Below are 112,594 nucleotides of genomic sequence, written 5' to 3'. Positions count from 1 at the left end.
GATCACTTATTCTCTCTGCCATTTGGTCTATTCTACTATAGATGCCTGATGCCCTCTATAGCATTTTTCATTTCATTTATTGAATTCTTCAGCTCCAGAATTTCTGTTGGATTCTTTTTTACATAATTTCTATCTCTTTGTTAAATGACTCACTTTTTAATATATTGTCTTTCTGTGTTTTTTAATAGCTTGTTGAGTTTCCTCAAGGTATTTCAAATTCTTTGTCAGATTTCAGTATTTTGTGCCATTGAGTTCAGTTACTGGAAGGCTATTATTATTCTTTTGGTGATGACATACTTCCTTCAGTCTTCATGTGCCTTGTAATTTTACAGTGATGGTTTTGCATTTCCTATAATATCTGGGATTTTTCCCTGAACTTGTATGGATATACCTGCTCCCAGAGGCTTGTAGACTTCTTGCTTAATTACTGAATATGGTCAGCTTAATTTCATCCCTTTAGTGTCCTTTAACATTCTTATCTGCTTCTTTTCTGATCTTCTCCCCACCCCAGTCATGGAGGTATTGCCTCAGTAACACTTTTTTAGATGGACTTCTCCAGCAGTGTCTTGAAATGCCAGGGAAGACATGCACTCACTCACTGCTATCCTTTTCCTGTGTAGGATTGGACACTGCTTGCTAGTTCCACCCCAGGCACTGTTGCCTTGGGGAAACAGCAGTATGGGCAAAGCTGTAGTCTTCACTGCACCCAAACTCACATTACTATTATTTTTCTCCAGCTGCGTGCAGGAATCCCTCACCTGGAAAGCTACATTTCCACAGTCTCGCTGATCCGTAGGTTTCTGCTCAAGTCTGCACTCCCCAGGTTTTCCTTGGCAGGGGCCAAGAAGAATTGAGGCAAATTCACTGACCCCTGCTGGTTTTGAGGCCCATATTGGGGTCTTTCTGACCATCACTAGATGCATAGGTGGTCAAGATTCCTCCTGGATCCCTTGGTGTATGGTTCTGGATCCCACAACACCCACTGAGGCACTTTGTTGATGTATGGATGCCTAATTAGTTGTTTAAAGAGGGGAGGACAAAAAGGAGAGATGTCTCACACTACCGTGAAGCTAATCTCACTCTGGACTTAATGTAGTGGACAGTGGAAACATTGATTATAACTAAATAGAAAGATCACATGATATAACTTGTATTAAGATTAGTCTCATATTTATATTTATTAAAGGAAAAATAATATCCTTAAAAATATTATCCCTTTTTATTTAAAAATATCCACATAGAATAAAACAACTGGGAGAAGAAACACAAAGAAGTCTATAAAAATACAAATAATTTAAAATTCTATAAGGGAAACCATCTGGTTTAAAGAGAGCATTTTATGGGCTAATCCAGAAGTTCCAATGAAATTATGTGCAAGAAATCTGAGAATTTCAGTATAAGAGGCAACAAGACTAGGAGGGAAAGAATGGTTTAACACACCTTATAGGAGTATGCAGCATACATTGGACAAGATTGAACAACCTTAAAAAAAAAAAGATACCTTACTTTCTGACCTAGAAAGGAGCCAGGTCATGTCAATTAGCTCCCAGTAGTCTTTCTTCTGGAAACTATTGAACATATTTTTGAGAATAGATCCCTGCAAGGGAAGAGCTAAGCTAAATGGAGCTTTCAGATATCCTCTGAGTTAGCTTGCTGAGACTCACCTGCAGAGATATTGTGGGAAGAATCCTGTTGCTCAGATCACAAAGCAGCAGAAGCTTTACAACTACCAGCATTACTGATTTCTGTCCTTAGATTATCTGTACATCATGGATACCATCTCTGTCAGATGATAAGATTATGGATAGCAACACTGCTCTTTATTTCCCACTCAAGGAGTTTCAGGTGCTTCCAGCAGTTATTTCCAAAGACTACATTCAAAGAGCACAGAATTTATTTGAAAAGATTTGTACTTGTAGGTGTTGCAGGAAGGCGGACCCCTTCCAGGGCCTGAAACTGGGCTCTTGTCTAACACTCAGAAATGAATTGTCCAAGGAAACACATGTGCTGACAAAGCAAGAGATTTTATTGGGAAAGGGCATCCGGATGGAGAGCAGTAGGGTAAGGAACCCAGGAGAACTGCTTTACCGCATGGCTCGCAGTTTCGGATTTTATGGTGATGGGATTAATTTCCAGGTGGTCTTCTAATTCAGACTCTTCTAATTCAGAGTCTTTCCTGGTGGCGTACACGTTGCTCAGCCAAGATGGATGTTAGCGAGAGGAATTCTGGGAAGTGGACAGACACGCAGTGTCTCCTTTCGACCTTTCCCGAACTCACCACCACAGGCTTATTAGTTCTGTATTTCTTATCAGGATCTCCTGTCATAAAACAACTCATGCAAATGGTTATTATGGTGCCTGGCCAGGGTGGGTGGTTTCAATCAGTGTGCTTCAAACCTTTTTCTTTTTTTTTTTTGCTAATGTTCCTATCTTGGTGAATGCACATTTATTTTTTTTACACTGAATTTTTTTCTTGGAATAATGTAATAAAATTTGTGAGTCTCGAACACTATGAATATGCACTGAAATTTACTTAGTGTATTATTTATTCATCTGCAGGAGAAGTCTTCATTACACAATGTTTATTATTAAAAATAAGATTACTTTAGGACCACCAATGTGTTCTAGCCATTAATTTTGTCATGGCCTCTTTAACCTCCTTGTTTCTGAGACTGTAGATGAGGGGGTTCAACATGGGGATTATGACTGTGTAGAACACAGACACCACTTTGTTTTGTTCAGCTGAGTAGCTGGACTTGGGCATCACATAAATGAATGTGATGGTCCCATAGAACAGAGTAACTGCTGTGAGGTGAGACGTGCAGGTGGAGAAGGCTTTGCGCCGCCCCTCAGTGGAACGCATCTTCAGGATTGAGAAAAGGATGTAGATGTAAGAGAGAGCAATGATAAACACAGTGGCTACAATAACTGAGCCAGAAGAGATGGCTGGAATTATTTCAGAAGTAAAATCATGAGAACAAGAAAGTTTCCAAAGTGGTGAATAATCACAGAAAAAGTGATTGACTTTATTTGATCCACAAAAGGACAGGCTTAACAAACAGCCAGTGAATGTCCAAGCATTCACACACCCACCTAGATAGGAAGCCCCCACTAAGACAATGAAGATTCTGGGGGACATGTGGGTGGAGTAGAGCAGGGGCAAGCAGATGGCCGCATAGCGGTCATAGGCCATGGCAGCCAGCAGGAAGCACTCAGCTGTCCCAAATGTGACCACAGAACAGAGCTGAGCAACACAACCAGCAACTTGGATAGAAGTTCCTTTCCTGAGGAAGCCCATGAGCATGACAGGTGTGACTGATGAGGAGTACCCAATGTCCACAAAGGCCAAATGGCAGAGGAAAAGGTACATTGGGGTGTGAAGCTGAGGGCTGCTTCTGATTAACATGATTATGCTGATATTACCCATTAAGGTAACCAGATAGATTCCCAAAAACACAATAAATAAAATGGCACAAACTGTAGTATTCTCCGCTAACCCCAAAATAATGAACTCTGTCACAGTTGTATAGTTTCCAGTCCCCATCTATACTGAGAATGGTGCCCACTGAAAGAAAAACAAGTGGATATTAGAAGAAAATACTATACTCTGCATACTTAGTTTTACAATAGCTATATAAGAAAGTACCAACATATATACTCACGTGTAAATATTTGGGGGAAATGTTTTCACACATGATATCTTGCATAAAACTTGAAAATATAGATATTCATTGACATAAGGCCAGGAATACTCAGAAAAATCTGTTTTTTTAACTTAACACATTCAAGTCACATTTGCATTGTGTAGTTGGTTTAGGTGGTCCACGAGGAATAGATTCACGTGAGCACATCCTAGAGATGGCCACCAGACACTATCAGAGACCCAATAACTATATCTTCTAAGCCAAAGACATGATGAAAGGGAGTAGAAATGGTGGAATGGGCCAGGACCCATGGAAAAGAACAACTGTTCAAAATATATGAGGTATCACTTGTATGAAAGAGGATGAGCAACTGAATTTAAACAGGTATCACAGTTTTCAAGCACAACAAATATACAGGAAGTTTGGACAGAGGCAGGATGTAAAACAAGGTGCTCAAACCATGATCAAATCAACCTGGAGAGACTGAGCTTTGGAAAAGGAGATGGTATCATGTCAGGATCAAGTTATCTGATTCATGATAGTGAGTCAATCCAGGTAAAGGGAACCAGACACATTGATCAGGTTACTCCAGAAAGATTCCACAAGTGCCTGAGACTTTGCATAACCTGGGGCAATGGCTGTTAGCAAAAAGGTTCCAGCTTCCTACTTCCCACAGGTACCTAGCCCCATGTGAATAGCACCTGTCTGTGAAAAATCACATCTTTAGGTCAGCTTCTAGGAAACTCTTTCCCTTATCAACTTGTTTGAGAAAAAAAAAAAAAATGAAAAAGCAAGAAAAGCATGAGAGCTTTCTCACCATCACAGAATGCTAAGCTTCAAAATGCAGCCCCATCCATTCCATCTCTCTCATTTTATAAAGTTAGAAACTGAGATCTAAAGAAGTTGGGTAACTAATTTTAGGTTAAATGTCTTTCTTACAACTGAGCTGAAGTCAAATTTCATTCCTGGAGCCTTCTAACTCATTACCACATTGATAAAACACAAATATTTTCTATACTTTCTAAAGAAGAACATAGAATATCAGAAAGTAATGTTCAAAATTCTCCAAGCCAGGCTTCAGCAATATGTGAACTGTGAACTTCCAGTTGTTCAAGCTGGTTTTAGAAAAGGCAGAGGAGCCAGAGACCAAATTGCCAACATCTGCTGGATCATCAAAAAAGCAAGAATTCCAGAAAAACATCTATTTCTGCTTTATTGACTATGCCAAAGCCTTTGACTATGTGGATCACAATAAACTGTGGGAAATTCTGAAAGAGATGGGAATACCAGACCACCTGATCTGCTTCTTGAGAAATCTGTATGCAGGTCAGGAAGCAACAGTTAGAACTGGACATGGAACAACAGACTGGTTCCAAATAGGAAAAGGAGTACGTCAACGCTGTATATTGTCACCCTGTTTATTTAACTTCTATGCAGAGTACATCATGAGAAATGCTGGGCTGGAAGAAGCACAAGCTGGATTCAAGATTGCCGGGAGAAATATCAGTAACCTCAGGTATGTAGATGACACCACCCTTATGGCAGAAAGTGAAGAGGAACTAAAAAGCCTCTTGATGAAAGTGAAAGTGGAGAGTGAAAAAGTTGGCTTAAAACTCAACATTCAGAAAACGAAGATCATGGCATCCGGTCCCATCACTTCATGGGAAATAGATGGGGAAACAGTGGAAACAGTGTCAGACTTCTTTTTTTCAGGTTCCCAAATCACTGCAGATGGTGATTGCAGCCATGAAATTAAAAGACGCTTACTCCTTGGAAGAAAAGTTATGACCAACCTAGATAGCATATTGAAAACAGAGACATTACTTTGCCAACAAAGGTCCGTCTAGTCAAGGCTATGGTTTTTCCTGTGGTCATGTATGGATGTGAGAGTTGGACGTGAAGAAAGCTGAGCACCGAAGAATTGATGCTTTTGAACTGTGGTGTTGGAGAAGACTCTTGAGAGTCCCTTGGACTGCAAGGAGATGCAACCAGTCCATTCTGAAGGAGATCAGCCCTGGGATTTCTTTGGAAGGACTGATAGTAAAGCTGAAACTCCAGTACTTTGGCCACTTCATACAAAGAGTTGACTCATTGGAAAAGACTCTGATGCTGGGAGGGATTGGGGGCAGGAGGAGAAGGGGACAACATAGGATGAGATGGCTGGATGGCATCACTGACTCAATGGACGTGAGTCTGAGTGAACTCCGGGAGTTGGTGATGGACAGGGAGGCCTGGCATGCTGTGATTCATGGGGTCACAAAGAGTCAGACACAACTGAGCGACTGAACTGAACTGAACTGATATTTGGTTCATTTATATGTTCAAAAAGTTTTTCAATTACATTAATACATTAATAATATAGGTAATATCTTTACTCTTAAAAGGATGACTTTGAAATCTAGTAATTCATATAAATAAATGGCTACAAGGTAATGGTAACTCTGTGAGGCAGATGATATATGTACTCAGTGCCCCGATACAGAAAATTGATGTGGTCATGTGTTCAACTGGACTATTAGGCGTCCTTGGTAGGTAAGAAATCAAATTTAACTAGAATTTCTTTTGGAGAGCAATAAAAGAGATAGGTATGACATTTGAGGGTAGATGCAAGTAGAGAGTGAAACCACCATTATTTAAGCAGAGCATTTAAGATGAATGAGTACATGAGATGGGCAAAGCCAACAAAAAAATGTCAGGCCCCCAGGGAAATGCTTTCATTATTCTACTAAAGAGAATGAGCTAGAAAGACAGGAAATGGTGATAGTTACAGTTTGAGATGCTTAAATGAGATCAAAAGCTGCAGTTATTGGCAAATGACACTGTCTAGTAAATCTGACAATGGAGTGACTGGATACAGTAGGGAGAAAAAGAAGATCTTTGGAGGGAAAATCAAGAAACTAAGGGGCCATAATGTTCAAAGGATCTTCTCTATGAAGATATTAAAATTACAATTCTTGTCCATCAGGAATTGTGACAGGGATACCATTAAGAGAGATAGGGCAAGCCAAAGCCAAAAACTTTCCAAGGATGAGGAAACATAATGCTAGTTAGTAGGTGATTGCAAAAAGGTGGAGGAGGATAAGGAGGATTGGTTATAGAGGCTGATGATGTAAACTCAACTATAAGTGTTTGTAGTCCAAAGAGAAACAATGACTGTAAGTGCCAGTGGAGGAGAAGGAATACCAGCCTCTACCAGGCCCAGGGGTATTAAGAGTAAGAGAAAAAGCATATGTCTCTTGAGAAGACTGTAAAGAAAAAAAAAAAAAATGTCCTCAGGATTAGCAAAGCATTAATACCTATAGAAAAGAAGAGTGTAGAGAGTGGAATGCTCTAAAGAGATACTGAAGACATGAGATTTTGTTGATAATCGTTAAGTATAAGAAACATAGGAAAAAGGCTACAGGAGTTAAAGAGAGGTGGAAGCAGGACCTCTTCATTCAAGAGAAAATAAGGAGACTTAAAAATAACCTTTCTTAACTCCAGTAGAATGGAGTTAATGTTCAAAGACCAAGTAAAGAAGATAATTTGAAAAAATAATGGATAGATATTATTATGTTGTGTTTAACTGCTGAATGAACAAAAAAGGTAATGAAGGCTACTCCCAAAACTGTGGAGGAGGGGTAATAGGGAAAATCAGAGCCTATTTAGAATGTCAGTGATGGCATGGACCAAAGCATTGTAAAGATATGCCATGAGCTTTGCAGCCATATAGGCCTGGAATCAGATTCTAGCTTTACCACTGATTATCTATGAAATCTTAGACAATTTTTATAAGTTTTCAACCCTTCATTATTTATTTGTTTCTTTAAAAAGTACTTCACATGATTCTTGTGTTAAATAAGATGATGTATATAATAATACAAAGTACTGCTCATAGAAATAAGTGGACTTAAGAAAGGATTATTTGCTTGAAGTAACCCACATCTTAAGCTCTAATACAAAAATGAAAAACAAATATTATTGTATCAATAGAAAAGGAAAATTATTACCTGCAGATGTTTGTACCTCAATGATAAGGACAAACGTCAAAAACTCATTATAAAGCAAGGCTATATTTATGAGATTCGGGGGCTTTGGGGATGTAATCCCTTGAGTACATTACTTGTTTGTGAAAATTCCACTGGAAATCTATCAGGACAGAGAAAATTTCAGGTATACCTGCTCATGTAAATATGTGTCATCTCAAGAATATCTACAAACACTTTTTGTCTGTTCATTAGAGTTTTCAAAGTGAAAACTTTTGATGCATTTCTAAACTAATTCTAACTGTATTGGAACATGCAAGAAGAAACAAAGATACAGTGTAGGAGATGTAATTTCAACTCAAAACAGAAATCCTTCTGGGAAAAATAAGTGCTTGTGTGTGCATGTGGTGGGGGAGGGGTTGGCTATGGCTAGGCAGTGAATATCAAACTAATATGAAAAGAAGGGACTCAGGATTCTCATGGTACTTGGTTTAAAATAGTTAATATAACTTGTGATCACCTAAAATAAAGTGCCCACTGAAGGCAAGTCTTTTGATGATATAATACCCTAGACAGAATGAAGAGTTTCAGAAATTCACTTACAGTGGTGTTGGATCATCTCTTCTAATCACTCCAGAAACCTCACAGAGAATTACAGATTCATATTTGTTAATCCTTTGCCTAAATAATGGAGTGAAACCAAGAGCTATCAATGACTAAGCTGTAATTCCTAGAGCAAACATTGATTCTGTCAGTTGATATATTACAACAACTGAGTTCAACATCTCTGTAGATATATAATGAGGAATTTAAACTTTGATCAGAAAATAATAGAAACGAGGATATACCTGAGGGTTTTGATGACTCAAATTACCCTGAACCTCTGACTCTCCTGGAGAGTTTGCCAGCCAAAGAAGCTCCTCTTTGCCTGTATGATGAGGCTGCTCCTAACTTGTTTGAGGACACTTCAATGACTTCACCTGAGGAAGTTACCTTTCAAGGTAAATAAAAACTCCTTATCCCTCATCCTTAGTTGTTTCTTTTTCTTTTTCTTTTTTTCTGAAGCTCCCAACATACTCAGGAGACATTAAGTCAAAGCTGAGAATATAAGATTTACATATCAAAGAGTTTTAATATTTTCCCAATTTATTTCATACTAGTGTATAGGAATGGTATAAAGGTACCAAACTGAGGGAAGAATATCCTATTAGAGTATTTGAATTTATAATGTACAGTTGACCCTTACAAAGCAGGGGTTAGGAGCACTGATTTTCCATGCAGTAGAAAAATCCATTTTTAATTTATAGTTGACCTACCTATATGAGGTTGGGTTCCTTAATTCTGCAGTTCTGGATTCAACCAACCATAAGTCATGTGGTATTGTAGTATTTAAAATTGGAAAAAATCTGTGTATAAATGAACTTCCACAATTCAAACCTGGGTTCTTCAAAGGTCCACTATAGCTGTTTGCTTAGTTAGTTAACTAGAACCTAAACTGAAGGATTCCCTGAGTAAGGTGAATTTGGAAGCCAGAAAAAATTGCCTGGTATATGCAGAAGTAATCAAATGTTTGGAAAGATATGGAAAGGTGACCTGAGTGTATCATATGCAGCCCATATGCCTTCCAAGAAGATTTGAGAAACATCTTCTACCCCACGACACTGAGGAATTCATTGGTGAAGGAACATAATTATTTTTAAGAAGAAATGAAACAGCTATTGTCTGTAGCCCAAAGATGTGGGTGCATTCATGTCAAGTCACTTCAGTCATCTCTGACTCTTTGCAACCTTATGGACTGCAGCCTGCCAGGCTCCTCTGTCCATGGGGATTCTCCAGGCAAGAATACTGGAGTGGGTTGTCATGCCCTCCTCCAGGGAATCTTTCTGACCCAGGGATCAAACCTATATCTCTTATGTCTCCTGCATTAGCAACAGATTCTTCACCACTAGGGTCACCTGGGAAGCCCAGAGATGTGGGTGGGAGATATCAAATTAGAAATAAGATCAAATTTTGAATACCATATTATAAATAATTGCCTTATCAAAATTGGTGTGGTGCTCCAAACACATGTATATTGTTGCTGCCACTCTGATAAGGCAATTATTTATAATTTGGTATCCAAAACATCTGGGATCTTCAGGGGTAGCTAATTAAGCATGGCATTCTTAAAATCATGGATAGACAGCCCAGTCACTAATGTTTCAGGCCCCAGAATTCCATTGCAGTTCACCAATCAGTGAGGGTGCTTATAGGAATCTTGTTGTAAGTAGAATTTTGACCTATTTTCATCTCATTGTGGGCCCAATATCACCCTGATTTATTATACATAAATAACTGAAATACACCTAGGCAACAACTGTCAGAATCTCCCCCCACCCCACTTAGTTTTCCAATCCCTGGAAAAAGGCTATTTCACTGCAAGATCCAAGTGGAGACTCCTGAAATCTACTTCTCCCAGCCAATATGGTAAGTCAAAGGAACATTTCTTTCTTCTGGGAAATAAGAGATAAATACATCCATCAAAGATGCAGTGTAAGACCCTGGAAGTATTGCTGAGGCAGCAAGATCCAGTTTCTGGGGCAGCAGGGTGGTGTCTTTCATGTCCAGCGTGCAGCAGTGGTTGCACTTACAATACATGCCGAGGTCCTAATGTTGAGCAGCAACTCTGGAGGGGTGCTCACTTGCTCAATTCCTTGCAGGGGTTTGGGGCATAGCTTTCACCCGGATACTTCTGTCTTCCTGGTGGCTCTTGATCTGCTGAAAATATAGGGAGTCTATTTTTGTTGCTTACAATTGAAAATTTTCACTGGTTCATATGCATACACTATTAGCATTATTTTTGTAAGTTAGAAATGCATGAGAAGAGCAGCAGTATTGCTCACTGGAACAACAAAATTGATGAGAGTTTTTATTTAGATGGCATTCATTGAAATAACGTGGCTCAGACGGTAAAAAGTCTGCAAGGCAGGAGACTTGGATTCGATCCCTGGGTGGAGAAGATCCCCCAGAGAAGGAAATGGCTACCCAATCTAGTATTCTTGCCTGGAGAATTCCATGGACAGAGGACCCTGGTGGGCTATAACTGAGCAACTAACATTTTCACACTTTCATTGAAATAGCACTATTACATATGTAAATATGATAATATAAATGAATATAATATAATGTAGATGACATCAGAATAGTGTTAAGGAGAAAGATCTAAACTCTGGGCTCAGATTACTTGTTTCAAATCCCATCTCAGCCACTCACTTGCTTTGTAACCTTGGCCAAGTTACTTAACTCTAAATACTCATGTTTCTCATCTATGTAATGAAGATAGTAGAACTGTTAGATATTAAGTGAGATAATATCTGTAAAAGGCTTAGAATAGTGTCTAACACGCGGCATGTGCTTAGTCACTCAGTCGTGTCTAACTCTTTGCAACCCTGTGGACTGTAGCCCACCAGGCTCCTCAGTCCGTGGGGATTCTCCAGGCAAGAATACTGGAGTGGGTTGCCGTGCTCTCCTCCAGGGGATCTTCCCAACCCAGGGATCAAACACAGGTCTCCTGCATTGCAGGAGGATCCTTTACCATCTTAGTCACCAGGGAAGCCCAAGAATACTAGAGTGGGTAGCCTCTCCTTCTCCAGGGGATCTTCCCAACCCAGGAATCAAAACAGGGTCTCCTGCATTGCAGGTGGATTCTTTACCAGCTGAGCTACCAGGGAAGCCCAACATATGGCAAGTACTCATAAATATCAGATACCATTAATATCATGAAAACAGTAACACAAGAAACTTTTAATTAGTTTTAGCCTCTCAACAACCCACTGAGAAGCACTGGTATAATCCCCACTTGACAGATGAGGAAATAGAAGCATAGGAAGGTTAAGTAATTTGCCTAAGATCATATGATTAGTAAGGGGATGAGTTTGGACTCCAACCCTGAGTAGTATGGTTCCAGAATTTTCACTCTTAGTCACAAAATTATAATTAATTTACTACTGCTACTACTACCTACTACCTGCTACTCTTATTTTTGGTTATCATTGTTATTCAGTCCTACTAATAGCTGACTCTGAAACCATGGCTGACATCATATTACGGTCATAAACAAATATATTTTCAAGCTCATTAGAGCAATGACTTACTTTAGATGTGAAAGTTGTTTTCCTAAAACCAGATTTGGGTTTGGATTAGTCAACTCAGAGTAAATGGTTTTAATGACTCCTTGGGGAGCAGAGCAGCCTTCCCTCATAGACAATTTTAGAGACCATGGTGAGTCTGAAGATTAGTCCAGGGATTCACATCTATATCTGGAACTGAAGCTGAGTTGCAAAATTGAAGACTAGCCCCAGAAGACTCATAGGTGAGACACAATCTCTGCCTCCCCAGTAAACACATCTGCAAGTCATGCCTCATCCCCAGATAATGGGGGCATGTCATTACTCTTACCCCCAGAGTACAGGGGATGTCATTAATTCTTAAATATATATATGTATATGTATGTATGTATTCAAACAGAAATATAAATACTAGAGAAATACCCCTTCTTCCCCTTTGGGGACTGAAACTACCTAACTTTTTGAAATTTAACAAAACTGGCATTTTAAATAAAATTTCTAAAATCTCTACTAATCACTTTGCCGATGACTGGTGAGTACTGTCTGAATCTGTAGCTTGCCCCACCACTGAGAAGGCTACTGGTCAGGTTTCATTCGAGGGTCAACAGGCTTCAAAACAATCTCCTAGATGAGTCATATTCTGAGCTAAAGTGTGTTATAGAGTATGTTGACAAAGTAAGTTTGAAGCTTTACAAATTAAGTACTTGGGGGAGAACCATCCAAACAAATAATAATGCAATAATAAGTGCAAAAGCAACATGAAGTATGTGCAAAGAAATGAATTAAAAAGTTTCAAGTTGGACATAAGTACCTGAACAGAAGCAAAAAAGACCTTTTTATTCAGATATATGCATTTGTGAATAAGTTAAAATAAATCAGAAAATAGAAGGGAGAAAGTTATAGAATCTACTATGTAACAATAGCTTTGAAACATGAATAAATTAATTAATGCTATAGTTATAGGTATTCCATTGGTCAATAAAGTACATTTTTCATACAAAGTCTTATTGAAATGAGCAAGACAAAAAGGATGTGAGGGTTCAGTCTAGCAATAGATGTTTTAAAATCTCTTTGAATGTCTTTGTGGGAGGAGGACACACCTAGAGTATCAGTCAAATATCAACATCTTATTACCTTATCATTCATTCATTCATCTTTATTCCTTTTATCATTATGCTTTAAATTGTATGACGTCAACAATACCCCATGCCTGTTATATTTTAATATCTTAATTATATCAAACCATAATGTATACCAGAATTCCTTCCACTGAACACTTTCATAAGCCACCCTTTTATCAGGACATTTTTATTCTTCAAAAATCAATTGCTAAAATTAGGCTCAAATGTAAGGTATGGTATTATCAGAATGTATGCCTACAGCATAATTCAAGGGAGGGGGTGAGAGAAAGAGGACTTGATAATGTTTGTGGTGAGATTACAAGGAGGAAATATAGCATTATGTTGATTGCACACACTAACAATGTGAGAGTTGTGTTTGCAGAACTAACACCAAAAATGTGCTGAAAGCAATCTGTTTACATCTAATCTCAGTCTCTCTGATTACTCATTATTTTCCTCAATTTCTGCTATTTTCTTATTTTTCCCCCCAGATGAAAAAAAAATTCATAAACAAACAAAATAACTGGAGAAATTCTGTGCACTAGACTGAAGCACCTCCTCTCTGAGTTCTAGAAAATCAAGAACATCAAAGGTCCCTCTTGTGTTTTTCTTAGCATTGAATGACATCATTCTTGCCTGGAAACAGGAGACAATCCTGATTACTCCAATTAGACTGGAATTTATCTTGCCCCTTGCACATTTTAGTCTATGCCCCTTGCACATTCCTTGCACAGGCTGTCATTCTCTCAGGGCACTGCACAGTCTCATCTTGCAGAGAATAACTATTATCATGATGGATTCCTTTATACAGATTCATTTCTTACGTGTTCCACTCAACAGGGTTCATTGTCTCCTAACCAGAGTATCATATGGCCAATCCATGTCCATCAATTGCCTTGTGAGCTATGTGATCATGGTGTCTAAAGAAGTCTGGAATAATCTTCTGGCCTAGGCTTACCTGAGTTCAAGGACATACACAATAGTAGCCTCTCTGCTACTCTTTGCTGACTAGACCATCATCCATTTCTTTTCTTACACAACCCTGACTCAAGCTGTTAGCTGTTAGAGATTTTGCTCAAAGGAGAACAGTTGTTGTTTTTTTTTAATTTGCTGTTGTTGTTTAGTCACTAGGTTGTATCCAACTCTTTCATGACCCCATGGATTATAACCCACCAGGCTCCTTTGCCCATGGGATTTCCCAGGCAAGGATGCTGGAGGGGTTGCCATTTCCTTTTCTAGGGGATCATCTTGACCCAGGGATCGAATCCACATCTCCTGCAATGACAGGTGAATTCTTTACCACTGATTTTTAAAATTATATTTATGTAAATATCACTGATACTATTGGGATTGTCTTCATCTCCCAGATATTTAAGGTTTTAGTCCCAAGGATTCTACCCTCTGAAGGTTTTTTTTTTTTTTTTTAAGCTACATCTTCTACCTCTCATTCCTATCCAATTTTCTCTCTAGTATTCCAAAACAAACTGGTTCAAGTCTTATCTCTACTTGGAGCAGATAACCAAGGCCATAGGCATGTTTTCCAATTGAGGTGCTAGAGAAGACTCTTGTGAGTCCCTTGGACAGCAAGGAGATCAAACCAGTCCATCCTAAATGAAATCAGCCCTGACTGATTTCACTGGAAGGACTGATACTGAAGCTGAAGCTCCAATACTTTGGCCACCTGAAGTGAGGAGAAGAGATGCTGATGTTGGGAAAGATCAAAGGCAGGAGGAGAATGAGATGACAGAGGATGAGATCGTTGGATGGCATCACCAACTCAATGGACATGAGTTTGAGCAAACTCTGGAAAATAGGGGACAGGGAAGCCTGGTGTGCTGCAGTTCATGGGGTTGCTAAGAGTTGGACACGACTGAGCTACTGAACAACAACAATAACAATACACATGCTGAACCCTCCCTAACACACCTCAAGGCAATCCAAGGAAAGGAATTTCCCAGAAACAGCACCAAAGGAAAAGACTGCTGTATGTGCATCAAAGGAAAGCAGGACTTGCTATTAACAGTTAAGCTGAACTGGGGTCCAATCTGCTTGGTATCACCTGGCCTTGGACACTGAGATAACATGTTTGAATACAAAAATAATTATCAAATTCAGAAAACCAAGATGTTTTACATAACACAAGAGTAATAGTCCATATGAGACAATAAGCTTATTGGTTCTTTATCTACTGGTTTCTCAAATTAAAAATTTCTTCATGCCATTCCTTTTTTCTCTCTTACACTCTGTGGGGCCCATGAGTGATAAATACAAAAGGTATTCATTTCTCAAACCACAAAATACACCTTGTTAATTTTGATCATCTATAGTAAGTGCCAAAACATTTGAGTTACTTTCATCCATGAGCTCTTCTATCTAAAGGAAAATACATATCAAGTAAATTGTAATTTCCAAGTTCTGCTTAAATCATGTTCTTGGAAAATCATTTTTTGTTATAGTACATTATTGAGCAAATCATGGATCAGTATGTTGATATCATATCAGTCATTCATCTCAGTCTCAGACAAATACAAAGCAATCAAACATTTGAATTGCAATATCTCCAGTGTAATCACAGCCCAGAGCATCTCTTTTCTCAGTCATAAAAAGAAGAGACTTTCCTCAATGTAGATAGATAAACTATTTTATGGGAAGTCATAGATCACAAATGCACAGATAGTAAATACAGGAGGGCAAATGCCTTTCTTTTTTCTGAAGGTTGAATTTGTTCACTCAAATGCTAACACCAGCATTTCTTCTAGGCCTGTTTAAATTTTGGTCATACCGGGAGAAAATTAAAAGAGTACATTCTTAGTTGCTTCACTTATTCCACACTGTATTAATATGGGAACATTTCATCAAGGGAAATATAAATGTGTAATAAAACTTCAAACCAAATGCAAGTAGAACATCAGCTCCTCTAGGGCAGACATGGTAATTCGGAGCACCCACTAACTCACAGTTCAGCAAAAGAATCATCAGGTTCATATGGGTTCCTGACTGTGGTTGAACAAAGTATCAGTGGTTTTGACACTGACACTTTAAGAGTTAACTTACCAAGATTCTTTCACACCTACAGAAGGCTCCTTCTCAAAGTGTGTCCTAAGCTGAAAGCATGAAAAAACATGTGCCCTTTCCTTTAACACAAGTCCTTCCTAAAAACTGGAATTAAACTCATGACCCAGCGAACCCTTAAAGAGACTCTTCTCTTCTTTAGAACCTCACTGGTGACCATCTGATGCTCCCAGACTTAGAACTTCTGTTTCCCAGTTTTGCTGAGCACAGCATAGTGTAAATTCTGACTCAAAAGGACCACAGTCAGTTCTCCTCAGCTCTGTAAGACCTACAGAATCAGTTTCTCTCCTGATCTTTTCCCTGATAGGCATTCTACCAGGTGATGTGCACAGTGTCATCTGCTTTATGCAAGGATAGAATTTAGGAGGCCTGGTTGACTTTCCCCTCAGATATTCCATCCCTACAATTGGCTAATTATGAAAAGAAAATTCCATCAGAAAATCAATTCTCAGTAAACACCATTGATTATCATCTGAACTGGGACTAGACATGAAATGTGATCCTTGGCAGTAGTTTACCTGACCCTCTGCCTCTGTCCCTAACTCCAGCTCTCTAAGTCACTATTCAAGGTAGATGTGCATAGATGTCCCATTGCTTATTGTCAGGGTAAGCTGGTTGTGATCAAATATGGCATTTGATCATGGACTTCTTCAATTAGCAAATCAAACTTACATACTCTATACTGTAGATAGTCTAGAAATTCTCGCCTTTAAACCAGAATGAAAATTATAGATTTACCTGCTACCAGGACAAAACTGACCAGGAGAGGCTACTAGCACCATGCCACCGGGTCTGACATGAACGCACTTCTGTACCCGCTTCCTCCTCTTTGGTGTGAGTCAATGGACTTGGAAAATGCTGAGGGATGGAAAACATAGGTTCTAATTGGAGAATGCTCTCACCTTAGCCCTGCCTTGCTTCGAATACTGAGGTTGGGGGCAATCTTCTTTGCAGCAGTACTTCAAGGGCTGTATTAAATCACTGCAATTAATGACCTAGAGTATCAGGTTCTAATGTCTTTTTCCTTAGTGGCCATGAGGAAAGACCAGATACAGTAAAACACTGACCTGGCTATTGTCCCAATTTCATTCCAGAGCAGAATGGGGAAGGGAGAAAAAAAGGGGAGGAGGCCTATGGGGCCATTAAACATTTAGTCACTGACCTGATTTCGAATGGGCTTCTCTGGTGGCTCAGATGGTAAAGAATCTGCCTGCAACATAAGAGACCTGGGTTTGATCACTGGGTCAGGAATATCTTCTGGAGATGGAAATGGCTACTTACTCCAGTTTTTGGCTGGAGAATTCCATGGATAGAAGAGCTGGCGGGCTACAGTCCATGGGCTGCAAAGAGTCAGACGTGACTGAGCAACTGACAATTTCACTTCACTTTCACTGGTTTTGAATATGATTTCATTCCTTAATTTGATTCAACACAAAATATGTAACAAGAAAAATGAAAACTGCTTTTCTCTTCACTACAAAAGGGGAAAAATAAATATGTTAGCTAAAATCATCTTTTCTTTGCTAGCAAAGAAAATGTCCCATATGTGATTCCTAGTCACACTACCTTTGCATAACCTTATTTAGTCCCCTATAAAACCCTCACTAGGCTCCCACCCCAGCCACAGCTTCAAAGCCATCCATCCATTGAAGATGTCCTTCCAAAAGCAGGAAGGTTATCTCCAAGTATCACACAAAAAGTTCTGGACTTGGAAGTCATCTTGAGAACGTGCACCAAAGCATCATAGCCTGAGTCATCGTTAGTTACCAGGATGATTCAGGATTTTAATTCCCAAAGGTAGTTTAAATCAAATGTAAAATATATCCCAGAAACTCTATATAAACAATTCCCTTGGTACCCAGGAAGTGGTGAAATAACAGGTGATAACATACTCGTTACACTTTAACTTTATAAATACTCACAGTTTGTGGATGTGGAACACAGAAACCAAGCCTTCCAGTCAGACATGAAGAAGCTCATTCCTCCAATTAGAAATGCTCTAAGTGGACCTTTCCAGGGCTTTAGGAATCCTGACTGATTGTCTGAGAGGTACCTGTAAGTAGTCTTCACTCCCAAGGCTGTTGTAATACAAACTATAAGGTAGCCAAGATAAGAGTGTCAGTTCTGGGACTGGACAGGATGGGGCTTTGGACAGGGGTGTTTTGCTTCTGTCAGAGAAGCAAATGGGGAAGGTCTGGTTGACTCTGGCTGGGAAAAGCTGGAGGTTTTATTGGTGTATTAATCTATGAGGAAACCTTAGCAGGGACCTGAGAAACTCATGAAGGCTATGAAATCGAACGCAAAATTTTATGTGAGTGAAACTTTCCTAGAAAGAGATACTTAGCTTTCGTCAGATTCTCCAAGTAGTTCATGTGCCCCCTCTTCCCAGGGGTTAAGAATATATCTTAATTGTTTTAATTGTTCAAACAAAGAAAGGAAAAGCACAATGCTCTGAATCATTAAATTTCAATGTATCAGTTAAACACAACAATAAATGTTAAAAGTGTCTGAGCAAACTAAGAAGTATTACTGAACTCATCATACCATACCTAAAATTTTCTCATAGGAGTCTAAATTTAAAAAAATAAGAAGAAGAAAAACAAGATTAAAAAACATATAAATATTGAGGAATCATAAGTGGGGAGGCAGTATAGTTTAGGCTGAGGGCTCTGGAATCAGCCTCAGTTCGGTTCAGTCACTCAGTAGTGTCTGACTCTTTGTGACCCCATGGACTGCAGCACACCAGGCTTCCCTATCTATCACCAACTCCTGGATCTTACTCAAACTCATGTCCATCGAGTCAGTGATGCCATCCACCATCTCATCCTCTGTTGTCCCCCTCTCTTCCCATCTTCAATCTTTCCCAGCATCAGGGTCTTTTCAAATGAGTCAATTCTTCACATCAGGTGGCCAGAGTATTGGAGTTTCAGCTTTAGCATCAGTCTTTCCGATAAATATTCAGAACCGATTTCTTTTAGGATTGACTGGTTGGATCTCCTTGCTGTCCAAGGGACTCTCAAGAGTCTTCTCCAACACCACAGTTCAAAAGCATCAGTTCTTGCTTCCCCATCTATTTGCCATGAAGTGATGGGACCAGATGCCATGATCTTCGTTTTCTGAATGTTGAGCTTTAAGCCAACTTTTTCACTCTCCTCTTTCACTTTCATCAAGAGGCTCTTTAGTTCTTCTTCGCTTTCTGCCGTAAGTGTGGTGTCATCTGCATATCTGATGTTATTGATATTTCTCCCAGCAATCTTGATTCCAGCCTAACTTGAACCAGCCTAACTGGTTTCAAATTCTGGCTCATCTACTTTATAAGTTTGGAAAAACTGATGAACATTTCTGTGTATCAATTTCCTCATGAAGAAAATAGAAGAAATGACAATTACTGATTAAACAGAATAATACATGTAAATAAATCAGTCTCAGCACATTACAAATATTCAAATAATCATCAGTTATTATTAGCCAGTTTGAGAGTAATCAAACCACAATACTCAGTATTTTATTTTTTAAAGTGATCATAAACTTTCTCTTTGGTGGAAAATGATAAGTCAAACATTTATTATTAGATACTTGTTTCTGGAATTTATCATCAGGTGTAGCTCTATATTCTAAGAAGTAATAGACTAAGCATTAATGTTATCTATAAGCCTCAATCTTAATAGCCCTTGAAGAAAATCAGAGAGTGTACTGGTTTGAAAACTGTTAAGAAAGACTATCCAATTAGAAATTTTTTGGAACGCAGACAAGCATCTCCATAGGATAAATAATGATTCAATATTGAGCTAATGGAAAAGAAAACTTTAAAAATCTAGAAATTAGAATAGAATGCATTAACCATGTCTTTGAATCTTCAGAGGCAAATATGCAATCATTTCTATAACAGCTAACATGTTATCTAAACCTTCTATCACACAAGAGCTGTTGAATAAACCTGGAGTCTGCCCACTGGCTTTTTGGTTTCCTCCAGGGTTATTTAACCCTTCCATTATTCAGTTTGAAGTGAGAACCATCACAGTAATTGAAATGAGGTGGGAGGACTTAACCAATTCTAGAAATGAATTCAAAAGAATGTTTTCCTGCCTTTAGATGGCACAGAATCCAGAACAACAACAATTTTACTAAGATTGTTTATATGCAGTGCCTAAAGATCTCAGGGGTTTTTGTTTGTTTTAAAACTGTTATTGAGAGAGAGAAAACCACAACAAAACAGATTACCTCTGCCATAAGCCAGGAGTGTCAGAAATTACCATATTTAAAAGATTCCATACCATTTTCTGACATTTTCTGACATAAGATCTGAAGATCTTAGGACACCTAAGATTGCTGCTCCTCTCCTAACCCTTAAAGATATACTTTCCAAAGGTGTGTCCTTGAACCCTTGCTGTTCCTTCTTTCTCTTTCCTCAAATGACCTCATTAGTCCCTACAGCTTTTAGCATCCTCTGTCCACTTATGACTCCCAAATCAGTATCATGAGCTCTGATTGTGCGATAGATGCCCCCATCCCCTCAAACTGAATTCAACATCCTTCCCTCCAACTCCACTCCTAGCTCATTCTATTTCTGTTAAAAGTACTAACCCTCAGTAACATTGTTATGTAAATACAGAGAGAAATTTTGCTTCTCCTTTTCCCTCAATTATGTTTCAACTTTTGAATTCTATGATATTAATTTTGATGTGTATGTATTTAAGTTGTATTATATCTTCTTGGAAAGAGACAAGGTAAAATTAAATGATCAATTCTTAGGTTATCATTATCCTGGTCTTTCAGACTTGAAAACAATTTCAGTCAAGCACCAGTTTCTAGCCATTTTTCTCATCATTCAATCACAGACCTTAGATTCAAACAAAAGAGACCCTGCCTTAGCTCCATTCTTCAGGGCAACTCTACGCCTCTTCCTACTCCACTATATCCCACTGGACAAGGCCACAGGGATGTGTCCACCCAGAGTCCATCCTATCCACTCCTTCAAGACCATCCAAGTAACAAGACCTTCAAATTCCTGGCCCAAACAGCCTCTAGCTTACTCCCAGAATCTATAGGAGTTTCTTTCCCAGATCACCTAGTAAGGGTGAACCTCACTACAGATGCTCACATGCGTGGGCCTCAAGGGGAGCCAAGGGATGGCTGTTTGCAGGATGTGAACAGAGGTGTTCATGCAGGCCGGTGTGTCTAGGCTTGCACAGCCACATGTGTGGCTGGACACAGGTTTTCCTTGTGCCACCTCATTCCAGCTTAGAGAGGCACGCATCCCAAGAACTCTGCCTTCCAGGTTATTATAAAAGTGTATTTGTTAAGAATGAAAGATAGGATGTATTTTATTACTTTGTTGACTTTATTTTCTGACTTTTAATATTTAAGCACATGATACGTGGGCCTCCATTTGGTTTTCTTGCCTTGGGTCCTGCCAGTGTCAAAGGTGGGCCTATTCCTAGAAAGCCTATTAACCACACTAGTTATCTGTAGTTCTTTAATGCCTTGTCTTTCTCAAACACCAGTTATGTTATACTGGATGTCATCTCTGTCTATGTATTCCTGAAGCATTCTTTAAGAAGTTTAAAGGTAAAAACTGCCAGTACTATCACTACTGTTTTTTACATTGTTCTGGAAGTACTAGCCAATACAAGTAGAGGAGAGAGAAGAATGAGAGAGTATACAGAAATGAGGGAGGAATTTCATATCTTTTTCATATTATGTGAGTTTGTATTGGTAAAGAAGAGAATTGACTAAAAAACTATTTTTAAATGATGAGGAACAATACTAAGAAAGACAGTTATAAAATTAATTTACAGAAATCAATAGCTTTCCTATATATAAATAATAGTTAAATAAACCACAAAGTTAAAAAAAATAAGATTTCACTTACAATAGCTACAAAAGGATAAAATACCTATGAATAAATTTTAAAGAAATATGCAGGATGTTTATCTGTAAGGTGTAAAGAAAACTTTAAAATTCCATTTAGGAAAGTCCTAAATAAATAAAATACATACCTTAATTACAGAAAAGAAGATTTCAGTTGTAAAGACGGCAATTCCCTCCAAGTCAACATACTCATTCAATGCAATAGCATTCTAAGTACAAATAATTTTTTTTTTAATTTGAGGGGGACTTGATAAAATAACGGCAAAGTTCCTCATACACACACACACACAAAATACATGTGAGAATAGCCAGAAAATTTGCTACCAGGTATTAAAATCAAGTTTTAAATATTGTGTTTAAGGGTTTAGTCCTGGATCTAGAAAAGACTACAAATAAAAAGAAGCAAAAATTAACCCAAGTACTTATGAATGCTTTACTTTGTGAAAAGGCTGAAGTTTTAAATCAACAGAATCAGTTGGCAAATGATTTCTCACCAAAAAAAATGGCATCAGAACACCCAGCTAGCTTTTCAGAGAAATAAAAAGAGTTGATTACCTAATTCCTTATATCAAAATTAAACTCCAGAAATTCAAACACTGTAATATAAAAAGGAAATCTAATAAAGTTCTAGAATAGAATGAGATTATTATTTTAATAATTTTAAATTTAGGAAGGCTTAGCCAATCCTATCACAGAGACCAGAATTTAAAAGGAAAAGATAAATTTGACATCAAACCACTTAAGATTTACTATACACAGCACAAAGAAAAATTACCATACCAACAATGAAGGACTGGGACAAGCCAAAAAAGAACTTGTAATACATATATCAAATGGCTGATCTCCTTAATAAAGAAAGAGACCTGTAAATAAAATGCTTAGAATGCTAACAACTTAATAAAAAGTTAGCAAAGGAATTGAACTTACCAAGCATAGAAAAAAATACATGCAAATAATTGGTTGAAAGATGCTAGAAAAGATAAAAATCAAGAGACACAAGTTACCAATATTTACCATCACAGCGGCCAAGGTTTAAAATTTCATAGCATCGGGTTTGTGGGAAAACCAATATTCTTGTACAAAATTGTTGGGAGTGTAACTTGGTGCCACTTACAGGTCAATTTGTAAATCTCCATCAAAAGAGAAAATGAATGAGTTCAGACATTTCTGCATCTGTTTTAGCAGAATAAAGCTAAATGATGGCTCTTAATTACTGGGATTGTGAACCCAAATTTTGGTCATCTTGTACTGAAACAAAGAGGTAAGAAGCTTTTGTTTGTAAATATCTAATCATTTTGAAGCCATATTTTCTTTTTTCAGCAAGAGAAAGAACAAGATGGCAAGAGGCAACCATACCACAGTGACAGAATTTGTCCTCATGGGATTCACAGACTGTCCTGAGCTTCAGCTTCCTCTCTTTGTGGTGTTCCTGGTCATTTATCTCATCACCATGGTGGGAAACCTTGGCATGATCCTGCTCATCAGGATGGATTCCAGGCTCCATACCCCCATGTACTATTTCCTCAGCCACCTGGCTTTCATTGATCTTTGTTACTCCTCTTCCATTGGACCCAAGATGCTGCAAAATTTATTGATAAAGGAAAAAACCATCTCCTTTTCAGGCTGTTTTGCCCAGCTCTACTTCTCCAGTGCTTTTGCCACCACCGAATGCTTCCTCTTGGCTACAATGGCCTATGACCGCTACATGGCCATCTGCAATCCCTTGATTTACACAGCCATTATGACTCAGAGGGTCTGCAAGGAGTTGGCGATCGGGGTCTATACCTATGGTTTCCTAAACTCTGTGATACAGACAGTTCTGACTTTCCAGTTGTCTTTCTGTGACTCCAACATCATCCACCATTTCTATTGTGCTGACCCCCCTCTCCTTGCCCTCTCCTGCTCTGACACCCACAGCAAAGAAAAGCAGCTCTTGATCTTCTCTGCAGTGAATCTCACTGGATCCCTCCTGACTGTCCTCATCTCCTACATTTGCATCCTCTTTTCCATCATAAAAATCCAGTCTTCAGAAGGCAAGTGCAAAGCATTTTCTACCTGTGCCTCCCACCTCACTGTGGTCATCATTTTCTATGGAACACTATTTTTCATGTACCTAAGGCAACCTAAAGCAGGGAATTCATGGAAGTACAACAAAGTGGTCTCTGTGTTTTATAGTCTTATAATTCCCATGCTCAACCCCCTGATCTATAGCTTGAGGAACACAGAAGTAAAGAACACCCTGAAGAAGATGCTGGAGGGCAAGGAGTCATAGTGAGTTTTCAGTGGGTAGCACTGGGAAATCATGATGTACTGATATGGTATAACCAATCTGTTTGAAATTTCACAAGCCTATTATCCACCATCCAACCAGAATAAACAATCAATATAATTTGGATTCTTTAAAGATCAAAAGTACTAGGCCACTTGCTTCAGACAGTAATATTTAATCCAAGTAATTATCATAGACTAATCAGAATTGATTTACAAGCTAGACTGTTAATAACTTCATATGTTGAAAATGATATTAGTAATATAGAAACTGTCAATTAGGTGGTAATATGGGAAATTCATTTTTTGAGCTCCAAAATCACTGCAGATGGTGACTGCAGCCATGAAATTAAAAGATGCTTGTTCCTTGGAAGAAAAGCTATGACCAACCTAGACAGCATATTAAAAAGCAGAGACATTACTTTGCCAACAAAGTCCATCTAGTCAAAGCTATAGTTTTTCCAGTAGTCATGTATGGATGTGAGAGTTGGACTATAAAGAAAGCTGAGCACCAAAGAATTGATGCTTTTGAACTGTGGTGTTGGAGAAGACTCTTGAGAGTCCATTGGACTGCAAGGAGATCCAACCAGTCAATCCTAAAGGAAATCAGTCCTGAATATTTATTGGAAGGACTGATGCTGAAGCTGAAACTCTAATACTCTGGCCACCTGATGTGAAGAACTGACTCGTTTAAAAAGACCTGATGCTAAGAAAGATTGAAGGTGGGAGGTGAAGGAGACAACAGAGGATGAGATGGTTGGATGGCATCACTGACTCAATGGACATGACTTTGAGTAAGCTCTGGGAGTTGGTGATGAACAGGAAAGCCTGGCCTTTCCTGCAGTCCACGGAATCGCAGAGTCAGACACGACTGAGCAACTGAACTGAACTAAACTGATGGGAAATTCAAAAAGGTCCCAAAAAGTAACAGTCAGAGTAAAACTTAACAAATTAACAAATTTTAATTGAAATTATAAAACTGGGTATAAAACTCACACATGAAAATCTATGTTTGTTAGGAACATTTTCCCGCTTAAAACAGGCTATATGGTAGCAAGTCACTTGTAAATCTTAAAATATATTTCTTCATAACATTTCTATGTATGGTGGTCAGGTTTCAAGGCCTGATCACATAAAAGAATATTTAGTCTAAGTGTAATTGAAATACTGCATGCTTAAAATGAACAGTAGAAAAAATAGTATTACTATTAGCAATAATAAGGGGGAAGGGAGAACAGAAAAACTATGAATCAGGTCAACGTGGGACTTATTTAAATGTTTGTGTAGAATAGAAAGTTTAAATAGAAGAGATAGAGAAGGTTTAGTGTACTTTCAGAGATGTTAAAAGTGGTCATTTATTTGATAGCCAGGGTTTAATTTTTCCAGTTTCTGGAAAGTGCAGCTGCAGTGATGTATAGGAGGCATGGTTTTGGGAGGAGAGTCTAAAAGGAAAGAAAATTAAGGAGGAAAAGAGGAGAGCTTCCCACATTCTGACCAAGTCCAAATGTGCATGTTTCTTAAATTATTTAAATGATCTAGAGAAATACTTTAGTTTTTCAACATTTTCATATTCTTTATTGCTATTTTCACAGATATGATAATCCAACTTTCTGAGACATAAATCTACATAAGTTCTTGCTATCAGTGGGGACAGGTGAAGAAAAATCACTTTTAATTTTTTTTTTTAGGCAAAAATATGAGCACTCTATAGTTTTCTCAAGCCCCAGTTCTAATACTTCTTCCAAAATAATTCTTAAGACATATAAATCTGCCATAAACCATTAGATTACCCCCCAAACCCTTTGCAAATGCAATTATTTTTGTCTTTTTAAAAATAGCTCAGAATATTTATCACCAATCAATTATAAATAAGTTTAAAATTAGTCAAGGATCCAAGGGATGCCCATTGCCCCCAGATTACAGATAATATTAAGGGATCTTTGTTGAATTGTTGCTTGTGATCTGGTAATTTAGGAAAATAAAAATAGTTCAATAGGTGTAACTCTTCTCACTCAGCTCAAAAAGGCTTTCTGGAGAGTTGACTTCAAGCCACATTCCTAAACATATGGGTTGTTGGCTGTGGTTAAAAAGAAAGATGTTACCAGGGTAAAGGAACAGAGTGAGAATAGGTATGAAGTAAGCCCAGAGGGCAGGAGAGCTTACACAGTTTGTGTACAAGAAAGGAGCTAGCAAGGTGGACAAGATAGTGCTGAAGGATAACACGACACAGATGCTTAGACATTGATTTCATTGAAACTTACCAGGTTAACTCTTCACAGTGCACTCTAGAACCTACCACAGTTCTTGGCACGGACCAAACACACCATAACCGACTGCCAAGCAGAATGGTACTCTTCCATATTTAGTCCTAATTCCAATGGATGGGTGGACATGGTGCCCAGTAATGGCCCTGTGGTTGGGAAGTAATAGAGAGAAGGAAGCTACTAAGGTCATAAGATCTTTGCTTTTTTGGTTGTTTTTAACTGAGGTAAAGTTGGTATATAATCCTATATTGGTTTCTGGTATATAACATAAAAATTTGATCTTTGTGTATACCACCAAATGATCACCACAATCAGAGGAAGAATGTTTTTTAATCTTCTCCCCAACAAGGCTAACATCTTTAAGACAAGAAAACATGAAGGCAACTACTCAGCCTAACCAGTGGAAGAGATGCATGTGGGAAGTTGGTATATTGGGAAGATGGTAGTAGCTGGAGTTATTGATGGACCATGACAGGCAAGGGACAATCATTATCTCAAGATAAAGAAAATGAGCAGGCATCAGCACTCAGATGATAAATTATGTTTTCAACAAGAAGTCACACTCATTTCTTAAATTTTTTTTTCAAACTATTTCACATCAGTTTAGTTTAGAAAGAGGAAACAAATAGTAAATAGATACCACATGTTTTATACATACCTCTCAGCAGCAAATTACAATCATGTTCTTGACGGACTGTTTGACCTAAGAGTACATTTCATCAGTTCTTCAGTTCTTTTTAGAGAAAACTGAAGAAATGTCATAGGACCTTTCCATAGTGCTTTCACAGCAGGTGAGTTTGTGTGCTTTGTTCAGTGTGCTTCTTTGATTTCCTACAAAGCAAAGCAGAAAATTGAGAATATTGTATTCACAGATTATGAGGGATATAAGTTCATATTTTCCTAAATTCCCCAAAAACCTAGAAAACAGAGAGAGAGGAACTGTCTGAATTACCTAAATTTTGCGCTAATATTTTCTATTTCCTTTCCCACTGAGACTCTTTAGTCTTATAAATTTGTGTCCCTGATTTGGGCCTTATAGTAAGAAAATTCTCCAGTAAATTTCTTACATTTATAAAATCTATAGCATATCATACAGGTGTTGAGATGGTTGGATGGCATCACTGACTCAATGGACATGAGTTTGAGCCATCTCAGGGAGATAGTGAAGGACAGAGAGGCTTGGCGTGCTGCCGTTCATGGGGTCGCAAAGAGTCGGACACAACATAGGGACTGAACAACAATAACAAAATACAGGTGTTTAGCATTAAGATGATGATATTTAATCCGTAGAAGAAACCAGCATGATTATGCATCTTCATTCACTTATAAAGTGAGGCTGCTTCAATCAATACTCACAACAATTACACTAATTTTTTGACCAAAATAAACAAATTTCAAAATAAATAAATAAACAAATTCCTTCTGAAAAAGTATTGCCAAAATAATGAAAATTTTATCAATGTTAGGTTTTAAAGGTCCAACATTTCACTAAAAGTGAAAATAAAACTTTTCTCACATACAAATAAAATATTAATCCATTTTCCTTATGGTAATCCTGAAAATGAATGCTATCTGCCAGCATTCACTACAATACAATTTCCATTAACACATCTAATTGTAGCTAAAATATATGACATATGCATATGTAAATAAATCTATATTTATTTGCACATAAAATGCTGAACTTTTTAACAAACTTAAATTTCTTCTTTCTTTTTAAATTTAAATTTCTTCTTTCTTTTCATTTTTTTAAATTTTATTTTATTTTTATACTTTACATAATTGTGTTAGTTTTGCCAAATATCAAAATGAATCCACCACAGGTATACAATACTTGATTGATTTGCCATGCTTAGAAACATACCCAAAGGATACTATTATGTTGATCATGAGAAAGGAAACTTGAGTGAAAATTCTATTCATTTTCTTTCATGTTATTTGACATACACAAGTATTCCAGAAACAAGAATTTTTAAATCTCAAAGGTGTACCACCAGACTTTCAACTCTGCTCTGGATGTATAATTCTAGCATTCTTTGGAGAGCAAAGTGGAACTGGAAAATGTTAATTCAGTGATGACGAGCAGCTCTCACCTGCAGTTAAGTGGTGCATCCACCAGAGAGACAGGGAGCCACCGATGTTAGAACTTGGGGAGTTTAGGCTCCTGGGAAGGAGACAGATTTAGCCGATTCTGTAAAAATACAAACACATAACAAATAACTAGGACTTTCATCTCTGGTGAGATAGGGCAAACTGGAGAGAGGGAAAGATCATCTTAATTTCACAAAATCAAATCATTACTTTAGTGTTATTGCAACAGCCTGACAATCCCAACAGAAGACTTTATTTTGTGGTCTGAAAGAATGTATTTTATCCCTTCAAGCTCAGTTTCTTTGCTTGGGTGTGTTGACCACTCTGGCACATGGACACCTACCACCCACCTTGCGGCTTCCACCCCTCATTATAGGTAGCCCTTTCTGCTGATCACATAGGACCTATTAGAAGCAGAAGAATAGAGCAGAGAGCCAGGTAAGTACAAGCACTCTCCAGCCCACCTCTGGCTCACCGTCAGGAAGGATATTACATGACTGCATACAAGGTTTCTCATACTTGGGCAGAAATAGAGAGAACTCCCAGGTCCATCTCTAGTTTCCCACAGAAGGTTTTTATTCCATTTTCACTGCCTTTCCTCTTAGAAAGAACGATTTTTAACTCTCCTTATCCCTAGCAGGTTATCTCCTGCTATCCCTTATCCTAGGGCTTCCCTAGTAGTTCAGCAGGTAAAGATTCTGCTTGCAATGCAGGAGATCCAGGTTTGATCCCTGGGTCGGGAAGATCTACCTGAGAAGAAAATGGCAACCCACTCCAGTATTCTTGCCTGGACAACCCCATGGACAGAGGAGCCTGGCAGGCTACAGTCCATGGGGTCGCAAGAGTTGGACACGACTTAGTGACTAGACCACCACATCCTGTGCAGGCAGGAGGAGAAGGGGACGACAGAGGATGAGATGGCTGAATGGCATCACTGACTCGATGGACATGGGTTTGAGTAAGCTCTGGGAGTTGGTGATGGACAGGGAAGGCTGGCGTGCTGCAGTCCGTGGGGTCGCAAAGAGATGGACATGACTGAGTGACTGAACTGATCCCTAGCAAGTGGGCTTGCCAGGTGGCTCAGTGGTAAAGAAGCCACCTGTCAATGAAGGTGACACAGATTTTATCCCTGGGTAGGGAAGATCCCCTGGAGGAGGAAATGGCAACCCACTCCACTATTCTTGCCTTAAAAATTCCATGGACAGAAGAGCCTGTCCATGGGGTCACAGAGAGTCAGACATGACTGAGCGACTGAATAGGCACATCCCTATCAACCCATTTCATGTGAAAGCTTATATTATGAATAGCATGCTTCCTTATCCATCGTGGGCCTTATCAAAACTAGCAAGTAGCTTTCCATAGAAACCTTTCAGACACACAGTTTAAATTGATGTTCATTATAAGGGAGCAGCAAAGGGAAAGGAAATGTTCATTAATGTTGTTTATATTGGGGGATCATTTTTACAAAGAAATGTTCAAATCTCTTTCACAAATCTTGGGCTATCTTTCCTTCTTATATTTATCACAAATCACAGATGGGTCCTGTATTGTCCACAAGCAGAAGAAACAACTTTACCAGTTAATCTATGTTTTAATCTAAAAGTGCATTTCTTTGCTCTGTTTTAATGAATCGGGTGTTAAAACACCATTAAGCTTTTATCTCCTGGCCTATTTACATTTCCCTGTACACTAAATTGTTACATCAAAAGAATGCTGTGCATGTGTGATCACTTCACTAAACCTGTAACTGACTTCTGATAACATCTATAAATCCACATTTGGGAACTATATAACATATGCTTTCATGCCAACAAACAAAATAAATCATGCTGGGCCTGGAAAAAAAATGTATGGTCTTGGAAGTAAAGATTTTGCTTACTCCCCAAACCCCCATCCCCCCAAAAAACACAACCTCAAAAACAGGGCTTTAAAACACTGCTTTTTAGCAGTGCTGGTGATGTAGCAAGGAGGAGACGATGAACTCAAGGCTGAACTTGAGTCCTAGGTCTGTCAGAACCATGATAACAGTCAAGGGGTTTGATCCATCTGAGCCTTAGGTTCTTCATCGAGAATATGAGGAAAACAATATCTCACAGGGTAACTATATGATAAATAGCGTAGGGTGCACTGAAGGGCATTTTAAACATTTAAAAGTACAAAGTTCTTATTTCTAATAACCTACAGTCAGACTACTCCATCTGACTGTTCAACTTTCAAAATCTTTGATTTTAAAGCAAATATTTGGAAAATCACTGTCTGAAAGTCATTTTACAAAATATAGAAGTTTACAAATATCTCCAATAAAGGATTTTCTTCATTTCATCTGCCTGACTGGAAAACTTAGTACCTACAGTCCATTTCCAATTTCCAGGCCCTCCAGTACCAATGTCCGTTTGCAAGTCAGTGATTTGGACCATGGCCACACTGTCTCCTGGAAACACAGTTGCACGTGATCTGCTCAGCTCAGACAATAAAAGTCTTAATTCATAAGAAGTGTCCACTGATACTACTTTGACCCTGAACCACTACAGCACACAGGTTCCCATAGAACAAAGGTCTGATGTTCCAAAGTGGGCCACATGGAATTCCTCTACTTTTTACAGCTACAGCAGTGGAAGGCATTCTCGTCCTCAGGACTGACTTCTCTGAGCTTTTGCTGGCTTCACCTCAGTCTATGAAAGAGCACTCAGGGGTGAGCGGGGGAATGGAGGCCAGGGTGGGTGGTGGGGCCATTGTGGGGTGGAAGGGGCACATCACTTACTCTCTCCTGCTCCTTCTTCTTGGCCACTGCTTGGACTAGCAGTAAGCCTGGAAGAAGTCAGAGGAAATAGCATAGAGGAAAATAGTCAAGAGTTAAGTCCCCAGGAAGCCTTTTCTCCTACCTTCTTCCACCTCCAGGGCTCTCTACCTTCCTGCTCTGCTGCTGCTAGGATGGAATTCCACCTCCTCTCTCATTCTGAGAAGGATGATCAGGGTCCTGGGATGTGAACATCTAAGATTGGGCAGGAGGAGAGAAAAGAGGCCAGGGGAGAGAACTAGGGAGAAGCTGATGAGTCATTTCTCAGACTCCATGGACATGCAGCTATTGCTTTACTTCTTTAAGGAAGAGAATAAAATCTTCAAAGTGCTTATGAACTACCCAGGAAAATGCAGTGTTGCGTGTTACAACACTAGATACAGTAGACGCTAAATAAAAGTTAACCAATTCTGGGCTTATTCTATTCTCTCATTCTTGCTCTCTGTCTCTGTCTGTCTGTCTCTTGCTCTCTCCTACACACACACAGACACACACAAACACATACATCATCACCATCATCACATTTATAGAGATGCTCTGCTGGGACCACAAACACAAAATCTGAATCATCAAATTGAACATCTACTTCAGAGCTGACTTCTGCTTTTCAGTTTTATACAGGAGACTTTCCCTCAGTCACCTGAGTTCAAAAAAGCTATAATTACTTTGACCTCTCCTTATTATCGTCACATTTCAAAAAAGAGACAAGATTTATCCTTTATTTATCTGTGCATTGATGCAAGATTGCTTGTATTAATCCCCTTACTTTCCATTCCTATTACCATCCTTCTCATTACTTTGCACCTGGACCTCCCTGTGTCTTTGCTTCGAATCTCCCAACCTCAAAGACCCTCAGTAGCTTCACATATGTATGAGTATGGTGTATGATAATATCAGCATTTCAGACCAGTAGGGAAACGATAGACTTATCAATAGATTAGTGCAAATGCAAATCATGAACACACTTTTATGTCATATATCTTGTATCAAAGTAAATTTAAATTAACCTGATTTTAATGTAATAAATGGAAACAAAAATATTTAAACAAAATATACATAAATATTTGCTGGGCTGGGAATAGGAAAAGCTTTTCTAAGGAAAAAACTAAGGTCAGAAAATGTGAATAAAAAGTGTGACAGTTTCAGTTAAATAAAAATTTTAAATTTCTTTTACAATAATCAGTAAACACAACATCAAATGAGAAAATATTCCCAATGTATATATGACAAAATTAATATAGACAAATAATATAAATCAATGAGTGCACATAAAATATGAAAGACAATATGCAAAATAAAAAATGTAAATAGACTACCCATGAAAGATGTTCAATTTCATTAGTAACAAGGAAACACAAATTAATACAATAAAGAGATCATTTTTCATCTATCAGATTGAGAAAGATATTCAAGAATAATAATGACCAGGTGATAGTGTAGGAGAAGAGGCATACTTACAGGCTGCTTTTGGGAGTTTCAGTTCAGTTCAGCTGCTCAGTCGTGTCCGACTCTTTGCGACCTCATGAATCACAGCACGCCAGGCCTCCCTGTCCATCACCAACTCCCGGAGTTCACCCAGACTCATGTCCATCGAGTCGGTGATGCCATCCGGCCATCTCATTCTCTGTCGTCCCCTCTTCCTCCTGCCCCCAGTCCCTCCCAGCATCAGAGTCTTTTCCAGTGAGTCAACTCTTCGCATCAGGTGCCAAAGTATTGGAATTTCAGCTTTAGCATCATTCCTTCCAAAGAAATCCCAGGGCAGATCTCCTATAGAATGGACTGGTTGGATCTCCTTGCAGGCCAAGGGACTCTCAAGAGTCTTTTCCAACACCACAGTTCAAAAGCATCAATTCTTTTGCACTCAGCTTTCTTCACAGTCCAACTCTCACATCCATACATGACCACTGGAAAAACCATAGCCTTGACAAGACGGACCTTTGTTGGCAAAATAATGTCTCTGCTTTTCAATATGATATCTAGGTTGGTCATAACTTTCCTTCCAAAGAGTAAGCATCTTTTAATTTCATGGCTGCAGTCACCATCTGCAGTGATTTTGGAGCCTAAAAAAATAAAGTCTGACAAGTTTGGGAGTTTAAATTGGTATAAAATATCCATAGAGCAATTTGATGATATTCAGCAAAAGCCTTAAAGTTAAATCTTTTTGATTCATTTTGATGGAAATGCTTCAAGAAATGCACAAAATATGTATGCATTTTACAATTGACTATAATAATGTTTGTAACAGTAAGAAATCTGTAGCATTATAAAAATACATCAATGAAGGATTGATTAAGTAAATTAAGGAATAGTGACATACTAATATGTATAATATACATAATAATGCATTGATTAAAATATGTATTATTATGTGCATTATAGATAATGTAGATATACTTATTTTCATGAAAATGCTCATGATATATGCATAAAGCAAATTACCCATATGACATCATTTTATTTTTTTTAATGGTATATGTGAAATATATAAATACAGACACAGATTATTGATAGTAGGTGATAATGTTTATTTCTAGGTGATAAAATTGCAGATGCTTTTAACTGATTTCTTTATTCTGAAATAAACAAAAAATAAGAAATCAATCCTATTCTGGATATCCATAGCCTTTATGTTTACCAAAATTTGTCTGCCTTATATATTTAACTCTAAATTACCTTCTTAACCCCAGGTGCCAAGCCTAGAGGCAGGAACTCAAGTTAAAAGGATGCTACCACAACCCAGATGTATAGTTAGTGACTAAGGCTAGTGGGAAGAGAGGAGAAGAATGAGATGATGGAGTAAAAGATGATGCTGGGATTTCAGATTTGTCTGCCTGGGAAGCCACTGACCAAAATGGGATGTGCTTTAGCAAAAAGATGCTGGATCTTTACACACCCAACACAGAGCCTTGAACATAACAGTGATTTGATACTCATTAAATGGGTGAATGTGATTTCATGTGATCCTTGTTATAGTCAGTTATATCAGTGCTCTATCCAAAATATTTTCTGGTGATTCCAAGAAGGCTCTAATGGAGGCAGTGTGATGCAATAGAAGACGCATTAAAATAGGAATCATGAGACTTCTTTTCCTGCCAACTAGCTACATGTTACTTCATATTTCCCTCTGCCCAGGAGTTCTCTTGTTCTGCATAGGAACTTAAATGCCACTTTTTCAAAGAAGTCTTGCCTGACTTCCAGGTCTCAAGAAAAAGAAAGATTAAAAAACTGGAAATAGAACTGCCTTATGATCCAGCAACCCCACTGCTGGGCATACACACTGAGGAAACCAGAAGGGAAAGAGACACGTGTACCCCAATGTTCATCGCAGCACTGTTTATAATAGCCAAGACATGGAAGCAACCTAGATGTCCATCAGCAGATGAATGGATAAGAAAGCTGTGGTACATATACACAATGGAGTATTACTCAGCCATTAAAAAGAATACATTTGAATCAGTTCTAATGAGGTGGATGAAACTGGAGCCTATTATACAGAGTGAAGTAAGCCAGAAGGAAAAACATAAATACAGTATACTAACGCATATATATGGAATTTAGAAAGATGGTAACAATAACCCGGTGTACGAGACAGCAAAAGAGACACTGATGTATAGAACAGTCTTATGGACTCTGTGGGAGAGGGAGAGGGTGGGAAGATTTGGGAGAATGGCAATGAAACATGTAAAATATCATGTAGGAAACGAGTTGCCAGTCCAGGTTCGATGCATGATGCTGGATGCTTGGGGCTGGTGCACTGGGACGGCCCAGAGGGATGGTATGGGGAGGGAGGAGGGAGGAGGGTTCGGGATGGGGAACACATGTATACCTGTGGCGGATTCATTTTGATATTTGGCAAAACTAATACAATTATGTAAAGTTTAAAAATAAAATAAAATTAGAGAAAAAAAGAAAAAGAAAGAAGTCAAGTCCTTTTGCACTAATTTCTCTGGTTGTCAGAATTCAGCTGATGCCTAGAAACTCATAAATCTCTGCCTTTCCTGTCTTGACTTGCCACCAACATATTTAATTACTTTATCTTGGACTGGACTTAGGTAACATAAAGAATGCACCAAGAAGTCTGCTCAGAATATCCGGCAATATCAGCCCAAAAAAGCTAGTCCCCTATCACAGGTCTTAGTCCCTGTGCTTAACATACATTGGACTCTGCTCCCCTTCAGGCACTGCAGAAGATGTATGCAAAGTGATTTGTTTACATGGGAATATTTTACATCATCATCACAATAACAGATGCTACTCTGATTAACCATAAAATAGAAAAGTAAAGCGGAACCTAGAAAAACTAAGCGACATATCCTAGATCACATAGTGTGCAAACAGTGGAGCTCAGATTCACCCATGGAGAGGAGATGGGTCATCTGCTGTTACTTACAGAGGTACAGGCGCTGCTGCAAGATCTGAGGCACTCCTGAGATGTTCTATAGCTTTCTCCAAATTTTTTTTCACTTTCCTTTTAAGAAAAAAAAAAAAAAAAATGAGAAACCCAGTGACCTGGCTAGCATGTTATTGGAGCGGGGACTGGATACAGCACAAAAGACTTCTAGTTCATGCTGGGTGTCTAAGTGATGGAGCTGGGTTTGGAGGCCAAACAGCTTCTCAGAGGTGCTGTAGTGAGCTGTAACCTACTGTTCCTATGCCCACCAGGACTGAACTGCTTCCCCACTGTTCTCACCACCAGGAAGCCCAGAGCTGGGATTAGCAGGAGAGTCAAGGACAAGCTGGCCTGGATGTCAACTGTTCACAAGTTACCCTAGCACAGCAAGGCTATTCACACTCAGTCTACTATCAGCACCAGAAGCCTAACTTGCTTTTGTCCAAAGTGGTCTCAGGTTCAAAAATGTAACAAGGAGCAGAATAAAGCACATCTGTAGGCGACTGATGACTTTACATATTCTCTTGCAAACAACACACACTTACAGGCTCCCAAGGACAAGAGGTAGCTCTCTTCCCAGGGGCCATGCTGGTAGATCATTTGCATCAGAGTAGATGTCTGAGCCCCATAATTCCTTTTACTTCCATATTCTGTATATTCTTAAACTACAGGCTCAGATTACTGGCATGATTGAAAAATCATTAGAGTGGACCCAATTTTTTTGACAGTTCAAATCCTATCTGAACCTCTCAGTTTTGTAGTGAAAACCAGTTTTTGAGATGTGATATATGAGGACCTAATAATTGCTAAAATTCTGGAATAAGAATTTAAAAAAGAGGGAGCAGCCTCTAAAATCTTACAAACATTTACTTGATTAGTAAAAGAGGAAGAAATAATTCAGAAACCCCTGCAAAAAAAAAAAAAAACTAAGAAGAGCCATTTTAATTAAGAGCCTGTAAAAAATAATGCTCCCAATTATAATACCTTTTTAAAAAATTGCAGAATTCAAGCATATAATAATAAAAGTATTGATTTTTAAATATTGATTTAAAATTCAAGTTGATCTATCCAGTTAGATGTATTACACATGCCTTTTGATTATCTCAAGTCTAATTTTTTAAACTTTCTTAAGATAAATTTAACACATGTGGATTATCATTTTTAAATAACTTTTCAAAACTATCTGTGGCTTTGCAGCCAGAAGTCACTTACTTGCATGTTTTGTCACCAGGTTCATACTGTGGTACAAAGGGGGGCAGTTTGTGGAGTCTGAGTTTTAAATAACTTGAGAAAATGGGTTCTTGCAACTTTCCCTGGGGATTTAATACTAATCCTGCTATTGAGAAAATTACAAGGATATTATTAGGAAAGTTTACAGCACATGTACCCCCTTGGAAAAAATGAGAATTATGGTTATAGCTTAGTCTTGGCTTTTCAGCCTTTGTAAACTATATAAGTCACATATTATTTCTGCTTTCCATAGATGATTTTATTTGTGTACATTTTTTTACTTATAAAAGCAGTGATAGCCTAAAATTACAAACCTAGAAGAAGTAATACAAAAACAAAAATTTTAGGCCAAGCTCAAAGGAAATTGCTATTGTCTCTTTCACAGGCTTCCTCCACTGCAACCAACACCTATGCTGAAAATGGTTGTTAGGTGTCTTTTGCTGTCACTGGACTATAAGCTCCTTAAGGACAGGAAATGCATCTTAATCATCTCTGGATGCTCAGCTTCTCTCATTTTGGTTGGTGTCCATTTCATTTTCCACTTATATAGTATGATCCTGGTTTTTGTAGAATAGTATACAGGATTCTTCATACTTCATATTCACAGAACAATTTAAAAGGAGAATGTGCCAGCAAAGGAAGCAATTAAGTTGGCAAAACAACAGATAGCAGTGCCATCTGAGAACCAGCCATGGGAGAGGGGCCCTATGGGTCCAACCCAAATACCTAGTCCTCCTGATTTGGAGAATGGATGCACCAAGACACCAGAACCTTCTGCTAACCTTTGCGACAGTCAAACACCCCTATTCTGATTCCAGGCTCACTAGATAATCAAGAAAAGGAGTGTTACCAGGTCATTTGAACTTAGATTTCTAATTTTTCTTATTATAATTGAATAAAGTAGCATTGGATATATCTATAAGTCCCTTGTGAGCTTTGTGAGGGTGACTCAGAATCCACGAATCAGATCAGCTCTGGGACAAAGAGAGAGTTTCTATGTATGGATGAGGCTGAAGTCACAAAATAGCCCCTGTTGGATAACACATCTACCTCCAAACATTTGCTTTTGCATTTTCCCAGCCTGAGGCTTGGTGCTGTTTAGATAGGCTGAATTAGACATGACCACTGGCTACAAGACTTTCACAGTCTAATAAGTGAAAAGATACGGCAGGGTGGGGAGCAGAGAAAACTATAGTCCTGTGTGCTAAGATAGATTGTATGAGCACAGTAGGAGAGCAAAAGAAGGGAGCTGTCAGTTCTACCTGTTGTGTCAAGGAGAAGCCTTGGGTGTTATGGGAGAAAGCTGTGTTTTCATAAACATCCTCTAGGCATGGAGTAGCAGTCATTAGAAAGCAGTTGGGAGGAGGCACTAACTAAAGAAAACATCAGGGAATCTTGAGGTTGACCAACTTTATAGGTTAAGTAATGTATTTACAAGGCTATCTGATTGAAAGTAAGTGCTTTAAATAACAAGCTGGAATCAAGATTGCTGGGAGAAATATCAACTACTTCAGATAAGTGGATGATACCACTCTAAATGGCAGAAAGTGTAGAGCAACTAAAGAGCCTCTTGATGAGGGCAAAAGAGGAGAGTGAGAATGTTGGCTTAAAACTCAACATTCAAAAAACTACGATCATGGCATCTGATCCCATCACTTCATGGCAAATAGAAGGGGCAAAAGTGGAAGCAGTAATAGGTTTTATTTTCTTGGGCTCTAAAATCACTGTGAATGGTGACTGCAGCCATGAAATTTAAAAACACTTGCTCCTTGGAAGGAAAGCTATGACAAACCTAGACAGCATATTAAAAAGTAGAGATATCACTTTGCCAACAAAGGTATGTACAGTCCAAGCTATGGTTTTTCCAGTAGTCATGTATGGATGTGAGAGATGGACAATAAAAAGGGCTGAAGGCCCAGGAATTAATGTTTTTGAATTGTGGTTCTGGAGAAGACTCTTTAGAGTCCCTTGGACTTCAACGAGATCAAACCAGTTAATACTAAAGGATATCAGTCCTGAATACTCATTGGAAGGATTGATGCTAAATCTCCAATAATTTGGTCACCTGATGCAAAGAGCCAACTCATTGGAAAAGACCCTGAGGCTAAGAAAGATTGAAGGCAGGAGGAGAAGGGGGCAACAAAGAATGATATGGTTGGATGGCATCACCAACTCAATGGACATGAGTTTGAGCAAACTCCTATTTCAATTTCATAAAATAGGGTCAGTGATAGTACCAACTTCGTAGGTTTACTGAGGATAAATGAGACAGTATGTATAAAGCACTTCCAGCAGCACCTGGCACATGATAAGCATTAAAAAAATGCCCACTCTCCACGTAAGTGTGGCCACTCCAATCTGGCAGATTATGGAATAAGAGATCAAGCAATTTAGTGCATGGACTTCTTTTTTTTCTCACTTACTGAGGCTCTTCACAGCCAGAAAATGGAATGGAATGAAGGAGTGGGGGGGGGGCGGGGTGCGAGTGGCATGAAAAGAAAACATTACCGTGCAAGTGAAAAGAAAAAAGAATCAAACAAAGAAAAAGGAAAGAAGAGAGAAAGGAAAACCAAAACAGAGAGTAAAGAAGAGAAATGACCCAAACTCACTGTGAGTGGGACAAAAATGACGAGCAGGGATTGTGTAGTGACAGAGGCTAAAGAAATGCCTTTCCTCTTTCTCTTGGCTTTACCACACCCAAGCCCCTCAGTTACTCTGAATTTCTTTTCTATATTTCTCAAAGTTTTATCTCATAATAGTTAACCATGCTCATTAGAGAATACTTGAATATATCAGAAAGTATTTTAAATGATATAAATGACCTGTAATCTCATCAGGCCAGAAGAACCCATTGCAAATAATATTGATTCATTCCTTCCATTTTTTTTCTAAAATATGTATATAACATAAATAAAATTAAATTCATATTTCTGGTACAACATTAGATAAAATCAGCTGAAAGGAGTTTTATAAAATTAGTAATACATGTTTGGAATAGTCTAATTTAAGATATTGACCGTGTGGTTCACATAAAATTCACTTTTGAGTGAGTGACTCACAAAAAGTGAGACAGCATCTCAAAGACATAATCAGCCATTCTCTCTGCAGATATGACATGCAGTGGAGCAGTTTTCTCTAAGTCTGAGACTCTGTGATGTGTTTCAGGATAAGAATAACATATTTATTCATTTATTTATTTTTAGTATAGTTTTCTACTTTTATATCTGTTGGGAAATTCAGGAAGACCTAGCAGTGCTATAGTCCTAGAGGAGAGGCTCAGTTTTAATCAGAGGAAGTGATTGTCAGCTCTAAGCACAGATTAGGTGACATAAATTTATGTACTCTTTTATATCCTGCTATATTACTTTACATTATCTTGTGAAAGTTGCTCAGTTCAGTTCAGTTCAGTCGCTCAGTCGTGTCCAACTCTTTGCAACCCCATGAATCACAGCACGCCAGGCCTCCCTGTCCATCACCAACTCCTGGAGTTCACTCAGACTCACGTCCATCAAATCAGTGATGCCATCCAGCCATCTCATCCTCTGTTGTCCCCTTTTCCTCCCACCCCTAATCTCTCCCAGCATCAGAGTCTTTTCCAATGAGTCAACTCTTTGCATGAGATGGCCAAAGTACTGGAGTTTCAGCTTCAGCATCATTCCCTCCAAAGAAATCCCAGGGCTGATCTCCTTCAGAATGGACTGGTTGGATCTCCTTGCAATCCAAGGGACTCTCAAGAGTCTTCTCCAACATCACAGTTCAAAAGCATCAATTCTTCGGCGCTCAGCCTTCTTCACAGTCCAACTCTCACATCCATACATGACCACAGGAAAAACCATAGCCTTGACTAGACGGACCTTTGTTGGCAAAGTAATGTCTCTGCTTTTCAATATGCTATCTAGGTTGGTCATAACTTTCCTTCCAAGGAGTAAGTGTCTTTTAATTTCATGGCTGCAGTCACCATCTGCAGTGATTTTGGAGCCCCCCAAAACAAAGTCTGACACTGTTTCCACTGTTTCCTCATCTATTTCCCATGAAGTGATGGGACCGGATGCCATGATCTTCGTTTTCTGAATGTTGAGCTTTAAGCCAACTTTTTCACTCTCCTCTTTCACTTTCATCGAGAGGCTTTTTAGTTCCCCTTCACTTTCTGCCATAAGGGCGTTGTCATCTGCATATCTGAGGTTATTGATATTTCTCCCAGCAATCTTGATTCCAGCTTGTGTTTCTTCCAGTCCAGCATTTCTCATGATGTACCCTGCATAGAAGTTAAATAAGCAGGGTGACAATATACAGCCTTGATGTACTCCTTTTCCTATTTGGAACCAGTCTGTTGTTCCATGTCCAGTTCTAACTGTTGCTTCCTGACCCACATACAAATTTCTCAAGAGGCAGATCAGGTGGTCTGGTATTCCCATCTCTTGAAGAATTTTCCACAGTTTATTGTGATCCACACAGTCAAAGGCTTTGGCATAGTCAATAAAGTAGAAATAGATGTTTTTCTGGAACTCTCTTGCTTTCTCCATGATCCAGCGGATATTGGCAATTTGATCTCTGGTTCCTCTGCCTTTTCTAAAACCAGCTTGAACACCAGGAAGTTCACGGTTCACATATTGCTCAAGCCTGGCTTGGAGAATTTTGAGCATTACTTTACTAGCATGTGAGATGAGTGCAATTGTGCAGTAGTTTGAGCGTTCTTTGGCATTGCCTTTCTTTGGGATTGGAATGAAAACTGACCTTTTCCAGTCCTGTGGCCACTGCTAACTTTTCCAAATTTGCTGGCATATTGAGTGCAGCACTTTCACAGCATCATCTTTCAGGATTTGAAATAGCTCAACTGGAATTCCATCACCTCCACTAGCTTTGTTCATAGTGATGCTTCCTAAGGCCCACTTGACTTCACATTCCAGGATGTCTGGCTCTAGGTCAGTGATCACACCATCGTGATTATCTGGGTCATGAAGATCTTTTTTGTACAGTTCTTCTGTGTATTCTTGCCACCTCTTCTTAATATCTTCTGCTTCTGTTAGGACCATACCATTTCTGTCCTTTATCGAGCCCATCTTTGCATGAAATATCCCCCTGGTATCTCTAATTTTCTTGAAGAGATCTCTAGTCTTTCCCATTCTGTTGTTTTCCTCTATTTCTTTGCATTGATCACTGAGGAAGGCTTTCTTATCTCTTCTTGCTATTTGTTGGAACTCTGCATTCAGATGCTTATATCTTTCCTTTTCTCCTTTGCTTTTTGCTTCTCTTCTTTTCACAGCTATTTGTAAGGCCTCCCCAGACAGCCATTTTGCTTTTTTGCATTTCTTTTCCATGGGGATGGTCTTGATCCCTGTCTCCTGTACAATGTCACAGACCTCATTCCAACTCTGCAACCCCATGGACTATACATTCCGTGGATTCTATCAAATCATGAAAATAATTCTAAATGACTGCATTATCTATTCATTATGTAGATTTTTAAATTTTTCATATACCATTTATTATAATTCACTTGGTTCATTTCCATCTCTTCCACTGTTATTAATAACATTGTAGGGTACAGATCAGATCAGTCACTCAGTTGTGTCCAACTCTTTGCAACCCCATGAATCGCAGCACGCCAGGCCTCCCTGTCCATCACCAACTCCCAGAGTTCACCCAGACTCACATCCATCAAGTCAGTGATGCCATCCAGCCATCTCATCCTCTGTCATCCCCTTCTCCTCCTGCCCCCAATCCCTCCCAGCATCAGAGTCTTTTCCAGTGAGTCAACTCTTTGCATGAGGTGGCCAAAGTACTGGAGTTTCAGCTTTAGCATCATTCCTTCCAAAGAAATCCCAGGGCTGATCTCCTTCAGAATGGACTGGTTGGATTTCCTTGCAGTCCAAGGGACTCTCAAGAGTCTTCTCCAACACCACAGTTCAAAAGCATCAATTCTTCAACGCTCAGCCTACTTCACAGTCCAACTCTCACATCCATACATGACCACAGGAAAAACGATAGCCTTGACTAGAGGAACCTTTGTTGGCAAAGTAATGTCTCTGCTTTTGAATATGCTATGTAGGTTGGTCATAACTTTCCTTCCAAGGAGTAAGCGTCTTTTAATTTAATAGAACTCAATTTGATGGATTTAAAAAAAAAATGTTCTTTTTTTTCACTGTGTGAAATGGTGTGGTTAGAAAGACTGAACATTTCCCAAACTTGGGGTAGCGACTTGCATAGTTTTATCTACATATATCCTCTTTCTCAGTTTTCGTTTCTTCTTGCATAAAGTCAAGATCAGGAAGGACACACAGAGAGTGGCTGAAGATAGCTTAATGAAGGCAGCTGTACAATGGTGGTGTGGCCAGTATTAAGAAAAAGCAACAAGAGATGGGGGGGCACACACAGGGCTAATATCACTGGAGAGTTATCACGTCCCAGAAAGGCATGGGGGTGGGGCAGCAGCTCAGAATCCGGCAAAATCAGTAGCGACACATACACCATCCTTATCATATATCAATTATATATATATAGAGAGAGCTAGGTCTCTAAGCTATTAACTTTTTTTTTTGCTATTAACTCTTTATAATGTTATATAAATGTATTAAAACTGAAGATCTTAACATATATGTATAATAACGATACACACATATTTCAAAGTTACCCATGCACATGTTTATAAGCAAGAGTTCCTTTAATTCACCACTTTTCTATTACTCAGAAGCAACAATTTCTGTTTAAGCTACATTTCTGGTGACTAATATCATATTTCTAAATAATATGGCTATGGTTTTTCCAGTGGTCATGTATGGACTGTGAAGAAAGCTGAGCACCGAAGAATTGATGCTTTTGAACTGTGGTGTTGGAGAAGACTCTTGAGAGTCCCTTGGACTGCAAGGAGCTCCAACCAGTCCATTCTGAAGGAGATCAGTCCTGGGATTTCTTTGGAAGGAATGATGCTAAAGCTGAAACTCCAGTACTTTGGCCACCTCATGCGAAGAGTTGACTCATTGGAAAAGACTCTGATGCTGGGAGGGATTGGGGGCAGGAGGAGAAGGGGACTACAGAGGATGAGATGGCTGGATGGCATCTCTGACTCGATAGATGTGAGTTTGTGTGAACTCCAAGAGTTGGTGACAGACAGGGAGACCTGGCATGCTGTGATTCATGGGGTCGCAAGAGAGTTGGACACGACTGAGTGACTCAACTGACTGACTGACTGACTGACCATTTATTAATTTATCCATTTAAAGCATTTTCTATGAACTTCTGCTCTGACAATAAAATGTCACTTATTCCCAATTATTGCCTTTTTCTCCATCCTCCATTGATACTTTTGTAACATTGACTAAAGATTTTATTTCTTGCTTCACATAGTCTGATGCTTCATTTTTAAATGAAGATATTGACACCCCTGTGCTCCCCTCCATTCTTCCTCCCCAAAATGATCATCTTCAAATTTATCCTTGCATTGTCAAAGTCCATAATATTCACATTCTATTCTAATATTTTACAATGTTGTTCCTAAGTGCGAGTTTCTTATCTAAAGAATCATTTCAATCTGAAAATTCACATTCTTACCATTGGGATATTCCTGAATAATTTCTGAAATAATTTTTCCTCTTTGTTTTCTGTTTTTCAAATTGGTATTGAAACTGTTGCAACTCATCATATGGTTCTCTATCACTATTCTTTTTTCTTAACTGTCTTTCTGCCCTTCTTCCTGAAAAATTTAATAATCTTTATTTTTCAATCTTTCTACTGATATTCTTTTCAATGATTATTAATTTGTACCAGATTACTCTTATTTTCAAGTCATTACTTTTTTAAAGTTTTGTGTTCTTATTTTACAAATGCAATATTGTCTCAGTTTCCTCTGATCCTGCATCATCTCCATTTCCCCCAAAGACTTTCTTCATATTTGTTACTCGACTTCTCCTTCATAGAGGATGGTCTCGTGTGCCTGATTGCCCACTAAGGTCTGTCCTTAAAAGTCAGGCACTGCAATGTTGTTTAGCAACTCTGTGTGCATAGGGAAGGTTTTCAACTGATACGCTTTATGGTGATCAGCGAAAAGCCAGTCCTTTCTCTCTCAGTTCAGTTCAGTTCAGTTCAGTCACTCAGTCATGTCCAACTCTTTGTGACCCCATGAATCACTGCATGCCAGGCCTCCCTGTCCATCACCAACTCCTGGAGTTCACTCAAACTCACGTCCATCGAGTCAGTGATGCCATCCAGCCATCTCATCGTCTGTCATCCCCTTCTCCTCCTGCCCCCAATCCCTCCCAGCATCGGAGTCTTTTCCAATGCGTCAACTCTTTGCATGAGGTGGCCAAAGTACTGGAGTTTCAGCTTCAGCATCATTCCCTCCAAAGAAATCCCAGGGCTGATCTCCTTCAGAATGGACTGATTGCATCTCCTTGCAGTCCAAGGGACTGTCAAAAGTCTTCTCCAACACCACAGTTCAAAAGCATCAATTCCTCGGCACTCAGCCTTCTTCACAGTCCAACTCTCACATCCATACATGACCACAGGAAAAGCCATAGCCTTGACTAGACAGACCTTTGTTGGCAAAGTAATGCCTCTGCTTTTGAATATGCTATCTAGGTTGGACATAACTTTCCTTCCAAGGAGTAAGCGTCTTTTAATTTCATGGCTGAAGTCACCATCTCTCTCTACTGGACCGTTAATATCAGAAAGAAAATGCTTTTTAAAAAAAAACCTCTAATAATATTAAATTTTCAATACTTTACCTGGGAACTGGAAGCCTTGCTAACGAGAACATTCTATAAACATGATGAGAGTCAGGAAAGAGATCAGCTGCCTGGAAAGAGGAATATGAACATCTTATAATTAATCTATTTTAAGTCCATTTACTCATTTGACAAATATTTGAATTCCTCCTATATTCCAGGCAAAGAAAGCAATGGCACCCCATTCCAGTACTCTTGCCTGGAAAATCCTATGGATGGAGGGGCCTGGTAGGCTGCAGTCCATGGGGTCGCGAAGAGTCGGACACGACTGAGCGACTTCATTTTCACATTTCACTTTCATGCATTGGAGAAGGAAATGGCACCCCACTGCAGTGTTCTTGCCTGGAGAATCCCAGGGATGGGGGAGCATGGTGGGCTGCTGTCTATGGGGTTGCACAGAGTCAGACACGACTGAAGCGACTTAGCAGCAGCAGCAGCAGCAGCATGTTCCAGGCACCATTCTATTTCAGCTCCCTTGCCCCTCCAAAATCAACAAAGATCTCTTGGACTTTGTGTCCTAATTGGGGGGGGGGGGCGGGTGGGGGATGGCAAACAATAAACAAATAAATACATGGTTATAAGGACTAAGAAGAAAAATAAAATAGGATAAGAGGACAGAAAATGGTGAGGTTCAAGCAGCTATTTTAGATAGGATGGTCAGGTAAGGCCTCTCCGAAAATATTGTGCCTTAAGAGAAACCTGAAGGAATTGAACCAGGAGCACATCTGAATAAAATTCTCCAAGCAGTGGGGAAAGAAAAAGTACACGGACCCAGAGGCAGAGCATTCGTGGTATACTGGAGGAACAACAAGGATGCAGACATGGTTAAGTGGAGTTATATAAGCAAGATAGTGACGGGAAATGAGACAGAGACATAGCAGAGATCAGAGCATGTATGGCCTTGTAGGCATGGTAATGATTCTGAGTGAGTTCAGAAACCACTGGAAAGTTTCGAGCAAAAAGGTGTCCAGTGAGTATGTGGGTACCATTACATGATTCAGCTAGTTAGCTGTTACACATCCAAGACACCTCCTCTCACCACTGACTCATTTATTTTTCCATCTACCTTGTATATCTATCACATATTCATGGCTTTTACTTTTTCTTCTTTCCTATATTAATAATTTCCACATCTTCATAATGATCAGTGGCATGATGCCACATGGCCTTTTCTTTACCCCATTGGTTTAACTTCAGTTCCCAATGTGGTCTGACTCAGGTCATTTGCACTAACTCATTTTATCAAACCAGGTCACAGGAAGGGATGACCTTTGTTTGTTGTTGTTTAATCGCTAAGTTGTGTCTGACTCTTTGCGATCCCATGGACTGTAGCCTACCAGGCTCCTCTGTCTTCCACTATCTTCTGAAGTTTGCTCAAATTCATGTCCATTGGGTTAGGGATGCTATCTAACCAGCTCATCTTCTGCCACCCCCTTCTCCTTTTGCCTTCAATCTTCTTTAGCATCAGTGTCCTTTCCAATGAGCTGGCTTTTCACATCAGTTCAGAGGCCCACAAAATCAAGCCCATTGTTCCAAGAGAAGAGGTGAAGGAAGATGCAGAAGGAATCGTGTGGCCATCTACAGTGGAGCGGATCCCTCAGAAGTCTGTGCTGTCTACTAGATCCTGCCGCAATCAGCGCCACTAGCAGCAAGTGAATCCTGTGCTGCACTGTGTCTTTGTCTTAAGAGCTCCTGGTGCAAAGTTTGCAGTAGGTATGTTTGATTGATGGAATACAGGATGCGTGTCTGGGCTCTAACTGCATATAAAGTTACAAAAATACCTGGTATTTCCCACCTCTGTAATGGAAGATGTATTCTTCCTCCCACTAGAATGCAAAAGACCACAATTTCCAAAGTACTGGAAGGGGATTTGGAAGCTAAAAGGTCAAAAAAGAATAACCAATGTCTATTAAATATGGCTACAAATTCTTTTTCTGATAATATTTTTTGGCTTCAGGTCATGAACATTGATTTGTATTTCTATCATAGATAATCATTATAAAATAGTTTACTGGAATTTTTATTTTCATGGTGACCCAACAATAAATCAGAAGAATCTTTTTACCAGTTCCAAGTGGCTAGATTGTTTTTAATTAACATTATATCAATAAATCTGGCTTTATTGAATTATAGTCAGAGTGTATTATGGGTCACACTTCTACTTCATGGAATTAATTACATATTCTATATAGCTATTACATTATCAATTCTCAGAAAACATTTAAAAGGAAGTGTATTGTGTATTTAAATGGCAAATATTTTTATAAAAGTATTGAAGGAAAAAATGTTAAATTATTCAAATATACTTATATCTTTATTTGGCTTAAGGCAATGGCACCCCACTCTAGTACTCTTGCCTGGAAAATCCCATGGATGGAGGAGCTTGGTAGGCTGCAGTCCATGGGGTTGCTGAGAGTCAGACATGACTGAGCGACTTCACTTTCACTTTTCACTTTCATGCATTGGAGAAGGAAATGGCAACCCACTCCAGTGTTCTTGCCTGGAGAATCCCATGGACAGAGAAGCCTAGTGGGCTGCCATCTGTGGGGTCGCACAGAGTCAGACACTACTGAATCGACTTAGCAGCAACTTATGAGTCAAATATTATACTAAAATCTCTCATCACTATTCTGAAAGCTTTCCTATTTTTTATTTTGTTTTATATATTTTGATCCTACATATTTTCCCCAGAGGTGTTCATGCTAATTAACTTGCTAATTGTTGAAGCTGGGGGTTGGGTACATAGAAGTTCATTACCACATTCTGTCCACTTTTGGATCATTGTGAACTTTTTCATAATGAAAAGAGAACCTCACTCTGTATTGTACCATTAGTCTGTATAAAGAGAAGATTGGGTTTCCCCAGAGGCAGACACTGAGACAAAGGTAAGTAAGTACACACTACTTATTTTTGAAATGCAGGGAAAACCTCTGTGTATTATTTATGTGCAGAGAATAGATTTATTTTAGTACATGTTCTGAATATTTGAAAATTAAAAGTATAGTTTCTGCAAGAGGTGGAACTAAGGGTATAATAGCAATGATGGCAACCACCATGCATTTAAAGTGCTCTAGATAGATGCAGGCTGAAATGATAGATTTTTTTATGTATCTCATCATCTCAGAGGATCTGTCAGTATAATATGAAGAAAAGAAAATAAACTCAATGTAAAATAAAGAAGATAAAATAAAATAGAATCTCAATATGGAGAACATAAAAAAGCAACAAATGTATAAGCCAAACAAGTTGTATCTAGTTTATGTATATAAACTTACTCTCCATTCCTGCCTCCTTACTGCAGTGAAATCAAATTTGTATCACGAATACAAATAAGGAAATAAGGGTCCCCTCTGATCATAGCTGTACTCCAAAAAGCTGCATAATTATTAAAGCTATTATTTTAAAAACCTAGAAAATAATAAACAAATTGCACATTTAACTGAAAATGTTTTAGAAGGAACAAAATATACAAATGTGTAAATAAGAAGCTATGGTTAAAAAAAGAAAACAAAGCATTAGAAAACAGGAAAATGATAGAATATACAAATAATTCTAGAAGCTGGGTTTTTATTTTAAAATTCAGTAAATAAGAACACCTCTAGAAAATCTAATCAAGGAAAAAGTTAAACTTGAAAAGAAACTAGGAAGAGATGTATAATAAAAACTGACAATTTAACAAGAATATGAGGACACATTCTAGTCCTCTAGATGAAAAGGACATCTTTGGATGTTAGTTCTAGAAGGTCTTGTAGATCTTCATAGAACCATTCAACTTCAGTTTCTTCAGCATTACTGGTTGGGGCATAGACTTGGATTACTGTGATATTGAATGGTTTGCCTTGGAAATGAACAGAGATCATTCAGTAAATTTTGAGATTGCACCCAAGTACTGCATTTTGGACTCTTGTTGACTATGAGGGCTACTCCATTTCTTCTAAGGGATTCTTGCCCACAGTAGTAGATATAATGGTCATCTGAATTAAATTTGCCCGTTCCAGTCTATTTTAGTTCACTGATTCCTAAAATGTTGATGTTCACTCCTGCCATCTCCTGTTTGACCACTTCCAATTTACCTTGATTCATGGACCTAACATTCCAGGTTCCTATGCAGCATTATTCTTCACAGCATCAGACTTTACTTCCATCACCAGTCACATCCACAACTGGGCATTGTTTTTGCTTTGACTCCATCGCTTCATTCTTTCTGGAGTTATTTCTCTACTGTTCTTCAGTAGTATATTGGGCATCTACCAATTTGGGGAGTTCATCTTTCAGTGTCATATCTTTTTGCCTTTTCATACTGTTCATGGGGTTCTCAAGGCAAGTATACTGAAGTGGTGTGCCATTCCCTTCTCTGTTTTGTCAGAACTCTCCACCATCTTGGGTGGCCCTACATGGCATGACCCATAGTTTCATTGAATTAGACAAGGCTGTGATCTATGTGATCAGTCTGATTAGTTTTCTGTGACTATGGTTTTCATTTCTGTCTGCCCTCTTATGGATAAAGATAAGAGGCTTACAGAAGCTTCCTGATGGGAGAGAGTGACTGTAGGGGAAACTGGGTCTTGTTCTGATGGGCAGGGCCATGCTCAGTAAATCTTTAATCCAATTTTCTGTTGATGGGCAGGGCTGTGTTTCCTCCCTGTTGTTTGACCTGAGACCAAACTATGGTGGAGGTAATGAAGATAATGAAGTGAAGTGAGGTGAAGTCACTCAGTCGTGTCCAACTCTTTGCGATCCCATGGACTGTAGCCTATCAGGCTCCTCCGTCCATGGGATTTTCCAGGCAAGAGTGCTGGAGTGGATTGCCATTTCCTTCTCCAGGGGATCTTCCCAACCCAGGAATCAAACTCTGGTCTCCCGCATTGCAGGCAGACGCTTTACCGTCTGAACCACCAGGGAATGAAGATAATGGCGACCTTCAAAAGGTCCTGTGCATGCACTGCTGCACTCAGCACTCACGACGCTACAGCAGGCCACTGCCGACCCACACCTCCACTGGAGACTCCTGGACACTCACAGGCAAGTCTAGGTCAGTCTCTTGTGGGCTCAATGTTCCTTTCTCCTGGGTCCTGGTGCACACAAGGTTTTGTTTGTGCCCTCCGAGAGTCTTGTTTCCCCAGTCTTGTGTAAGTTCTGTAATCAAATCCCACTGGCCTCCAAAGTCAAATTCCCTGGGTCTTCTCAGTCCCTTTGCCAGATCCCCAGGTTGGAAAATCTGTTGTAGGTCCTAGAATTTTCTTAACACTGCAAGAATTTATTTGGTAAAATTGTTCTGCAGTTTGTGGGTCATCTGCTTGGCAGCTTTATGGTGAGGATAATGGCAACCTCCTCCAAGAGGGCTTAGGCCACACGCTATGTGACCCAAGTCTGCTACACCCAGAGCTCCTGCCCCCGCGGCAGGCCACTGCTGAGCTATACCTCCGTGGGAGATACTCAGACCCTCAAAAGCAGGTCTGACTCAGCAGTTGCACACAAGGTGGTGGAGTAGAAGAATGTGTGCTCATCTTGTCCTACAAGCACTCCAAAATCACAACTCACTGCTGAACAACCATCAACAAGAGAATGTTGGATCCCACCAAAAAAAAGTAAACACTCTCTTCTAACAACACAAGAGAAGACTACACATGGACATCACCAAATAGTCAATACTGAAATCAGATTGATTATATTCTTTGCAGTCAAAGATGGAGAAGCTCTATACTGTCGGCAAAAACAAGACCGAGAGCTGACTGTGGCTCAGATCATGAACTCCTTATAGCCAAATTCAGACTTAAATTGAAGAAAGTAGGGAAAACCACTAGACCATTCAGTTCAGTTCAGTTCAGTTCAGTCTCTCAGTCGTGTCTCACTCTTTGGGACCCCATGGAGTGCAGCACGCCAGTCTTCCCTGTCCATCATCAACTTCCAAAGCTTGCTCAAACTCATGTCCATCGAGTTGGTGATGCCATCCAACCATCTCATCCTCTATTGTCACCTTCTCCTCCTGCCTTCAATCTTTCCCAGAGTCAGGGTCTTTCCCAGTGAGTCAGTTCTTCACATCAGGTGGCCAAAGTATTGGAGCTTCAACTTCAGCATCAGTCCTTCCAATGAATATTGAGGGTTGATTTCTTCTAGGGTGGACTGGTTGGATCTCCTTGCAGTCCAATGAACTCTCAAGAGTCTTCTCCAACACCACAGCTCAAAAGCATCAATTCTTCGGTGCTCAGCTTTCTTTAGCATCCAACTCTCACATCCTGACTACTGAAAAAGCCACAGCTTTGACTAGATGGACCTTTGTTGGCAAAGTAATGTCTCTACTTTTTAATATGCTGTCTAGGTTGGTCAAAGCTTTTCTTCCAAGAAGCAAGTGTCTTCTAATTTCATGGCTGCAGTCACCATCTGCAGTGATTTTGGAGCCCACAAAAAATAAAGTCGGTCACTGTTTCCATTGTTTCCCCAACTACTTGCCATGAAACGATGGGACTCAATACCATGATCTTAATTTTTTGAATGTTGAATTTTAAGCCAACTTTTCCACTCTTCTTTCACCTTCATCAAGAGGCTCTTTAGTTCTTCTTCGCTTTCTGCCATAAGGGTGGTGTCATCTGCATATCTGAGGTTATTGATATTTCCCATGGCAATCTTGATTCCAGCTTGTGCTTCATCCAGCCCAGCATTTTTCATGATGTACTCTGCATATAAGTGACTTATTTTATGCAGGATGCCAATATACAGCCTTGACATACTCCTTTCTTGATTTGGAACCAGCCTGTTATTCCATGTCCAGTTCTAACTGTTGCTTCGTGCTGCTGCTACTGCTAAGTCGCTTCAGTGGCGTCTGACTCTGTGTGACCCCATAGACGGCAGCCCACCGGGCTTCCATGTCCCCAGGATTCTCCAGGCAAGAACACTGGAGTGGGTTGCCATTTCCTTCTCCAATGCATGAAAGTGGAAAGTGAAAGTGAAGTCGCTCAGTCACGTCCGACTCTGTGTGACCCCATAGACGGCAGCCCACCAGGCTCCTCCGTCCATGGAATTTTCCAGGCAAAAATACTGGAGTGGGGTGCCATTGCCTTCTCCGCCTATAATCACTGCTGCTGCTGCTGCTACTAACACTAAACCCCGTGGCAACTAAGCATATTCCCCACGCCCAACATGTCTGCAAACTTCTATGAATGTTCAAAACCTTCAGAAGATTACTAAAAAGATGGATCTCTGCCTCAGCTGCCTGCTGTTAACATGAGTATCTGTCACACAAAAGGAAATATACTCTGATAGGCACGAAGGAGGAGAGAAAAATCTCTCCAGAAGAAAGTAAATTTTCCAGACGTGAAGGAATCACAAAAGGACAGGCAGAGCTGACCCTATGCCCTTGCTTGGGGTGGGAAGAAAGCCGGGAAAAGCAGACACTGGGAGTGCCCACTGACTAAGGGTTGCTCTGGGCCGTGAGCTCCGAGTGGTTCGGGACCAGCAACGATCCGCCCAATCACTTCCAGGAGAGCCCAGCCACTCCATGTCACCATACCTGAGCCAGCTCCTTAACGCGCTTCTCCAGGGGTGCAGGCAGGCCTTTCGGAAGGGAAGAGGGCTGCCTGAATTCCTGGTCCAGTTCCACCCCAAGGGAATCGCTTTCTTCATCCATATCGCGGAAGGGGCTTCCTTCTGGAGACTCACTGAGCAGCTGCTCCAAGTCCAAATCCGTCAGCAAGTTCATGGCCGAGGCCGCCTGCAGCAAGTCATTGTCAGAGGCAGAGCTGAAGAGCGAGAGCAAAGGGTAGGAGGCGCCTTCCAATTCCGGCAAGCCCTGAGCTTCCACTGATGACGCTGCTATAGGCTTATGCTCTTCGTCCCTCTTTCTCTGAGCCTCTTTCTCCTTTTGGAATTTCTTCAGCATCTCTTTAACACTCAAAGCCCCAGAATACTTCTTTTTCTTCTTCTCCTTACTGGCATTGAGGGCTGTAAATCCAGCTTTGGAAAACTTGGACTTTTTCGATTTCTTCTCCTTGTCATAAGTGTCATCTTTTTTCTTCTTTATCTTCTCACCACCTTCCTTCAACTTCCGCTGATGTGAAGAACTGACTTATTGGGAAAGACCCTGATGCTGGGAAAGACTGAATGTAGAAGGAAAAGGGGACAACGAAAGATGATTGGATGGCATCATTGACTCGATGGACATGAGTTTAAGCAAGCTCCGAGAGTTGGTGATGGGCAGGGAGGCCTGGCATGCTGCAGTCCATGGGCCACAAAGAGTCAGACACGACTGGGCAACTGAACTGAACTGATAAGAACACAGTGCTTGACACTTGAACTAAGTATAATGCTAGTCATATCCCACTATTAAAAATAACAAAAGAGTGGGAGGTGTGGCAGTTTTATTTACATAATTTCCAAATCTATTCTTTAAGACTATCATAACCTTAATGACATGCACACACACACATATACACTATAGTCCATCTCAGTTATAAATACAGATCCAGAGGTTCTAAATCCAATATGTGGCACTTGAATTCAACAATGTATTAACACTCAACACCATGATCAGGTAAGGTTTGTTTCAGGGGGTTATGAGTAAGTACTCAGGTTAATATAATTGAAACCGAAACTAAAATAGCAACATGTTAATTAAAACTTAAACACTGAAACATTCCCAAAATGTAACAAACAATGCAATTAAAGAGCAGCTAACGGTTCCCTAAAATGAGAAGAAAGTATTAATATATTTCAATTATTGTTTAAAAAACTACAGTTATTGTTTTAAAATATTAAGCATAAACAAGTAAGTAATTGGAGAAGGAAACAGCAACCCACTCCAACATCCTTGCTTGGAGAATTCCGTGGACAGAGGAGTCTGGTAAGCTACAGTCCATGGGGTCGTGAGTTGGGCACCTCTTAGCAACTAACCTACCAAACCACCACCAAGTAGTGGGGCTTCCCTGGTGACTCAGTGGTATAGAATCTGCCTGCCAATGAAGAAGATGCAGGTTCAGTCCCTGGGCCTGGAAGATCCCCTGAAGAAGGAAATGGCAACCCACTCCAGTATTCTTTCCTGGGAAATCCCATGGAGAGAGGAGCTGGTGGGCTGTACTCCATAGGGTCACAAAAGTAGACCACAACTTAGCAACTAAACAACACGAACAGCACAAAGTAAGTAATACGGCCTCCCACAGTCTCACTTCTTAGAACCACCATTAAAATTTTATGTATTTTCCTCCAGGGCTTTCTTCTTCAATCTTTAAAAAATTATATTAATTAACACAGTATTGTAAAAACTAAAATATTCTAGCAATACACTGAGATAAAAAGTAAAAATTTCTCTTACTCCCTCCTACTATTACTTCACAAGAGTTACTTTTAACAAAAGTTCACAAACTGGTATACATATTTCCTTTATATAAACTTCTGCTTTATATAAATATGTACTTGATATGCAAATCTAATTTTGTTAAATATATGATATCTAATATAATCTATAAATGTGCAAATATACACATAATATATATATGTGTGTGTGTATATATATATATATACTTATACATGTGTCTTGCTTTTTTCACTGAATTTTGAATCTGAATGGTTTATAAGGCTGAATTAGAGAAGCCCAACTAAATATACAAATATAGCCAGGGAATTCCTTGGTGCTCCACTAATTACAACTCTGCAATTCCATTGCAGGGGCCCAGGTTTGGTCCCTGGTCCAGAAACTAAGATCCCACAACCCACAAATATGTGCCAAACATATTTGGCACAGCCAAAATATGTTTATAAATAAATACATATATATATATATATATGAAATCAGTTAGACCTCTGCAGTTCTTTCCCATAGAGGAAGAGCTTACCTAGAAGACTTACTGCAGAGATACAAGAGAACCTGCATGGATCTAAGAAGGAACAAATAAAGGATTAATCCAGTCTTCTCTAATCTCACCAATCAGATAAGTCATACAAAATTCTCAAACTTCCATGTGTCATTAGGAGAGAGAGGGAAATGTGCAAACCGTTTTGCCAACATTCACTCTTATAGGATAAATATTCTTATTTCTTGGGCCAAGACTGGAAGGTGGGGAGGACTAAATGATTCCAATTACACAGGACACAGGATATAGCATGGAAATACCACAATTTATTTAGTCATTTGCCTATGAATAATTTTTTATTATTCCAAATATTGCTGCAGTAAACAGCTGGATAACAAATGTTCTGGAATAAGATTCCTAAAAGTAGAATTGCTAAGTCACAGTGCATATATACTTTTATTTTTATGTATTGCTTCACTTTAATTTCATTTAATTTCATTTTAATTTGAAAACTAAACCAAGCACATGGTGTCAAGAGTTGCAGAAGCACAGCAGAGTAGGAAGCTGAAAGGCAATAATCTCCTTCGATACTTTTACTGGCCACCACAAAACTCTAACATTTGTTACATCACTATTTTCTTGATTTATCCAAAAATGACCCTGTCTACTGTCTCCTCAACTATGAATAAATAGAGATGATGTATCATAGTCCACAGTGAGAAAATTTAATATTACAATATATAATTCTCACCTATTTAATTTAGATAGTTAAATAATTTTAATAAAATTACAATAAATCACCTTACATAACTGGATCTTCTTATACAAAAGAATGAACTAGAACATCTACCTCATACTATGTACAAATATTAACTTGAAATGAGCCAAATACTTATATGCAAGAGCTAAAAGTACAAAACCTTAGTAGAAAACATAGGTATAAGTCTTTGCAATCTTGGATTAGGCAACGATTTCTTAGATATGACACCTAAAGCACAAGCAACCAAAAATAAATAAATAAGTAATAAATACAGCTTCATCAAAACTAAAAACCTTTGAACATTAAGGGACACTATCAATAAAATGAAAACTCAACCAAAGAATGGGAGAAAATACATGCAAACCATATATCATATGAAGAAGGTCTTATATCCAGAAAATGCAAGAAAGCTTTACAACTGAAAAATAAAAATGAATAGCAATTTTTAAAATAAGCAAAAAAATTTTTTTTAAATAAGCAAAGTTTTTGAATAGATGTTTCCCTGATTAAGAAAATATGCCCATGGTCAATTAGCATATGAAAAAACGCTTAGTACCATTAGCCATCAATGAAATGCAAATAAAAACTACCACAAGAGGAATTTTACTTCCCATATGGCAGCATGAGGAGCTCCAAAGGCCCATGCCCCAGTAAAACTGGTGAAAACAATATATTTTGAAAAAAATTTTTTCAAGTCTCTGAAACTGGCTCTAAAGGCATAGCAAATGAAGAAAACTTTATTCAATATTTCAATGTATTTAGGTAGGAAACATTTTTTTCTAAGATGACAGAGACTTGAATTCATAAAAGAAAATGATGACATATTTGAATCACATGTGTTTTACAAATATATGACATAATATAAAGATATGATAAGGCAACCATTTGTGAAAAATGTTTGAATTCTATGCAATCAATCTGATATTCATATTGTATAAAAACTACTCACAAGTCAATAAAATAATGAGTATCTAATTTATTGTATTGGAGAAGGAAATTCAACCCACTCCAGTATTCTTGCCTGGAAAATTCTATGGACAGAGAAGCCTGGCAGGTTACAGTCCAGGGATCACAAAGGCCTGGACATGACATGCCAGTGGAATCGAGCAGTATATGATCTTTTGTGTACAGTTTCTTTCCCTGAGCATTACATCTTCAAGGTTCATCTGTGCTGTTGCATGTATCAGTGTTCCATTCCTCTTGTTTGAGAGGGTCTCCAATTTATTGTATATTTTATATATAACACACATATATACAGATAATTATATAATATAAATATACAAAAATACTCAATTACTAGGTAAAATTTATAAATCCTTTGGAGTAGGATAATACTTTCTAAGCATGTTATTAAAGGCAGAATCATGAAGGTAAAAATTTCAAGTTTAATAACATAATTTAAAATGCTCTATATGCTATAAAATCGGAGAAGGCAATGGCACCCCACTCCAGTACTCTTGCCTGTAAAATCCCATGGATGGAGGAGCCTGGTGGGCTGCAGTCCATGGGGTCGCTAAGAGTCAGACACGACTGAAGTGACTTAGCAGCAGCAGCATATGCTATAAAATAGCCAAATTCAAATTTTTAATATGCTTGTTAAAAAATGAAGGCTAAATGTTCTTAGTATACAAATACATGAAGTTCACATAAATTGAAGTTTTAACTATTATTTTATCTCTGTTGGCTCATGTCTTTCACATCCACAATTGCCATCAAAGAACAGCAGTACTGAGTTGATTCTCTTGCTCAGGCACTATGATTTCTAATACAGTATATTCATCTCAATTCCCAAGAAGAGCTGTGTTAAAGAATGTTCAAACCACAGAACAATAGAACTCATCTCCCATGCTTGTAAGGTTATGCTCAAAATCCTTCAAGCTAGGCTTCAGCATTACATGCACTGAGAACTTCTAGATGTCCAAGCTGGGTTTAGAAAAGGCAGAGGAGCCAGAGATCAAATTGCCAGCATTCACTGGATCATAGAGAAAGCAAGGGAATTCCAGAAAAACATCTACCTCTGTTTCATTGACTACACTGTTCATTGCATCACTGTTTATAATAGCCAGGACATGGAAGCAACCTAGATGCCCATCAGCAGATGAATGGATAAGAAAGCTGTGGTACATATACACAATGGAGTATTACTCAGCCATTAAAAAGAATACATTTGAATCAGTTCTAATGAGATGGATGAAACTGGAACCTATTATACAGAGTGAAGTAAGCCAGAAAGAAAAACACCAATACAGTATACTAACACATATATATGGAATTTAGAAAGATGGTAACAATAACCCTGTGTACGAGACTGCAAAAGAGACACCGATGTATAGATCAGTCTTATGGACTCTGTGGGAGAGGGAGAGGGTGGGAAGATTTGGCAGAATAGCATTGAAACATGTATAATATCATGTATGAAACGAGTCGCCAGTCCAGGTTCGATGCACAGTACTGGATGCTTGGGGCTGGTGCACTGGGATGACCCGGAAGGAGGAGGGAGGAGGGTTCAGGATGGGGAGCGTGGGTATACCTGTGGCGGATTCATTTCGATATTTGGCAAAACTAATACAATATTGTAAAGTTTAAAAATAAAATAAAATTTTTTTTAAAAGTTAAAAAAAAAAAAAAAAGACTGCCAGAAGAAACATCAACAACCTCAGATATGCAGATGATACCACTCTAATGGCAGAAAGTGAAGAGGAACTAAAGAACCTCTTGATGAGGGTGAAGGAGGAGAGTGAAAAAGCCAGCTTAAAACTATTAAAAAACTTCCATGATCTTAGTCCCATCATTTCATAGCAAATAGAAGGGGAAAAGGTGGAAGCAGTCACAGCTTTACTCTTCTTGGGCTCTAAAATCATTGCAGGTGGTGACTGCAGCCATGAAATTAGAAGACTATTGTTTCTTGGCAGGAAAGCTATGACAAATCTAGACAGTGTGTTAAAAAGCAAAGACATCACTTTGCTGACAAAGATCTACATGGTCAAGGCTATGGTCTTTCCAGTAGTCATGTACGGCTGTGAGAGCTGGACCATAGAGAAGGCAGGGAACCCAAGAATTGATGCTTTCAAACTGTGGTCTGGAGAAGACTCATGAGAGTCCCTTGGTCAGCAGAGAAATCAAACCAATCTTAAAGGAAACCAACCCTGAATACTCATTGGAAGGACTGACGCTGAACCTGAAACTCCAATACTTTGGCCACTTGATGGGAAAAGCCGACTCATTGGAAAAGACCCTGATGCTGGGAAACATTGAAGGCAGGAGGAGAAAGGGATGACAGAGGATGAGATGGTTGGATGGCATCGCCAAAGCAATGGACATAAACTTGGGCAAACTCTGAGAGATGGTGAGGGACAGGGAAGCCTGGCATGCTGCGGTCTGTGGGGTTGCAAAGAGGCGGACACAACTTGGCAAGTGAACAGCAACAACAATATTATACAAAACATATCCTGCACCCTGGCCCCAACTCATTGAAATAAACATCAGTGTATGTACTTGATATTCTCTTTATGACCTCACAGCAATCTATTCTTGCCCTTCTCTACTCTGCTCTGTGTCCCAATGGGCTGTGGACACACCACACTGCATCATTTAGGCTCCTGGATGTCTACTTTTGATTGGATCCAGCTGATCTAAGGCACTAGCAGAAGATAAGAGGGTGGGGGAGAGAGGCCAGGGTAGGTGTGTCTGACTTCCCCCCTGCCCTAGCACTATGGTTCTGACAGTGCCTGTCTCACTACAACTGGTGCTCCTGTCAGGCAACCCTCTGCCACAGCTCTACAGCTCCAGCCTTCACTGGTCTCTGGTCTCATTCCTTTTTACCATTTCTTGTCTATCGGTGTTAATAGCTTTATTTTTAGTTAATGCCTTTCCTAGTCTCTGAATCACAACATTCTTTTTGGGTCCCCTTAACTTCCCCTTTACCTTGGTAAATAGTCCCTTCATTCAGTGATCTTCAAAATCCCCATGAATGTGCCTTCTATTTCCTGCAATCCCTGGCTAAGAGAGGAGAAGAATCCAAGGGCATCCAGATATCATTTGTGATGGCGAAGAGAAGCAAAAGAAAGGGACCCATCACAGATTGGTAGGTGACTGTTTTAACAAGCAAGGGAAATTACATATGAGGCTTGTCTAGGGCTACTGCCACTACAATCTTAAAAGAGGCTTTAGTTGGGTTTATTCACATATACCATCTAGATATTCTCAACAAGGCATTGCTCTCACATCTGTGTCTTTGAAACTGGCTCCTACATTCCAAGGACAGAGGAGAGGATGAAAGTGAAAGTGTTAGTGGCTCAGTCATGTCCAACTCTTTGAAACCCTATGGACTGTAGCACACCAAGCTCCTCTGTCCATGGAATTCTCCAGGCAAGAATCCTGGAGTGGGTTGCCATTCCCCAGAAAGTCTAGCGGACTTCCTGACCCAGGGATCAAACCCAGGTCTCCCAAATTGCAGGCAGATTCTTTACTGTCTTAGCCACCAGGGCAGGGGATGAGGAACTTCCAATTGCCAAGGTCCAAGTCTCTAGTCCAGGGTCAACTTGTGGTCATATTCCTTTTGATGACCTCCTCCAATGTGGAGGGGCTGCAATCTTCTCTGAGTTGGTTTGATAAGAAATTCTCCCTGATCAGAATAATCTTTGTTAAAGGAAACTATAAGCAAGGTGAAAAGACAGCCTTCAGAATGGGAGAAAATAATAGCAAATGAAGCAACTGACAAACAACTAATCTCAAAAATAAACAAGCAACTCCTACAGCTCAATTCCAGAAAAATAAATGACCCGATCAAAAAATGGGCCAAAGAACTAAATAGACATTTCTCCAAAGAAGACATACAGATGGCTAACAAACACATGAAAAGATGCTCAACATCACTCATTATAAGAGAAATGCAAATCAAAACCACTATGAGGTACCATTTCATGCCAGTCATAATGGCTGCAATCCAAAAGTCTACAAGCAATAAATGCTGGAGAGGGTGTGGAGAAAAGGGAACCCTCTTAACACTGTTGGTGGGAATGCAAACTAGTACAGCCACTATGGAGAACAGTGTGGAGATTCCTTTAAAAACTGGAAATAGAACTGCCTTATGATCCAGCAATCCCACTGCTGGGCATACACACTGAGTAAACCAGAAGGGAAAGAGACACGTGTACCCCAATGTTAACTGCAGCACAGTTTATAATAGCCAGGACATGGAAGCAACCTAGATGTCTATCAGGAGATGAATGGATAAGAAAGCTGTGGTACATATACACAATGGAGTATTACTCAGCCATTAAAAAGAATACATTTGAATCAGTTCTAATGAGGTGGATGAAACTGGAGCCTATTATACAGAGTGAAGTAAGCCAGAAAGAAAAACACCAATACATCCCAGCTCGGTGGCGCTGGGGTGTATTTTCTTGGGGTCACTGGTAGATGGAACCAATGAATACAGTATACAAACGCATATATATGGAATTTAGAAAGATGGTAACAATAACCCTGTATACGAGACAGCAAAAGAGACACTGATGTATAGAACAGTCTTTTGGACTCTGTGGGAGAGGGAGAGGGTGAGATGATTTGGGAGAATGGCATTGAAATATGTATAATGTCATATATGAAACGAGTCACCAGTCCAGGTTCGATGCACGATACTGGATGCTTGGGGCTGGTGCACTGGGACGACCCAGAGGGATGGTATGGGGAAGGATGAGGGAGGAGGGTTCAGGATGGGGAACATATGTATGCCTGTGGTGGATTCATTTTGATATATGGCAGAACCAATACAATATTGTAAAGTTTAAAAATAAATTAAAAAAAAAATAAAAAGAATAATCTTTGTTAGAGGTAACCTATCTCCCCAATCATGTCATCTTTAAATGAACTCCTAGGAAGTAAGTTATTGAGCTCTGGCTATATCTGGAGAACACAAAACTGGTTCAAATTCTCCATGATGCCAGAGCACTAGAAGCAGCCAGAGTCGGGGTATGGGTAGGGGTGCTTGCTGCTGTAACCTAGATCTCAGCTGCACTTCTCTTATTCCTTGAGACTTAGAAAAGTCTCTGAAATTTTAGCCATCGTCAAACTTATGAGACTGAGTACTGAAGAAAAAGCTTTAAATTATCATTATTTGCCAATGATGCCTGTGAAGCCCAAGAAAATCAATTAAAAAAAAAAAACTATTAGAATCAGTTTTTCTGTAAACTGACTGGTTTCCATAATGGTCATAAATGATGTATTATTTTTGGTTGTTCTTTCCTCCTAATATCTCATGACCTATCAAATAGAATCAATACCAAGCTTTAGCAATTCAAGCCAACATTTCTAGAATCTCTCCACCCAACTCCATTTTTGTTTTGAACTTCCCAGACCATTCAGGTTCCAACAGCAATCAAGGCCTGTCTGCAACAGAAGCGATCCCTGATGAGGCACTGGAGTTAACAAGATGATCAGAGAGGCTGTCAAGGTCAACAGCAAGACAAAAGCCTCTGAGCTCCTGCTGGGCCAGCAAGGGGCAGCAAGCAAATGATGAAGCAGTCATTTGGACACTGTGACATTATGATGAAGCAGGAAACATCAGATGTATGTGTGAATGCATGTGTATGAGTGTCTGTGCTTAAGATCCCAGTGGGAAAACACATGCTCTTCAAATGCCTATAACACACGTACATAAGTTAATCACATATTAGGCTTTAGTTGATCATATATCATATATACAAAGATATCAATAAAGCTCAAAAAAACAAAAATCATAGAGCATTTCACCAAAATAAAACCAAAAATTGATAACAGAAAGAAAAACAAAGGTTTTAAGCACATGGAAATAAACACAACTCATAAATGACCTGAGTTTTAAAAATAACCTCTAATTTATGGAATAATTAGAAATAAGTCATTGTCATCAAAGGAAAGCATTGCATGTAGCTATTTATTCCATGTGGCAAGCTGAAAAATTTTTGTAGCCTTAACAGTAATAATTTTAAAATGAGAATGATACAAAATATTCAATGAAAAGGCCTAGAAAATACTGACAATAATATAGCAAAAACAGTAAGTACACTAAACCATATACAGATATGAATTATAGAAAACTAGTATAGTTAAAGGGGAGAAATCTACTTCTTTGAAATGACCAATAATTGGCACCTCCTGGGCAACTCTGCCCAAGAGATAATTTTAGAAAAAAGAAAAGGTGAAAAGAAAAGAGATGTAGAAAGACAGAGGAGAAAGCACAAACACAATTAGAGTGCAGAAAAGATACATAAGCAGGGATAAAAATAAATCACTAGATTCAGTATGATACCATATGTACTATTTTATAATTTTTTTAAGAAGGGGGTTATTTTCCACATTGTTCTAGAGTAGTAGTTTCCAATCTTTTTCACACCATAAAATATTTTTTAAATTAACATGTTAATAACACAATGATGTAAAATATTTTACTTCTGCCAGGAGGCACTAGGCATCAAACTCGACTTCCCAGCATACCTGTAACCCATTTATGGTGTACTGGTTAGGACCTGTCTTCCTGAAGTCCCAGTAAAGGCAGTATTCCAAACCCAAGAGCCAGGTGAGACAATGAGGAAGGAAATGCAAAAAGGAGTAGACAAACGATTAAAATTATCATTTTAACCAGTTCAGTTCAGTTCAGTCGCTCAGTCGTGTCCGACTCTTTGCGACCCCATGAATCGAAGCACGCCAGGCCTCGCTGTCCATCACCATCTCCCGGAATTCACTCAAACTCACGTCCATCGAGTTAGTGATGCCATCTAGCCATCTCATCCTCTGTCATCCCCTTCTCCTCCTGCCCCCAATCCCTCCCAGCATCAGAGTCTTTTCCAATGAATCAACTCTTCCCATGAGGTGGCCAAAGTACTGGAGTTTCAGCTTTAACATCATTCCTTCCAAAGAACACCCAGGGCTGATCTCCTTCAGAATGGACTGGTTGCATCTCCTTGCAGCCCAAGGGACTCTCAAGAGTCTTCTCCAACACCACAGTTCAAAAGCATCAATTCTTCAACGCTCAGCCTTCTTCACAGTCCAACTCTCTCATCCATACATGATCACTGGAAAAACCATAGCCTTGACTAGACGGACCTTTGTTGGCAAAGCAATGTCTCTGCTTTTCAATATGCTATCTAGTTTGGTCATAACTTTCCTTCAAGGAGTTAGTGTCTTTTAATTTCATGCCTGCAGTCACCATCTGCAGTGATTTTGGAGCCCCAAAAAATAAAGTCTGACACTGTTTCCACTGTTTCCCCATCTATTTGCCATGAAGTGGTGGGACCGGATGCCAGGATCTTCGTTTTATGAATGTTGAGCTTTAAGCCAACTTTTTCACTCTCCTCTTTCACTTTCATCAAGAGGCTTTTGAGTTCCTCTTCACTTTCTGCCATAAGGGTGGTGTCATCTGCATATCTGAGGTTACTGATATTTCTCCCGGCAATCTTGATTCCAGCTTGTATTTCTTCCAGTCCAGCGTTTCTCATGATGTACTCTGCATATAAGTTAAATAAACAGGGTGACAATATACAGCCTTGATGTACTCCTTTTCCTATTTGGAACCAGTCTGTTGTTCCATGTCCAGTTCTAACTGTTGCTTCCTGACCCACATACAAATTTCTCAAGAGGCAGATCAGGTGGTCTGTTTTTCCCATCTCTTTCAGAATTTTCCACAGTTTATTGTGATCCACACAGTCAAAGGCTTTGGCATAGTCAATAAAGCAGAAATAGATGCTTTTCTGGAACTCTCTTGCTTTCTCCATGATCCAGCGGATGTTGGCAATTTGATCTCTGGTTCCTCTGCCTTTTCTAAAACCAGCTTGAACATCAGGAAGTTCACAGTTCACATATTGCTGAAGCCTGGCTTGGAGAATTTTGAGCATTACTTTACTAGCGTGTGAGATGAGTGCAATTGTGCGGTAGTTTGAGCATTCTTTAGCATTGCCTTTCTTTGGGATTGGAATGAAAACTGACCTTTTCCAGTCCTGTGGCCACTGCTGAGTTTTCCAAATTTGCTGGCATATTGAGTGCAGCACTTGCACAGCATCATCTTCCAGGATTTGAAATAGCTCAACTGGAATGCCATCACCTCCACTAGCTTTGTTTGTAGTGATGCTTTCTAAGGCCCACTTTACTTCACATTCCAGGATGTCTGGCTCTAGGTGAGTGATTGTACCATTGTGATTATCTTGGTTGTGAAGATCATTTTAATAATTGGCACCATATTAATAATAATATGTGGATAGAGTTATGTAATTATATATGATGAAGGGAAAAATGGGGAACACCCCAAGATAAAACCATAAGCAGAAGAGTTAAAAAGTGATTCAGTGGAACTCTAAGTAATTTGGGATCAGTGAATGATTAACAATTATCAGAATTATTAATGGGGAAATCTCAAAGTTGACCAGTCCCTTTTCCTCTGCTTATGCTGAGCAGTAGGCTGCAATCTCAAGGCTAGAGCAGAGAGTGTTAACACTGGGGATAGACATTTATGACAGTTCTCCAGGTAGCTTAGAAAAACCAAGATGGATGTATTGCACCAACAATCCAAAAATTTATAAAATATTGACATACTCCATGTGGCAATATGTTCTACTTCTTCAAACAGTAAAAAGAAGCTCATCAGAAACTATATCATAGATACGTAAACAGAGATTTTCAACCCAAAAGTGAGGTGACAATCAAGAACCACCAAGCATTAAGGAAAACCTATACTCTGAAAAAGAGAAACACAATTTCACAAATAGAAAAGAGAATGCCTAATAAAAATATCACAAAATTATGTTAAAATTACTTCAATTAGTAAATCATACATTTTACAAAATGATGCTTCCATTAAACATGAAATACTTTGGATTATGATCACTGAAAAAAAATAGTTGAATTCATAGATAAGAAATAGAATGAACTGACTAAGAGAAAGAAAATGGTTAAAGAAGGGGTTGGAGGGACTTCAAAAGAAAATTGAGTCATTCTCTCCGTGGTTAGGATTTGCACTTCCGCTGCAGGTGCGTGGTTCCATCCTTGGTATAGCTACTAAGGTCTCTCATGCATGCATGCTAAGTCGCTTCAGTCATTTCCACCTCTTTGTGATCCTATGGACTGTAGCCCGCCAGGCTCCATCTGTCCATGGGATTCTCTAGGCAAGAATACTGGAGTGGGTTGCCAGGGTCCCACATGCTGCTTGGCCAGGAAAAAGTAAAACAATACAGAGAAAAAAGTTTGGAAAACATTAGGGAAAAGTTGACATATGAAAGATACATCCAGAAACTCAAGTCCTATTTAAGAGGAATTCCAAAAGGAGCAAAAAAAGAAAGTGGAACAGGGGCAATAGTCCAAGATAACCTTTAAGAAAATTTCACACAGCTGAAGGAACAGAGTCTTCAAGTTCAAAAGTCCTACTGAATGATAAGTGTGATGAATGTAGTAGAAGCCCAAATCCAGATCTCACTGAAGGAGAATGATATGGTACATGGAGATACTGATTACTTTAACACATCAATATAAAATATGAACTAAAGTTTTTAAGAATTTAACTCATTCGAAAATTTAATTCATGATTGACATGTACACACTGCGTTATAGATAACCAGCAAGGACCTGCTGTATAGCACGGGGAACTATGCTCGATATTCTATAATAACCTAAATGGGAAAAGAACTTGAAAAAGAATAGATACATGTATGCCTGCATGCCAAGTCACTTCAGTCGTGTCCAGCTCTGTGTGTCCTTATGGACTGTAGCCTGCCAGGCTCCTCTGTCCATGGGATTCTCCAGGCAAGAATACTGGAGTGGGTTGCCATGACCTCCTTCAGGGGATCTTCCCGACCCAGGGATCGAACCCATGTCTCTTATGTTTCCTGCATTGGCTGGCAGGTTTATTTACCACTATCACCACCTGGGAAGTCCAAATATATGTGCATGTATGTATATATGTATATAAACTGAATCACTTTTTGTACACTTGAAACTAATACAACATTGTTAATCAACTATACTTCATATAAAATAAAAATTTTAAAACTTAACTTATCCATTTACATTGGAATGTAAATTGCTACAATTTTTGAATACATTTTAGCATTACCTAGAAATTTTTTTTAATGTGCATAATCTAACTGTACTGCCTTCAACAATCACCTTATTCTGTTTCCATTCTGATTTGATAGCACTGTTTCTTAATTCTGGGGATAATCATCAAGGACAGATCATTTCCCACCCTAGAAATATTACTTCATTTCATGAAAGAGTATTTCAGACGGTATCTTCAGCTCCCCTTCCACCCCCTCACTCCCCTTTACCAAGCCATCACTCTGGGACATGCCATTTGCATCCTAATACCTCGCCACCTGTCTACTCTTCCTGTCGCTTCAGCTGCCACCCAGCGCAGGCCACCACACTCCTCATGTACACAGCATCAGTAGTCAACTAGTTAGAATCTCTGCATCCACACTCATTTCCTTCTAATTCATTCTCTATGCCCCAACTTCACAAAGATCTTTTCAAAACACAAATCTGTTCATGTATGCCCTGGGCTTAAAATTTTCAAAGGGGTATACAAGAGATTTCAATTGTTATTGAATTCATGTTATTTGGATGGTAACAATAACCCTGTGTATGAGACAGCAAAAGAGACACTGATGTATAGATCAGTCTTATGGACTCTGTGGGAGAGGGAGAGGGTGGGGAGATTTGGGAGAATGACATTGAAACATGTATAATATCATGTATGAAATGAGTCGCCAGTCCAGGTTCAATGCACAATACTGGATGCTTGGGGCTGGTGCACTGGGACGACCCAAAGGGAGGGTATGGGGAGGGAGAAGGGAAGAGGGTTCAGGATGGGGAACACAGGTATACCTGTGGCAGATTCATTTCGATATTTGGCAAAACTAATACAATATTGTAAAGTTTAAAAATAAAATAAAATTTTAAAAAAAATAACTCAAAAAAAAAAAAAAAAAGAAAGAAAGAAAACCATAATGGAAAAGAAGATGAAAAAGAATGTATGTATAACTGAGTTACTTTGCTGTGCAGAAGTAATTAATACAACACTGTAAATCAACTATACTTCAATAAAAAAAAGAAACTTACAAGCAAAAAAAAAAAAAGTGTGATTCAATTACAGGGCTTCAGATTGGAAGTGGTAACATGAATAGTCTTTACATGCTTCTTTATACTCTGTATGTGAAATATTTCTCACACAAGAAAAACAGACAAAAAAAATTTTTTAATGAAACCTCAAGATAAAATACAGAAATAGAGCCTTTTAATAGCTTCCTTAACATGGCATTAAGATCCTACATCCCTAATCCCTGTTACCTCTCCAGTCATATACCACATACTGAATTCTGGATTCTTAGCCTGGGATTTGCTTCTTGCTGCCACAGAATCTCTGTTGCTTCTGTCCATCACACACTCTCTACAGCCTACCCTCCATAAACTCCCTGGTTAATTCCTACCCAAACTTTAGATTTTAATGTAAATTTCACTTTCTTGGAGCTGTCTTTCTTGACTTCTCCAGTCTAGGTCAAGTTCATGTATACATGTATGTATATATATATATATATATACATGTATATATATATATATATAATTCATTTGCATTATATATTCCTTTAAACATATATCTTGATTTGTAATAATATGCTGATTTGTATATTGTTTGACTTCTGTCTTTTGCCTTTACCAAAATAAGCTCCATGTGGGCAGGAACAGTGTTTGTTTGGTCTCCCTATTTCAGGATCTGGCATGGAGAGATTCATGAGTAAACACTAGTTGAATGAAGAAGTAAATGAGACATGAGGAGTGTAGGTTATGGTCAAAAACTTGGGACTTGGAGTTAAAGGGAAAGATGCTCTATTACCACTCCTGCTGTTTAATTAGTTTTGGACGATGTGGGTAAGCGCCCCACAACTAGGTGTCCTTGGGTAAAATGAAGGTCATACCTGAACCCAAGCTATAAGACTCTAAAGAATATTAACTGAACAAGTACAAAGCACTCACACAGTGCCCAGCCCATAGCAGGCACTCAAAGTATTATTTATTTTAATATCTTATTTTTCTTCTTCAATGTTGCAAAATTTTCCTGCTGAAGCATTCTCCCTGTCTGCTGCTCTTTTGAATATAATTTGATAATCCCTTAGGTGCTACTAAAAGTGCTTAGCATTTCAAGTCATCTATCAAGCATGTGAATGACAGGATGAGCTAAGAGGACAGCACCACCATTCTGTCTCAGAGCTGCCACTCTCTGAAAGGGGCTGGGCTTAGCTAGTGCAGAACTGGATCCACAGGCTGCAGCCCTGAGCAGGGAATCAATCCTCCTCAGAGTGACACGATGTGTCATTGAGCTGGAGACCTTTTGCTCTGCCTTTTGCTCATTCCTTTCACTTCTGTTGAGTTCTCAGCATTTTTTCCCAAGGAAAATAAAGCTGTGTTCTGCTTATAGATGTGTTTTGGTTTTACCTTAAATTCATGTGCTTATATTAGGCAAGTCTTAAAAGCCTCAGAGTGTTAGCCAGGGAAAAACCCTATTGGTTTTTACTCAGAGGTAAGACTGATCAAGTTGTCAGAAATTCACAAATGACTAAGATTGTCTGAAGTTGAACCAACTTTTCCAAGTTTGACAGCCTGTGTTACTCTTAATAAAGTCTGTGATGGCCAAAGGGGGTCAGTGATTGGGAACACTGGATTTAAAGTAGACTTTAATTACAGCTCATACCCCTGCTCTAGACCAATTAACCCCAGGGAGGGGCTTCAAAGTGTGCTTTCATTAGAAACTCAGGAGTCATTTTAACCTAATTGCTCCCTCATCACTATTTAAAACTGACACCTAAACCTTCCAGAATAAACTCTTAGTCCCTGACTCCTGACACTGTTCACCCTTGGTAAGTGCTCCCCAGAGGACCTGAACACTCTTACTAATTTCAGTAAATGGTTTCATGATTTTGACTGTAGAGTTAATGCTAACAAGTTCCAGAGGAACCAATTTCCTGCTTGAAGAAACTTCTTTACCAAGTTCCTTAATTATTCCCATATAGTCATTGCCCTGTGAAATCATGTGGGCCAAGGGAGGTTGTTAATGGGCCACAGGTGGCGGCTATAGTTGAGTTACCAAGGAAACAGACCAACTGTACAGATAGGCATGTTTGACATGGAGAGACCAGGGATCTGTAAACGCACATATTTCTGCTTCGTCTCATTTTCTTTTAGCAAGAGGGGAGTGGTGCCCCATAGTCAGCATATACATCCTCCCCTTAAAGTCATTGGAAAACAGTCTATAGTGAATTTGCTAAACCATTATTCTCAAACTTTTCCAGTCTCAGGACCCCTTTGCACTCTGACAATTCATAGAGAACCTCAAAGAGCTTTTCCTTATACATACAGATTATAGTAATTGATATTTACTGTACTGAAAATTAAAACTATTTTAAAATATTAATTTGTTTTAAAATGACAATAATAACCCACTACAACATGTTAACAGAAATAACATATGTGATAGAAAATAATTATATTTTCAAAAAATATATAGATTTCTTTAATGGCTGGCTTAATAGAATACAGCTGAATTCTCATACAATTCTGCAGTTGACTTCTGCATTCAATCAGTATGAGATATAATGTACAATAGACTGTAGCATGTAGCTTCTGGAAAACTCTACAATTTAAGAGAAAGAGATAAATAATATTTTAACGCTACTATGAAAATAATTTTTGATCTCACAGGGCTCCTAAAAAGGTCTCAGGGTCTTTTTAAAGTCCCCAAAGCAACTTTAAGAACCTCTAAACAAAATCACAGTTAAAAAATGGTCATTGAATATCTTTATATTGGAAACATAAAGCAAAACAATTAACCAAGAAAAAAGTTGAGTTATTAATTGAAAGTATCTGTGCCCTATTCTTGATATTTACCACTTTAGGCCATCCTAACCAACTGCAAGGAGATCCAACCAGTCCATTCTGGGGGAGATCAGACCTGGGTGTTCTTTGGAAGGACTGATGCTGAAGCTGAAACTCCAATATTTTGGCCACCTCATGTGAAGAGTTGACTCATTAGAAAAGACTCTGATGCTGGGAGGGATTGGGGGCAGGAGGAAAAGGGGACGACAGAGGATGAGATGGCTGGATGGCATCACTGACTCAGTGGACATGAGTTTTAAGTAAACTCCAGGAGCTGGTGATGGACAGGGAGGCCTGGCATGCTGTGATTCATGGGATCGTAAAGAGTCAGACACGACTGAGCAACTGAAATGAACTGAACTGAACCTATAAGGAGGTCCATCCTCATGCCACTGTTGTTGTTCAGTCGCTCAGTCATGTCCAACTCTTTGCAACCCCGTGGACTGCAGCTCATCAGGCTTCCCAGTCCTTCACCATCTCTTGGAGCTTGCTCAAAATCATGTCCATTGAGTTGGTGATGTCATCCAACCATCTCATCCTCTGTCATTCCCTTCTCCTCCTGCCCTCTATCTTTCCCAGCGTCAGGGTCTTTTCTAATGAGTCAGCTCTTCAAATTAGGTGGCCAAAGTATGGGAGCTTCAGCTTCAGCATCAGTCCTTCCAGTAAATATTCAGGGTCGATTTCCTTTAGGATTGACTGGTTTGATCTCCCTGCTGTCCAAGGGACTCTCAAGAGTCTTCTCCAACTCCACAATTTGAAAGCATCAGTTCTTCAGTGCTGAGCCTTCTTTATGGTCCAACTCTCATATCCATACGTGACTACTGGAAAAACCATAGATTTGACTAGACAGACCTTTGTAGGCAAAGTAATGTCTCTGCTTGTTAATCTGCTATCTAGATTTGTCACAGCTTTTCTTCTAAAAGACACTCCCCTAAAGACACTCTCCCTAAAAGACACTAGGGAGCAAGCGTCTTTTAATTTCATAGCTGCAGTCACCATCCCCGGTAATTTTAAGCCCAAGAAAATAAAGTCACTCACTGTTTCCATTGTTTCCCCATCTACCATGAAGTGATGGGACCGGATGCTTAAAATGGCACATAGGATGACCCTATTTCTGGATGACAATGAGGAAAGCAGAGAAATTGCCCTAACACCAAAAACCAAATTTGTTATCATTTTATTTTGAAACATGACTTGATAATCTGCAAATTGCCAAATATTGTTAAGTTCAAAAAGTTTATTAACAAAGGCCACCATGTTAGGAGACATGGGCTCAATTCCTGGGTCAGGAAGATCTCCTGGAGAAAGAAATGGCAACCCACTCCAGTATTCTTGCCTGGAGAATCCCATGGACAAGAGGAGCCTGGCAGGTTACAGTCTATGGGGGTCGAAAGAGTTGGACACGACTGAGTGACTAAGCACAACGTTAGGGAAAAAGGCACATAATACTTGGAAACAGTCATAACAAAGATTGAAAGAATTTTTATTTTTTCCATTTTTATTCTCTTAACACCTAGTTAAGAAGTCAAAGAAAGGGGGAACAAGAACTTTCTGAGAAGAAATGCCTTTTTTAGTTCCCCAAAGAAACTGTCTTACACTCAAATGATTCATGTTGATGGAATCATTTTGATCCCAGAAGAGCTACGTGAGGATACATGATGATCTGGGGTGGTGTTTCTGTGCTGCAAGGATAGTTGGTGTTGATCTGCCCACAATCTCTGCTCAGGATCTATTTCAAGTTGATAGTTTTATCAGATGTGGCTGCCTCCAGGAGGGTCCTCCAGCTTGGGATGTACAGTGGCAACAACAGCTCAGTGCATGGCCACAAGAGAAATGCTTGGGGCCCATAAACCTGATTTGAGCATATTTCTGGGTCCTGTGTTTCTATCATGCAAGATACAGTAAAGCAAGCCCAGGGGCCAAAAGCATGAACTCTGAAGTCCAAGAAACGTGTGTTCTAATCCCATCCAGCCACCAAATAATTTTGAATACTTGGACAAATTATTTAGTATCTCCCAACTCCTCTATTAAATGGTATTATTGTGAAGAATAAAATGAACTCATCCATATAGGGAACTTAACTAGGCATATACAAGTGTCCAATAAATGCTAGATATTTTTTTAAAAGTAAGTTTCATTCTATTTTTCCTTTAGGTAACATCCTTCAGTGACTACCCCATAAACCTTCAAAATTTGAGTTCAAACTCCTTCAATTAATTCATAAAATCATTCACAGTCTGGTTTTATTTCCTCCCACTCCTCAGGTATTCTACACAGCTGTCACTTCAGACACTGGTATTTCTCCAAATGTAGAGTTCTCTTTTCTGTTTTTACCATATACCTAACAATAGTCTTAGAAATTATGATCACAATGAGAGAGTCAATTCCTAGGCAGGTTGATAAGAAATCCGGGGGTCCCCAAGGAGAGAGGGGTCACAAATTCTCAAGGAGGAGGAAAAAACAAACTTTTTTGGTCTACATTCCTTAGTCTTAGTCAATTAACCAACTCAGTTTAAACTCTGTGCTAGGGATTCAGATCAGATCAGTCGCTCAGTCGTGTCCGAGTCTTTGCGACCCCATGAATCGAAGCACGTCAGGCCTCCCTGTCCATCACCAACTCCCGGAATTCACTCAGACTCACGTCCATTGAGTCAGTGATGCCATCCAGCCATCTCATCCTCTGTCGTCCCCTTCTCCTCTTGCCCCCAATCCCTCCCAGCATCTGAGTCTTTTCCAATGAGTCAACTCTTCACATGAGGTGGTCAAAGTACTGGAGTTTCAGCTTTAGCATCATTCCTTCCAAAGAAATCCCAGGGCTGATCTCCTTCAGAATGGACTGGTTGCATCTCCTTGCAGTCCAAGGGACTCTCAAGAGTCTTCTCTAACACCACACTTCAAAAGCATCAATTCTTTGGTGCTCAGCCTTCTTCACAGTCCAACTCTCACATCCATACATGACCACAGGAAAAACCATAGCCTTGACTAGACGAACCTTTGTTGGCAAAGTAATGTCTCTGCTTTTGAATATGCTATCTAGGTTGGTCATAACTTTCCTTCCAAGGAGTAAGCGTCTTTTAATTTCATGGCTGCAGTCACCATCTGCAGTGATTTTGGAGCCCCCAAAAATAAAGTCTGACACTGTTTCCACTGTTTCCCCATCTATCTCCCATGAAGTGATGGGACTGAATGCCATGATCTTCATTTTCTGAATGTTGAGCTTTAAGCCAACTTTTTCACTCTCCTCTTTCACTTTCATCAAGAGCCGTTTTAGTTCCTCTTCACTTTCTGCCATAAGGGTGGTGTCATCTGCATATCTGAGGTTATTGATATTTCTCCCAGAAATCTTGATTCCTGCTTCTATTTCTTCCAGCCCAGAGTTTCTCATGATGTATTCTGCATATACGTTAAATAAACAGGGTGACAATATACAGCCTTGATGAACTCCTTTTCCTATTTGGAACCAGTCTGTTGTTCCATGTCCAGTTCTAACTGTTGCTTCCTGACTTGCATACAGATTTCTCAAGAGGCAGGTCAGGTGGTCTGATATTCCCATCTCTTTCAGAATTTCCCACAGTTTATTGTGATCCACACAGTCAAAGGCTTTGGCATAGTCAATAAAGCAGAAATAGATGCTTTTCTGGAACTCTCTTGCTTTTTCCATGATCCAGTGGATGTTGGCAATTTGATCTCTGGTTCCTTTGCCTTTTCTAAAACCAGCTTGAACATCAGGAAGTTCATGGTTCACATATTGCTGAAGCCTGGCTTAGAGAATTTTGAGCATTACTTTACTAGCGTGTGAGATGAGTGCAATTGTGTGGTAGTTTGAGCATTCTTTGGCATTGTCTTTGTTTGGGATTGGAATGAAAACTGACCTTTTCCAGTCCTGTGGCCACTGCTGAGTTTTCCAAATTTGCTGGCATATTGAGTGTAGCACTTGCACAGCATCATCTTTCAGGATTTGAAATAGCTCAACTGGAATTCCATCACCTCCACTAGCTTTGTTCGTAGTGATGCTTTCTAAGGCCCACTTGACTTCACATTCTAGGATGTCCGGCTCTAGGTGAGTGATCACACCATCGTGATTATCTGGGTCATGAAGATCTTTTTTGTACAGTTCTTCTGCGTATTCTTGCCACCTCTTCTTAATATCTTCTACTTCTGTTAGGTCCATACCATTTCTGTCCTTTATCAAACCCATCTTTGCATGAATTGTTCCTTTGGTATCTCTGATTTTCTTGAAGAGATCCCTAGTTTTTCCCATTCTGTTGTTTTCCTCTATTTCTTTGCATTGATCGCTAAGGAAGGCTTTCTTATCTCTTCTTGCTATTCTTTGGAACTCTGCATTCAGATGTTTATATCTTTCCTTTTCTCCTTTGCTTTTTGCTTCTCTTCTTTTCACAGCTATTTGTAAGGCGTCCCCAGACAGCCATTTTGCTTTTCTGCATTTCTTTTCCATGGGGATGGTCTTGATCCCTGTCTCCTGTACAATGTCACAAACCTCATTCCATAGTTCATCAGGCACTCTATCTATCAGATCTAGGCCCTTAAATCTATTTCTCACTTCCACCGTATACTCATAAGGGATTTGAATTAGGTCATATCTGAATGGTCTAGTGGTTTTCCCTACTTTCTTCAATTTAAGTCTGAATTTGGCAATAAGGAGTTCATGGTCTGAGCCACAGTCAGCTCCTGGTCTTGTTTTTGCTGACTGTATAGAGCCTCTCCATCTTTGGCTGCAAAGAATATAATCAATCTGATTTCGGTGTTGACCATCTGGTGATGTCTATGTATAGAGTCTTCTCTTGTGTTGTTGGAAAAGGGTGTTTGTTATGACCAGTGCATTTTCTTGGCAAAACTCTATTAGTTTTGCCCTGCTTCATTCCATATTCTAAGGCCAAATTTGCCTGTTACTCCAGGTGTTTCTTGACTTCCTAGTTTTGCATTCCAGTCCCCTATAATGAAAAGGACATCTTTTTTGGGTGTTAGTTCTAAAAGGTCTTGTAGGTCTTCATAGAACCGTTCAACTTCACCTTCTTCTGCATTACTGGTTGGGGCATAGACTTGGATTACTGTGATATTGAATGGTTTGCCTTGGAAACGAACAGAGATCATTCTGTCGTTTTTGAGATTGCATCCAAGTACTGCATTTCAGACTCTTTTGTTGACCATGATGGCCACTCCATTTCTTCTGAGGGATTCCTGCCCGCAGTAGTAGATATAATGGTCATCTGAGTTAAATTCACCCATTCCAGTCCATTTCAGTTCGCTGATTCCTAGAATGTCGACATTCACTCTTGCCATGCCTTGTTTGACCACTTCCAATTTGCCTTGATTCATGGACCTGACATTCCAGGTTCCTATGCAATATTGCTCTTTACAGCATCGGACCTTGCTTCTATCACCAGTCACATCCACAGCTGGGTATTCTTTTTGCTTTGGCTCCATCCCTTCATTCTTTCTGGAGTTATTTCTCCACTGATCTCCAGCAGCATATTGGGCACCTACTCACCTGGGGAGTTTCTCTTTCAGTATCCTATCATTTTGCCTTTTCATACTGTTCATGGGGTTCTCAAGGCAAGAATACTGAAGTGGTTTGCCATTCCCTTCTCCAGTGGACCACATTCTGTCAGATCTCTCCACCATGACCCGCCCGTCTTGGGTTGCCCCATGGGCATGGCTTAGTTTCCTTGAGTTAGACAAGGCTGTGGTCCTAGTGTGATTAGATTGACTAGTTTTCTGTGATTATGATTTCAGTGTGTTTGCCCTCTGGTGCCCTCTTGCAACACCTACCGTCTTACTTGGGTTTCTCTTACCTTGGGCGTGGGGTATCTCTTCATGGCTGCTTATACAACAGCAATATTTCCTGCTTGAGGACAGTTTCTCCTTCCTGAAAACCTTCTGGCTAATCCTGCTATCTTAAAATGTAAATTATGGGAGTGGGTCTAGTAAGATCTTTACAACCTCCAGACATTCTTTTGATTCATTGTAATAACTAATTAAAAGGTATATAACTCCATTGCTAACACTGGGGGGGGGGGGGCACTCTTTCTGCCCCCTTCTGATGTCTATGTCAGAAGCTTTCTCTATCTCTTTTATACTTTAATGAAACTCTATGTTATATTAATTATATACCTTTTAATTTTAATGAAATTAAAAGATGCTTACTCCTTGGAAGGAAAGTTATGACCAACCTAGATAGCATATTAAAAAGCAGAGACATTGCTTTGCCAACAAAGATCCGTATAGTCAAGGCTATGGTTTTTCCAGTGGCCATGTATGGATGTGAGAGTTGGACTATAAAGAAAGCTGAGCACTGAAGAATTGATGCTTTTGAACTGTGCTTTTGGAAAAGACTCTTGAGTCCCTTGGACTGCAAGGAGATCCAACCAGTCCATCCTAAAGGAGATCAATCCTGGGTGTTCCTTGGAAGGACTGATCTTGAAGCTGAAACTCCAATACTTTGGCCACCTGATGCGAAGAGCTGACTCATTTGAAAAGACCCTGATGCTGGGAAAGATTGAGGGCAGAAGGAGAAGGAGACGACAGAGGATGAGATGGTTGGATGGCATCACTGACTCAATGGACATGGGTTTGGGTGGACTCCAGGAATTGGTGATGGACAGGGAGGCCTGGTGTCCTGCGGTTCATGGGGTCACAAAGAGTCGGACACGACTGAGGGACTGAACTGACTGAACTGAAACTCTATTACACAAAAGCTCTGAGCGATCAAGCCTCGTCTCTGGCCCCGGATTGAATTCTTCTCCTCTGGAAGCCAAAAATCCCAGCATCTTTCATGGTTCAGCAACAACCTTTCAACAATCACCTCCTTCGGGAAGCCTTCCCTGATTGCTAGTCCTAAAGGGCTTACCCAGCAAAGTCTCCCAGTTATAAGTCTTAACCACAATTGTAACACTCACCACACAAGGTGGTAGAAATTAACTTATCTGTTTCAGTATTCAATTATAAGTCCCTAGAAATGAGTGCTTGTACCTGATCTTTGTGCTTAACATCTAGCACAGCAGTCAGCACATGGTGGCTATCCAATAAGTGACTTTTAATTTATGAACAAATACTCAAATGAGATAACAGGAGAAATCCATGAGTGTGTAAAGTGTCAGGTGCTGATGATTATGATGATGATGTAATGCTGGTGGTTGTGTTGGCAAAAGAAGAGAGAAATATTGGGAAAGGAGATGGGGAAAGAGGGGAAGGAGGAAGAATTCAACTCAGCACTTCTGCTTCCAAGCCTAACAAAAAGATAGATACATCTACACCTACTAAGGACATGAAACTTGCCACTACATTTACCCTCCTTCTAAATCCATTGTGATGTGATTGATTCTAGTATTTCCTGTGAGTTCATCAGGAATGATTGGATGAACTATGGATAAGCTTAGCTCCCTGGACCTGCTGGGGTGAGATTATAGCAATTACATGATTGAGCTACTAGATGGCAGTGAGAAGTTAGTCCATTTTTTGGCGTAATTAACCCAACTTCTTCGGGAACTTTCCTTCATTTAGTGCTTAGGGATTGCTTCCCAGATCCACCTTCTCTGTCCCATGTACCCTGTCCCCTAACCTCCTAATATGAGTTCCTTGGTCCCTGGAATTCCTATAACTTCACAGCTTTCTAGTTCTTTCTCCGTTACCCATGTTATCACTTTGTTGATTTGTGTCTATCTTTTCCTCAAATAGAAACACATCACCCCAAAGCCTGACCCCAGTGGTTCAGTATCCCTTCTTCTTTTTTGGATTCTTTCCATGGAACTTCATTCTGTGATTTCTCCATTTTAAGAAGACCTCTCTCTAGCGCTCTGTAGCTCTGTTTCCCTAATACAGATCTCCATTCTGAGCCTGACCTATACATCCCTATAAGCTATCTACTTGACTTTGATTTCACAGAGACATCTCAAACTTCACTCCTCCAAAACTGGATTTCACCCTAAAAAGTCTTCTCTTCCAGTGTTCCACATCTCAAAAACTGGAAGTCCCACCCACTTTGCTCCAGAAATATGAGTTCATCCTTGACACCTCTTTCTGTTCTACCCCTCCCCTACATACAATCTATTACCAAGTCCTGCAATTTGATTTCTGAAATATGGATGGAATCATTCATACTGCTCCATTCCCACTGCCATTATCCTAGCCCAAGCCATGTTACTCTCACCTGGGCTAGAGCAGTTGCCTCTTCCTTGCCTATTTCCAGTCCTGAAATCGTCCCATGAATTATCTACTCAGCAGCCAGAAAGGCACTTTGAAGTACAAGCATGTCCATGTCACTGCTTTGCTCTACACATCCCTGGTCACCTATCCGTAGTAGGTGAAGTTCAGAGTTCTTACTGTAGTCATCAGACTTGGCATGTTCTGGCTTCTGCCTACCTCTTCATCTCACTCCTCCTCTCTGTCTCCGGTCTTCTCCCTTTTCTGGAATGACATCAAGTCCCTTCACATTTTGGATGGATCCACACACTCTGCAGGTGGGCCTGGCTAACTCCTATCAGCCTTTAAATGTCACTTTCTCTGGAGGCTATCCCTGTCCTTCTCTAGTGTCGTTCCTCCCCCAAGCCACTCCCTCCAGGTTACATAAGGTCTTCCTGTTATAACGTCTAGGCTGCTTGAGCTTTTCCTTTGTAACAGTTAATACAGCCATGTGTACTTGCATGTGTGTTTAGTCAGTTGTGTCCGACTCTGCATCCCCATGGACTGTAGCCCAACAGGCTCCTCTATCAATGGTATTCTCCAGGAGTGGGTGGCCATTCCTTTCTCCAGGGAGTCTTCCCGACCCAGGGATTAAACCCAGGTCTCCTGCATTGCAGGCAGATTCTTTACCATCTAAGCCACCAGGGAAACTCCTAATGCAACCATAATTATATATTTATTGTATTTATTCAATAGAGTCAGGAGGAAGGCATTTTTCTCTACTCTTCTAAATGCTTCTGGCTGGTCTAAGAATTAAATTGACATGAGAAAATCAGAAAAAAATTAATAACATATATACATGGGAAAGACCCAGGAGAACTGATTAACCCATCAAAATAATCAAAGTCCTCCTCTTAAATACTGTGCTAGCTTGCTTGCTAAATCACTTCAGTCATGTCCAACACTTTGTGATCCTATGGACTGTAGCCTGCCAGGATCCTCTCTCCTTGGGATTTTCCAGACAAGAATACCAGACTGGGTTACCATGCCTTACTTCAGGGGATTTTTCTGACCCAGTGATTGAACCTGCATTTCTTACAACTCCTGCATTTGTCAGTTCAGTTCAGGTCAGTAGCTCAGTCATATCCAACTCTTTTCAACCCCATGAACTACAGCATGCCAGGCTTCCCTGTCCATCACCAACTCCTGGGTTCTTTACCAGTAGCATCACCTGGGAAGCCCTAAATACTATCCTCAGATGAAGACAAAAGAGGATGTTGAGAGGTTGGGGGAGAGTCAGTTATGGGAGGTTATCAGGAAAAACACACTAAATAAGGATAGGGTAGGGCTGTTTTGCAGTTTCAAATCCTTGCTTGGCTCATTATAAGAGTTTCAAGAGATTTGCTCATCATCTTCTTCTATATCGAACCAGGAAGACATCTTACAAGTAGAAATTTCTCGTACAAATGTTTCTTATAAAAGGTAACTCCTACAAGGTTTTCCGAGTTTTTCCTGTCTGCTGTTTCTTAGAAATAACCAGCTTAAAATTTAAAAAGTGCCAAAGAGGCATATTTTGGGGTGGCAAACTCTGTTCCTCTACAATAGCTGTCTCTCTCATTGTGCTATCTTGTTATCTTTATGTTCTGAACACCTAACAGTGTATCTGGTACATACAAGTCAGTCAACAGCTGTTGTTGAATAAATATTAATGGCTTCTTTCCCTCTCTCAAACTGGTCATTCTCCCTCCCACCAGTGTCTGCATAAGCTTCACATACACAAAATTGGCTCGATACAAATAAGATAGCACTCATCCTTCCATTCTTAGTTGAAATATCACACCATCAGTGCACTGATAATGAAACACTAGAGGATGACATCGGCACTAGGATGAGAGTAAAGGGAAGAATCAAAAGGTGTCTTAAGGATACTGCTAATGAAAGCTTAGAGGGCTGAGGGAGATTATTCAGGTAGGACTTGCAGACTATTAAGCAGAAAAATCACAGGCCTAAAATGATGTCAGTTGAGCTTAAGCCAATGATAACAAACCTGGATTTACTACCTACCCTAATCACACTCTGACTTTGGGCAGAATTGCAATCTGAATCAGCCAGTTTGAACTTTTCTGGTCAGCACCTATGAGATGCAAGCTCAGAAAGAACATCCTTATCCAGTTATACAAATGGTTGTTGCAAGCAACAGTGCCACTCTTGGGGAATTTTGGATGGAAAGAACAGGATGAGATGTTCTGTGCTCTGGATTAAGCGAGCCCCCCACCCAAATAGTAACAGTTTAGATGTGTATGTCAGGATGAATCTCAGTGACCCCAGATTCTTGCATTTTCCATACACAAAGCACTAAAATCATTTACTTGATGTATCCATTCTTCATGATTAGCATCTTTTACCAAGATGATGTGATTAACACGTTTTACCAAGATGTATGCTTGACTAATTTCTTAGCCAAAAATGTATACATATACTGGCTTCTCCCCCACCTCTCTAGAGCAGTTCACTCAGAGCTACTGAGTGGCTGTCTCTGGGCTACTGTCCTCAGTGTGAGCATGTGTGTGCACTCAGTCACTCAGTCATGTCTGACTCTTTTGTTGCCCCACGGATTGTAGCCTGCCAGGCTCCTTCATCCATGGGATTTTCCAGAAAGAATACTGGAGTAGGTTTTCATTTCCTTCTCCATGGGATCTTCTAAGCCCAGGTATCCCTGTGTCTCCTGCATTGGCAGGTGGATTCTCTATCACTGAGCCACCAGGGAATCCCCTGGGAATAATAAAGTTATGTTAATGAAGACAATGAAATGGTAAAACCATATACAGGTATACAGTAAGCTCCCTGGTGGGTTGGAAGTTTCACTTTTTTTCAGTTTTCATTCTATATGAAATTAGTATTAAAAAGCTGGCAAAGAATTATACTAGACAAAGTTAAATAGGCAAAAGAGACTTTACTCAAGACTGTTGCAATAGGGATGAGAGACTGACTCAACCTCTGCTGAAACAAAGAGCTGGAGAGATTTTAAAACCTGGGGTGAGGGGAATCATAGGCTACCTGTGCTTCTTAAATCACTGCCCCCAAAGAAAAGTAGACTTTCCCATATTTTTATGACAGGATAGTTTCAAAGGAGGCAGAGAAAGAATGCTTGCAAATTTTCTAAAGCACTCTGAGAAAAGGAAGGTCAGAGATTATGATCAGGAAAAAAAGCCTGTCTAAAGCTGACTCAGGCTAAGATGGACAGTGAAGGCCATCTTGGTTAGAGCATTCATGTTATTCTAAGTCTAGCTCATGGAAATAGAGAGTAGAATGGTGGTTGCCAGGGCTGGCTGGGGCAGGATGGAGGAGATGATTGTGGGGAGATGGGGAGATGTTGGTGAAAGGGTACAAACTTTCAGTTACTAAGTGAATAATATACAGCATGGTAATCATGAGGTAATTAAAATAGGAAAAAGAGCCCAGAATGGCAGTGGCTAAAAGATAAGGAAGGGAAAATCCAGCAAAAATAGAACAAATGAAGGTCCATGGACCAGAGTGAGGACCTCAGGTAGAACAAACAGCACTCCTGGCTATCCGAATTTACATAGGGCAGGCCCAGGGGGAGGAGAAAAAACATATAAAAAGAGGAGCCCAAGGGCCGGGGGTCCTTCTCTCTCTTCTCTTCGAGTCTTTTGGGTCGGCATGACTTCATGCCTTGAGGATGTATTTTCCTTTGTTTTCTAAATAAAACTGAGCTGTAACATGGAGCTGTTAACACTGGTCTGTTTGAGAGCTGTAACACTGGTCCGTCCGAAGGCTGTAACGCTGATCCGTTGCTTCACATTTTTATTGTGAAGAGACAGAACCGAGGAAATTACAGACTCCCCCAACATCTATGGTGCTGTGACTCGGATTTAACATGGCTGCACAGCAGGAGCCCGACTCGGTGAAAGCTCCCACAGTGGAAGCTGAACACGAAGAAAACACAGCACAGGGGAAGTAACAAGAAGCCCAACGTGCTGGAAACTGGGACAGTGAAAAACTCAGCAGAAAGCTCATGCGGCTCCGTCTCAGATTCCAGAAAACCTCTGGTTAAAGGTAGGAGGGCCTCCCTCCTGTGGCTGGAAGGACATATGCATAACAAAATCTTAATTCCTTTACAATCTCTCATTTCTTATTTCTTCAAACCCCCTGCTAACAGGCAAGTGGCAGTGGGTGCAACTGAGGGACTCTGGCAGGGTCTACTCCTCAATGTGTCCCAAAGGGTCCATTATCTGCTGGGCCCCACCAGCTGTTACCCAAGCCGGTGGGGCTTCTTCTGTCCTTAATCTTCTTTGCGCCAAGGATCAGGCCAGTGAAAACTGTGAGCACAGGTCAGGTATTTAGCAGATTTTCTGGCAGGTTACAAAGGGGATTCCTTGGCATGTTTTTCCCACTGCTTTTTCCTCCCATCCTTCAGCTCCTCTTTCCTAGGACTCGAGCCCAGCTAAAACCCGTGATGCCTGGCTTCAGGACCTAATGAAGCTCAGGCTCTGATGTCTCACTGCAAAAATTCAGTGAGAAACACAGCGATAGGTAAGAGGTGGATTTGTCCACATTCAACAAAAGCACACCCTGCAGGGCGCGGGCCATTGCAGAGGGCAAAGGTTTAGGCCATGGAATTCAGTCTGGCTAGGTTTTGCGAGCTGGGTGAATTCATATGCTAATGAGTGGGACGATCATCCCAACAACTGGGGAATCATTCACTCCTCCATCTTTTGACAGTGCCTTGGAACTGTCCTGCCACCTCTGAGTGTTTCATTTAGCTTATAGATTGAGGATTAAGGTTTACTTGAATTTGACTTGTCATCTTGGACCCAACTGATTTTAATCCGTTTATGTTATGCCCGTGTGCTATCTCATTTTTTCAAAAATTGTGCCCTGCCCCCTTCCCTCCTGTTTCATGTTCTTTTTCTGAACCCTGTCCAGGCACACAATGTTGCCTCTACAATCTTCTGGAGGGACAACCAGAAAATAGCTGGTCCTTGGGAGGGAAATACTGTATAATATCCAATCCCTCTAGATATTCAGGCCTTCATCTTCCATGTTTCCTACATGTGCAACATCAGCATCTCTCAGTGAACCCGCTAGGGTGGGAGACAGGCACACAATGCCTGCTAGAAGTCCGTCTGCTGGCATCCCTTCAAAGGCAATTGGGCTCCCAGGGATAATGTTTGCCACTTTGGGAGTTAGCCCTGCAGGCCGTTTGGGCCCAAACCCTTACCACCCTTCTCCTAAAGTTACAAACATATCCCCAGATCAAATCTCCACTCCACTTTTATGGAACATCTGGTCTGTTGCCTCTTATCAATCTGTTTTAAGCCAATTACTAACTCCTACCACCAGGACCCTGCCCCCTCTGGGGCAACATTGCTCCACTCCGCTTATTATTAAAATACTCTTAATGCCCCTAGCAGGGCCAGATAACCCACTCCTTTGTCATTACTTCTGTTATTACCTAAAGTGGGTCTATGACAATGAAATGTTTACCATTGTAGACACCCTAACCTGCTATTATGGAGGACTAGGGGAGGAAATCCGGAGAAGGCAATGGCACCCCACTCCAGTACTCTTGCCTGGGAAATTCCATGGATGGAGGAGCCTGGTAGGCTACAGTCCATGGGGCCACTAAGAGTCAGACATGACTGAACGACTTCACTTTCACTTTTCACTTTCATGCATTGGAGAAGGAAATGGCAACCCACTCCAGTGTTCTTGCCTGGAGAATCCCAGGGACAGAGGAGCCTGGTGGGCTTCCGTCTATGGGGTCGCACAGAGTCAGACACGACTGACGCGACTTAGCAGCAGTAGCAGGGGAGGAAATCAGTGACATACATTCTCTCAGAGCAGTAAGTGGATATGGCTTATGGCTGCTTCACCAGGTTCCCAGTCTCAGGGCACAGGCTTGGATTTCTTTACATCATGATATCTATTCCCATCTGCAGTGAACAAACAGGCAATAAGTTAAAATTGCAACCCCTTAATCTGACCCAGCACTGGGCACACTGGAGACCTTGGGGACGCCCAGTCCAGTCTTGGGGTCCCAGGAGGTCGACCTGCCTAGGGATCTGGTCTTCAAAAGGTTGTCATGCCTCAACCTGCTCAGGGATCCACCAGTCCAGGGGTCCCAGGATGTCGACATGCCTCGACCTGCCCAGGGACCCAATTCTCAGGAGGCCGACATGCCTCAACCTGCCTGGGGATTAGATCTCCAGGAGGCTGTCATGCCTCAGCTTGCCTGGGGATCTGCACCCTGACTCGGGGATGCCTGGCTCTCAGGTTACAACAGTACTGGGTAGGATAAATTTCAAAAAGACTCACCCCTAAGGAAGTCCACCCATCAAAATTGAAGGAGGCCTATTAGTTTTTTCTTTTCCTCCCTGTCATGACTGTCTTTCAGATGGGAAATAACCAATCCACTTCCCCACAGATGCCCTTGAGATGCATCCTTGACAACTGGAAGCTGTTTGATCCTCTAACTCTAAGGAGAAGTCGCTTAAAATTCTTTTGCACCACTGCATGGCCATGGTATCCTCTAGGGGACAAGGAACACTGGCCTGAGGGTGGGAGTTTAAATTACAATACCATCCTGCAGTTAGAATTATTCTGCAAAAGACAAAGGAAATGGACAGACATCCCCTATTCCAAAGTTTCTTCCAACTAAGAGACATGAAGGAACTCTGTCTTAAGTATGGGATTGTTGTACCCCCTAAAAGTGAGCCTACTAGGCAAATGATGTTAGGCACAGACAACCAAGAAAAGGAACCCCGGCTCCCCATGAAGGCTCACATCCCACAGCTCCTGAGTTACCTGGTGCTCCTTCCTTGTATCCAAACATGCCCCCAAATCAGGGAGCACCCTCTCCACAAAAGCCAACTCAAGTATGTCCCTTAGTCAAAACTGGAGGAGAATTTGGACCAACCCAGGTCCATAAGCCCTTCTCCCTTTTAGAACTAAGAGAGATCAAACAAGACCTGGGAAGCTACACAGATCACCCAGGCAAATATATAGATACATTCCAACACATTACCTTAGCCTTTGACTTGACATGGAAGGACATCAAGGTCATATTTAGTCAAACTTTATCTGACCCTGAGCATACTAGGGTCTTAAAGGAAGCCCAAAGGTATGCAACAGGGCTTCACATGTCAAGTGATAAATACCCAGTAGGGGAAACTACAGTCCCCTCCTTAGATCCTAGTTGGAATTATAATGACCCTGAGCACATCTGGGAAAGGGATCATTTTCTGATCTGTGTGAAGGATACCAAAAAGGGAGCACGGAAGTGGTATGAGGGAACCAAGCAGCCGATCAGGCAGCTAAGAGAGCAGCGTTACAGAACAATGACTTAATAGGGGTTGCCACCTTAGTTCCACAGACTAACTTGCCAGAAACTCCTTCATATACTGAAGGTGAGACTCTTAAAGCTAAAAGTGAGGGCTTTCAAGAAGATCATATGGGGTGGTTCCAAAAGGAGAAACTCCTTTTTCTGCCTGGGAACCTCCAATGGAAGTTGATTAACTCCTTAAATGCAACCACTCATTTAGGGGAAAAGGCCCTCCAAAGATTACTAGAAAGATCCTTCAGAGGAACAAGCCTCCAAACGACTATAAGGCAAATGGTCTCCTCTTGTCCCACTTGCCAGTTAAACAATCCCCAAGGAGCTTGAAGACCCCAGATGGCCCAGCCTGTCCAACAGGACTGGCAGATGGACTTCACCCAGATGCCAGTTTCTCAAGGGTATAAATACCTATTAGTCATGATAGATACATTCACAGGATGGATTGAAGGCTTTCCTACCTGGACTGAGAAGGCTGAGGAGGTGGTAAGAAAACTGCTCCATGAAATCTTTCCAAGATTTGGTCTGCCCAGGTCATTACTAAGTGACAATGGGACATCATTTACTCTAAAGTCACCCAAGGGATCTCTAAAACAATGGGCATTACTTATCTACATTGTGCCTGGAGGCCTTAGTCTTCAGGAAAAGTAGAAAGAGCCAACCAATTCTTAAAATCAGTGATAAAAAAGATAACCCAGGAGACCTCCCTGGGATGGAAGGAGGCTTTACCAATAGCTCTCCTCCATGTCTGTATTGCCCCTGAGGAACAGGTTGATCGTAGTCCTTATGAGATGCTATATGAGAGACCTTTTGTCAATGACAAAATGTCAATAACCTCTTCCTAGATCCAGAGGCTCAGACCCTCTGCTCTTATACCACGGCCATTGGGCAATTCCAATAACATATACACTTGTAGGGTGTCAACTAGGACCCAAAAGATTCCAAGGAGTCACCACTATATGCTCCAGGGACTCAGTCCTAATTAAAGTCTGGAAAGATGGGTCCCCAAAGGCTCAACTTCAGCCCACATGGAACAGCCCCTACCACGTAATACTTTCTACCCCCACAGCAGTCAAGGTACCAGGAAATGACTTCTGGATTCACTACTCATGAGTCAAGCTGTGGAAGAAAACAGAAGAGGACACTCAATACACCTGTAAGCCCCTGGGATATCTCAGATACCTATTCAGAACTACAAATGAGTGCCATTCTAATGAACACCCCCAAAATTAGGGGATAAGACTTCTCAGGACAGCTCTAAAGAGTCAACACAGCTTGGCAGGGTTGCACTCCAAAACAGACAAGAGATAGAGCTTCTGATCCCTGAACAAGGAGGGACTTGAGCCATCTTGAATAAGACATGTTGTTTCTGGGTAAATATCTCCAGCTAAGCTAAAGAAAGTCTCACAGTCCTCAAGAAAAACATTCAGATGCTACAGGATCTCAAAGAACGAGCTGGAGAGTTCTCAGGGTGGCTACAATCCCTCTTTGGGGGACCCTCCTGGTGAAGGAAATTTGGAGTTGGCTAATGCCCCTACTAGTCCTTGTTATCCCTATATTGATGCTGCTCATGATTGCTCCACGTATTATCAATTGTCTAACCTGTTTTGTCGGACAAGGCAATGGCACCCCACTCCAGCACTCTTGCCTGGAAAATCCCATGGACGGAGGAGCCTGGTGAGCCACAGTCCATGGGGTCGCTAAGAGTCGGACACGACTGAACGACTTCACTTTCACTTTTCACTTTCATGCATTGAAAAAGGAAATGGCAACACACTCCAGTGTTCCTGCCTGGAGAATCCCAGGGATGGGGGAGCCTCGTGGGCTGCCATCTATGGGCGTCGCACAGAGTCAGATACGACTGAAGCAACTTAACAGCAGCAACCTGTTTTGTGTCTGCCCAAGTCAACAAGCAGTGCAAGTTCAACAAGGATATAAAACTACAGCCAACCACAGAAAATATCACTCACCCTTAGATGGACACAACTCTAAGGACTCTGAGGCTTGAGACTAGCAAGAGGGGGAGGCCCAATACCCCTCACCATCCCAGTTCAGCAGAAAGAAGCCAGAAAGACCTTGCCGCCCCTGTTCCCAAAGAATTGGGCCTCCCATCTCTTGAGCGGGGAGTGTTAGGTAGTTAGAATAGGAAAAAGGAGGCCAGAATGGCGGTGGCTAAAAGAAAAGGAAGGGAAAAGCCCACGAAAATAGAACAAAAGAAGGTCCGGGGACTGGAGTGAGGCCCCCCCCCGTAGAACAAACAGCACTCCCGGCCATCCCAATTTACATAGGGCAGGCCCAGAGGGAGGAGAAAAAACATATAAAAAGAGGAGCCAAAGGGCCAGGGGTCTCTCTCTCTCTCTCTTCTCTTCTCATCTTTTGGGTCAGTATGCCCTCATGCCTCAAGGATGTATTTTCCTTTATTTTCTAAATAAAACTGACCTGTCACACGGAGCTGTAACACTGGTCCATTGCTTCAACTTTTTGTTGTGATGAGACAGAACTGAGGAAATTACACACTCCCCTGACATAACTGTGGTCAATAGGAAATTACACACTCCCCTGACATAACTGTGGTCAACTTGAAATTGACTAAGAGAGTAGATCTCAGGTGTTCTCAAACTCCCAAAGAGGTGACTATGTGAGGTAATGGATGTGTTAATTAACTTGATTGTGGCCATCATGTCACAACCTATATATATGTCAAATCATCATTTTGTACACTTTAAATACATACAATTTTGTCAATTATACCCCAATAAAACTGGTAAAAAGACAAAAATTAAAGCATTTAAAAAGAGAAATTGGTTGTTTTATTGATTATTATGTAATCAGTACATGAACAAGTGAACTAAAGAATGATTAACAGGAAACTCTGTTTTTAGCTTCATTTTCTTATCTGTTTTTAGATAAGTTTTACTTAATTAGTCCTTATAAGAGTTATGAGAAAGAAATTTCAGGATATCAAGGGATGAGATTCAATTAAAGTTTTTTATAGATGTTTCTTTGATGTCTTACCAGGAACACTATTGTACAACATTCATATATTATTCACAAGATTTCAGCAACCTGCTAATGAAGTTTCTCTGTTTTGTTTTATTTTGTTGAAAGTTGAAGTTGCGCTCTACTCCCATTTTTGGCAGGGGTATATATGAGTATAAAGGAAAGTTTTTTCCCATCAAAATCCATGGTTGTTTCACTGGATTTCCCTGGTGGTGCAGTGTAGAAGAATCTGCCTGCCAAGGCAGGGCACATGGGTTCAACCCCGATCCAAGAAGATTCTACATGCTGCAGACAACTAAGCCCCCATGCCACAACTACTAAGCCCGTGCTCTAGTGCCTGTGAGCCACAACTGCCAAGTCCATGTGCTGCACCTTGCTGAAGCCCTAGCACCCAGAGCCTGTGCTCTGCAACAAGAAAAGCCACCACAATGAGAAGTCCACGCATAGCAACTAGAGAGTAGCTCCCACTCTTCACAACTAGAGAAAGCCCACACAAAGCAACAAAGACCCAGTGCAGTCAGAAATAAACAAATAAAATTATTTTTTAAATGCTTTCAAAAATCAATGATTGTTTCATAAAGTGCTCCAACCTCTTTTTTTAATGTCACTTTAGCTGAAACAAACAGTGGTACTCCTTTGGTGTAGATTCAATGTCAGACACTTTCTGTTGTCTTCTAGCAACATTAAAATAGGAAACAAGAATGAGATAGTATATTTTTGCAGTGTCTAATTATTCTTTCTATGTGTAAAAGATACACATAGATTGATATGATTCATGGATAATAGAAAACAGGCACAATTTATCATGTTTATATTCTACAAGAAAAAAAAATTATATACTGTTTGACAAATGTTGAAGTGTTGAGGGCATTTTTGCTCTATAACAGAAATTTTGACAAGATTTCCAGACCATGGCTTATAAGTGAAAATGAAATATGATAAATTACTCTCAAAAATAGTAACGCACTGGAAGAATATATTCTAAAATAACCAAATGAAATAAAGTTCTGGATTATAGTGTCTGTAGGTCCTTGAATAGAACCAGTGTGGTCTTTCTCAATAATGAGCTGTTTTTTTCAACTCATGCATGGACATATTTTCACTCAAAAAATAAAAAGCTCATCTCTCTATTTGTTGGTTTCCTGGAGATGAAACTACTCAGTAGGGCAGAGTGGGCTTTCAGAATCAATACAAAATTGTTAGTATCATTTTTTAAACGTTTGGTCACATTCATAAAAGTTTGAAAACTCAGATTATTTACTCTATGAAAACCATACTGTGAAACCTACACTACAGAAATTAAAGCAACAATGTTTGTGAAAGTATAAAACTAGTTTCTTTATTTAGCATTCTCTAGAGGAACAAAAAATTAACACACACCCATATGGCCACCAATAAACAACTTTTTGAAGAAACTGTGTGTCACCTAAAATTAAGGAGTATTATGCACCTATGAAAAAAGAATAAAACCATTAATATATAAAGATGTTCTATATTATCAAATTTGCAGAACTCAAAAATTAAGCATATTCATACCAAGAAATGCAAACAGTCTTTACCATTTATTAAATTTAAATAAAGTTCAGTCCAGCAGTAACATCACATAGACCTCTCAGCATAGTCAGAATGTATGTAAATCCACTTTTCTTCGCCATAATTTTATCAAAGCTCTTTTCAGCTCACTGTTCCTTAGACTGTAGATCAGTGGATTCAGCAGAGGTGTTAAAAGTGAGTAAGACAAGGACATCAGCTTCTTGGCTTCTGGGGAGTAGCCAGATTTAGGTTGTAAGTAAGTCATACTGGCTGTGCCATAGAAGAGGGTAACAGATGTGAGATGGGAGGCACAGGTGGAAAAGGCCTTTTGCCTCCCAGTGGTTGATGGCATCTTCAGAATGGCAAAGAGAATTCGAATGTAAGACAGAATTATCAACATGAAAGGAACCATGATAATCAAAATGGTGCCAGTGAAGGCATAGATTTCAAACAAAAATGTGTCTGCACATGCCAGCTCTAGCACTGCTGGAGTTTCACAAGAGATGTGATTGATTTCACTGGGGCCACAAAAGGGAAAACTAGAAACCCATGTTGTTTGCACAGTACCTAACATGAAACCCAAAGTCCATGAGCCTGTAACTAATTTCATAAAAACTCGTTTGTTCATAATCATTGGGTAGCTCAGAGGAGAGCAGATTGCAGCAAATCGGTCATAAGCCATTGCCCCTAGGAGAAAACATTCAGTCCCACCAAAAAAAAGAATAAAATACATCTGTGCAAAGCAGCTCACAAACGAAATTAACGTTTTTTCATTGGAGAGAACCACCAGCATTTCGGGCATAATGACTGCACTGATACTAACATCCACCACAGACAGGTTTTGGAGGAACAGGTACATGGGAACATGCAGGCTCTGTTCCAGGCAGATGACAACTATAATGACGACATTTCCTATCAGTGTCAGCAGATAAATAATCAAGAAAATCCCAAAGAGCTGCCCTTGGAGTTCAGGAAAGTTAGAAAAGCCCAAGAGGATAAACTCAACCACAGAGCTTTGATTTTGCCTTTTCATTTCAATAGTGGAGCATATTTTGCATTTATGGGCATAGTATATAAATTATGAAGTCACAATTCAATAGCTATGTTTTCATTCAACCCTAGATATTCTTAGGAGAAGATAAAAAGAGGAACTCATTCTGACAGAAATTCAGTTTGGCAGTTTTGGAGAGTGGACAATTATTCAAATTAATGAATCTTTTTGCAAAAAAAAAAGGAGGAAGTGAAGAAGTCTGTCTCAGAAATCTTGTCTGAAAAGTACAAAATAATATCAAAATTCTTTTCCAACTCGTGTAGCTTGAAAATGAAAATAGTCTTAAAACAAATGTTTTATAAAGTATAAAAGTTAACAACTGGAAAACATACCCATGAAATTTTTTATTAGTCTAATAATTCAAAGATACAGCACAGTCAATTGTTATTTATTATAACTATTTGTCTAGTTCAAAATCCCTTTTGTGATTTGGTTAAATATGAAAACTCTGCAGAAAAACAAAAAGGGACTTGTGTTTCAGATCTTAGGTGGTCTGTAAATAATGTGAAATGACCTCAGTTTACTGATTTTTTCATAGACTGTGAAATAATAGTCAATTATCTTGCAATTGGCCTTCATAGAAAATATTCAGGGTTAATTCCTTATGGTTCATCTTTGTCATGATGATTTAAGAAAAGTCCAATTTTGATCATTCCAAAATTGTGATTTAAATGTGTTTTTTCTCTCTATTTTTTCTCTTTTACTCTCCCTCTCACCAAGAAGTTAACCATTAATTATTCAACAAACACTGGTTGAATACCTACCATTTTCTAGGCTCAGTAATCTCAGGTACACATTTAATCCCACAACTCAATAAAAAGCTGGAAATACTACACAAAATAACATTCTATCCTTGTCTCGGTATTCTCTAAGTCCTAGCTCTATCTTTGTCCATTGTCCATTACCATCAATTGTCAAAAAGTTCATCCAGGCTTTTCCATAACATCTTACAGAAAAGATATATATACTGATTTAGATTATACATATAAATATGAACTCTAACTCCCTCACTAAACTATTAACTCCAGGAGTCAAAGATTTTTATTGTTTTTTGCTATACTCACAATGTCTATAACAGCCTCTGACCCATAATAAATGTTAAATCAACTTTGGATTAATAAAGGAATAAAAAATGAAGAAAATCCAAAAAACCTTTAAGGAAAAGAGAGTCTAAAAGGAAAGTGCACAACACTTTTAGGAAGCAGAGGTGATAAATGCTTCAGACATTCCAGTGAGGTATGGATTACTTCTGATTTGGGACAAAGTACAAAGAAATATAATCATAGAATGTCATCAGTGGGAAGTACCTTAGGTGAGATAAAGAAAACAAAAGGAGGAGAGATGACCTGCTCAGATCAAAGGTTTTTGATGACAACTTAGCATCCCATTGAAGGCCTACTGGCCATTGTGTGGTGACTTGAAAATCATCAGGAAGATGATGTGGAACCCAGAAGAACAGAAGGAAACAGCAAGGTGAAGACATTTAATGTCGTGGGTGAGGATCAGTAGGACATTAGTAGACACTAGAAGGCAAGTTGATTTGTTCTGAATAAATCATCATTAAAATTGAATGTCTGTATTAACCATAATAATTATGTTTAGAATATAAAAACCACCTAAAATTAAGAAAATATACTCACAAGATCAAACATTTAAAATAAATTTCTAAGAAAGAATAATGTGTATTCAATGCCAATATTTAAAAGTGGATGGACTTTGAAATTAGAAAATTTAGAGTATAATATAAATAAAATGAAAACTTTTTAGGACTGATTTTAAGCATGTTATGGAACAAAATGTGAGTGGTAAACAGCAAGTGACCACAGATGTTCCACAATATTCAACTAAGACTATAATGCTCTCTTGATAACTCACTGACGCAAAATACTTGAGCAGATCACTCCCTCAGGTTTCATCCTTACAATGGAAAAAAGTAGGTGTTGGACTTGTTAAACAAGTTCCCTTCCAGTTGCAAACTTCTAAGATTTGATTTTAGTGCATGCAAAGTACTTGACACTTCTAATTATTGCCTGAACCTTTCTCTGAAGTGGGGAGAAAAATAACTTGACCAGCATCAACATCAGTTTACTGACTCAAACGTTTCATCTGTGTCTAGTGATTCCTGAGCACTGAGACATCACTTCAACAGCATCTCCAACTATCAGTGGAAGACGAACTACAAATGGAACACCCACTAATGAGCCCACAGCAGAATTTTCACTTTCTTACCTATTGAATCTGTCAATTTAAAATTCACACTACATTGTCAGAAGTTTCACGTCTAGTCAAAACCCATTTCCTCATAAATACAACTCAGTGATTCAGTGTACTGATGCTAGAACATTATATGGCATTGAATCATATGCCCTGGAGAACTCATCCCTGGAGAACTTGGAATGACTTTGTACATGCTTTCTTGTATTTCTGCGTAACTAAAGATACTTGAACTTGGGCCCCTCAGGTGAGAAATCTCAGGGGGACTAACCTGGAGCACCACTCCCTCATATTCCTACAGGGACTAAACACCTCCTTACATAAGATACTCAATTTCACCATGACATCTCCCAATAGCAAGTAGAAACAGAGGCTGAAAAAAGTTGTAAATATGAAAGAAGCGAGTGGTGGGATAAGGGTGTGAGCAAAGGCAGGTAAACCAGAGTAGGACGATAATTGGATGGAATGTATATTTTGTGCAGTGATGAGAAACAAGTCAAGGCGAGCAGATTAAAGCCTCTTTGTAATAAGTCTGGATGCCAAATCCCCAGCCCTATTCAAGAAACTTTGATCATTTGTATTACAAATACAGTCACTAAAATATTTTTACCAAAAATGTCACTACAATCAACGTCACAGATAGATATTTTAAACTAGGAGCCAAAGCTAGAATAGTTTATATATTGTGAACAAGTCATTTAACTTCTCTGATTCTGTTGCTTCCTCTGTAAAACAAACATAACATTAACATTACGTATTCCAGAAAACCATCTACTTCTCCTTCATTGACTGTGCTAAAGCCTTTGACTGTGTGGATAACAACATACTGGAAAATTCTTCAAGAGATGGGAATACCAGACCACCTTATCTGCCTCCTGAGAAGCCTATATGCAGGTCAAGAAGCAACAGTTAGAACCAGACATGGAACAACAGACTGCTTCAAAATTGGGAAAGGAGTACATGAAGGCTGTATATTGTCACCCTGCTTATTTAACTTATATGCAGAGTACATCATGCAAAATGCCAGGCTGGATGAAGCACAAGCTAGAATCAAGATTGCTGGGAGAAACATCAGTAACCTCAGATATGACACCACCCTTATGGCAGAAAAGTGAAGAGGAACTAAAGAGTGTCTTGATGAAGGTGAAAGAGGAGGTGGAAAAGCTGGCTTAAAGCTCAACATTAAAAAAGCTAAGATCATGGCATCCAGTTCCATCACTTCATGGAAAATGGATGGGAAAAAAATGGAAACAGTGACAGACTTTATTTTCTTGGGCTCCAAAATCACTGGACAGTGACTGAAGCCATGAAATTAAAAGAGGCTTGCTCCTTGGAAGGAAAGCTGTGACAAACCTAGTCAGCATATTAAACAGCAGAGACATCACTTTGCTGACAAAGGTCCGTCTAGTCAAAGCTATTGTTTTTCCAGTAATCATGTATGGATGTGAGAGTTGAACCATAAAGAAGTCTGAGCGCTGAAGAATTGATGCCTTTGAATTGTGGTGCTGGAGATGACACTTAAGAGTCCTTGGAATGCAAAGAGATCAAACTAGTCAATCCTAAAGAATATCCACCCTGAATATTCATTGGTAGGACTGATGCTAAAGCTCCAATACTTCGGCCATCTGATGCAAAGCATCGACTCATTGGAAGACTCTGATGCTGTGGTAAGATTGAAGGCAGGAGGAGAAGGGGACAATGAGGATGAGACGATTGGATGGCATCACGAACTCAATGGAAATGAGTTTAAGTTTAATCTGGGAGTTTAAGTTTATGTTTAAGTAAGTTTAAATGAGTTTAATCTGGGAGATGGTGAAGGACAGGGAAACCTATTGTGCTGCAGTCCATGGGGTCACAAAGAGTCAGACACGACTGAGCAATTCAATAATAACAACAACAACATTACATATGAGAATCAAGGACTCACGGATCATCCTAAATTGATCTAAACAACTAAGGAGACCACTGGCTCAGTCCCAGCAGAGTGAATAGATGCCTGAATCTGTAGGCGTAGCTTTTCCAGAACTAGGCAATGTGGTCAAAATGCAGCTTACCTTTGTCTACTTCTCATCACTGCACGTTTTTGAAGCAGGTTCTGCCTTCAAAGAAGCTTTTTCAGGACTTCCTTGGTGATCCAGTGGCTAAGACTCCATACTCCCAATACGCCGGAGTCCAGCTCCAGCAGCCAGGGATTCAACTTGAAGTGGGGGATGGTGTCGGCGAGTAACGACGCAGCCTCTCAATTTTCTTGGACTGTGCATTTATTTCAAGTTTAAGATTTTCTTTTATACTTTTACAAAAGCATTAGGTCAGAGGTTTGACATTTTCAGTTCCCCCTCACCCAGATTTATTATCTCCATAAATCATTGGTGCCCTTCAAACAGAGTTCCTGATTCTCTCAGAATCAGCTTTACCATCTATTATCTACTTCCTCTTATGTGTCCTATAGTTAACTTGTGATTACATTGTAACTCATGCTACATTCCTTAGTTTATTTCTTATCTTTCTAAACCCTGTTTGCCCCTAACATCCTGAGCTCACTATCTCTTAAAAAGGCTTCTAGCTATAGTATCTCTAAAATTCCTAACCTCTATAAGCTATAGTAAAATATTCTAACATTACATTACAACATTCCTTAAATCTTTAACTTCTAACTCTTTTAATTATTTCTAAGCCCTAAATACAGTAAACTCCAGATAGCAATCCCTCCTATGGCCTCAAGCTGCAGCCTATGTGCTCATCCTGCAACACTCTTTTGTAAAAGTCCTTAAACAAATGTCAATGATTAACTTTATGAATTATTCTCTGAGCACAGCTGCAGAAGGCTTTGTGCCTTCTCATGCTCCTCTCAAGAACAATAAGCGCTTTAATATTCATTTTCAATCAACCCAGCCGAGGAGAGGAAAAAACAATTCAGAATCACAAGGCCTAACTCCTTCATCCCAGGTCCTTGCCTGCGGGACAAAGAGAGGGGGTTGGGGCCATGCCTCCATTTTGTCAGTAATGCCTAACGTGGCTCCCGACATCTCCCCCTTTTTTATTTTTTAGAGCGTAGGTATGAAACTCAGTAGATAGAGCAGAAACACTTTGGTTGAGTATTCTGAAAAGGCACGGGGCTATTACACAAATCAGAACTAAGAGGCATAAGCACATGGCTGCATTAATCATTATTGTAGAAAAGGATCCATGGGAAAGATACCCCTCCATATTTTCAAAGAGGGAATTAGAAAGCCATTGAGAATAAAAGTCAAACTCCACCTGCTTCATATTCTGAATATCCTGATGTAACTTAGAAATATCAATACTAAAATCTGAATGATTCCAGATGCCTAAAATATGATTCCTAATGCGTTCCCAAGAGTGCATGGACTCATTCACTTGTAGAGGTGTAACGCACATCCATTTAAATTCAGCATGGCACCTTAGAGACAATTTAATTTTTAAGTTTGTAATTTCTTGCCCCATAAGCAGAATTGCTTCTTTTAAAGCACTGACCTTATTTTCTATTTTCTTATCTATAATTTCCTGCGTAGTAAGAGCTACAGAGACATTTTTGGGCGGATGATTGACAAACGAGGCAGTATGCACTTCTGTGACAGGGCAACAGCAGAAACCGTTAACTGATACAATTGTGGCAATCAAGGCAGTTATTCCCACAACCAGAGCTCCAATGAATCTCTTAGGTCAAGAAATTAAGCTATTAAATTCATGTAAAACTTTCAATGCATAATCATCAAACACTGTCCCTCTAATTTTACAGGAACCATCAAATACGGTGGTTGCTTTACAATCATCATAGCCTTATAATTACTATAATCATTTCCATAAACACAATTTGATATAAAACAATTCACACATTTGACGTTATAAACAGTTTCTCCTTCAAAAACTCCCAAATCATTCCGATTTCTGGCCAACAAAAAGGCATAGGGAGAATGCATGCAGGCCCATACAATATATCTTTGTTCATTTAAAGGTCTATGTAAAATCACAGGTGCCATATCAGCCAATGCTCTCCATAATTCAGGCTGTATGGGACCTGTTCCACCGAAACTCACTAAAGGAGGAAACCATCCATTAACATGCCATCTAATAATTGCTAAAGGATATGGGATAAATGAATCATTCCATATGGATCTATAAGGTTCTTTAAAAATCAAGTTCAATCATTGATCCGAACGATAGGTGCTCCCCCATTCGATCAGAAAATGTCTGGTGGCAACAATGGGAATAGGTGACCTAAAAGCATACAAGCATTCTTTCCAACGAGGAAAGCCAGAAGTTCTGCTTATGCTTTCCCAGACCTTCAGTCCTTGTTCATCAGAGTCCAGAGTGGGGAGTGCACAGCTTGGATAGTCCTTTAAATGAGGGGCTGCCTTTTTTAAGGCATCAAATAGTCTTTCTTGCGCCCCCAGCATCAGCAGCTGTAAAGACCAAAAGTCTCTCTTGCCATTGCTTCTCAGAGAATCAGTAAGCATGCCTTGCAAGGAAGTGCTAACGCATCCATTCAAAACTGGAGCTGCTCCTTGTAAAGACGAAGATATGGCAAAGCAAATAGGTGGATAAACAGACATGCCTGAAAAATTGAAGGGAGTGCTGACCACTGTTTTAACATTACTAGGATAGATGAAAGCCCTGCCCAAAAGATTAGCATCATTAACAAAAACACGAATGGGCTCATTCATCCAGTCAACAGGCTGGAAAGAAGGTGGATTAGGCAAATAGGCCCAATGAACCTTTTCTGTGCTGGAAGGCCTCGGCTGACAAGCCAACACAGCAAGCATAGCCACAAACATTACCAGAGGAGTGGCCTCATATCTCCCCCTTTCTATTAATTCTTCAGCCTGCTGAGTGAGATGTTTTAGCTGGCCCCAAGTTGGTACCGTGCTGGAGGTGGCAACGAGGTGGAGCAGATCCCCTGCATAAAACCCAATGCAGGGGAGCTGGGTTTTATCCCTGCTTGGGGAGAAAGATCCCACATACTCAACCTAAAGATTCTGCATGTCACAAGCAATAGATCCCGCATGCTGCAACTAAGACCTAGCACAGTCAAACAGTTTTTATTTTAAATGAAGCTTTCTTCTCCTGTCAGTGCTAGGTTTCCAACAACACTTAGAGATTCACTCTATTTAATCTGTATCCAGTGGGAAATATACTATTAATAATTATTCTGCTTGTGTGCCATCTGTGTTTCTGATACACTAAAGATGGAAATCAATACAAGCAGCACATCTTGGAAGACAAAACCAATAATCCTGTTATTGCAACAAGGAGAATTAGATGCAGAAGACATGCTACTATACATAGAAAACCCTAAAGACTCCACACAAAAACTACTAGAACTGACAAATTCCACAAGGTAATAGGATACAAGCTTCCCACTTTTGTGGGAAAATGTCTGTTCAGGTTCTTTGCTTCTTTTAATTGAATTATTAAGGGTTTTCTATTTATCTGTATGAGCTCCTTATTTTTTTTTAATATTGACCCCTCATCAGATAGATGGGTTCAAATATATTCTCCTGCTCCATAGGTTGTCTGTTTGTTGATCATTTCTTTGACTATGCAGAAGTTTTTTAATTTGATGTTCAACATCAATGAAATATTTCCCTGTTTTTTTCTTGGAGTTTTACATTCTCAGGTCTTGTGTTGAATCCATTTTGAGTTAATTTTTGTGAGTAGTGTAATACAGAGTTCCAGTTTCATTCTTGCATGTGAATATCCAGCTTTCAGTATTATTTATTGAAGAGACTATCCTTTTCCAGTGGAGCATCTGGGCTCCCTTGTCAAATAATGTGTTCATAGAGGTGAGGATTTATTTCTGGGGTCTCAATTCTATTCCATTGGCTTATATGTCTGTTTTTTATGCCATTACCATACTGTTTTGATTGCTATAACTCTAGAATTTAGTTTGATACCAGGAAGTGTAATGCCTCCAGCTTTATTCTTCTTTCACAGGATGCTTTGGCTACTTGAGGTCCTTTGAGATTCCATATACATTTTAGGACTGTTTTTTCTATTTCTGTGGAAAATATCATTGGAATTTTGATAAGGAATGCGTTGAATTTATCATTTTGGGTAGTATGAACATTTTAACAATACCAGTTCTTATGATCCATGAACAAGGCATATTTTTCCATTTGTTTGTGCCTTCAATTTCTTTTACCTATGTCTTATAGTATTCAGTACATAGATATTTCACCTCTTTGGTTAGATGTACTCAAGTATTTTATTGTTTTTGATGCTATAGTAAATGAGATTTTCTTTACCTCCTTCTCAGATGGTTTGTTCTTTGTCTACAGAAATATAACTGCTTTGTGAATGTTGGAATGGTATCCTGCAACTTTAATGATTTTGCTAATTTGTCATAGTACATTCTTGCTGGAGTCTTTGGATTTCCCATATATAAGATGATGTCATCTGCCAACAAAAACAATTTTACTTTTTCCTTTCCAAATTGGATGCCTTTTATTTATTTATTGTCTAATTGCCCTGGCTAGAACTTTAAATACTGTATTGAATAGAGGAAGTGAGAATGGGCACCCTTCATTTATTTCTGATCTTAAATTTTCATCATTGAACGTGGTGTTACCTGTAGGCTTGTCATATAAGAACTGTATTATGTTGAGGTACATTTCTTTAATACTCAAATTGTTGAAGGTTTTTATCATGAAAGGATGTTGGATTTTGTCAAACCTTTTTCTACATCTCTAGAGATTTTGATGTGGTTTTTACCTTTCATCTTATTAATGTGGTATGCCGCATTACTGACTTGCCTATGTCGAATCATTTTTGCATCCCAGAAATAAATATTGATAATGGTGTATAATATTTTTAACATGCTGTTGAGTTCAGTTTGCAAGTAATTTGTTGAGATTTTTTTTTTACACTGATATTCATCAAGGATATGGCTTTTAGTTTTTTATTCTTGAAGTTGCTTTATCTGGATTTGTTATCAGGATAATACTGACAGGTAAAATGAGCTCGGGAGTGTTCCCTCCTCTTTAATTTTTAGAAGAGTGAAGATTGCCATTTAATTTTTCATTAAAAATTTGGTAGAATCTACCAGTGAAACCATCTGATCTTGGGCTTGTAGGAAAACATGTAGGAAAGTTTTTGATTACTAACTCAGTTTCCTTACTAGTAACTGATATATACAGATTTTCTCTATGATTCAGTCTTGGTAGATTGTATGTTTTAAGGAACTTTTCCACTACTTCTAGATTGTTCAGTGTTGGCTTAGAATTATTCATAGTAGTCTCTTATCACTCAAATATATTTGTATGATATCATTTATAATGTCTCTTCTTTCATTTCTGATTATATTTGAGTCCTCTCTCTTTTTCTTCATGAATCGAGAAAAAGGCTTGTCAATTTTATCTTTTCTAAAAATCAGCCCTTTATTTCATTGATCTTTTCTACTGTTTTCTTATTCCCTGTTTCAGTTATTTCTGCTCTCATGTTTATTATTTCCCTTCTTATATGAACTTTGAACTTATTTTATACATCTTTTTCTAGTTCCTTGAGGTGTAATGTTAGTTGTTTTGTCTGATATAAGTGTAACTATCATTGCCTTCTTTTGGTTACCATTTGCTTGGAATATTCTTTTCCGCTTCTTCACATTCAGCATAGGTGTGTCATTAAAGCTAATATGAGTCTCTTGTAGGCATCCATTCAGCCATTCTGTGTCTTTGATTAGAGAATTTAATCCATCTACATACATTTAAAGTAGTTATCAATTGGTAACTTATTATTACCATTTTGTTTATTATTTCTGGACTTTTTGTAGTTCCTTTCTTCTTTTCTTCCTTTGAGATTTGATGGCTTTTCCTGGTGGTATGCTTTGGTTTCTTTGTCTTAATCTTTTGTGTTGTCTACTACAGAGTTTTTCTTTGTGGCTATTATGAGGCTTACAATATATATAAGCTTACTGTATATATAAGAAATATAATATCCTAGTTTAAGTTGGAAACAACTATGACAGCATACAGATATTATACTTTTACTTCTCTGCTCTCACATTTTAGGTTTGGATGCCAAAGTATACCATTTTTATACTGTGCATCCAATAAAAAATGGTTGTGTTTATAGTTATTTTTTTTTCTGAATTTTTCTTTTTATTTTATTTTTTAACTTTACAATATTGTATTGGTTTTGCCATATATCAAAATGAATCCACCACAGGTATACATGTGTTACCCATGCTGAACCCTCCTCCCTCCTCCCTCCCCATACCCTCCCTCTGGGTCGTCCCAGTGCACGAGCCCCAAGCATCCAGTATCGTGCATCGAACCTGGACTGGCGACTCGTTTCATATATGATATTATACATGTTTCAATGCCATTCTCCCAAATCATCCCATCCTCTCCCTCTCCCACAGAGTCCAAAAGACTGTTCTATACATCAGTGTCTCTTTTGCTGTCTCGTATACAGGGTTATTATTACCATCTTTCTAAATTCCATATATATGCGTTAGTATACTGTATTGGTGTTTTTCCTTCTGGCTTACTTCACTCTGTATAATAGGCTCCAGTTTCATCCACCTCATTAGAACTGATTCAAGTGTATTCTTTTTAATGGCTGAGTAATACTCCATTGTGTATATGTACCACAGCTTTCTTATCCATTCATCTGCTGATGGACATCTAGGTTGCTTCCATGTCCTCCTATTATAAACAGTGCTGCGATGAACATTGGGGTACACGTGTCTCTTTCAATTCTGGTTTTCTCAGTGTGTATGCCCAGCAGTGGGATTGCTGGATCACAATGCAGTACTATTTCCAGTTTTTTGAGGAATCTCCACACTGTTCTCCATAATGGCTGTACTAGTTTGCATTCCCACGAACAGTGTAAGAGGGTTCCTTTTTCTCCACACCCTCTCCAACATTTATTGCTTGTAGACTTTTGGATCGAGCCATTCTGACAGGCATGAAATGGTACCTCATAGTGGTTTTGATTTGCATTTCTCTGATAATGAGTGATGTCAAGCATCTTTTCATGTGTTTGTTAGCCATCTGTATGTCTTCTTTGGAGAAATGTCTATTTAGTTCTTTGGCCCATTTTTTGATTCGGTCATTTATTTTTCTGGAGTTGAGCTGTAAGAGTTGCTTGTGTATTTTTGAGATTAGTTGTTTGTCAGTTGCTTCATTTGCTATTATTTTCTCCCATTCTGAAGGCTGTCTTTTCACCTTGCTTATAGTTTCCTTTGTTGTGCAGAAGCTTTTAAGTTTAATTAGGTCCCATTTGTTTATTTTTGCTTTTATTTCCAATATTCTGGGAGGTGGGTCATAGAGGATCCTGCTGTGATGTATGTCAGAGAGTGTTTTGCCTATGTTCTCCTCTGGGAGTTTTATAGTTTCTGGTCTTATGTTTAGATCTTTAATCCATTTTGAGTTTATTTTTGTGTATGGTGTTAGAAAGTGTTCTAGTTTCATTCTTTTACAAGTGGTTGACCAGTTTTCCCAGCACCACTTGTTAAAGAGATTGTCTTTAATCCATTGTATATTCTTGCCTCCTTTGTCAAAGATAAGGTGTCTGTAGGTGCATGGATTTATCTCTGGGCTTTCTATTTTGTTCCATTGATCTATATGTCTGTCTTTGTGCCAGTACCATACTGTCTTGATGACTGTGGCTTTGTAGTAGAGCCTGAAGTCAGGTAGGTTGATTCCTCCAGTTCCATTCTTCTTTCTCAAGATTGCTTTGGCTATTTGAGGTTTTTTGTATTTCCATACAAATTGTGAAATTATTTGTTCTAGCTCTGTGAAGAATATCGTTGGTAGCTTGATAGGGATTGCATTGAATCTATAGATAGCTTTGGGTACTATACTCATTTTCACTATATTGATTCTTCAAATCCATGAACATGGTATATTTCTCCACCTATTAGTGTCCTCTTTGATTTCTTTCACCAGTGTTTTATAGTTTTCTATATATAGGTCTTTAGTTTCTTTAGGTAGATATATTCCTAAGTATTTTATTCTTTTCATTGCAATGGTGAATGGAATTGTTTCCTTAATTTCTCTATTTTCTCATTATTAGTGTATAGGAATGCAAGGGATTTCTGTGTGTTGATTTTGTATCCTGCAACTTTACTATATTCATTGATTAGTTCTAGTAATTTTCTGGTGGAGTGTTTAGGGTTTTCTATGTGGAGGATCATGTCATCTGCAAACAGTGAGAGTTTTACTTCTTCTTTTCCAATTTGGATTCCTTTTATTTCTTTTTCTGCTCTGATTGCTGTGGCCAAAACTTCCAAAACTATGTTGAATAATAATGGTAAAGTGGGCACCCTTGTCTTGTTCCTGACTTTAGAGGAAATGCTTTCAATTTTTCACCATTGAGGATAATGTTTGCTGTGGGTTTGTCATATATAGATTTTATTATGTTGAGGTATGTTCCTTCTATTCCTGCTTTCTGGAGAGTTTTTATCATAAATGGATGTTGAATTTTGTCAAAGGCTTTCTCTGCATCTATTGAGATAATCATATGGTTTTTATTTTTCAATTTGATAATGTGGTGTATTACATTGATTGATTTGCAGATATTGAAGAATCCTTGCATCCCTGGGATAAAGCCCACTTGGTCATGGTGTATGATCTTTTTAATGTGTTGTTGGATTCTGATTGCTAGAATTTTGTTAAGGATTTTTGCATCTATGTTCATCAGTGATATTGGCCTGTAGTTTTCTTTTTTTGTGGGATCTTTGTCAGGTTTTGGTATTAGGGTGGTGGTGGCCTCATAGAATGAGTTTGGAAGTTTACCTTCCTCTGCAGTTTTCTCGAAGAGTTTGAGTAGGATAGGTGTTAGCTCTTCTCTAAATTTTTGGTAGAATTCAGCTGTGAAGCCGTCTGGACCAGGGCTTTTGTTTGCTGGAAGATTTCTGATTACAGTTTCAATTTCTGTGCTTGTGATGGGTCTGTTAAGATTTTCTATTTCTTCCTGGTCCAGTTTTGGAAAGTTGTACCTTTCTAAGAATTTGTCCATATCTTCCACATTGTCCATTTTATTGGCATATAATTGCTGACAGTAGTCTCTTATGATCCTTTGTATTTCTGTGTTGTCTTTGTGATCTCTCCATTTTCATTTCTAATTTTATTGATTTGATTTTTCTCCCTTTGTTTCTTGATGAGTCTGGCTAATGATTTGTCAATTTTATTTTCCTTTCAAAGAACCAGCTTTTGGCTTTGTTGGTTTTTGCTATGGTCTCCTTTGTTTCTTTTGCATTTATTTCTGCCCTAATTTTTAAGATTTCTTTCCTTCTACTAATCCTAGGGTTCTTCATTTCTTCCTTTTCTAGTTGCTTTAGGTGTAGAGTTAGGTTATTTATTTGACTTTTTTCTTGTTTCTTGAGGTATGCCTGTATTGCTATGAACTTTCCCCTTAGGACTGCTTTTACAGTGTCCCACAGGTTTTGGGTTGTTGTGTTTTCATTTTCATTCGTTTCTATGCAAATTTTGATTTCTTTTTCTATTTCTTCTGTGATTTGTTGGTTATTCAGCAGCGTGTTGTTCAGCCTCCATATGTTGGAATTTTTAATAGTTTTTCTCCTGTAATTGAGATCTAATCTTACTGCATTGTGGTCAGAAAAGATGCTTGGAATGATTTCAATTTTTTTGAATTTACCAAGGCTAGATTTATGGCCCAGGATGTGATCTATCCTGGAGAAGGTTCCGTGTGCACTTGAGAAAAGTGAAATTCATTGTTTTGGGATGAAATGTCCTATAGATATCAATTAGGTCTAACTGGTCTATTGTATTATTTAAAGTTTGTGTTTCCTTGTTAATTTTCTTTTTAGTTGATCTATCCATAGGTGTGAGTGGGGTATGAAAGTCTCCCACTATTATTGTGTTATTGTTAATTTCCCCTTTCATACTTGTTAGCATTTGTCTTACATACTGCGGTGCTCCTATGTTGGGTGCATATATATTTATAATTGTTATATCTTCTTCTTGGATTGATCCTTTGATCATTATGTAGTGACCTTCTTTGTTTCTTTTCACAGCCTTTGTTTTAAAGTCTATTTTATCTGATATGGGTATTGCCACTCCTGCTTTCCTTTGGTCTCTATTTGCATGGAAAATCTTTTTCCAGCCCTTCACTTTCAGTCTGTATGTGTCCCCTGTTTTGAGGTGGGTCTCTTGTAGACAACATATGTAGGGGTCTTGTTTTTGTATCCATTCAGCCAGTCTTTGTCTTTTGGTTGGGACATTCAATCCATTTACGTTTAAGGTAATTATTGATAAGTATGATCCCATTGCCATTTACTTTATTGTTTTGGGTTTGAATTTATACACCCTTTTTGTGGTTCCTGTCTAGAGAATATCCTTTAGTATTTGTTAGAGAGCTGGTTTGGTGGTGCTGAATTCTCTCAGCTTGTTTTTGTTGTTGTTAAACAATAGTCTTTATTTTTACAAAAAGTAGTGCAAAATGAGGCAGTTCCCCTAAGGGTGACTTGGAGCTAGAAAATCCATCCTGAGCATAAAATGATCAATACCACCAAATAATGTAAACTTCTATGAGCTTCCAGCAGAACCCAGACTGGCAAAGCTGCTTAGGTTGTGTCCTATGCAGTTGACAGAACCTAAGAGCATGACACCACCCAAGTCCTCAGGCCACTTATGCTTCCCTCTAGGGGACAGGAGAGCACAAAGGTCTACCTACACTGATCTCACTGTGTGTGGATCTGCCACTTGGTAGATGCCCAGTATGAGGATCTGCCACTTGGTAGAGGTACGAAAGTCACAATGACATGAGGTCTGTCAAGAGCCCTGGGAGGTCACAGCCTAGCTCCTCAAAGTTTCCTAGGATATGGCTACCCACAGACCATCTCCACATTAGGGCTGTGCACACAGGTGACACTCAACTTACAGTTGAGAAGTCCATCACAGAGCCAGTTCAGTAAGATGTATTAACTAAGGCAACAGCTCATTCTCTTCTCCTCATCTCATTTGAAGGCCTTTCTCTAGTATGAGTGTTCTGATGACAAACAACGTTAGACCTTCGGCTCAAAGCTTTTTTACATTCACTACACTACTCTATGGGCTGTTAAGTTCTGGCGCTGAGTTAGAGCACACATTTGACAAAAAATACTCCCCCACTTGCTGTGCTGGTGCTGCACTTCTGTGGTGTGAACTTTTTGGTGTTAATTAAGTTGGGTGCTTTGGCTAAAGACTTCTCCACATTTAGTGCACTTGTGTGGTTTTTCTCTGGTGTGAACTCAGATGCATAATGAGAGTAGAGCTTTGGCTAAAACATTTCCTACATTCACTGCACTTGTAATACGTCTTTGTCAAGTATGAATTTTGTAGTGGACTTTAAGGTGGGAGCTTCGCTTAAAGAACTTTCCACATTCACTACACTTGTAAGGCCTTTCTCCAGTGTGAACTCTTCTATGTTTACTGAGGCTGGATATGAACCTAAAGACTTTTCCACATTCACTGCATTCATAAGGCCTCTCTCCAGTGTGAACTCTCTGGTGCTGAACAAGTTTGCTTTTAGTGGTGAAGCTTTTCCCACATTCGCTACAATCATATGGCTTGGCTCCAGTGTGAGTTCTCTGGTGTACAACAAGTTGGGAGCTTTGACTAAATAGCTTTCCACACTCCCTACCTTCATAAGGCTTTTCTCCTGTATGAATTCTTCTATATAAAAAAGCTGGAATTACACCTAAAGACTTTCCCACATTCATTGCACTTGTAAGGCCTTTCTCCAGTGTGAATTCACTGGTGCCATACAAGTACATGTTTGTCACTAAAAGCTTTCCCACATTCACTGCACCCATAAGGCCTTTCTCTAGTGTGGACATTCCAGTGCTAAACAAATATATATTTATAGCTGAAGGCTTTCCCACATTCAGCATATTCATAAGGCCTCTCTCCAGTGTGGACTCTCTGGTGCTGAGCAAGCTTGGACTTTTGGGAGGTTTTCCCACATTCATGGCATTTACGCTGCCTTTGTCCATTATGAGAAAGTTCTAAAAACTCAGTGCCCTTTTGCAATTTAATCTAGCATAGTGCTGGATGCTTGGGGCTGGTGCACTGGGACAGCCCAGGGGGAGGGCACGGGGAGGGAGGAGGGAGGAGGGTTCAGGATGGGGAACACAGGCATACCTATGGCGGATTCATTTCAATGTTTGGCAAAACTGATGCAATGTTGTGAAGTTTAAAAATAAAATAAATTTTTTTTAAAAAGATGAAAAAAAAAAAAAAATCTAGTGCTGGAAATAGTGAGAGATACCAGGGAAATCCTTCCTAGCCTCACAGCACATAAAAGCCTTCCCCAGTGCATGGACTGTGCATCTCTTCATAAAGGCCTTACCCACGTCTCTTCTAAAGAGTTTATCTCCACTGTTCTGCTGAAATTTCAAACCTGCTCCACACAGGGTCTGGCCGGGGTTTATTCCCATGTCCTCAGCTACACATACACCACCTTCTACATTCAGGCTACACATGTCCCAGGGAGAGGCTGGGTGGAGAGGTCTATCTTTGAGTTATTTCTCTGTGGCACTTCTACAGAAACATTCTGCTCTGAAGTTCTCTGCTTGACCTTTATTCCATGCCAACAACCCAAGGACACAACCAGTACAAAGGTCTCCAGCATGATATCACGGTACAGGCATCTCTAGGCCTCATCAAGGAGCCTCCATTCCTCCTGGGAAAAGTACACAGCCATGTCCTCAAAGGTCACAGGGCCCTCAATCGTACTCATCAACGCAGCCATTCCAGCCGAGTCTGTAGGCGAAGGAGGGGCCCGGGCACGGCGGCTCCTGTTCCAGCATGGAGACAGATTCTGGCCAAATGGAGCCCACGCTGAGCCTCAGATCCGTCTCAGGACAGCTGTACCAGCGCCTACCCAGCTCGCTATACCTCAAGGCGGCACAGGGTTCCCAAGATCCCCACCAGGGAACCGATTTCACCAAATGTGTACTGAGTTCACAGAAAGTTGCTTGCAGTTGACCAATTCTCTCAGTTTTTGCTTGTCTGTAAAGCTTTTGATTTCTCCTTCATACTTGAATGAGGTCCTTGCTGGGTACAATAATCTGGGCTGTAGGTTATTTTCTTTCATCACTTTAAGTATGTATTGCCATTCCCTCCTGGCTTGAAGAGTTTCTATTGAAAGATCAGCTGTTATCCTTATGGGAATTCCCTTGTGTGTTATTTGTTGTTTTTCCCTTGCTGCTTTTAATATTTGTTCTTTGTGTTTGATCTTTGTTAATTTGATTAATATGTGTCTTGGGGTGTTTCACCTTGGGTTTATTCTGTTTGGGACTCTCTGGGTTTCTTGGACTTGAGTGATTATTTCCTTCCCCATTTTAGGGAAGTTTTCAACTATTATCTCCTCAATTATTTTCTCATGGTCTTTCTTTTTGTCTTCTTCTTCTGGGACTCCTGTGATTCAAATGTTGCAGCATTTAATGTTGTTCTGGAGGTCTCTGAGATTGTCCTCATTTCTTTTCATTCGTTTTTCTTTTATCCTCTCTGATTCATTTATTTCTACCATTCTATCTTCTAATTCATTAATCCTATCTTCTGCCTCTGTTATTCTACTATTTGTTGCCTCCAGAGTGTTTTTGATCACATTTATTGCATTATTCATTATATATTGACTGTTTTTTATTTCTTCTAGGTCCTTGTTAAACCTTTCCTGCATCTTCTCAATCCTTGTCTCCAGGCTATTTATCTGTGATTCCATTTTGATTTCAAGATTTTGGATCAATTTCACTATCATTATTCGGAATTCTTTATCAGGTAGATTCCCTATCTCTTCCTCTTGTGTTTGGTTTGGTGGGCATGTATCCTGTTCCTTTACCTGCTGGGTATTCCTCTATCTCTTCATCTTGTTTATATTGCTGAGTTTGGGGTGTCCTTTCTGTATTCTGGCAGTTTGTGGAGTTCTCTTTATTGTGGAGTTTCCTCGCTGTGTGTGGGTTTGTACAGGTGGCTTGTCAAGGTTTCTTGGTTAGGGAAGCTTGTGTCAGTGTTCTGGTGGGTGGAGCTGGATTTCTTCTCTCTGGAGTGCAATGAAGTGTCCAGTAATGAGTTATGAGATGTCTGTGGTTTTACAGTAACTTTGGGCAGCCTGTATATTGGAGCTCAGGGCTGTGTTCCTGTGTTGCTGGAGAATTTGCTTGGTATGTCTTTTCCTGGAACTTGTTGGCCCTTCTGTGGTGCTTGATTTCAGTGTAGGTATGGAGGCGTTTGATGAGCTCCTGTTTATTAATGTTCCCTTGCTGGGAGCCGGCGTGAGGAGCTCCGCCCATGGCAAAGGTCATGAGGAAGGAGGCTCGGCATACACAAAGGCGGGATCGAGCCTCAGGAGTCCCCCTGGAAATTCTTGAGCATCTACCCCCAAAATCAGAGTCTGCTTACTTTCTGCTTTGTGCTCTCACCTACACCTCTGACTTTGTGGGGGGCTGTCCCCCACCACCTCTCTCTGAAAAAGAGTTAACTTACAGCTCCAGTTAATAAAGTTCCTGGGTGTGATAGTGTTTCAAACTACAAACTCCTTTGGAAGTCCTCTAGCCTACCTGAATAGGTTTTTCTGGCCACATGTGATTGTTCAGAGCCTCCCAACTGTGAGAGGCATGAGAGGTTCTAAACTGTCTAAATACAGATTCCTTTGAGCAGTTAAAAGATTGATTAGAAATTGTATTGGTGAAGGGCTTTTCACTTTTTGGGCCAATGTTTGCTGCTAAGTTTCCATATCCCTTACCTGCTGTGTCCCTGGCAGTGTATTGATTAATATAATTGGTGTAAGTAGTAGCTTTAATGTTTGTAACCTGAGACCCTTGAGTTAATTCTTTTTCTTGTTATAGCCCACCACACCTTTGCCCTATAGGAATGCAACTTTATCTAATGCTTTTGGAGGGTGACGCCTGACTAATCACCTTTAGAGAAAAATAAGTTTTCTGAAGAAAGGGTCTTAAAATGTTAACAGGCCTCCAGGCCAGAAGATGATGCAAATCACCTAAACTTTTGCATATGATAAGTTTGCAGGAAGAAAGCCTGGCTTACTGCATGACTCTACCCCTTCCCCCATTATCTTCTATGCATAACTTAAGGTATAAAAACTATTTTGGAAAATAAAGTGCGAGCCTTGTTCACCGAAACTTGGTCTCCCCATTTCGTTCTTTCTCTCACCTTCTGGCTGAATTATTCAGCCTCTTTTCTCCACTGAATTTCCTCACTGAGCTATCCTTATTTAACCACACTTTATATCTTTAATTAACATTTAAATAAGCTGTTGTTTCCTGATTGCCGATGCCATCTCCCCTTCGAATTCCCTGGATCCACTGGGGCTGGACCTCGGCAAGTCCCTGAGTCAGGGTTTGGACTTAAGCCTCCTGCTTCCAGTTATTGGTCTTATTTTCACAGTAGTCTCAAAACTTCTCCTTCTATACAGCACCATTGATAAAACATCTAGGTTAAAGATGAAAAGTTTCTCCACCGTGAGGGTCACCCAGAGAGGTTCACAGCGTTACATGGAGAAGAGAAGAGGGAGGAGGGAGTTAGAGGTGACCCGAAAGAGATGAGGTGGAATCAATAGAGGAGAGAGCAGGCTAGCCAGTAATCACTTCCTTATGTGCACTCCTCAACTGGACCAATCAGAGATGTTCACGTAGTTATACAGAGAAGGGAAGAGGGAGGAAGAAGACGGAGGTGGCCAGGAGGATAAAAGGGGGGAATGAAAAGGAGAGAGACAGATCCAGCCAGTAATCAGTTCCCTAAGTGTTCTCCACCATCTGGAACACACAGAAATTCAGAGTTGGGTAGAGTAGAGAGGGGTTAGGGAGGAGACACAGGCGACCTGGTGGAGAAAAAGGAGAGTCCAAAGTGGGAGAGAGCAGTCAAGCCAGTAATCTCACTCCCAAGTAAAAAATGGGTACTGAAGATTGGGTTCTTAAAGGTACAAAATTGGTAACAAATACCTAAAGGCAAAAATTAAAAATCTAGAGTAGAGTTTGGAATTTCAAAAATACAATGTTAAAGAAAAGAAGAAGGAAAAGAAAGAGAGAGAAAAAAAAGTCACAAAAGTTATAAAGAAAATATAGCTACAAAATTGATAACAAATACCAAAAAGCAAAAGTTAAAAATCTAGAGTAGAGTTTGGAATTTCAAAAATACAATGTTAAAGAAAAGAGGAAGAAAAAGAAAGAGAGGAAAATAACAAACAAAAACAAACCAAGTCACAAAAATTATACAGAAAATATAGGTACAAAATTGATAACATATACCAAAAAGCATAAATTAAAAATCTAGAGTAGAGTTTGGAATTTCAGAAATACAATGTTAAAGAAAAGAAGAAAAAAAAGAGAGAGAGAAAGAAAAA

At 39.6% G+C, this 112,594-nt stretch overlaps 2 protein-coding genes, 2 long non-coding RNA genes and 1 pseudogene across 5 annotated transcripts; 1 reads left to right on the top strand and 4 right to left on the bottom strand.

Moving 5' to 3' along the window:
• Positions 1-1,358: 1,358 nt before the first annotated feature.
• On the bottom strand, positions 1,359-5,053 carry LOC109568838 (olfactory receptor 5P80-like). The gene has a single exon (XM_070803145.1). It carries the CDS (start codon positions 3,542-3,544, stop codon positions 2,606-2,608), a length of 939 nt encoding a protein of 312 aa, XP_070659246.1. The 5' UTR covers positions 3,545-5,053; the 3' UTR covers positions 1,359-2,605.
• A 2,105-nt stretch (positions 5,054-7,158) lies between these two features.
• On the bottom strand, positions 7,159-96,513 carry LOC139187311 (uncharacterized). 2 transcript variants are annotated; one of them, XR_011570862.1, is made up of 9 exons: positions 96,325-96,513; positions 35,590-35,667; positions 32,658-33,274; positions 28,405-28,502; positions 26,970-27,142; positions 18,689-26,457; positions 17,071-17,118; positions 16,647-16,766; positions 7,159-10,366 (listed from the first exon to the last, which is right to left on the bottom strand). It is a non-coding gene; the product is annotated as an uncharacterized lncRNA (long non-coding RNA). The 2 variants fall into 2 exon arrangements; XR_011570861.1 differs by having other exon boundaries at positions 17,071-26,457.
• Positions 59,643-62,980, top strand: LOC139187141 (uncharacterized). The gene is made up of 3 exons (XR_011570780.1): positions 59,643-59,758; positions 60,086-60,165; positions 62,439-62,980. It is a non-coding gene; the product is annotated as an uncharacterized lncRNA (long non-coding RNA).
• Positions 90,842-92,202, bottom strand: LOC109569472 (olfactory receptor 10A6). Its single transcript, XM_019974833.2, has one exon. It carries the CDS (start codon positions 92,036-92,038, stop codon positions 91,094-91,096), a length of 945 nt encoding a protein of 314 aa, XP_019830392.2. The 5' UTR covers positions 92,039-92,202; the 3' UTR covers positions 90,842-91,093.
• Positions 96,514-106,667: 10,154 nt separating the features above from the next.
• On the bottom strand, positions 106,668-108,716 carry LOC109568836 (zinc finger protein 135-like; annotated as a pseudogene).
• Between the last annotated feature and the right edge of the window lie 3,878 nt (positions 108,717-112,594).

Source organism: Bos indicus, chromosome 15 (genome assembly GCF_029378745.1).
Source record: "Bos indicus isolate NIAB-ARS_2022 breed Sahiwal x Tharparkar chromosome 15, NIAB-ARS_B.indTharparkar_mat_pri_1.0, whole genome shotgun sequence".
NCBI classification, from domain to species: Eukaryota; Metazoa; Chordata; class Mammalia; order Artiodactyla; family Bovidae; genus Bos; species Bos indicus.
The sequence above is the reverse complement of the archived record's forward strand: the minus strand, read 5'-3'. Positions and strand labels throughout refer to the sequence as shown.

Coding starts and splice junctions, on each gene's coding strand:
- LOC109568838 (XM_070803145.1), bottom strand. CDS start 3,544: ATGGGGACTGGAAACTATACAACTGTGACAGAGTTCATTATTTTGGGG.
- LOC109569472 (XM_019974833.2), bottom strand. CDS start 92,038: ATGAAAAGGCAAAATCAAAGCTCTGTGGTTGAGTTTATCCTCTTGGGC.